The sequence below is a fragment of the Lissotriton vulgaris genome, chromosome 1_1 (assembly GCF_964263255.1).
Source record: "Lissotriton vulgaris chromosome 1_1, aLisVul1.2, whole genome shotgun sequence".
Taxonomy (NCBI): Eukaryota; Metazoa; Chordata; class Amphibia; order Caudata; family Salamandridae; genus Lissotriton; species Lissotriton vulgaris.
Window position 1 is genome coordinate 417,882,776 of NC_141685.1, and position 144,179 is coordinate 418,026,954.

Consider the following 144,179-nt stretch of genomic DNA (forward strand, 5'->3'; position numbering starts at 1 on the left):
CAATCGAACTTTACTCTGGAACTGCAAGCAAGAGAGACACAACTCGACCAGGGGGGCATTTGAAAAAGGAAAAACCCCCGAAGCGCGTCATGCCCATGGTCTGATGGGAAAATTAAAGGTGGATGCTCCACAAGCCTCGTGTGCTGCCTGTTTCTTTCTGCTGGAGGAGACGTCTTGGGTAACATTTAGCGTGTTGCAAGCGTTTGGCATTCGTGCTGAACCACACGCAAGGCGTGCACCCCCCGCAAGTGTCTAATGGGGGTCGCAAAAAGGTGGACCCTCGGACTACCCCGCATCAAGCCTGCACTGGATGATGCTGTGAATACAGTCCATACCTGCATGGAGCCACGCCCCTACTTCATTGGCGTATCCTTGTCCAGGACAGTCTGAAGTGCGAGGAAGGGGGAGAGGAGTGTGGAAGTCATCACCTGAACCCACAATAGCAACAGCTCCTGCCAGACGACATGGCACACCGGCTGCTGACCCAACAAAGAAATTGAGCCGGTAATTGGTATCGCCGCCGGCATGCATAGAATGCTGCATGCTGGGAAATGCAGTTTACTACCCAAGGCAGAGGCAACTCCATGCCATGTTTGTCAGGCAACCCACACTACTTTAGAAGGTGGGACAGACAATCGAACTTTACTCTGGAACTGCAAGCAAGAGAGACACAACTCGACCAGGGGGGCATTTGAAAAAGGAAAAAACCCCGAAACGCGTCATGCCCATGGTCTGATGAGAAAATTAAAGGTGGATGCTCCACAAGCCTCGTGTGCTGCCTGTTTCTTTCTGCTGGAGGAGAAATCTTGGGTAACATTTAGCGTGTTGCAAGCTTTTGGCATTCGTGCTGAACCACACGCAAGGCGTGCACCCCCCGCAAGTGTCTAATGGGGGTCGCAAAAAGGTAGACCCTCGGACTACCCCGCATCAAGCCTGCACTGGATAATGCTGTGAATACAGTCCATGCCTGCATGGAGCCACGCCCCTACTTCATTGGCGTTTCCTTGTCCAGGACAGTCTGAAGTGCGAGGAAGGAGGAGAGGAGTGTGGAAGTCATCACCTGAACCCACAATAGCCACAGCTCCTGCCAGACGACATGGCACACTGGCTGCTGACCCAACAAAGAAATTGGGCCGGTAATTGGTATCGCCGCCGGCATGCATAGAATGCTGCATGCTGGGAAATGCAGTTTACTACCCAAGGCAGAGGCGACTCCATGCCGTGTTTGTCAGGCAACCCACACTACTTTAGAAGGTGGGACGGACAATCGAACTTTACTCTGGAACTGCAAGCAAGAGAGACACAACTCGACCAGGGGGGCATTTGAAAAAGGAAAAACCCCCGAAACGCATCATGCCCATGGTCTGATGAGAAAATTAAAGGTGGATGCTCCACAAGCCTCGTTTGCTGCCTGTTTCTTTCTGCTGGAGGAGACGTCTTGGGTAACATTTAGCGTGTTGCAAGTGTTTGGCATTCGTGCTGAACCACACGCAAGGCGTGCACCCCCCGCAAGTGCCTAATGGGGGTCGCAAAAAGGTGGACCCTCGGTCTACCCCGCATCAAGCCTGCACTGGATAATGCTGTGAATACAGTCCATACCTGCATGGAGCCACGCCCCTACTTCTTTGGCGTTTCCTTGTCCAGGACAGTCTGAAGTGCGAGGAAGGGGGAGAGGAGTGTGGAAGTCATCACCTGAACCCACAATAGCCACAGCTCCTGCCAGACGACATGGCACACCGGCTGCTGACCCAACAAAGAAATTGAGCTGGTAATTGGTATCGCCGCCGGCATGCATGGAATGCTGCATGCTGGGAAATGCAGTTTACTACCCAAGGCAGAGGCAACTCCATGCCGTATTTGTCAGGCAACCCACACTACTTTAGAAGGTGGGACAGACAATCGAACTTTACTCTGGAACTGCAAGCAAGAGAGACACAACTCGACCAGGGGGGCATTTGAAAAAGGAAAAACCCCCGAAACGCGTCATGCCCATGGTCTGATGAGAAAATTAAAGGTGGATGCTCCACAAGCCTCGTGTGCTGCCTGTTTCTTTCTGCTGGAGGAGACGTCTTGGGTAACATTTAGCGTGTTGCAAGCGTTTGGCATTCGTGCTGAACCACACGCAAGGTGTGCACCCCCCGCAAGTGTCTAATGGGGGTCGCAAAAAGGTAGACCCTCGGACTACCCCGCATCAAGCCTGCACTGGATAATGCTGTGAATACAGTCCATACCTGCATGGAGCCACGCCCCTACTTCATTGGCGTTTCCTTGTCCAGGACAGTCTGAAGTGCGAGGAAGGGGGAGAGGAGTGTGGAAGTCATCACCTGAACCCACAATAGCCACAGCTCCTGCCAGACGACATGGCACACCGGCTGCTGACCCAACAAAGAAATTGAGCCGGTAATTGGTATCACCGCCGGCATGCATAGAATGCTGCATGATGGGAAATGCAGTTTACTACCCAAGGCAGAGGCGACTCCATGCCGTGTTTGTCAGGCAACCCACACTACTTTAGAAGGTGGGACGGACAATCGAACTTTACTCTGGAACTGCAAGCAAGAGAGACACAACTCGACCAGGGGGGCATTTGAAAAAGGAAAAACCCCCGAAACGCGTCATGCCCATGGTCTGATGAGAAAATTAAAGGTGGATGCTCCACAAGCCTCGTGTGCTGCCTGTTTCTTTCTGCTGGAGGAGACGTCTTGGGTAACATTTAGCGTGTTGCAAGCGTTTGGCATTCGTGCTGAACCACACGCAAGGTGTGCACCCCCCGCAAGTGTCTAATGGGGGTCGCAAAAAGGTAGACCCTCGGACTACCCCGCATCAAGCCTGCACTGGATAATGCTGTGAATACAGTCCATACCTGCATGGAGCCACGCCCCTACTTCATTGGCGTTTCCTTGTCCAGGGCAGTCTGAAGTGCGAGGAAGGGGGAGAGGAGTGTGGAAGTCATCACCTGAACCCACAATAGCCACAGCTCCTGCCAGACAACATGGCACACCGGCTGCTGACCCAACAAAGAAATTGAGCCGGTAATTGGTATCGCCGCCGGCATGCATAGAATGCTGCATGATGGGAAATGCAGTTTACTACCCAAGGCAGAGGCGACTCCATGCTGTGTTTGTCAGGCAACCCACATTACTTTAGAAGGTGGGACGGACAATCGAACTTTACTCTGGAACTGCAAGCAAGAGAGACACAACTCGACCAGGGGGGCATTTGAAAAAGGAAAAACCCCCGAAACGCGTCAGGCCCATGGTCTGATGAGAAAATTAAAGGTGGATGCTCCACAAGCCTCGTGTGCTGCCTGTTTCTTTCTGCTGGAGGAGACGTCTTGGGTAACATTTAGCGTGTTGCAAGCGTTTGGCATTCGTGCTGAACCACACGCAAGGCGTGCACACCCCGCAAGTGTCTAATGGGGGTCGCAAAAAGGTAGACCCTCGGACTACCCCGCATCAAGCCTGCACTGGATAATGCTGTGAATACAGTCCATACCTGCATGGAGCCACGCCCCTACTTCATTGGCGTTTCCTTGTCCAGGACCGTCTGAAGTGCGAGGAAGGGGGAGAGGAGTGTGGAAGTCATCACCTGAACCCACAATAGCCACAGCTCCTGCCAGACGACATGGCACACCGGCTGCTGACCCAACAAAGAAATTGGGCCGGTAATTGGTATCGCCGCCGGCATGCATAGAATGCTGCATGCTGGGAAATGCAGTTTACTACCCAAGGCAGAGGCGACTCCATGCCGTGTTTGTCAGGCAACCCACACTAGTTTAGAAGGTGGGACGGACAATCGAACTTTACTCTGGAACTGCAAGCAAGAGAGACACAACTCGACCAGGGGGGCATTTGAAAAAGGAAAAACCCCCGAAGCGCGTCATGCCCATGGTCTGATGAGAAAATTAAAGGTGGATGCTCCACAAGCCTTGTTTGCTGCCTGTTTCTTTCTGCTGGAGGAGACGTCTTGGGTAACATTTAGCGTGTTGCAAGTGTTTGGCATTCGTGCTGAACCACACGCAAGGTGTGCACCCCCCGCAAGTGTCTAATGGGGGTCGCAAAAAGGTGGACCCTAGGACTACCCCGCATCAAGCCTGCACTGGATAATGCTGTGAATACAGTCTATACCTGCATGGAGCCACGCCCCTACTTCATTGGCGTTTCCTTGTCCAGGACAGTCTGAAGTGCGAGGAAGGGGGAGAGGAGTGTTGAAGTCATCACCTGAACCCACAATAGCCACAGCTCCTGCCAGACGACATGGCACACCGGCTGCTGACCCAACAAAGAAATTGAGCCGGTAATTGGTATCGCCGCCGGCATGCATAGAATGCTGCATGCTGGGAAATGCAGTTTACTACCCAAGGCAGAGGCGACTCCATGCCGTGTTTGTCAGGCAACCCACACTACTTTAGAAGGTGGGACGGACAATCGAACTTTACTCTGGAACTGCAAGCAAGAGAGACACAACTCGACCAGGGGGTCATTTGAAAAAGGAAAAACCCCCGAAACGCGTCATGCCCAAGGTCTGATGAGAAAATTAAAGGTGGATGCTCCACAAGCCTCGTGTGCTGCCTGTTTCTTTCTGCTGGAGGAGACGTCTTGGGTAACATTTCGCGTGTTGCAAGCGTTTGGCATTCGTGCTGAACCACACGCAAGGCGTGCACCCCCCGCAAGTGTCTAATGGGGGTCGCAACAAGGTAGACCCTCGGACTACCCCGCATCAAGCCTGCACTGGATAATGCTGTGAATACAGTCCATACCTGCATGGAGCCACGCCCCTACTTCATTGGCGTTTCCTTGTCCAGGACAGTCTGAAGTGCGAGGAAGGGGGAGAGGAGTGTGGAAGTCATCACCTGAACCCACAATAGCCACAGCTCCTGCCAGATGACATGGCACACCGGCTGCTGACCCAACAGAGAAATTGAGCCGGTAATTGGTATCGCCGCCGGCATGCATAGAATGCTGCATGCTGGGAAATGCAGTTTACTACCCAAGGCAGAGGCGACTCCATGCCGTGTTTGTCAGGCAACCCACACTACTTTAGAAGGTGGGACGGACAATCGAACTTTACTCTGGAACTGCAAGCAAGAGAGACACAACTCGAACAGGGGGGCATTTGAAAAAGGAAAAACCCCTGAAGCGCGTCATGCCCATGGTCTGATGAGAAAATTAAAGGTGGATGCTCCACAAGCCTCGTGTGCTGCCTGTTTCTTTCTGCTGGAGGAGACGTCTTGGGTAACATTTAGCGTGTTGCAAGCGTTTGGCATTCGTGCTGAACCACACGCAAGGCGTGCACCCCCCGCAAGTGTCTAATGGGGGTTGCAAAAAGGTGGACCCTCGGACTACCCCGCATCAAGCCTGCACTGGATAATGCTGTGAATACAGTCCATACCTGCATGGAGCCACGCCCCTACTTCATTGGCGTTTCCTTGTCCAGGACAGTCTGAAGTGCGAGGAAGGGGGAGAGGAGTGTGGAAGTCATCACCTGAACCCACAATAGCAACAGCTCCTGCCAGACGACATGGCACACCGGCTGCTGACCCAACAAAGAAATTGAGCCGGTAATTGGTATCGCCGCCGGCATGCATAGAATGCTGCATGCTGGGAAATGCAGTTTACTACCCAAGGCAGAGGCAACTCCATGCCGTGTTTGTCAGGCAACCCACACTACTTTAGAAGGTGGGACAGACAATCGAACTTTACTCTGGAACTGCAAGCAAGAGAGACACAACTCGACCAGGGGGGCATTTGAAAAAGGAAAAAACCCCGAAACGCGTCATGCCCATGGTCTGATGAGAAAATTAAAGGTGGATGCTCCACAAGCCTCGTTTGCTGCCTGTTTCTTTCTGCTGGAGGAGACGTCTTGGGTAACATTTAGCGTGTTGCAAGTGTTTGGCATTCGTGCTGAACCACACGCAAGGCGTGCACCCCCCGCAAGTGCCTAATGGGGGTCGCAAAAAGGTGGACCCTCGGACTACCCCGCATCAAGCCTGCACTGGATAATGCTGTGAATACAGTCCATACCTGCATGGAGCCACGCCCCTACTTCTTTGGCGTTTCCTTGTCCAGGACAGTCTGAAGTGCGAGGAAGGGGGAGAGGAGTGTGGAAGTCATCACCTGAACCCACAATAGCCACAGCTCCTGCCAGACGACATGGCACACCGGCTGCTGACCCAACAAAGAAATTGAGCTGGTAATTGGTATCGCCGCCGGCATGCATGGAATGCTGCATGCTGGGAAATGCAGTTTACTACCCAAGGCAGAGGCAACTCCATGCCGTATTTGTCAGGCAACCCACACTACTTTAGAAGGTGGGACAGACAATCGAACTTTACTCTGGAACTGCAAGCAAGAGAGACACAACTCGACCAGGGGGGCGTTTGAAAAAGGAAAAACCCCCGAAACGCGTCATGCCCATGGTCTGATGAGAAAATTAAAGGTGGATGCTCCACAAGCCTCGTGTGCTGCCTGTTTCTTTCTGCTGGAGGAGACGTCTTGGGTAACATTTAGCGTGTTGCAAGCGTTTGGCATTCGTGCTGAACCACACGCAAGGTGTGCACCCCCCGCAAGTGTCTAATGGGGGTCGCAAAAAGGTAGACCCTCGGACTACCCCGCATCAAGCCTGCACTGGATAATGCTGTGAATACAGTCCATACCTGCATGGAGCCACGCCCCTACTTCATTGGCGTTTCCTTGTCCAGGACAGTCTGAAGTGCGAGGAAGGGGGAGAGGAGTGTGGAAGTCATCACCTGAACCCACAATAGCCACAGCTCCTGCCAGACGACATGGCACACCGGCTGCTGACCCAACAAAGAAATTGAGCCGGTAATTGGTATCGCCGCCGGCATGCATAGAATGCTGCATGATGGGAAATGCAGTTTACTACCCAAGGCAGAGGCGACTCCATGCTGTGTTTGTCAGGCAACCCACATTACTTTAGAAGGTGGGACGGACAATCGAACTTTACTCTGGAACTGCAAGCAAGAGAGACACAACTCGACCAGGGGGGCATTTGAAAAAGGAAAAACCCCCGAAACGCGTCAGGCCCATGGTCTGATGAGAAAATTAAAGGTGGATGCTCCACAAGCCTCGTGTGCTGCCTGTTTCTTTCTGCTGGAGGAGACGTCTTGGGTAACATTTAGCGTGTTGCAAGCGTTTGGCATTCGTGCTGAACCACACGCAAGGCGTGCACCCCCCGCAAGTGTCTAATGGGGGTCGCAAAAAGGTAGACCCTCGGACTACCCCGCATCAAGCCTGCACTGGATAATGCTGTGAATACAGTCCATACCTGCATGGAGCCACGCCCCTACTTCATTGGCGTTTCCTTGTCCAGGACCGTCTGAAGTGCGAGGAAGGGGGAGAGGAGTGTGGAAGTCATCACCTGAACCCACAATAGCCACAGCTCCTGCCAGACGACATGGCACACCGGCTGCTGACCCAACAAAGAAATTGGGCCGGTAATTGGTATCGCCGCCGGCATGCATAGAATGCTGCATGCTGGGAAATGCAGTTTACTACCCAAGGCAGAGGTGAGGTTCCGTGACAATTGTAAGTGGTGCTTTCGACTCGTACGAATATGGTCGAGTCTGGTATCTATGGACCGCAAATGACGAGTTTAGTAAGTGTGCGCAGTTTCGCTGTGCTAACTTAAACCGTTCGTTTGTTATGTGGGTTTTCCATCTGTACCCACGGGTTCCATCTTAGATACGGCATCCATTTTGTCTCTTGCCCTCAAAGTAGCCAGCGGACGGACGATGTCCGTTTCACGACCCTGGGGCTCCCAAGATATTTGCGGAAGACACATGTTCTTTGTAAGTGTCTTTATGACGAGGGGGATGTTACTGTAAGGCAGATGGCGCCGCTCAAGGCTCATCTTGCTGCACGGACTTATTGTGTCAGCCGTGCATCTCATTAGGCACGTCCCTTTGATGCCTGTATCTCGTGTTTCCCGATACCTCCCTTTTACACCCTTTCCGATCTCCCCACTGTCTCCGTCTTCCTCTACACCTGTCTTTGTTCCTATTCCGATCTGTTTATTACCGATTGGAATGCACTAATGTTGGGAAGATGGGTTTTTACAGTTGGGAACCGCCAAATGTTTCCGCACTTATGTTCCGGACCTCATGTGTTTCAAAGTGACCAAAGCGACCCCTCCGGGGGATGATGGTGGGAACCGGGTTGTAAACTTTTGTGTGCCATGTTGTCTTATGGGTAAAAACTGTATAAAAGGAGCGATCCACAGAACCAATTTGAAGCAGTCTCCCCGAACTACACTCGATGTACTTCCTGTGATATCTGTGTTCCCTGCAGCAAATAAACCTTGAATCTTTGACGTCGAAGGAAGTGTCCCGTGTCTCTGTCATTCGTACGCCGGAGCAGGTTACCCACGAAGGTTTCAGGTGTTGTGCCCTGGCACCGCTGGGTCCTACAGAACCCAGTCCTTCAGTTGGCGCCCAACGTGGGGCTGCATCAGTGGTACCGGTCCAAGCCCGACGATCGTGAGGAACTTCGTGTGAAATCTCCGAGGGAAGGTGCACCCCGCTTCATCGATCCTGTTGTCGAAATAAGTGGCCCGAAGACTTTTCCCGCGAAGATTCCCGCCTCCTAACGGCTGCGACGGACTGCTGCCCTGACTGTAGACCTGTTTTGGCGCCTGGCGTAGACCTTGGTATAGCGAGACGATTGACGGGCCTTCCTGGTGACGCCATTGATCTTTGAGTTAAGTATTTGTGGGTCGCTCCCAGAGTTCTTGGTTGTTGACACTTTAGCGAGTGTTTTTGTTGTTAACGCTGTGTGAGTGTTTTTGTCGGTGACACTTTGCTAGCGTATTTTGTTGTGTTGTTTGACGACTGCAGCCGCCAAAAACCGAGGGTTTTTGTTCTTTGCTGGGACTTGGTAAATCCCGTAACCCTTGAAGTTTGTGAAACTCGGCTAGTGTGCAAGATGCCTGGTCGCAGTACTTTGTTTAGTTGTCTCAGACCTTGTGGTACGGATTCCCGACTGGAGGATTCGTGTCCGATACCTCCGGTTGGAACTCCCACTTATGAACTATATAGTAAGCATGGGCTAGGCCCGATTACCTTTAATGATTATTGGATTAAATACACGAAGAAGGATGGTGACCTTCGTTGGCCACCTCATGGTAGCTTCGAGGCCCCGATCTTAGATAATTTAGAGATTAAACTGTTCGAAAGAAAATCAAGGCCGGCCATGTTTGATGCCTTTCGGTTGTGGCGCAAAGAAGCCCGACAGAAAGAGATCATACAGAATAAACGTAGTCAGCGAGATAATGTTGCTACTATAGTGAAGAAAGCTGAGCAGTTTCAGCGTGATAAGGAGGTTAAGGATAAGGAAGTGTTTGACAGACTACAGCGTATGACCATAGATAAATGTTATCCCGCTTTGCCTACGGAGTCGGAAAAGAAGGAAGAGCCAGTTGAGGATCCTTTAATGTCTTATCTCATGAAGTCGCCACCTCCGTACGTACAGGGTGCCGCAGCTGCAGCTCCTGTGGTTCCTGCCGTACCTATTCTTCCGCCTATTCTTCCCCCGCCTGTTCCTCAGCCTGCACTCGCTTTTCCGACTGTTCCTGCTCCTTTGCCTGTTTCTATCCCTACTGCTCCTCCGCTTCCACATACTCCTGCTCCCGCTGCTGCTCCTGTTTTGTTAACCCCTGCTGTTGCTACTGTTTCTACTCCTTCACTTGTTAGTCCTGTGTCCTATACTTCTCCCTCGACTCGTCCTCGTACTACTCCTCTAGCGGCTAGCTTCTTTCATTCGCTCGGGCCTGTTCATGGGTCCGCTAGCTCCGATGGTCCTCAGAGACGTAGTCAGCTTCCTGGAAACAGAGAACGCGTTGCGCTATATAATATGGCGATGGGTTGGATGGTAAACCGCCTTAGAAATCCGCCCCGTGTTGTACTCGAAACGTTTTGTCAATTCAATATACCAACCCAAAGATACGTGTTTGATGAAATGTGTAAGTTTCTTCGTGATCAGATATCGGCCGATGCACCTGACGAGGTGCTGACCGCTTTGTCTGATCTTCAGCTTCAGTTCTCAAATGGACTGATAGTGGATACTAATGTTCGACGTGCTATTGAGCGGTTGCTATCTTTTCGCCCCGCTCCGATACCTCATGCATTGTTTGTCGAGGATGTTGAACCACCGCCAGACGAGTCTGGCCAATATCCCATGCGCGAAGTTCCACCGGTTTGGATACCAGCCAATCCTAATGCTCAACCTCCGACATTGGCGCATTTCCAGAGAGTGTGGATACATCTCCCATGGAAACGCTCGGAAGTGCTACAGGTGAAGCAATCTTTGCCTGATCCTCGCAAGAATCCCACAGGATATTATAAGGAATTATCGCAGCTCGTGGATGCTACGGTAATGAATCTCGCCGATATCGACATGTTGTTCGGCAATGTTGTACCGCAACCGGTATGGGCTAAGATTCGTCATGAAAACCATCCGAATGAATTAGGTGGTGCTTGGGCTGCCATTGTAGCGGCAGATGCCGGACAAACGGCTGCTGCTAAACCCGACCAGCTGATTGTTGATCTTCCGCAACGAATAATAACATTAATGAAAACTCTTATGCCAGCTATGAGGGTAAATTGGGATAAATTGTCAGCTTGTAAACAAAAGAAGGACGAGAGTGTTTCCGACTTCTTTACGAGGTTCGAGGAAGCATTCATTGACCATAGTGGACAGGATATGGGTACCGAGGGTGGTCAGCGATTGTTTGTGGATAAATTTGTTTCAAACTTATTGCCCGATTTGAGCAATAAATTGAAGAATTCCGAAAGTGCGTGGGCCGTTTCTACCTCAGCTCAGATACTGGCTACAGCACAATATTATGAGAACAGAGAGAAAGAAGAGAGCGACCGTGCTGATAAAAAGACGAAAGAGCTGAAAACTAAAGTGTTGCTTCAGCAAGCTTATCCTCCGCGTTCAAACCAGAGTAATTCGCAACAGAATAGATCGCAGTCGCAATCGAATAGATCTCAAAATCGTAATGACTCCTCTTCCCAAAGATCTTCGTTGGGGTACAATCAATGTGCTTATTGCAGACAAGAGGGTCATATTAAATTCAATTGTCCTGTCCTAAATGAGCGTAACAGTGGTAACTCATCGAGAGGTGGTCGTGGTGGTTCGCAGCAGGCATCACGTGGTAGGGGTTGTGGTGCTCAGAATGATCGTTCCGATAACTCCTCTAATAATAATAATTGTTTCGATCAACGTGGATCATCGCAAGGACGAGCTGCGCAGTACAATGTAGACGATTATTACGTCGATCAGGGAGCTGACGACAGTAATTACTAGGACAGCCAAAGACATGGAGAGGGAGTGGTATCAGTTCCGGTTGATCAGAGAGGGCCTTACGTCGCAGTTGCTACATCGGGCGTCATTGAGCCTTTTCTGTTGGACACTGGTGCAGCGAAAAGTTCCATTCAGCATTCGAAACTCCCTGGCGCACCTTTGTCTGGCTTAACAAATGTTTCCGTTGGATTCTCTGGCGCCCCCGTTAGCAATCCAGTTTCGCGCCCTTTGCCCCTTACAATTGGGCCACGTGAGCTTCAGGCTCCGTTAATTTTGACTACTGGTTGTGGTGAAAATCTTTTGGGCCTGGATTTGCTTAAACGTTTGTATGCGACTTTGTATTGTTCTCCTGCGGGAGTACAGCTTACGTTTGGAGAGAGGGTTGTCTCTCCCATGTACTTGTCTCTCGACAAGCTCCCACCGGAATTGAGTTCTCTTCCTGCGTCTTTGTGGGCAACGGGTCCGAATGATGTGGGCCTACTTGATATTTCCCCTTATGTTGTTCAGTTGAAATCTAATGTGTGTTTGCCACGTATTCCCCAGTATCGTATCTCCCTTGATGGTGAACGAGCACTGTTAGCAATCATTTATGATTTGATCGAGAAAGATGTTATTGAAGAGACTCGGGGAAACGTGTGCAACAGCCCTGTACTGCCCATTCTTAAACGTACTGATCCTTCAAAACCGCCTGTTTATCGCTTTGTTATCGATTTACGGGAGGTAAATAAAATTGTGGTTCCTCAATTCCCTGTTGTGCCTGACATCACGGCGCTACTGACTCTGATTCCAGCTTCTGCATCGTGGTTTTCGGTGATTGACTTGAAAAATGCGTTTTTCAGCATCCCGATTGCCGAAGAGAGCAGGGACTTTTTCGGTTTCTCTCTCGGTGGACGCAGCTTCCGGTTCAAGCGCGCTCCTCAGGGCTACTGTGAAAGTCCATCGATTTACAGTCAAGCCTTGAAGAGTCAACTGGATGCGTTTAGGTTGCCGGTCGGTGCGGCCTTAATACAATATGTCGATGACTTATTGGTGGCTGCCGATACTCAGGACATTTGCAAAATTGCTACAGTGTCGTTGCTGCAACATCTCTGTGAGTTGAATCACAAGGTGTCACCTACTAAACTCCAATATTGTTGTCAAGAAGTAACCTATCTAGGTCACTTATTGTCAAAGGAGGGAAGGAGGTTGACCCCAGAAAGAATTGCAGCGATTGCGCGAATGGCTGTGCCAACAACCCAAAGAGATGTGCGTGCCTTTCTAGGTATCACGTCGTACTGCAGGCAATGGATTCCTAATTTTTCATTACTAGCGAAACCATTGGTGGCTCTTACGTGCAAGGATGTTTCAACTCCTTTACCATGGACGGAAGAATGTCAGAAGAGTTTTTCTGAATTGCGTGATTCATTGTGTTCGGCTCCTGTGTTGGGTACTCCCGACTACAGTAAGCCGTTTACATTATATGTTCACGAGAAGGAAGGTTGTGCTTTGAGTGTCTTAACGCAACCTTTTGGTGGTAAACAGCGTCCATGTGCATATTTTTCCTCGACCTTGGACCCAGTAGCTAGAGCATTGCCGAGTTGTTTGAGAGCAACTGCGGCAGCTGCGGTCTCCATCCGACAATCAGCAGGATTGGTCATGGATAATATGCTTACGGTGATGGTTCCGCATGCAGTCGATACTCTTTTGAATCGTACGAAAACTCAGCACTTGACGAGTGCGAGGTTGTCTGGGTACGAGTTGACGTTGTTGGCAAGCCACATTCAGATAAAACGTTGTAATGTTCTGAACCCGGCAACTCTGTTACCAATTAGCGCAGAGTCAGATGAAGTAGCAGAACATGATTGCTACTTGAGGACCGAAGAAGAAACAAAAGGTCGAGTGGACCTTAAAAACACCCCATTGGAAGACCCGGATGGTACATTATATGTGGATGGGTCATGTTTTAAGTTGCCGAATGGTGATGTAACTACCGCTTATGCTGTTGTAACGTTGAATACTGTTGTTGAGACTGCAAGATTAAATCAGAATTCTGCCCAAGCTGCAGAGCTGATTGCTCTTACTAGAGCGTGTGTGTTAGCGAAAGGGAAACGTGTGAATGTGTTTACCGACAGCCAATACGCATTTGGCGTCGCACATAGTTTTGGACGATTGTGGAGAGAGAGAGGTTTCTTGACGTCGCACGGTACGAAGATTCAGCATGGCCAACTTGTGAATGATCTTTTGGATGCATTGACGTTGCCTAAGCAAGTAGCGATTGTTAAATGTAGTGCGCATCGTAAGGTGACGGATGATGTTGGTCGTGGTAATGCGCTTGCAGACGAGATTGCTAAGGAGACTGCCCGGAACCTTAACACTCGGATTTATGTGACGAGTTCGGTTAGGTGGCCTACAGAATCGAGCATGTGTGAAGACACTATTGAAAGTGTGAAAGAAATTCAGAATGAGGCCACCGAGACTGAAAAGGCGAAATGGAAAGAAAGCACGGGAAAGTTGGATACGAATGGTTGTTGGATTGATTTGTCTGACCAGAAAAGATGGTTGTTGCCCGACGCGTATGTGCTGGCCGTTGTGACAATGGCACATGGGTTAGCACATATTAGCGCGAAAGGTATTTGTAAGTTGTTGTCTCCTGTGTGGAAGAATGATGGTATCACGAAATGTGCTGAACGTCTGGTGAAGAATTGTATGGTGTGCATGATGTATAATCCTGGCAAAGGAACCCCAACTCCTCCTGGCAGTTTTGCTCCCCCTTCATATCCCTTTGAGGTGATCCAATTGGACTTCATCCATATGGAGCGATGCAATAACCTGAAATACGTTTTAGTTGTGGTTTGCGCATTCTCCCGATGGATCGAGGCCTATCCTCTCAAAGACAATACTGCTTTGTCTACTGCGAAAATCCTACTGAAGGAATATTTTCCTCGGTATGGAATGCCTAGAGTCGTGTGGTCAGATAACGGAAGTGAGTTTGTGGGTAGTGTGATGAAGAGTGTGTGCAAAGGCCTTGGAATTAATCAGAAATTCCACAGCGCCAATCATCCCCAGTCAGCTGGCTTGGTTGAAGGGTACAACGGCACCCTTAAACTAAAGCTAGCGAAGATTCAGGCTACGACTGGTCTTTCATGGCCTGACGCTTTACCTTTAGCATTACTGTCAACTAGGGCGACTGTACACTCCCGAGTAGGGCTTAGCCCCTATGAAATAGTGTTCGGCCGTCCTGCGAATGTGTGGGGGGTTCCTAGGCCAGGAATGTTCTCTGATCTTGAGTACCCAATGTTGATCGATTACCTACATGACTTGACTGCTAAACTGAGGTTAATTCACCAACAGGTTTACGACGCATTGCCGACGCAGACGGAGGGTCCAGGCCACCAGCTCCAGCCCGGAGATTGGGTGGTGACGAGAAATTTTTCACGCAAGAATAACCTGGACCCGAGGTTTACTGGACCCTACCAGGTGCTCCTGGCCACGAGGACTGCCGTTCGTCTCGAGGGACGTAAGAATTGGGTGCATGCCACCCATACCAAGCGAGTCCCTATCCCTTTGCCGGCAGACCCGTGGGTAAGGAAAGGCACTGCATCAACTGAAACCGAAGCATTGCCAGCGTTTGTACCTTTCAGCGACGCGCAGCCTGTTGGAGAATCCTCAGCGAAGCAGAAAGACTCTGTTGAACAATTGTCATCAAAGGACTCAAGACCAGAACATCCAACTGATCAGCAGGACGCTGTCTCTTCAACGGATCCTTTGTTTGACGAGCAGACACGTCCTGGGAAAACCCGATACTTTCTGCGATCTCGTACTAAGAACTAATAAAAGATTCTGCTTTGTTGTATTGACAACTGCATTATCCCGTTTTCCGTGATCAGTTTTGAACATTTGTATCATTGTAATTATTCTTGTATACATATATATTAAGCTTCATTCCATATACTTTTTGCTTTCACAGCTGAGAGACTTTGTTTTTGCATATATACGTATTGTGCATTGAAGGCCGTAGGGCCGCGCGCGTACTTCCTTCTGGATAGTAGGTCTTGACACTAGGTTAAAGGCCGTCGGTTCCTGGGAACTCCTAGGGATTGACTATTGCTACACAGAACGAAGTGCGTCAAGAAACGTTGCGGACGGTCGTAGGGAATGGCATTCTCGAAGCTGAACGATTTGGAAGGAGCACAAGCTCATAGATTCAAGCTGCAACAACTCAGTCGTACCAAATGTTTTATATTCCAACTGTTTGTATTGTTTCTGACTGCTTCTGCACTTTTGGCGGGTGGGGTGTATTGCACGATGTCTTACTTCTTACCTTCTGCTACACCTACTCCTACTTCTGACCCTAACCTTACCTCTACCGTTTCTCCTCATTCCTTTCACATGTGACCGGAACACGAACAGGCTAGACGTGTAGAATTCCGCAATAATTCCTTTATTCAGCTCCTTCATCAGCATCAGTTAGTGGTTAACACTACTAATTGTTGGGTGTGTGGGTTGATGCCACATACTACGGATAAGGGAATCCCATATCTGGTGTTACCGTATAGTTCCCAAGGGTCCGCTCGAGCATTTCAGATAATGTTTCGAAGCGCACTGGGTTTCCACCCCATTCGAGAACCACGTTCCCCCTACTCTGGTCCTACCTCGTATCAAAAACCTTTGTCAATAGCAATAGAGGATTTAGATAGCGATATCTATGATCCTTCGCTTATTCCCGAAGAAGAGGTACAAGCCTATAGGGTCCTAAGTAGAGGTGAATATAGTGCGTTCACTAGCGAAAAGCAGCTTAAAAGCTAACCTCCAATATGGGTCGTACCCCACACCGGTAATTTTTGTCTTATGGGTCGTGGCCGAAGATCACAAGCCCGACTTGGAGCAAGTGCTTGCACTGAAAATTACATTCTGCCAATGTTCTCGTCCCCTGTGTTTCTGGCTGCCAAGGGTACATACTTTATCTGCTATGATCGTGCATATGCATGGTTGCCCGCTGACTTCATGGGCTCATGCTTCATTGCAAATCTGTTGCCTCCGACGTTTACTGTAGATGCCGATTATCACAAGACTAGAGTTGTGAGAGGCGTAATTAGCGAAGAGGATACTGCCGGTCAAGAGGCAGGAGACTTTTTCAAGGGTTTCCTCCCGTTTTGGGGACCTATGGTTAATAGTAGGAACCTGAGACAGTTGACTCGAGTGGTAGAATCGACAGCTAATATTACTGCCAGTGCCCTTGGTAATATCACCACTGAACTTCAGGCGGAGAGACTTATGACGTTACAAAACCGTATGGTTTTAGATGTCATCTTAGCAGACCGAGGTGGGGTATGTAAGGTGATCCATTCGAGCTGCTGCATTTTCATTCCAGATAATGCTCCAACTGTTTATCAAGCCATCTCGAGGTTACATAAGATCTCCGAATCCATACACGTGGATGTAGGGGATTGGACGTTACTTGGATGGTTTTGGGGTCTGATGTCGACTTGGGGTTGGAAGATTCTGATGATCATCGGAGTCGTTGTAGTGTTCCTGTTCACGTGTTGCCTTTGTGTACAGTGTGGTCCTGCCTTATGTGGCCTCTATGCTACAACGTGTATGAGACAGCCACCTGTTACCAAGGGGACTCAGTTGGACAGAGCTATGCTACAGCAACATCTCGATGGTCTGATGAATATCGAATATGATTCCGACTAGTGCTTGCCTACATGAGGGCAAAAGGAGCGTCTGAGGTTCTGTGACAATTGTAAGTGGTGCTTTCGACTCGTACGAACATGGTCGAGTCTGGTATCTATGGACCGCAAATGACGAGTTTAGTAAGTGTGCGCAGTTTCGCTGTGCTAACTTAAACCGTTCGTTTGTTATGTGGGTTTTTCATCTGTACCCACGGGTTCCATCTTAGATACGGCATCCATTTTGTCTCTTGCCCTCAAAGTAGCCAGCGGACGGACGATGTCCGTTTCACGACCCTGGGGCTCCCAAGATATTTGCGGAAGACACATGTTCTTTGTAAGTGTCTTTATGATGAGGGGGATGTTACTGTAAGGCAGATGGCGCCGCTCAAGGCTCATCTTGCTGCACGGACTTATTGTGTCAGCCGTGCATCTCATTAGGCACGTCCCTTTGATGCCTGTATCTCGTGTTTCCCGATACCTCCCTTTTACACCCTTTCCGATCTCCCCACTGTCTCCGTCTTCCTCTACACCTGTCTTTGTTCCTATTCCGATCTGTTTATTACCGATTGGAATGCACTAATGTTGGGAAGATGGGTTTTTACAGTTGGGAACCGCCAAATGTTTCCGCACTTATGTTCCGGACCTCATGTGTTTCAAAGTGACCAAAGCGACCCCTCCGGGGGATGATGGTGGGAACCGGGTTGTAAACTTTTGTGTGCCATGTTGTCTTATGGGTAAAAACTGTATAAAAGGAGCGATCCACAGAACCAATTTGAAGCAGTCTCCCCGAACTACACTCGATGTACTTCCTGTGATATCTGTGTTCCCTGCAGCAAATAAACCTTGAATCTTTGACGTCGAAGGAAGTGTCCCGTGTCTCTGTCATTCGTACGCCGGAGCAGGTTACCCACGAAGGTTTCAGGTGTTGTGCCCTGGCACCGCTGGGTCCTACAGAACCCAGTCCTTCAGAGGCGACTCCATGCCGTGTTTGTCAGGCAACCCACACTACTTTAGAAGGTGGGACGGACAATCGAACTTTACTCTGGAACTGCAAGCAAGAGAGACACAACTCGACCAGGGGGGCATTTGAAAAAGGAAAAACCCCCGAAACGCGTCATGCCCATGGCCTGATGAGAAAATTAAAGGTGGATGTTCCACAAGCCTCGTTTGCTGCCTGTTTCTTTCTGCTGGAGGAGACGTCTTGGGTAACATTTAGCGTGTTGCAAGTGTTTGGCATTCGTGCTGAACCACACGCAAGGCGTGCACCCCCTGCAAGTGTCTAATGGGGGTCGCAAAAAGGTAGACCCTCGGACTACCCCGCATCAAGCCTGCACTGGATAATGCTGTGAATACAGTCCATACCTGCATGGAGCCACGCCCCTACTTCATTGGCGTTTCCTTGTCCAGGACAGTCTGAAGTGCGAGGAAGGGGGAGAGGAGTGTGGAAGTCATCACCTGAACCCACAATAGCCACAGCTCCTGCCAGACGACATGGCACACCGGCTGCTGACCCAACAAAGAAATTGAGCCGGTAAATGGTATCGCCGCCGGCATGCATAGAATGCTGCATGATGGGAAATGCAGTTTACTACCCAAGGCAGAGGCGACTCCATGCCGTGTTTGTCAGGCAACCCACACTACTTTAGAAGGTCGGACAGACAATCGAACTTTACTCTGGAACTGCAAGCAAGAGAGACACAACTCGACCAGGGGGGCATTTGAAAAAGGAAAAACCCCCGAAACGCGTCATGCCCATGGTCTGATGAGAAAATTAAAGGTGGATGTTCCACAAGCCTCGTTTGCTGCCTGTTTCTTTCTGCTGGAGGAGACGTCTTGGGTAACATTTAGCGTGTTGCAAGTGTTTGGCATTCGTGCTGAACCACACACAAGGCGTGCACCCCCCGCAAGTGTCTAATGGGGGTCGCAAAAAGGTAGACCCTCGGACTACCCCGCATCAAGCCTGCACTGGATAATGCTGTGAGTACAGTCCATACCTGCATGGAGCCACGCCCCTACTTTATTGGCGTTTCCTTTTCCAGGACAGTCTGAAGTGCGAGGAAGGGGGAGAGGAGTGTGGAAGTCATCACCTGAACCCTCAATAGCCACAGCTCCTGCCAGACGACTTGGCACACCGGCTGCTGGCCCAACAAAGAAATTGGGCCGGTAATTGGTATCGCCGCCGGCATGCATAGAATGCTGCATGCTGGGAAATGCAATTTACTACCCAAGGCAGAGGCGACTCCATGCCGTGTTTGTCAGGCAACCCACACTACTTTAGAAGGTGGGACGGACAATCGAACTTTACTCTGGAACTGCAAGCAAGAGAGACACAACTCGACCAGGGGGGCATTTGAAAAAGGAAAAACCCCTGAAACGCGTCATGCCCATGGTCTGATGAGAAAATTAAAGGTGGATGCTCCACAAGCCTCGTGTGCTGCCTGTTTCTTTCTGCTGGAGGAGACGTCTTGGGTAATATATATATATATATATATTTATATTTATTTTTTTTTTCCTGGAGTGCAGCATATTTTTTCTGGAATACAAGTTTTTTGTGAGGCTTTGTCTGCCCTCCATTTCTGTACCAGCTGTGAGACTGCACCGTTTAATTAGCCTGTTTTGCACAAGTATATATTCCTTACCTCAGGGGTTCATAAGAATCATCTTCTTTTATTGTGACACAATATTGGAAACATATGCAGCTAGCTAGCATGACCTACAAGTTTCGGCTATCCGCCTTCAACTGGACCGTGAAACCCTCTTCCATTCAGCCATACAAATAGCAATAAATGGCTTTTTTCACTTTTTGGTAATATAAACATCTAGACCACATATTCTATCCCACAAGTGGAAAATACCAATCTTGCAAACAATCTTTCAAATTTGATTTTAAATAAATTCATTAAGATGACAAACCATGTGTATCTTCCAAGGTTCTCATAAAAGAAGAAAAAAATGAAAAAGGTAATGATTTTTTGCAGCAAAAAAAATGTAAACAGTTTATTCCAGTAGTAATCTTTATAATATATGCACACCTTGCCCATGTTAAAAAAGACACTCCAAGTTGACAAATTTAACGACATGAGATTTCAGGGTAATATAAGCCTTGTCGATTTTGTCTTTCTCAATTTATATATTACCATAGCGATCCTAAATTGTCATGTGCATACAATAGAGTGTTGACATTATATTCTCCTAAAATCCCCAATAATCCAATTTTCCTACATATATATTTTGGTCCATATGCAAATATAATTTTTAATATTGAATTATTTTTTAAAGTATGATTACTTTTACTGCATTAAGGACACCCTGTCAATTACCAATGTGTTACACCATTCTGGATTTTTGATTTTATCCACTATACAATTTACTGGGTAACTCTTGTCAAGTATCAGTGCATCACGATTGATCATAAGTGCATGTTGGGCCATGGAGATGATATTACCTCCTACAAGCATTGCTGAGAAAATATCCATATCGATATCTATTTATCTGTCTGTCTGTCTGTCTGTCTGTCTATCTATCTATCTATCTATCTATCTATCTATCTATCTATCTATCTATCTATCTATCTATATATATATATATATATATATATATATATATATATATATATATATATATATATATATATATATATATATATATTTATATATATATTTATATATATATATACATTCACTAATAAAAACAAAGGTTACAGGGACATTCTAGTTAGGAAATAGAATTTAAAAAACCTTAGAAATTCACCTGGAAAAACCAAAGGATACAAGATGTTATAGTTAGGCTCAGATTTCACCAGTACAAAACCATTGCAATTCAGCCGGTATAGTTACCTGAGCTAACTATAACGTATGCCCCTGCAATGTACTGCTTATGACCTCATGTATTACATCATTTATGATCTGGTCAGTGACATCACTAAAGGCATCTCAAATGACATCACTTATGACAACACTTATAACATCATCCACAGAACCACTCACTCACCCACTCACACCCCTATACAACCTCTCATACATACAAATCAACAAAACCACTTTCATACCCATTCACAGGCCCATATAAGTACTCACATAACCACTCATTCATCCATCGAGCCACTCACACACCCATACCGCTACTCATACAACCAGTCACTCACCCATGCAGCATTTTCTAACTGTAACATCCTTGTACATTTTGTTTGTGCCTGTGAATTTTGACAGTTTTTTAATGGTTTTTCCTAACTATAACACCCCAGTAACTTTTGGGTTTTGTTTTGTGAATTTCAAGGTTTTAAACTTTTTTTTATTTCCGAACTGTAACCTGCAACCTTTGAGAGTGAGTGTGTGCGTGAGTGAGTACATGAGTCTCTCAGTGGGTATGTCAGTGACGGCTTGAGAGTCTCACTGGGAGCATCTGGGTGGGTCTGTGAGTGGCTGCATAAGTGTCTCACTGGGTGTGTGAGTTGGTGCTTGAGTGTCTGAGTGGGTCTGTGAGTGGGCGTGTGAGTGTCTGAGAGGGTATCTGAGTGGATGAATCAGTGCCTGAGTAGGTATCGGAGTGGGTCTATGAGTGGGTGTCAGAGTGTCTGAGTGGGGTTTTGAGTGCCTTCATGAGTGTGTGAGTCAGTCTGAATGGACCTGTGAGTGGTTGTGTGAGTCTCTGAGTGGATCTGTGAGTCTTTGAGTAGGTCTGAGAATCGGTGTGAGAGAGTATGAGTTGTTCTGTAGGTGGGTGCATGAGTGTCTGAGTCAGTGTTTGTTGGTGTACATGTCTGAGTGGGTTTGTGAGTGGGTGCATGAGTGTCTGAAGGGGTCTGTGCATGATTGTGAGAGTGTGAGTAAATCTGTGAGTCGTGCATGAGTGCCTGAGTCAGTTTGTTAGGGGGTGTGAGAGTGTCTGTGTACATCTGTGAGTGGCTGAATGAGTAGCTGAGTGTGTTTAGGAGTATGCATGAGAGTGGAATGTATGACATCACAACGCATGCTTTTACGTCGCATGCTTTTACATCGCAAGTTTTACAACGCATACCTTTACAACGCATAGTGTTGAGGGGTGTTGGATAGTGAATAGTTTAATTTACTATTCCAACTCCAGTCCCCGTGGATAGTAGGGAAGGTGTTGGATAGTAAATTAAATCTATTCCCTATCCTAGAGCGCCCCTCAGCGCAATGAGTTGTAATGGTATGCATTGTAAAAAGTTGCGATGTAAAAGCACTGCGTTGTAAAAGTTGCGTTGTAAAGGATGTTTCCCATGAAAGTTTCTGAGTACGTCTGTGAGTAGGACTCTGAGTGGGTGTGTGATTGTCCCAGTGGGTATATCAGTGTCTGAGTGAGTCTGTTAGTAGCTGAGTGTATGAATGGGTGCTTATGTGTCTGTGTGGTTGTATCAGTAGCTGTGTCAGTGAATGGGCCACAATGGAACTGCACCTGCCTCTTTATCCAACAAAACATCTACCCAGGTGTTTTTTTTTCAGAGTTTTATATAGCGCAAACTTTACCCCAAGGTACCAGGGTGCTTTAAATGAGCACCAGTTGCATTACACAAGGACACATTCATATTTGTTTTAGGTACGGGCTGATTAAGTGATTTGCCCAGAATCACAGGATGTTGAGCGTCACTGCCAAGACTCGTACCAGGTCCTCCAGATTTAAGATCCACTGCCCTAACCATTGGCTACATCCTCTCCCCATGGTTAATTACTAAATGCTACCTCCTTGGGTAAATATCCAGTACGTATTGGACACTACAACTGCTTAGAGGAACATGAGAAAATGTGATCATTGATGTTGTGTGTCTTTATCCAGAAATTTGTAAGAGCATGAATCTTATGAAAAAGATGACGAGAATACAAAGAGGTAAATTTCAAGTTAAGTCAATAATATGTATTTGATCTTACACAAGTAGATCATAAAAGATAAGCATATTGCAAGAGCATGCAATAAAAACATAATACTATATACAATGTTAAAAACCTTTAAAAAAATTAAAAAACATACAAAAATCATCTGTGATGTACTACATTTAGAAAACTGCATTTTAAAAGACTCAATGATGCATTGATCAATTTACAACAAATTCTACAATATATAATTCGAAGAACAGAACCATAAAGAGAGGTTGTGCTCAATATGAGATCAATTAAAACAACATTCTCCTCCTCTGAGCAAAATACACTTCAAGAGGCAAGCAACAGAATGGCAAATGTCATAATAATCATTAAGTTGCTGGAGAAAGAGTAAGGCAACTTTACATTTAGAAAACTTTTACCTATGTAGGAATGGCAATAGCAAGAAAAATGCAATACAAATCTCCTTGTAAATGGTAGATAATAATTACAGAAGAAACTGCATTGATTGCTCATCGCTTGGGCAAATGCCTATATTTGTAGTACAGTATTGTCCTTGTGGAAAGCAGAGCATGGCAACCAGCAAATCAGGCCCAGTCTAAATCGAGTCAGCTCTTAATTATCCTATTGTTGATATTAATCCATTAAGATTAACACATATGTGTGAAAGTAGACTAATTAGTCTAGCGGGTCAATTATCTACCCTGAAGTAGAGGGAACTTTATGTGATTTAGTCTCCTGGAACGTTGCCGGGTTACTGTCCAAATTGACAAACCCTCTATTTGGGGATTTTGTATCGAGTCACAATATCATGTGTTTTCAAGAAACATGGGCAAAGGAGGTAATACATATTAATGGTTTCAAAACATTCCACACCTCAGCCATAGAAGGCAGGAGCGGAAGAGCGAAAGGGGGACTTGGAACTTACATATTCAACACTCTAGCAGTGAAGAAGATAGAGTTGCTGAGCGATGAACCTTACTACCAATTTGTCCTTATCCATGTTAAGGCACACCACATGATTCTATCGATACATTTTTATAATAATATCCCCCCAGATAAAGTACACAGTACCCTAACACTATTACTTAACAACCTGCATGCCATGTTGGGTAATACACACAGGGACATGATGGTGATAATGGTAGGGGATTTCAATTGTGGCCTATGTCAAAGCAAGGATGGAAAGACTTGTGGTGTTTTACCTGAAGAGGGCACTAGCAACACTCATTTCCGCCACTCTGCACTCGGGGACTTGTTCAATAACTTGATTTTTAGCATGACATTGGGCTTTGCTAACAAATTAACTAATACAATTGTACCTATTCCCTGTACTTACAATAGAAGGGGCTGTCATTCGACGATTGATTATATTATGGTATCAAACAGCCATACCCATAGATAAAAAAATGTATGTGGATGAAACTGCATTAAGTGATCACTTCCCACTCTGCCTCTCAGTACAAATTCTTAGTAGTGGGCCGCATAGGCAAGATGCAATTGAACGGGACCTATCTGACATTGTTATTGATAAGACAAATGGATATAGTCTCCGCTGGTCAATGGTGTACCCTGTAGAGATCACCAAAAAACTGAGAAACAAGTGTAGGCCAGCATTTGAGACCTGTCTGAATGAGGCGGTTACTCCCATTAGTATGATTTCCTCCTTCCAGGCTATTTCAACGGCCGCTAGAGAGTTGCTGTCTGTCAGTGAGCACAGGACCCATGTCTGGGCATACCCTTCCCACATAGGGCGAACAGCAAAACACACAAGGTAATGGACGGAATGCTGCACATGTCTGAACTGGGGTGGTGTGGTGAGCAAAATAACGATGGATTAAACCCAGATCTGTGACTGGGGATGAATCTTTTGCCAATGTCCAGCATTCCGTCCATCACATTGTGTGTTTTGCTGTTCGCCCTATGTGGGAAGGGTATACCCAGACGTGGGTCCCATGCTCACAGCGCCTCTGGAGTCAAGCTATCCGGGCTGATGATGGCTGATAGCCAGAAACCGGCCCTAGGATGCTTGATTCCCTTCCAGGGAATACATGGCTTGGCAGTTCGGGCTGGACTGTTCCCATGAGGCACAGGGTCAAGACTGAATTGCATATGGCCATGTCTGAACTGGGGTGGCGTGGTGAGCAAAATAACGATGGATTAAACCCAGATCTGTGACTGGGGGTGAATGTTTTGCCAATGTGCAGCATTCCATCCATCTCCTTGTATGTTTTGCTGTTCGCCCTATGTGTGAAGGGTATGCTTAGACGTGGGTCCCATGCTCACTATGCCTCTGGAGTCAAGCTATCCTGGGTGATGACGGCTGGTAGCCAGAAACCGGTCCTAGGATCACCCGATTCTGGTCCAGGGAAGAATGGCTTGGCAGTTCGGGCTGGACTGTTCCCATGAGGCACAGGGTCAAGACTGATTTGCATATGGCCATGTCTGAACTGGGGTGGCTTGGTGAGCAAAATAACAAGGGATTAAACCCAGATCCGTGACTGGGGGTGAATGTTTTGCCAATGTGCAGCATTCCATCCATCACCTTTTGTGTTTTGCAAATAGATAAACAAGGCACTCACCTCAACAAATGCATTTCAGGTTGTCTTTTAATGTGCATTTGCCAAGAAAACAGACTGGCTGGTCTTTTGAGTGAATTTGTAATTTTTTTTAATAACATTTTCTAACTCATTTTTTAAATTATATTTCCTAACCAAAAATTCCATTAACATTTAGTTTTTTTAGTGAATTCCTAATGTTTTCTTTTATTGTAAAACATACCTGTAACCTTTAGTGTTTTCACAGAATTTGTAAGGTTTTGAAAAAAACAACCTAACTTTCATCTGTTTTAAATAAATCTATTTCCTAACTATAAGGTCCGTGAAACTTTTTATGTGTTTGGGTGAATTTGCAAAGTTTATTAGGGTGGTTGTGAGGTGTGTACAGTACTATGTTGCTTATTTTAATAATATTAAAATAATTTTTACTTTGGGTGTTACTGACTTGTTGTGACTCGTCATGGTGGAGTTGCATCGCTGACATTGTTTTGGCAGGACTAAAACAGATATATAAACACATTAATGGTTTTGTTTAAGGAAAGTGGTTTACTAATGAAGTAATAAAAGTTTAATAATTATAGAGAGCAAACATTTTAATATTTTTTGGGGAGTCACAATGCCTTCGCGAACAGTGCTGTCATGTATTTTCAGAACCGGGGGAGGGTTGTGATTCCGTCGTAGTTTTGGCAGTAGTAAAACACATATATAGACACTTTAAAAGTTATGTTTAAGGTAAGAGGTTTACTAATAGAGTGATGCAAGTAGTATAATTATAGAGAAATACATTTTAAAGGTTGTTTTAATACATTTTGCGGAGTTGTGATGCTGCTGCGTCATAAGCGTGACTGCATGGCGAATCTCATGTAACACAGAAAAAAATGGGTTTGAAGATTAACCACCTTTCTATCATTAATACAAGAAGGTCCCACCCCTTTTCTCCATCTTTTTTAAGTGTATATGCCTTTTCACTCCTCTGTATTCTCTTTCACAATTCAGTTTCTTTTTTTGGGGGTGTTTCAGTCCTCATTTTTGCCTTAGCCATTTGGCATCTGCTGCAGCTCTAAATCCAGACAAAAAAGGCAGCACCTACCAGGAAGTGACCCAGAGAGACCTAGAAAAGAGAGTATCATCTGGGAATTTTTCTCTATCCCACCTGGAGAAAATAAGGTTAATGTTTGCAAGGTAACTTACGCCATATGCAGTAAGATTCAGTCCAAAAGCTGGGAAAAAAATACTTGTGCGGGACGAGCAGCATGATGAAACACCTGCAAACCATACATTCCATACAACTCTCCAGAGCAGAAAAAGAGAGAGAAAGAGACCAGGGAAAATGCAGCAACTGCAAGAGAAAGTACTCAACTAGGCACCTCATCTGATCCTGGTCTTTCAACTGTTATTCAGACAGTGTTCCAGAGTTTTTTGGAGCTGGAGAATTTTGTTTAAAATGCAAGGCAATTTTGAGTATGGGAGAGGAGTTCATCCTGGCTGCAGCCATTAACACTCACAAGTGTAAGTGTTTTTTTTTGATAAACAACCTTTACAATGCAACTTTTACAACGCAGTGCCTTTACGACGCAACTTTTACAATGCACACCATTACAAGGCATTGCGCTGGGGCGTGCTCTAGGATAGGGAATAGGTTTAATTTACTATCCAACACCTTCCCTACTATCCACGGGGACTGGAGTTGGAATAGTAAATTAAACTATTCACTATCCAGAGCCCCAAAGCACTGTGCGTTGTAAAGGCATGCGATGTAAAAACCGCGTTGTAAAGGCATACAAGGTAAAAGTATGCGTTGTAACGTCATACATCTGTTTTTTTTCATATTGTTTGTCCACATTTTGTGCTTTTACTTAAAAAGAACTGTTTTGCATTTGTTGTGAAGAAAGTAAAAAAAATTGTTTAGAAAATAATCTTTTGCAGACTTTCTTTTTACTAGTTAGAACTAACAATTCTAGTTTAAGAAAGAATAATTATGTGTTATATCTATGTTTGTATAAGTGTGAATATGTCTTGTTCTGTGTGTTGGTGTGTGAGTTGGTATATCAATGATTGAGTTGGTATGTGAGTAACTGTATAGGTGAATGAGTGTGTGTGTGAGTGGCTGAATATGTGAGTGGGTCGGTGCTTGAGACATGCATGGGTGAGTGAGTAGGTGTGTGAGTGTCTGCATGTGTGTGTGAGTGGCTGTATGGCTCTGTGACAGCTGGTGTGAATGTCAGTATTGGTGAGTGCATACATGTGTGAGTGGGTGTATGAGTGGATGTGTAAGTGCCTGTATGGCTGTTTGACTGGGTGTGCAAGTGACTTCATGGGTGAGTAGGAGTATTAGTGCCTTTATGTGTTTGTGAGTAGGTGTGTGAGTACCTGTATGAGTGAGTGAATGGATTGTTTAGTAGACTGTAGGTGTGTGGGTGTATCAGTGGCTATGCAGGTGAGTGAGTGGATGGGTGAGTGAGTGCATAGGTGGTGTATAGGTAAGTGAGTAGCTGGGTGAGAACATGTGAGTGTGTGAGAGGCTACATAAGTATAGTATGAGTGTGTGAATGCATATGCCAGTGTCTGTATGGCTGAGTGAGTATGTGTGCGACTACTTGTATAGGTCAGTGAGCGGTTGTGTAAGTTTCTGTATGGGTGAGTGAGTGGGTGTGTGAGTGAGTGGTTGTATGGATATGTGAGTGCATGTGTTAGTGCCTGCATGGATGTGTGAATGATTGTATTAGTGGATAACTGGATGTATCAAACAGTGGGTGAATGAGTAGGTATATGAATGATTGTATGATGGGTAAGTGGGCATGTGAGTCCTGTATGGGTGAAGGAAAACGTATGTGAGTATATGTATGGAAAATGAGTGGATGTGTGAGTGCTTGTATAGATGTGTGTGTGTGTGGAAGTGCAGGTGGGTACATGGTTGTATGAGTGTGTATGAATGGGTAAGTGATTGTCTGTATTTGTGGCTGTATGGATGGGTAAGTGTGTATGTGAGTCTCTGTATGGATGGATAAATGGATGTATTATTCTAGGTATGTATGAGTGTGTGAGTGTGTCACTGCCTGTATGGGTGGGTGAGTGTGTGTGTGTGTGTGTGTGTGTGTGTGTATGTAGCTGTATGGGTGCATGATTGGGTGCATGGTGCATGGTGAGTGTGTTGGTATGTCAGTGATGTATGGGTCAGCGACTGGGTGTGTCAGTGTCTTATGGTAAGTATGTGTGTGACTGCTTTTTTTTTCTTTTTTTTTATCCTCATTTGCCAACTCGCCACCCAGTTACTAACTGTTCCTCCTGCTGGGTTTTTTGTATCTCATATGCTAGTATATCGAGGAAGAGACATCGGGCTCACCTCCACAGAGTCCGGCCAGCGTATTATCCAAGCCCTTAATGCCATTTGACCCGTCCGGTGAGCCCATCTATTCCTCATTCCTGGAGCCTGAGTGTCAACCCAAATACTAGCGAGATAGGCGTGGGGCTTAATCATAGGATTGATGTTGCTTTGTTCAATAAACAATTCAAAATTTACCACATGCCAATCACCCAAAATGTAGAAGAAACGGTACCCAAAATGCTAGTTTTTTGCTAGTGTGGTTCAACATATCTAATTTAGCTGTATATCTCATTGACTTTATCCAGTCCAAAACATTTGGAGAGAGGGGAGAGACCCACAACTTACAAAGTTCTCTACGTGCCAGTAGTATAGCATAAAAAATCAATTTCACATTGTCATTAATTCTATCTTCCTCTAGGTCATTCCTCCCAGTAATTATAAGTTCGGGGCTTACCTCTATTTGAAGGTTCAGAGCTTGTGATAGACAGTTACTCACATCTTGCCAAAAGCCTCTTATTTCCAAGCAAAAGGCAAACATATGGAGGTCATCGGCGTTGGGGGTCTTACATTTTGCGCACTCCACCACTCCACTTGATTTAAGTTTCGTCAATATGCGCGGAGTCCAGTAGGCCCTGTGGATTGTGAACAGAAGGTTTCTTCTTAAATTCGCAGGTTTAACCACTCTGTAAATATAGCCATAGATACTTGCCATTGGTTTTCTGTTGCAATCTTTGGCAAGCTTTGCTTCCACAGGACCTCCGGAAGTAGAAAAGGGCCATCTTCCATCTCCAACATTGACCAATACCACAAGGTCACCTCCTTCTTAAAAGACCCCTCCATCCCCAGTTTTGCTTCAAAATCATTTTGTATCCCAATTCGAATTTCGGCGCCCTTCGCCCAGCTCTGAATCTGTAAGTATTTATACCTTGAGAGGACTTGCCCCCACCTTTGTTGGCATTCACTCCATGCCAGCAAATTGCCCTCCTGAAACAGGTCATTCCATCTCCAAACTGAACCCTCTCTCTTCAATGAAATTGCCAATAAGTCCTTTGTCCAAGGCGGAGAACCTGGTGAGTCCCATATTGGAACCATACAACTCAAATATGGTATCTTTAAGAATTTCCTAATCTTGTACCACATCTCCGCCAAATCATATAGAACTTTCAGCCTGATCTTTTTAAAAAACTTAGGATCTGAGAACTTACACAAAAAAACAAAATCTGTATAACCACCATTCTTTAACATCACACCAAATAGATCCCCTATTGGTGACTGAAAGCGGGTACCCAATAGCATCCTACAATTTTTCAACCCAAAAGCCCATGCATAAATTTGCAAGTCCGGGGCAGCCAATCCTCCTTTACAAAGCCTCCTTCTTATTTTTTTCCACGAAAGTCATGACCCCTTTGATGCCCAAATAAAAGAAGCTATCTCGCTCTGTAGCTTGGCTAGCCACTCCTTTCGAAATCCTAGCGGGATAACCTCAAACAAAAAAGTTACCTTTGGCAGGATCATCATCTTCACTAAATTGGTTCTGCCATATAACGACAAAGGTAAATTCATCCATCCTTTAAGCATCGCTGAAACTTCTTGTTTAACTCTAAAAAAATGTGTTTTCGCCAAATCGCAATATTATGAGTAACCCTTACCCCCAGGTATCTCATATCCGCCTTAGTGACTAACCCATCTGTGGGTAAGTTCCAAGCCATAATCTCAGTTTTTTCTTGGTTGATCTTATAACCAGAGACAGCTCCAAAGTCCTTAGTAATATCTGTCAGGGCATCCAAAGAGCCATGCAAATTTGCAGAGAAAATAACAATGTCATCTGCATAGAGGCCTATTTTTTTTCCCAATTTGCCACCCCAAAAGGCAGAATCCTATTTGAGCTCCTTATTCTGCAAGCCAGTGGTTCTATATATAAGTTAAACAATAGTGGTGACAAAGGACACCCTTGTCTGGTACCGCGCATAATTTGCACGGGTGGAGTTAATAATCCATTAACCAGAACCCTGGATGTCGGAGAATCATAGAGAGAAAAAATAGAGTCAGTAAATCTCTTTCCCAAATTAAGATGTTGTAAAAGAGTTTTAAGAAAACAAAATTAACTCGATCAAAAGCCTTGGTGGCATCTAAAGCGATTACCGCCAAGGGAAGATCGTTTGTGACTGCCATATCTATAGTACCAATAAGAGCAAAAGTTAGTTCTTTTAAGTAACAACCCCTAATGAAGCCTTTTTGATCTTGGTCTATCAACTTAGGAATCACTAGGCTTAACCTATCAGCGAGAATCTTTGTGAAGAGCTTATAATCACAGTTAAGGAGTGATATAGGTCTATACGAGTCTAACGATCTAGGGGATTTGCCAGGTTTAAGCAGCAAAGTAATAATGGCCTCATTCCATGTACACGGTATAGCTGCTTCACCCATAAAGATTTGATTAAATAAGTTACATAATACCGGAGCCAATTCTTCTACTAGGGTCTTATAGACTTCAGAAGGGAGGCCATCTGGTCCTGATGCCTTCCCCCTTTTACTCTCCTTAATGACCTTGACCACCTCTTCTACCGTTATGTCGTTATTTAGCACCACTTTCAGATCCTCAGCGAGGGGCTCCACCTCCAGCAGCCATCCCTCTATCTCCTCTAGCCTTGGGTGTAAATCCTCCCTATATGTATCTTCAAAAAAGTGTGGAAGGCTTCTACTATCCCTTTACTCTCAGTTATTAGAGACCCCCTAACTGAAGTTTTAACCCCCTTAATTTGATTCCGAAGCAAGTCCTTTTTGGCTTTCCAAGCTAGCAGTTTGCTGCACCCTTCACCATAAAAAACATGCGCTAGCTGACTCGCCTCCCATTTTTCCTTAACTCTTTGTGACAATATAGTTGTTAGTTCCAGCATTAACTCAAACAACTTGTTCTTTACCTCCTCCTCACCCAGTGTCCCCCCCCTGAACCTACACCTGCCTCCTCCCACGTGCGAATTTCCATCTCCAAATCCAAAACTTTCCTCCGATATAATCTTCTCTTCTTGGCGCCCTGTGCTCCCAACCTCCCTCTCAGAAAAGCCTTACAGGTGTCCCAAACGACTTCCGCTTTAGCCGAACCTTCATTAACCTCAAGAAATGCTTGTATCTCATTCCTCAAATTACCTACATATTCCATATCTAAGAGGACTGTTCGATCCATCCTCCAAGTTGAAGTCGAACCCTCCACTCCTAGTATTAACTTCAAGGCCACAGCCGAATGGTCAGAGAGGTGCGCCCCCAGATGCTCCACTTCCGCAACCTCATCCCTCAATCTTACATCAACCAAAAAATAGTCTATACGGGACTTATGGTTATATTTCTTGTTGTGGTAAGTGTAACCTACCTTCTGCCCTGCTTTTGTTCTCCAAATATCACACAGACCCTGTTGAGCAGTAAGGAGTTTTATCCTAGCTGCCATCTTGCTATTTACTACTGCCCTGCTATTATTTGACCTGTCTAATTTATGATCTAACACAACATTGAAATCTCCCGCCATGATTACTTTACCAGAGAAATCCAGCAGTTCTGCAGCTAACTCATCCAGGGGGGTTTCATCATCTACATTTGGCCCATGGTAACCGACCACTACTAGCTGTTCCCTGGCCACCCTCAATTTCACAATTGCCCATCTTCCACTCTTATCCGCCACCTTATCTTCCATAGAAATATTAACCCCCTTTCTAACCAATATTGCAACACCTTTTGTCACTATCTCTTGAGGGGTATAGAAAGTATTGGCAATCCAGCGCTGAGAAGAAAAGATATCATTACTCTCACTTTCAGATAGGTGCGTCTCCTGTAAAATGATCACATGTGCTGGGGAATCTTCAAGATATTTCAAAATCAGCTGCCTCCTAGACTTCACTCAAGTAGTGTGGCTCACTGGTTAGAGGCGGCAGACCCGAGAGCAGAGGACGGCCCGGGACCAGGGTTCGATTTCTGGCGCGGCAGGTTTCTGGACCAGGGTCAGCGGACTCGATAATTCTCTCGCCTCGGTGCCCACTCTGATCAGCGTTCACACTCGGCAACTCTGGGCATTAGCTTGCCTCATCTTCACTAACGGCCCCACCAGACCGCCGGGGATGCCTGGTCTCACCCTGGAGATACCCATTAAGGGACCATCTCTCAGGGAAGCCAGGAAGGGTTTCGCAGCGGTCGAAGCGCCTTGGGACCCTCCGGGTAAGTAGTGCGCTATATAAATGCCTATACATTTACATTTACATTACATTTGCACACCATTACCGTTCCATGTAAGGAACCTTAGCTCCACCGGCTTAACCCCACTCATCCCTGCTATCCCATCTTTTCCTTAGGCTGGTGGCCAGAGTGCTCCTGAGGATGTTTTTTCGTTTTTCTCCCACCCCACCCCACCCTCCCCCCCCTCCCAACACCAACCCCCAACCCCCAGCTCCCCCTCCCTCCCTCAGCCAAAGCCTAACCCCTCCTCTGGAAAAACCCAACCAAGACATCTGTGGCCAATAGGCCCATTGGATGCCTTCGAGTGGCGGTGCATCATCACCAACTATATTTTTAGTATGACATTAGTGCTGAGCTCACTATTCTCCTTGGCACTGCTCCAAAAAATCATCCACCTCCTCAGTACTCCGAAATGTAAACATTTTATTCTGCCACATAACTTTCAAAAAAGCTGGAAACTTCAATTGAACTGTGGCCCCCATACGCTTTCCCAGCTCCCATTGTCTATTTGCTGTAGCAGGAGAAAGGTCTGATCTGATATCTACAGAGATTCGATTTATTATTATACTTTTCTTTTTTAGAGCCAATGCTAAGATCTTTTCCTTCAAATTGTAGGTCAAGAAATTAACCAAAATCTTCCTAGGTTTGGAGCGGTTCGGGTTCAACCGGAAGCGATCTCGGTGAATCCTCTGTATATCTTTTAAGTAGAATTTCTTCTGACTCCACCAACTCTAACTCTGTTTTTAACAGGTGTACTATATATGTCTTGATATCCGTCCCCTCCTTTCCTTCGGGTAATTTTAAGATTTTCAAATTATTTCTCCTCTGCATATTTTCTAGCCTTTCGACCCTTTCTTCTAACTCACATTCTCTAGACTTAATTGCAACAATCTCCTTGTGATTATCAAAGACCCTCTCCCGCATCACTTTTACTTCTGACTCCAGGACTTCTGTGCGGGCACTCAGAATATCAAACTTAGTCTCAAGCTGGCTGCAAGAGGCTCTAATACTCTCCTGATTTTTCTTTGAGTCTTCAAAGCTTCTATTCGACGCCTCAAACCCCTCGTGAATATCCTTCTCCAGCTTCCTAAGAAGCGCCACTACCGAGAGATCCGAGGTATCAAGTTCAGGGTCCACATGCCTCTTCTCTGAATCTGTGTGGATTAAGTCAACACCCCCTCCAGCTACCTCACCCCGTGTGCTTACTCCGACAGTTAATCCCACACTTAACTGCGGTGAGATATCAATTCTATCCACTGCTGAAACAACGCTTGACTGTATTAACTTATCCTGATTGTCCGTGCCGTCTACTTGCACCAGCCCTCCTTCATCCGCCATAGTGAAGACCTGAAATCTATTGGGAGTTGTATGTCGTGACCAGTCTTGAGCTGCAAAATTCTCTAAATTATTTACTAAACTAAAATCCTCTTCTGAATCTAGTTGGGACTTTAGTTGATTATTTTGAGTGTCTTGCGGTTTTAGAACCAACATTTTTGGAATAGGTTTAAAGAAAGTAGTGAGGGAAGGTGTCGTTACTAACTGATGATTAAGCCTCTTTTTCCAGCTCCTTTTTTTTGACTGGCTCCACCCAATTCACCTCTCCCCTGTCAACCACCTTCTGCGAGTTCTTCAGCTTATCTGAGGAAACCCCCAACTCTACTTTCTTAATGCTTCTTAACGGGTACCGGGAGGGCTCTACCCTGTTTGTTACCTTATTCTTCCCTCTTCCTACTTTCTGTTCCACCTCAAGCCCCTTCTCAGCCGCTGCCGTATTGCCTGCCAACTCCCTAGTGTCAGCTATCTTAAGTGACAGTCCTTCCAATGATTCTAAGGATTCCACACCTTTCCCTCTCCCACCAACTCCTCTCGGAGAAGACCTGGCCACAGCTCGGCGACCTCTATTCAGCTCTTTGATGTTACAGGGCGCTGCATGCTTTCATCTTCATCCAGCCCCTCCCAAAGATGTGCAGATCCCTCAGCCTCCGCCATGCGACACTGGGCGGAGAGTCTGAACCACTGAAGTACTGGTTCACAATGGCAATAGCACAAAAAAACTATACGACATACACCAGGCTAACATTGAGCTCCCTATGACCATACCTCCTCCCAGTGCCTCCTGCACTTCTAATACCTCCAAGCAAGTCCAAGCAAGTCCTCCGCCTCTGCTAAAAATAACCAAGCCACTGCAAATAGCTTCTCCTATCTTTTCAAGCCCCCGTTTATAGGGACAACGTTACTGAGGTTGTTTTTTACCAACTCACGGCCGCCATCCGCCAGTTACACAGCCTGCAGAGCGACGGACCACGCCAAGCAGGTCATGGCAGTTCACGGCTCCTCCTCTCCTCGAGACCTCCGCAGCGGTGCTCAGCAACCAACAAACGAGCACGGTAGCCGAGCCAGAACTCAGCCCCAGAGAAAACCACTGCTGCTCAACGCTCGACCGGCTGTCCGCGATCACGACCGCGGTCAGCCTAATGTCCAAAAGCAGCTCACCGTTCTGCTCCTCTTCCCCGCTGCGGGAGCAGTATATGGAAGACCAGACAAAACTAACAAAATGCCGGAGCCGCAGCCGCAGCCGCCGCCGAGCCTCAGCGGAGCTGCGAAGCCTCCGAAAGGACAGAGAAGCCGCTCAGTAGCACCCAGGTAAGAGCTTCAAACGCCCAGCACTATCAGCAGCACCGCCACTCTCCTGACACCCGCGACCCGCTACCTAGCCGGCCGCCATGTTTTTCCCCCACACACTGCTACTCTTTTGCCCAAACTCCATGTGTGTGACTGCTTGTATGGGTCAGCGACTTGGTGTTTCAGTGTCTTATGGGTAAGTATGTGTGTGACTGCTCGTATGGCTGAGTGAATGAGTCTGTGAGTGGCTGTATAGATAGGTGAGTAGGTCTGTGAATGCCTGTATGAGTGTGTATATTGTTGTATGAGTAGTAGTATGTGTGAGTGAGTGTGTGTGTGTGTCAGTTGCTGAATGAGTGAATAATTACCTGTCTGAGTGTATGTATGGATGAGTGTCTCATTGTGTGAGTAGTTGCATGGGTGTGTGAATGGCTATGTTAGTAGCTGTATGGGTGAGTGAGTGCATTAATTAGTAGAATATGGGTGAGTGAGTGGCTGTGTCAGTGGCTATATGTTTGAGTGAGCAGATGTGTCACTGGGGTATGGGTGAGTAAGTTGGTGTGTCAGTGTTTATATGGTTTAGTAAATGCATATGTCAGTGGTTGTATGGATGAGTAAGTGTGTGACTGCTTGTATGGCTGAGTGAATACATCTTTGATTGGCTGTATGTGTAAATGAGTGGATGTATGAGTAGCTGTATGTGTGTGTGACTGAGTGTATGAGTAGTTCTATGAGTCTGTGAGTGCTGGTGTGACTGTCTGTATAAATGAAAGAGTACCTGTTCAGTGCCTGTATGGTTAGTGAGAGAGTGTTTGAGTAATACTATGGGTGAGTGGGTGTGTGAGTAGCTGTATTGGTGAGTAAGTAAATGCATGAGTGGTGTATGGATGCATGTGTGGGTACATAAGTGGTATATAGGAGAGTGAGTGGTTGCATGTGTGTGAGTGATTGTGAGGCTGTGTCAGGGATTGTATGTGTGAGTATGGGATGTGTCAGTAGCTGCTTGGGTTAGTAATTCCATGTGTAAGTAGTTGTATGGGTGAGTAAGTATGTGTCTGACTGATTGCATGGGTGAGTGAATACATTTTTGAGTGGTTGTATGAATAAGTAAGTGGATGTATGAGTGGTTGCATGGATGTATGAGTGGGTGTATGAGTGGTTCAATGGGACTGTGAGTGCCTGTGTGAGTGTCTTTATGAGTGAGTACCTGTGTAAGTGCCAGTATTGGTAGTCAGAGGGTATGTGAGTGATTATATGGGTGACAGAGTAGATATGTCAGTGGCTGTATGGGTGAGTGAGTACCTGTGCGAGTATATGTATGGGTGAGTGACTGGGTGTGTGAGTAGTTGTATAGGTGTTTGAGTGTATGTTAGTACCTGTATGGATGTGTGAGTGCATGTGTGATTGCTTATATAGGTTTGTGAATGCGCGTGTGAGTGGCTATATCAGTGTATGAGTAGGTATGTTAGTGTCTCTATGGCTGTTTCACTGGGTTTGTGTGGCTCCATGAGTGACTGAGTGGGTATATTAATGACTAAAGGGTGATTGAGTGAGTATGTGAGTAGTTGTACGGGTCTGTGAATATGTATGGGTCTGTGAATTGGTATGAGACTGCTTGTATAGATAAATGAGTTGGTGTATGAGAGGCTGCATGGGGGTGTAAGTGGGTGTGTGAGGAACTGTTTGGGCGTGTGAGTGGGTATGATAGTTTGTGTGTGGGTGAGTGAGTGGATGCATATATATATAGAATATGGGTGAGTGAGTGAGTGTATAAGTGGTATATAGGTCAGTGAGTGGCTGTTTGAGTATCTATACGAGTGAGATAAAGGGTGTGTCAGTGGCTGTATGGGTGAGTGAGTGTGTGTGACTGTATGGATACATGAGTGGATGTGTGAGTGCCTTTATGGGTGAGAGAGTAGGTGTGTGAGTTGCTGTATAGATGAGTGAGTGGATATGTCAGTGCCTGTATGGGTAGGTCAATGAGTGGTTATATGAGTGGCTATATAGATAGATAAGTAGATTATATGGGTGAATGAATATGTATGATTGTATGTATGTATAGGAGGCTGGTTTAGTGGATGGTGCCTTCGTATGTAAGTGTAGCACCCTGAGCTAATCCAGACAACTCTTAGGGTGATTTTAGTGGTCTTAGATAACCTTAGAAAGGTCTCTAAGTGGTAGCTGTAGAGAGCAGCCTTCAGGCTTAGTCCAGGAGTGTAAAGCAGATTATTTTACCAGTACTTACTCTCATGGTATGAGTTAAGTGAAAAAAAACACACGCATGGGCAGTTCTGAGGAGGAAGTCACGATAGAGGAAGACGGAATGCGGGGACACCGCAGCTAAGATAAGGCGTGTTATTACTTTTTAAATTGTTTTTTTTAAATGTACATAATTGGTAACAGGGTGGGTGGGAGGTGGGTGGTGCATAGCGAAGCTACACAGAGTGTGCAGAGTTTGTTTTGAACTCTGTGGCACTCCGCTTAGCGGCACTACGCCGACTACGCCCAATGTTACTTCCAGGCCTATGTTCACTAAAAAGTCCATCCCTGTAGAAAATGGACCACCTTAAAAGTTTGGGATTTTCACCCTTCATTTGTTTAAATCATAATAGGGTTTTTGGTCTATCTGAACAAGGAAGTGGGTACCAAACAGGTATCACCTCAATTTCTTCAAGGCCTGGACCACAGCAAATGCCACCCTTTCTATAGCTGACCAATATTTCTCCCTGTGGGTCAACCTTCTGCTTATAAAAGCAACTGGCTGGCCAAGGTCCTCTGAATTTAGTTGTGACAAAACAGCTCCTACCCTATCTCAGATGCATCTGTCTGGACAATGAAGGTTTAGGAATAGTCAGGACTTTGCACAATGGGAGCAGTGCACAAGGCCTGCTTCAGGTCATCAAATCAATTTTGACAGTTCACTGTCCACTGAACTTTCGTTCTCTTGGAAGTGAGATCATTATGGGAAGTCACAATGGACCCATATCTCTTAACCAACCTACTGTAGTACCCAGTCAGGCCCAAGAAAGCTGAGACCTGAGTCTGGGTAGTGGGAGAAACCCAGTTCATGATGGTCTGTACTTCACTCCCCATTGGCTGAACTTGGCCTCCACCTACCAAGTGACCCAGGTATACAACCTTGTTCTGCCCTATCTAGCACTTGGTGGCCTTGATAGTAAGGCCTGCCGTTTGCAGGACCTCTAGAATATTCCTGAGGTGGACCAGGGAATCCTCCCAGGTGGAGCTAAAGACAGCAATGTCATCTAGATATGCTGCATTATCATCTTCCAGACCTGTGAGAACTTTATTCACCAACCTCTGAAATGTGGCAGGTGTATTTTTTAGACCAAAGGGCATCACAATAAATTTATAATGCCCACTGGTCGTTGGAAATGCTGATTTTGGTTTGGCATCCTCAGCTAGTCTGATTTGTACTCAGAGATTTTTCTGATGCCAAAAATATGAGCTAATCTGCCCTAGTAATAGGATGGGCATCAGTTCTAGTGACTGCATTGAGACTGCTGTACTTCTCACAAAACATGATCTCTCTTTTTCCACTCTAGGTGTGAGGTTTTGGCACAAGGACTACTGGACAATCCCAAGGGCTATCTGAAGGCTCAAGACCCCCAATTACAACATATTTTGAAGAAAAGCACCAAAATTCAAATCACTGAAAATCATTTCATACAACATTTGCTACAACAGGGACCTGGTATGCCAATGTTGGCTTTGAGGACAGATGTAGGTATAGTCAAAATTGAGGACTATATTGTATTGTCTCCCTAAGATATTAGGTTCGCATATGGTCTTAACCTGAATTGGTATTATGTAGACTCACATTGCAAGATATTATGAAGTAGCAAGATTCTTACAAGCTACAACAGTTTGCTCATTTGTCAGACATTCTGACCACTATTGGATTAAATAAATATTGGCTTCATCCTGAAATGATCACAAAGGGTAGCATTGATGTGGTAAGGTATACACCTGTTACAACGCAACTTTTACAACTACCTACCATTACAACGCAACTTTTACAACGCATACCATTACAACGCATTGCGCTGGGGGGCGCTCTAGGATAGGGAATAAGTTTAATTTACTATCCAACACCTTCCCTAGTGTCCACGGGGACTGGAGTTGGAATAGTAAATTATACTTACCACTATCCAGCACCTCTAAGCGCTATGCGTTGTAATGGTATGCGTTGTAATGGTCGCGTTGTAATGGTAGGTAGTTGTAATGGTATGCGTTATAACGTCATACATCCTTTTTCTTTTAGTCAAGAATTGGGTTTAATTGATTGTCTGGACGGCATTTATCCAGCAGGAAAAAGAGACCTTTATCTTAAACTTAGATCAGGTACTCTACGAGTGGCTTTTGTGGCTCAAATATCTGAAAGACTGCTTCTCAGAACTAGGGCGGCCGGAGCTTTTTCTAAGACCAGATTCTATCAGCGGATCTGATGTCACATATGTGAGGAAAACCTTTTCCCTTTCCCGGTACTTGTATCAAGAGGAGGTGGAACTGAACGAAAGCAGTGTCCGGAAATATGTTGTAATAAAATCTACACCCAGCATGGAACCGTATTTGTCTTGGCCAATGTCAGGCTTTGATCGATTTTTGCTAACTAGGTTCCGCTTGGACCTTTACCATTTACTGCTTACTGTTCCCAAGGGGAGCCACCGAGGTCAAGTGTTACCATCCTGCGGCTGCGACAATGTGTCTCTGCAGGACCTGGTACACTTTCCATTTATTTGCCCCTACTATGACATACCTCGGAGGCTTTATTTAAAGCCCCTTCTTAAAAAAATGAACGTAAGACTTACAGCTGCTAACCCATGATTGCACTTTATTTGTAACAGGTTTTTTAAAACTAGCACTAAAATTTAGAAACAGCATGGAGGGATAACTGTTTTAAATTGGTTTTAACATTGTTCTGTATATGGTGAAGTGTGATTTTTAATTCTGGAAGTGGTTTTATTCGAATCAATCTTTTTTAAAATCTTGTTTAATGAATTGTGCTTTTATGGTTGTTTGTCTGAATAACCGAATAAAGATTTTGAAACTGAAACTGACTCAAAGATGGTTGAAATTATGATGGGATAGAATGGAGCAGTGCCCTTGCCCCCCTGGAGGCTGCGAAATGTTAACACATTTTCTTTTGCTGTATCACTTCATTTCACCACATCCGTAGATATTATTTGTGGCAAGCTTTCTAACATCTAATATTAGAACTTGCAAAGAAGCCGTCTGTATGAGAACTGATGACAGAGCTATCATAGTGGCCATTTCAACTTATAACTTTGCAGCAGGAAAACAAAGATCAGTCGCACATTTAAATTTGAACGTTGATAGGCAAGTTGGGCAATCTTTCAAAGGGAGTTTCATTGACTAAGTTGGCACACAAGCATTTATACTTACTAATTATATATTAAGGATTTATTAGTTTGGTTGCCAGAGTCAGCAATTATGCCACGGGTCAAATAGGTGGCTTGTCTTTTAAACTCATTTTATATTGTATCAAAGGAAAGATTGGTAGATATTCCCATTTTTGTGAGAAATAGGAGCTAAATGTTTAGTATATGAACTCAGATGATCTTAAATGAACTGCACAGCTTTTAAAGGATTATTTATTAATTGAACCGTAGTATTTTATCAAAAGATTAATTGTTTATGAATTGCTGATGATAAATTGAGTTGTATATTAAATTGTAATTGTTTTGGTTTGTTTGGCTGAAACAATAAACTTGCTTGCTTTCCTGCTTGTATCTTTTGGACCTCTGTCCTGATGCAGTCTCTGACATGGTCAGGCTGTCTGTAGATTCTGCGCTTTACTGGCAGACTGTCACCTGTGTCCAGTTCAAGGGTACACTAGTTGGTTTGACTGGGTATCAGAAAAAATGTATTTGTACTGATTAAGGACTTTGCTACAATCAGCTTGCTATTGGTCAGTGAGGCTGCCTGCCAAGGCTACTCCTGCAACTGACCCATCAACAGGGTTCTGAGAGAGACGATCAGGAAGAGGATCACTCTTTTACTCCTGTCTCTCATAAGTGGACATGAACAAGCTTGTGTCAGCCCTGTCTACAAAAGGCTTCAGATGGTTCACATGAAAAACCCTGTGGGGACTTCTTGGAGTGCCTAGGCCCACCAGGAAGGTGACCTCACCTTTCTTTTTCAAGGATTGTGTGGGGCCCACTCCATTTATCTGAGAGAGCCTCTGGAGCCACAGACTCCAACACCCACACCTTCTGGCCTGGCTGGTGAACAGTCAGGATAGCGTTTTGGCCTTGCCAAGCTTTCTGAAGCTCCTGACTGGCCTCAAGGTTTTTACTTGCCTTCTTCATATGGTCAGCAATACATGAACACAGGCCAAGAACATAGTCCTCAATATCGTGTTTAGGGGGTTTGAGAAGCTGCTCCGAGCCCTCCTTAACTAGATACAATAGACCCCCTAATTGGATGTCCAAACAGAAGTTCAAATGGGCTGTAGCCAACCCCCTTCTGAGGAACCTCTTTGTATGCAAAGAGATGGCAGGGTAGCAAGACATCCCATTTTCGCATGAGCTGTTCTGAGTCTTATTGAACCTTTCAACAAGCCCAGTGCACTGTGGATGGTAGGTTGTGGTAAACTTATAGTTTACTCCACACTCTTTCCACATTGCAGTTATATAACTAGACATGAAGTTGGTACCTCTGCCTGTTAAGAACTCCTTAGGGGAAGCCCACTCTGGATAAGGTTCCCAGGAGGGCCCTTGACACTACATGAGCTGTAGGGGTTCTAATGGGAATTGCCTCTGGATACCTAGTGGCATGGTCCACAACCACTAGGATGTAACTGTGTCCAGATGCAGTTGGAGGGTTCAAGGGACCAACAATGTCAATCCCTACCCTTTCAAAGGGAACCCAACCAGTGGGAGTGGAATTAAGGGGGCCTTTGTAGTGCTACCTGACTTGCCACTGGCTTGGCAGGAGTGACAAAACTCCATGGTGTCTTTTGACATATGGGGCCAGAGAAAGTGAAGGACAATCCTGTTCCAAGTCTTACTTTGCCCCACGTTTCCTGCAAGTGGAATGTCATGTGCTGGGGAGAGAAGAAACCCTCTGAACTTCTGGGGTATTGCAAACCTCCTGGTAGTACCATGCTTGGGGTCTCTACCTTCAGAATACAGATGCCCATCTTCCCAATAGATCCTGTGGGATCCACGGACATTCACTGCTTCCTCAGCAACAGCTTGCTGTCTGAGCTGTTCAAGAGAGGGGCAGGATTGCTGTTCCAAACTCAAGTCTGCCCTAGAAGGGTCCCCTGCCCCCAAGAACTCTGCCTGGTCAAGCCCAGGTTTTCTCAGGACAGTTCCTTCACAGGGACTGAGTTCATCTACCTGAAGGATACTGATCATCTCTGGGAGTTTGGGAAGAGGATAATTCCTTACCCTTTCTGCTCGATTTCTTAGGAGCAACCTGGTCCATTTTTCCAGGATCCAGTCCTCCCTCAGTGCTGAGCTGTTTGGCCTGAGCCCTGGTGAAAGCAAAGACACTGGCAGAGATGCCCATCATCTCTGCATGAGTCCTGAACTCTACTTCAGACCAGGCTGACGTTTATAAATCATTACCCAGCAGACAATCTACAGGTAGGTCTTGAGATACCACAACTCTCTTAGGTCCAGTTACCCCTCCCCAACTGAGATGCACAACTGCCAAGGAATGATCATTCCTGACATCGCTAGCGTTGGTTACTTGCTACATCTGTCCAAGTATGATTTGTTCAGGGAACACAAGTTTCTCTGCCACCATGGTGACACTGGCCCATGTGTACCTGAAAACTATTGCTTCCATTCCATTTATTAAAGGATGTTGCCTGCATTTGCCTAAGTTAGTGGGACTTACTAGTAAGGTGGCAAAATCAATGCCACCATCACAGACTAAAACAGTCTGAGTTGGAGTTCTGACTAGGCCAGAACCCACCTCAGACCAAAATGTATCCCAACTAATCCCTTTATTGCTGTACTGCCACTTGTACTGTTGCTAGGGGGTGCAGTTGCATTATGGACAGTGGTAGTAGGTTCCTTGGCCTTTGGACAATCAGCATCTCTTGTCCAATGGGTCTTTACTTTACATAAATAACACCTAGATTTATTTTTGCCTTTCTTAGAGTTTTGAGACTTACCCCCAGGTGCAGGTTTTGGGGACCTTGAGAAGACACCTTTTGGTCTTTACCCTTCTCCTGGGTTTTAGAATAATGTTGCTTCTTCTGGTCACCTCTACCACCATGATTTTTCTGCTTAATCCTTGTGCAGACCTATTTGTCTGCCTTATTTCCCAATTCTTGGGGAGAGGTCAGATCAGAGTCCACCAGGTATTGGTGCAAACGTTGGTCCTGACAGTTATTAAGGATGTGCTCCCTCATCAACAAATTATAAAATCCTTCATAGTCCTGTACCTTGCTTCCATTAAGTCAGCCTTTCAGAACCTTAATATCACTATCAATGAAATCTACCCAGTCCTGGGTGTGTGCCTTCTGGGTGTCTCTGAATGTAATCCTGTATTGCTCAGTGGTTAAGCTAAACCCATCTATGGGGCACTCTTCAGGACTGAATAATTGTCAGCATCCTCTTCTCTAACAGTGAGTAGCTCAACCCCAGGATAGCTGCCCACTGCCCTTGAGGGACCAACTGAACTTTACAGGCCCTCGCCAAAGCAGTGATCCATTTATGGATATCATCCCCCTCCTGGTAAGAAGGTACTATCCTGCTCAAGTTCCTAGTGTCCAAAGATGTTACCCTGTTTCTAGGGACACTATTGCTGCTACCATGGGACTCAAAGTTTCTTCCTAGCTTTCTGCACTTCAAAGGACTCCTTATCATAGGCCAACCGATCTTGCCTGAGCTTGAGTTTAACTATCTCAAGTTTGATCATATGGTACTCCCTCTCCAAGGAGTCCTCCATCTTGCTAGATGTGGACGTCCCATTTGTAGTGTAGGAAGCATTGGACTCAACAGAAGGTCGACCGAAGCACACACTAAGCTGCAACGCGTAATCTGGAAGCATAATATTCCAACGAGTACCGGATAGTTTTCATTTTATTTAGAGCAGGGGCCAGAATAAAGTCATTCCTGGTACTCCGAGCTTTATTTTAACCCACACCATCATGTCTACGTACCTCAGACCCCCACACCCGCACTTCATCTAACCGTCCATTGAATAGAAGATGTCCGCCAAAGAGCCCCTCTTTGAGGTGTTGCCCGTTGGGTATTGCACCGCTGACCCAATGAGGAGCAAGCCCAGATGATGAAGCATGACACCTGAAAGGGTGTGAGGTCATTACATCCAGCATAATGGATGCCCAACTGTAGGATCCCTAGGAACCCTACAACATCCTACACTCCATAGGGACACGTACATTCCGCTAACTATAGGAACAGCCCAGCATACTTTTGGTAAATACTCCTCATTTAGGGCACTACTGAGGCTGGACCTATCGCTCACTAGGAGTGGTGAATGCCCTTCTTCAAACAGAAATTTCTCCCTTGTTTTGTAAAACTATTCTTCTGTATTATCAATACAAACTAATGACAATATTGCCAAAAAATGGGAGAATCTCGGGATTACTACTGTGGGGGATTTCCTTGGTCACGAATCAGATACAGGGTTCTTGAATCTTCAAACAAAATTTGCCGTTCCTAGTATTGACTTTTTAAAATTTATACAAGTTAATACTATCCTTAGTTTAAAAACTCAGAGAATTACACTTGAGAGCATTCCTTTCTTCGAACGTATAGGGAAACATTCAACAAGGATAGGCACTATCTATGATATATTAATAGAAAAGCAAAGGGATGATCTGGAACATACTAGGCATCATGGGTGTGCAAACTTAATAACCCCAATGTAGACATTGATATGTCTCTGCTCTTAATATCCAAATTATTTATATCATCTAATTTAAAGGCACAACTATATAAAACTATTTATAACTTATATTATACGCCAGCCAAGTTATACACCTGGGGTAAAAGAATAAATGATGAATGCCCAAGATGCGGAATAGGCCCGGCAAACCTATTACACATGTTTTATGAGTCTGCTAAATTAGATTCTTTTAACAAAATGCTATCTGGGACTCACCCTTTGAAGGGGAGTCAAGGCCCATCTGGAGCAACCAGGAAAACCCAAGAAACAGAAGAGTTACCTTCACGGGGACCCACCAGTGGACGGCAAGGGATCACAAAGGAGCCTCAAGCTGAAATGCTAGAAGCGGGCTCACGGAACACTTGTGGAATGTAATCCCACAATCTACAGTGCAAATGGTGCTCGGAGCTTGGACTACAAATTGCCCAGCGCACAACTTTGGGAAATCTCGGGAAGTCAATGCACTAGCAAATGTGCACTGTGTCCAGGGGTTCCGATTCCACGTCTCTCCTGATGGCTGCTTGTCTCAGCTTTGCCGTGATCACGTGTTGGCCTCGGAGATGTCTGGAAGTCTAGGTCCTGTATCCCAAATCCTTCGGGATCTGGCGGGAGCCTCGGAAATGCAGACCGGCAAGATACCTCTTTGGTGCCTGTTTGAACAGGGGAGTCACTCCTTGACCCCAAGGGAGATTCTTCAGTCTTCTAGTCGAAATAGAATGTTGAAGTTCCAGGATATATGTTGCAGAGTTTCATCCAGGGTAATCTAAACTCCTAAGGACTGGGTTCCTATACTTATACTAAGTTTAGGGGTTGGACTTACTCTAGCATCCCACATATGTGAGGACCCAGGGTGGGGGTAGTTACATCACTTTCCCTTTGTCCAGTTTCGTGCCAGAGCAGGGGCTGAGTGCCCATGCAACCGGTTTGAACTGGGGTATGCACAGGGACTCCAAGTGTGCCCCCAACACTGTCTGAAAAAACATTCTATGAATTCTCCCACCCAGCCCCAATATACTAAAGCCTGTCTGGGAGGTGGTCACACCTCCCTGTGATATGAAACCTATTTTCCAGGCCTCCCCTGCTGGAGTTTCGTCCAGCAGCAGGAGGTCTGGACCGTGTCTGTGGCATCCATTTTGTGATGCCAGGGCTCTTTAAAACTATGACTGTTTAAGTAAGTGTGTACATGTCTTCTCCCTCTAGAAGGGTGGAATTCTACCCCCGCCACCAGAACTGGCGGGGGGTAGGATTCCAAAGTGTTTGACACCAAACACAACATGTTTCCATGCAGCCATTCTAAAGTTAGCATTAACTGCGAGCTTATAATGCGCTTAGGAGTATATGGCTGCATCACAGAACAGCTACGGAGAAGTGATTCCGAAAACTGCAGAGGGGCTCAGCTCATGCTTGGGCATCCTCTCACACAAAACCAAGCACTCTGCCTTCAGGATTGTTAAAGCCTGCCATAGGAGTGCCTTATAGGTTTATATGTGTCAGTGATATAAGGTAGATATAGATAGCCTATATCTTAGTAAGGGGTGCATGCACCACCTTACCTAGGCTGCAGTAGCAGACCTGTGGTGCCATTTGGGAAGGCTTCCCAGGGGTGGCATAATACATGCTTCAGCCCCTGGTAGGCCTCTGGGGCACCTATGCCCTTAGTACCTAAGGTACCATTTACTAGGGACTCACAAGGGTAACCTGTGAGAAGTTGGCCTGGTATATGATGTCCAATATTCTAGTGGGCACCTTGCACCAGTCCAATAGACCCTTATTGATGGTAGGTTATAAAGTCAACCTTATAGGAAGCTATCCTAGTGGTAGGTGTGGAGAGCAGCCTTCAGGCTAAGACTTGGAGACGAGTTAAGCAAGTTGTTTTACCATTTATAATCTCTTGAGTACCAAATAAAAGAACACCACACAAGGTATATATCAAATATATATGTATTTATTCTAAACACAACCCCTCTGCACTCTTTATGAGGTCAGAGGTAAAAGTACAATACTAGGAACTCAATTAGCATACGATAAGTTGCACAGTATACGTTTTGCCCTAGGGGCATCACAAACCATTTACTAAAATAGTGCTATAAGAACCACATGAGGAATAGAAAGCAGGCCTAGGGCCTGGGGAATCGCTGGGGCTTTTAGGAACAACCAAGGGTTAGGATGTAGGAGGCGCAAGGGAGACGCGTGCAGTGTCTATACACACCTGCGGGTTACCATTGACTTTTTTTGGAGAACAAACAAGTTACAATTTTAAAGATTAAGGGTACAAGGAGGTGAACTGCGATGGAACCCTTTTAGACTAGGATACTTGGAGAGTCAACACCAACGGGAGCACCGGAGTACTCGGCCCGATTCACAGAATGAACTTAAGACTCAATCCTAAACTTACTACTGTTTTGGTATTCACAGATTGCATTTACTACTATTGGTATTTACAGAATGAACTTACTACTTTTGGCATTCACAGAATTCACTTACTACTTTTGGTATTCACAGAATGAACTTACTCATTTCAGTATTCACAGAAGTTAGGACTCCTAACTTTAGGACTCCTAAATGTCTTCTGTGAATACTGAAAGTCTTAAAATTAGGATTTTTCTCAATTTAGTAGTAGTAAAGTTAGGACTCCTAACTTTACTACTACTAAATTGAGAAAAATCCTAATTTTAAGACTTTTGGTATTCACAGAAGGCATTTAGGAGTCCTAAAGTTAGTAGTCCTAACTTTACTACTACTAAATTGAGAAAAATCGTAATTTTAGGACTTTCGGTATTCACAGAAGGCATTTAGGAGTCCTAAAGTTAGGAGTCCTAACGTCTGTGAATACCGAAATGAGTAAGTTTATTCTGTGAATACCAAAAGTAGTAAGTGAATTCTGTGAATGCCAAAAGTAGTAAGTTCATACTGTGAATACCAAAAGTAGTAAATGCAATCCGTGAATACCAAAACAGTAGTAAATTTAGGATTGAGTTTTAAGTTCATTCTGTGAATCGGACCCCTCGTGTTACCTCACCCAGGGAAGCCGGGTGCATAGGCGTCTTTTCGTGCTGCAGACGACCAGAGGAAAAGTGTCCAGGTGGATCCAAGGGTGGATCAGAGATGTGAAGAACCTGAAAGCAGAGTAGACAGAGTCTGGGCCACTAGCCAGTGACCAGGGCGGAGATAGGAAGATGCCACCAGATGTCGGGTGTTTTCAGGTTAAAATGTGAAGTTTGTCTCTTCAGCCACAAGTACCAGGAGCTGCATTGGAGCTGTCCCACAAAGGATCTAGTTGGCTGCGGTGTTGGTATCCTGATTGGACCCAACAAGCCTTGGGAAATGCAATCCACCCAAGATGTTGAGATTGGATTTGCAGACCAGCAAGGTCTGGGGAATTTTTCTTTTGCAGTGAAGTTGGAGAAGGCCTGGAGCAACCAGGAAAGCAAAGTATTTCAAGGATTGGTCTTCCTGGGGGATCACTAGCCAACAGACTGGGAGCCGTGAAGATGCATCAAGCTGAAATGCACAAAGCAGGCTCACGGGACACTCATGGAGTGTGGGCCTCTGAGCTTCGGTGCAAAAAGTGCTTGGGGCTGGGGCCTCAAGCACCCCAATGCACAACTTCGGGATACCTCGGGAAAAAGGTTTAGGTTGCAAAATGCAGGATGTCCAAGAGTTCAGGTCCCACATCTCTTGTGTCCGCCACAGGTTTCAGCTTTGCTGGGAGCGCAGGTCAGCATCCGAGATGTCAGCAAGTCCATGTCCTGTGTCGCAGAGTCTTTGGGATCCGGCGGGAGCCTTTGCAATGCAGACTGGCAAAGATGCAGTTGGTGCCTGTTTGAACAGGGTGGTCAATCCTTGACCACAAGGGAGAATTCTTCCATCTTCCAGTCGAAATGGAATCTTGAAGGTCCAGGATATATATTGCAGAGTTTCGTCCAGGGTAATCTAAAGTCCTAGGAACTGGGGTTCTATACTTATAGTAAGTTTAGGGGTTGGACTAACTCTACGCTCTCTCCTATGGGTGGACCTGGGGAGGGGGTGGTTACACCCCTTACCCTTTGTCCATCTTCACGCAAGAGCTGGGGCTGAGCGCCCCAGCAACCGGTTTGGACTGGGAAATGCATGGAGCACCTTGTGTGCCCCAGGCAGTGTCTGAAAAGCATTCACTGAATGCAACCCACCCTGCCCCAATACACTAAAGCCTGTCTGGGGAGGTTCCAGCACCTCCCTGGACAGGAAATCTATTGTCCAAGCCTCCCCTGCCGGAGTTTCATCCAGCAGCAGGAGGGCAGGCTAGTGTCTGTGGCAGCAGCATCCATTTTGTGATGTTGAGGCTCTGTTTAATTTTAACCGGGTAAACATGTCTTCTCCCTCTAGAAGAGTGGAATGCTACCCCGCCGCCAGGACTGGCGGGGGGTAGTATTCCAAAGTGTTTGACACTTTACAAGACATGTTTTGATAAAGCCAAACCAAAGATAGCATTAACCGTGAGGATTATAATGCACTTAAGAGTATATGGTATTGCTATATCGTAGAACAGCTATAAGGAGATGGTTCTGAAAGCTGCAGAGGGGCTCAGCTCATGCTAGGGGACCCTATCACACAAAACCAAGCACACTCCCTCCAGGATTGTCAAGGCCTGCCATAGGAGTGACTTATAGGGCAATATGTGTATATATATATATATATATATATATATATATATATATATATATATATATATATATATATATATATATATATATATATATATATATATATATATATATATATATATATATATATGTAAATATATATATATATATATATATATATATATACATGTATATATATATATACATATATATATATATATATATATATATATATATATATATATATATATATATATATATATATATATAGATAGATAGATATGGATAGATATAGATAGATATAGGCATACTATATCTAAGTAAGGTGTGACTATACCACCTTACCCAGGCTTTAAGTACAGACCTGTGGTGTCAGTTTGGAAGGCTAACTCAGGGGGGCACAATACATGCTGCAGCACCTAGTAGGCCTAGGGTGCACCTATGCCCTGGGTACCTATGGTATACTATACAGGGGCTCACAAGGGTGACCCAGTAACCAATCTGGTATGTACCTAAAAGTACATGGTATCAATTTAGAGAGAGAACAGCTAGGCTGTGGGCCTGATTAGCAGGGCCACAGCCATACTAAAGTCGAAAAACCAGAGAATCACAGCAAAAAGTGGGGGCAACCATAGGAAGCAGACCCTACTCTCCTAAACATCCCCTCCCCCCAACGCAGGGACATTCAACTAACCTTGACCAGTTGAGTCTTCATGTTCTAAGGGGAAATATCTGTAGCGTCCATCTGCATTGCCATGTTCAGTCCCAGGTCTATGTTTCACTGTTTAGTCCATCCCCTGTAGGGAAATGGACCACCTGAGCAGTTTGGGATTTTCACCCTTCATCTGTTTTAGCCAGAAAAGGGGCTTATGGTCTGTCTGAACTGTGAAGTGAGTACCAAACAAGTATGTCCTCAGCTTCTTCAGGGCCCAAACCACAGCAAATACCACCCTCTCAATAGCTGAACAACGTTTCTCTCTAAGGGTCAGCCTTCTGCTAATAAAAGTTACTGGCTGGTCCTGACCTTCATCATTCAATTGTGATAGCACAGCCCCTAACCCCAACTCAGAAGCATCTGTTTGAACAATGAATACTTTGGAGTAGTTAGGACTTTGCAGAATGGGAGCAGTGCACATGGCCTGCTTCAGGTCATCAAGTACCTTTTGACAGCTGACTGTCCACTGAAAGTTCCTGGGCATTTTCTTAGAAGTTAAGTCATTCAGGGGTGTCACAATGGAACCATTCCCCTTGAAAAATCTCCTATAGTACCCAGTCAGGCCCAAGAAAGCTCTGACCTGAGTCTGGGTGATTGGAGAAACCCAGTCCATTACGGTCTGGATTTTCCTCTGTAAAGGTTGAACCTGGCCTCCACCTACAAGGTGACCCAGGTATACAACCTGACTCTGCCCTGTCTGGAACTTAGTAGCCTTGATAGTTAGGCCTGCGTTTTGCAGGGCCTCCAAAACATTTTGCAGGTGGATCAGGTGATCTTCCCAGGTGGAGCTAAAGACAGCAATATCATCAAGATAAGCTGCACAGTAGTCATCCAGGCCTGAGGAATTTGTTCACCAACCTTTGATATGTGGCAGGTGCATTTTTCAGACCAAAGAGCATCCCCAGAAACTGATAATGCCCACTAGGGCTGAAAATGCGGTCTTTGGCTTGGCCTCCTCAGCAACCTGATTTGCCAGTAGCCAGCTCTCAGATCAAATGTGCCCCGATGGCAGAGGCCAACTTATCTATGAGCTCATCTGCTCTGGTTATTGGATGGGCATCTGTCTTAGTGACAGCATTGAGACCTCTGTAGTCTACACAAAACCTCATCTCTCTCTTGCCATCTTGGGTGTGAGGTTTTGGCACCAGGACTACTGGACTAGCCCAAGGGCTTTCTGAAGTTTCAATAACTCCCAATTCCAACATCTTCTGGACTTCTGTCCTGATACAGTCCCTGACATGATCAGGTTGCCTGTAAATCTTACTTTTAACAGGCAGACTGTCCCCAGTGTCCACTTCATGAGTGCACCAGGTAGTCGGACTTGGAGTCAGTGAAAACATATGTCAGTATGCCTGCAGAACTTGTCTGCAGTCACTCTGCTGCTGGTCAGTGAGGCTGCCTGCCAAGGCTACACCATCAACTGAACCATCACCAGGGTTCCGAGAGAACAGGTCTGGAAGAGGGTCACTCTCTTCCTCCTGTCCTTCATCAGTAGCCATGAGCAAGCCCATGTCTGCCCTGTCAAGATATGATTTCAGTCTGTTGACATGAAGCACCCTGTGGGGGCTCCTGGGAGTTCCATGATCTACCAAATAGGTGACCCCTCCCTTCTGTTCAACAAAAGTGTGGGGTCCACTACACTTATCTTGGAGAGCTGCTGGACCACAGGCTCCAACACCCAAACTTTCTGTCCTGGCTGGGAAACAGTCACTACAGTCTTTTGGTCATGCCAGGCCTTTTGCATTTCCTCACTAGCCTCAAGGTTTTTGGATGCCTTTTTCATGTACTCAGCCATCCGGGAGTGGAGACCAAGTACATAGTCCACAATATCATGTTTATGGTTTAAATATCTTTATTGAAATTACAGAGAAAATAAAACAAGACCACCATATTACTTCAGGGTCCGCGATACAACTCTAGTTCAGGACAGACAGTCTCGCTTGGTGTTTGCTAGGAGTTGGTCAGCAAAACATGTCCTGTAAAATACCACAACACAAATCAACAGAGCCCTCCCCCCACTCCCTCCCCTCCTCCTGTCCACAAATCAAAAGGATGATCCCCCAAGGAGGAAAGAAGAAGATAAAAAAAATCAGCAGGGCTTGCCCCCCCCCGTTTGCATGCGGGGTCACTCAATTCTGGGATTGGTGTGTCCGCCAACCTCAGGAGGCGTAGGTATCGTGGGCAACTCAGTTCACAAAACTCCCCAGTAAGTAGTGTCAGGAATGGCCACCATAGGTCTGGGAATTCCTCCCCTCTACCAGCCAGCACAAGTGACACTTTCTCCATGCTTAGCACCATCCACAACCTCTGCAGCCAGCCTGTGTGTGGGGGGGCTTGCGAGGTTCTCCAGTGGGCTAGAATGTTTTGTGTGGATGCCCCTAGCGCTATAGTGATAAGACGGCCCCTCCGTGATTTCAAGGGATACATCAAGGCGTTGGGCAGCCCCAGTAGGACATAGGATAAGAACCGGGGGATTTGGGTGTCCAAATGTAAATCTATGTCATCCATAATTGTGCTCCAGTACCCTTGCAGTCTGTCGCATCTCCACAGCAAGTGTTCTAATGTACCCAGTTCCCTGCACCCACTCCAGAAGCGGTCGCTAATGCGGGGGTCGAATTGGTGAAGTCGTTCGGGTGTATGGTACCAGTACGTGACCACTTTAGTTAGGGTTTCAGTGAGGCTTTCATGATATGCGGAGTGTCTAGCTCTGTGGTAAATGCCGCACCATTCTTTCAGAGTGAGGGCCCTCCCTATTTCCCGCTCCCACCGACCTCTGCTAGCGTTGTATGTATAAAAGTTAGTGACAAGGAGGCGTTGATATAGATCGGAGATCAGTTTTTTGTCGGATGTGCGTGTGACTTGCCACTTCTCATATGGGGTGAGAAGACGCTGCACCCCTGGCCTGACCTAGGGATGGAGCACCCAGTGACGCACCTGCAGGTAGGGGAGCCTATCCCCCTCAGAATGCCATAGTCCTCCCTCAGCTGGTGGAATGAAAGAATGCTGTCCAAATTAAGGAGGTGCCCTAGGGACCTGCACAGGGAGCGTTGCCAGGCCACAAATGCCTTGGGGTCAAGACCCGGGGTGAAGTCGGGATTAGAGAATTGGGGGGTCATGGTGAGGGGAAAGATGTTAACTCATATTTGGTAGCGACCCGATCCCACACCTCCATAACCGTGCCAGTAATATGGGACGCATATAAGTTAGGCGGCCGATGGTGCTTTGGAAGGAAGGGGATCCCCTGTAATGGCATGCCCGCTACCACCTGGTCTTGGAAGAGACAGTTTTTGCCAGATTCCAGTTGGTGCCATTCCATCGGAGCTGCGTCGCATAGAAATAGGGTTGAAGATCGAGTACCCCCACTCCACCGTGCTCGGGTGGGAGAACCGCGATGGCCCGCTTAAAGCGAGGGCGACGGTCTTGCCATAAGAAACGTGCCAGTTCAGTCTGGGTCTGCTGGATCCAGCCTGGTGGAGGGCGCAAGGGAAGTGTCTGGTATAGGCATAGTATCTGCGGCAGGAGTGTCATTTTGGTGGCCACTATTCTCCCCAGCCAGGAAAAGGAATGGCGCTTCCATCTCTGGAGCTCTCCGCGAAGCAGCGCAGAGAGTCTCGAGTAGTTCGCTGCAACGGTATCTGGGATGGTGGGGCCCAAAAGGACACCCAGGTATGGGACCGTGGAGTTGGACCACCGTATAGAGTGTTCCTCCTGGACCTCAGTCAGCGTCTCTGCTGACAGAGAGATATTGAGGGCGATGGATTTATCTGTGTAATTTTGAACCCGGACGCCAGTGCAAAGTCGTGCGTTTCGATAAAAAGGGCGCGAAGCGATTGGATGGAGTCGGTGAGGGAAAGTAAAATGTCATCCGCAGATAAGCTAATCTTGTGCGTATCACCACCAATTTAATTCCCTGGATAAGATCATGTTGCTGAATCCTTTGAGCTAACGGCTCCATGTATAGGGCAAATAAGATAGGGGAAAGGGACACCCCTGTCGGGTTCCGCTGCCAATCGGAAAGCTCAAAGACGTGTGCCCGTTGACTCGTACCATCGCTTTAGGCAGCCTGTAGCAATTCAGAATATGGGTAAAGAGCACGTCCCTGAGCCCAAAACGTTCCAAGACATGTTCAAGATAGGGCCAGTGGACCCTATCAAAGGCCTTTTCGGCATCTATTGCCAATATCATGCAGCCAGCCGCATGCCCGACCCGGCTTCAATGAGGTGGAGGACCCGTCTGGTGTTGTCACTTGTTTGACATTGCGGTATAAAACCGGCCTGGTCCCATTCCACTAGTTGCGACCTACAGGGTGCTAGCCGAGTTGCAAGGATACATGTGTACAGCTTGAAATCGATATTCAAAAGCAATATCGGCCGGTACGAGCTACAGCGGGTTGCGTCCCATCCCGGTTTCGGTATGATCATAATCACGGCTTCTAAAAGTTCTGCAGGTTTCGCGCCAGGTTGGGCAAAGGAATTAAAAAGATCTTGCAACAGGGGGGCCAATTGATGGAAAAACGTTTTGTAAAAAATTACCGGGTACCCGTCCGGGCCAGGGGATTTCCCGAGTTTCAGGCATGATATGGCTGACACCACCTCTTCCAAGCCGATGTCCCTGTCCAGGAATGCTGCCTGGGCTGCGTTCAGGGAGGGAACGTGTGTACCATCTAGGTACGTCCGGCCCGCCTGCGCATCAAGGCAGTCACCTGCATAGAGGGTTTCATAAAACGCTCCAATGGCCTCCGCTATCTCCCCGTCCTCTGACACCAAGTCACTGCGGGCGGTACGGACAGTCTGCACCCCGTTTTTATGGCGCTGCTCGCGCAGTTTGTTCGCCAGCAGGCGTCCTCATCTGTCCCACGTGGTGTAATAGGCATGGCGGAGGGCCACATATTCCGCCTTGTCTTGGTCTATGACATGTTCCTTTCAGTGCACAACTGGCGCCAAGCCCGCGCAGCTCCTGTGTGCTGGTGCATTTGCTCCAGCTCGGCCACCCTCTGTGCAATCTCTGCCCTCTTCTGCGCTCTCTCTTTGTTATTGGCTGTGGCGACAGAAATAAATTCGCCCCGTAATACAGCTTTAAGGGCGGCTCACTGCGTTGCCCGCAAAGTCTCGGTGTTGTCATTGTGTGTTAAGAAGTGTGTGATAGCAGATTTGATCCTGGAGTATGCAGGAGGGTTTCCCGAAGACGCCAGTGTCGCTGCGGTGGCAGTGTGGCTGGCAGTGAGAAAGTGGCCACTACCGGGTAATGATCTGACAGTGACGCCGGCAAGATGTCTATTATGTGCGCCCACAACGCCAGTGGGGAGGAGCACAGGAAGTAGTCGAGCCTGGCATAGGTCTTGTGGCCCCTAAATAGTAAGTGTATGCTGTACTGCGTGGGTGTTAGTGTCTCCACAGGTCAATGAGGCCTAGATCCCGGAGGTGCGCGTGTCCGTCTTTGGAAAGGGCCCCCACCTGACCTGACCTCTGGCAGGAACGATCTGTTATGTTATGGAAGACTAGGTTGAGATCACCCCTACACAGTAAATTTTGCTCAGTAGTGGCTGTGGCAGCCGCTAAAGCTTTCTGAAGGAAGACATCCTGCCCCTCATTGGAGGTGTAGATGGAACCCACCATTAGCATCTGGACCGCAAGAAGGAACCGATACACCAGCAGCCACCCTTTAATCTCCACCTCACTGTGGAGGGCTTTGCCTGGGAATGATCTGGACAACAGTATCGCCATCCCCCCTGTTTTCTTGGAAGAGGACGAGAACAGTTGCGTAGGAAAGGCACAGACTTGAGGCAGTGCTGTTCTTTTGGAAGCAGGTGGGTTTCCTGGAGGAGGCATAGGTCTGCTGCGGAGTGCTCTAAGAAGGATAGGACGGCTCGCCTTTTAATATGGTTGTTTAGCCCTCGCACATTAAGGGAAGGAATCTTGAGCCGCGTGTGTGTCATTATCTCTTAGTCACGGACTCCAGTGCTCTGTGTAGCGTGTGGGAAGGAACACAGAAAAAAAGGTGGACTGAAGGGTACCCCCCAAAACAAACCCCCTCCTGAAACAAACCCCCCTCAACCTCCGCCCCCGCCCCTTCACCTCCCCCTGCCCCCCTCCTGCCCTCCCTACCCCCAAAGCCTCACACAAAACTCCCACTTCCCCCCACTCACCTCTCTCGAACCCCAGCTCCCCCACCCCAACTTTGGAGGACCCCTCAACCTCCACCACCCCCTCCTACCTCCCTCACCCAAACAAGAAAAATTCCATGGCAAGTCATAGTCCCAGACATGTCCAGATACAGTTCAGGTTTGTGGTAGTCTTACATTGAGGTGCGCATGGCTGTGGCGACCCTAACGGCCCCCCACCCGAACCCCCATCAGATCCGCTTGTTACCAGTGCAATGTCGTAACCCCCTTTCTCGCTGCATTAGTTCAGCGATGCTGTGTCCTTGGACACTTCCTGGACCGCCTGGGCCTGTTCTTGTGCCATTGTTGCTGGGTCTGGTTTAAGGTGTGTCTTGGGCGAATGTCTGCGACCTACTCATTGCCAACCGTCGCGTGAGGGTCGCGGTCTTCTCTCCTGTGAAGATCGAGGAGATGCCTCCTGCATCAGCGGGTCCTCCTCGCAATCAATGCCCAACAGGGCACACGTCTCCTGCAGCGACCTGAGTTGATGTAGGGCCCGATTCCATTTAAAAATCAGCCGAAAGGGGTGTCCCCAAGAATAAGGGATCCCCTTGTCGCTCAGGAACGATGTGGCTCTCCTGAAGGACTTCCTTTTGTGTAGGGTGATAGCTGAGAGGTCCTGGAATAGCGCCACCTGATAACCATGATGGTGGAGAGGTTGTTTCTGGCGAGCCACCCTCCGAGTTAGCTCCTTAAGAGGAAAGTCCGGTAGGTAGGCCAGGATGTTGGGTGGGGGGGCAGGCGCGTGGCACATCAGACCTACCCTGTGCGCCCTGTCGATATGTATCTCAAAGTCATCCGTTTCCCCCCGAATCTCCCGGAACATGCCCTGGAGGTAGCTGGTGATGTTGTCTCCTACCGTTTTGGATGGCACTCCCTGGACCCTTATGTTGTTCCTCCGAGAGCGATTTTCGAGGTCCTCCGCATGCGCCTGAAGGTCCACCTGTTGTTCACGAAGGCGGAGGACCTCTTGCTGCAAATGTGCCATCTCCTCGCTTCGGTTTTGTTCTGTATCCTCCATTGCCGCCACAAGTTCTCCCAAGCCAGCCACGTCAGGGCGCAGTTCACGGTGCTCCCCTGCCATATCTTGTTTAAGTGTCAGGAAGTCACATGGAGTTAAACAGGGTCTCTAGAAAGGATTAAGTGATTGGACCCCTCTTTCGTCCTGCCCGTGGCTTCTTTCACCACTGCTGGGGAGGGGGACCCTTCTCTCCCCTGGGGGCACACTTGGCCAGCATGTCTGTAATGGTGCATCCTCCTCTGTGCCCTGTGTTGGCCATGTTGTGTTGCCTGGGCCGACCCAAGGAGGCCCGGAACGTTTGACGTCTCAGGGGCGGGGGGAGACGCGCCCCGGTGTTTGCGAGCCCCACAGAGACACAGGGACTGCACGTCAATGCCTGGACTGCCCAGCTGTTCACCCCTCCCTATCAGCGCTGGGTGATCCCTGGCGTCAAACTCACTGTGTTGGGGGTGTGCTGTGCGGGGCCCCTTCCAAGCTCCACTCACCGGCTCAGCAGTATCGACCATGGTCTCTTCCCCACTGTTCATTCAGGACTGATCTGGCGCAGGGCTCCGTGCAACCCCGGTACCCCGTCTCCTCACCAGGGAAGTGTTGTTGGTGCCAGCCCAGCACCTCTGCCCTCTCTGCACCGCTCCTTTCCCCCTAGCCTCTGGTCCCTTTGCACTGGGCTGATGTGGTCAGACGGTTGGCCTGTCCCACAAGCGTGTCGCAATGGGGCCCCCTTGATGCGCCAGGTCAGTCTCCCTTTTCTCCAACCAGTGGATGGCTCGTGGGCTAGCCGGTCGATGTGGGCCCCAGAGCCTGGGGCTCAATTTTCAGCCTGCCCCACCAGAGTAGATCGCTCCCCCGAGGTTCCGAGGTTCTGCAGTTGACAGCTGTCCCTGAGGTCCGGAGTGCGCAAGGATCTCTGTGTGTTGAACTCCCAGTGCTGCAGCGAGCTAGCTCCTTCCCTGCTGGTAAAAGGTCTGGAGGGGCCGGGCGCGCCCGCCCGATATAGGCCTCACAGCCTGGGCATCGATTTTTGTGTCTACCCAGGCGGGTGCACACGCTGGCAGGCCCTGCTCAATCTGCTTCTTTTCTGCTCGGCGGCCGCAGTCGCCACTCGCCTTCTAGCCGACCCTCCAATCGTGGTGTCGCAGGGTGCCGGTCCCTTCCCGCCCTCAGGAAGTATTGTGGGGCACAAGCGTACCCGTGTGGTGCAGGCCCCAGAGCGGGGGCCTCGATATTCAGGCCTCTCCAGGCGAGCGCGCACGCCGACGCAGGCTGTTCCGTCCGCCTCAGCAGCCGCAGGCGCCACTCTCTTTTTCGCCAGCCCTCTAATCACAGCCCCCAACCAAGCCTTTCCAGGTGTCAGGCGTGCGGGAGCTGTGCGCAGCAGGGAGCTGTCGCCAATTATCTCGCCGTTCCAGCTTCCATCTTCTGCCGCAATCGGCAGCGTTCCGCTCCGCGGGCGAGGAGGGTGGCACAGCGGGTCGGCACCACAACCAGCGTCTCTCCAAACATGCGGGCACTAGCAGTGCTGTCGCTGACAGATTCGGTGCCCACTTTAACTGGGGTTATCGCTATTTAGGGGCCTCACGGGGGTCCGGGCCGGGGAACTTCACCACTACACGTCTGCTCCCACTGCCATCTTGGCCACGCCCCCCACAATGTCATGTTTAGGGGTTTGAGAGTTAACTCCATCCCTCCTTCACTAGACACAATGGACCTCTGACAGGGTGTCCAAACAAAAGTTCAAATGGGCTGTAGCCAACCCCCTTCTGAGGAACCTCCCTGTATGCAAATAAAAGGCAAGGTAGCAGGATATCCCATCTCCACCTGAGCTTTTCTGGGAAACCCTTAATCATACCTTTTAAGGTCTTATTGAACCTTTCAACTAGACCATTGCACTGTGGGTGATAGGGTGTGGTGAACTTATAGTTCACTGCACATCCCTTCCACATTGCAGTCAAATAACTAGACATAAAGTTTGCACCTCTGTCTGATACAACCTCCTTAGGGAAACCCACTCTTGAGAAAACTCCCAAGAGGGCTCTTGCCACAACAGGTGCTGTAGTGGTCCTAAGTGGTATAGCTTCTGGGTATCTGGTGGTATGATCCACTACCACCAGAATCAGCCTGTGCCCAGAGGCTGTTTGGGGATCCATTGGTCCAACAATGTCAATCCCAACTCTTTCAAAGGGAACCCCCACCACAGGTAGTGGTATAAGGGGTCTTTTGTAGTACCACCTGCTTTGCCACTGGCTTGGCAGGTTACACAGGAGTGACAACACTCCTTTGTGTCTTCTGACATGTGGGGGCAGTGAAAGTGAGGGACAAGCCTGTCCCAAGTCTTGTTCTATCCAAGATGTCCTGCTAAGGGAATATCATGGGCTAGTGTCAAAAGGAAGCCCCTGAATGCCAAAGGTATGACCAACCTCCTGGAAGTACCAGGCTTGGGGTCTCTAGCCTCTGAATACAGGAGCCTTCATCCCAATAGACATTATGGGTTCCACTAGCATTCCCTGCAGCCTCAGCAGCAGCTTGCTGTCTGAGGGGTTCAAGAGAAGGGCAGTCCAACTGCGCCTGCCTCAGATCTGCCGTGGAAGGGCCCCCTGTCCCAAGAAACTCAGCCTGATCAGGTTCAAGCTCTTCTAGGATAGTTCCTTCTTCAGGCCCACAATCAGCTTCCTCAGAATGCTGATGTTCATCCTGAGGCAGGGGGGAAGGCACAGCCTTAACCCTACTGCTCCTTTTCCTGGTAGGCAACTGGTCCATTCATCCAGGATCCAGTGCCTCTTCAGTGTTGCAATTTATGACCTGTGACCTAGTCACTACAAGAACATATGCTGAGAAACCTAACATTTCTGCAAATATCCTAAACTCCACTTCAGACCAGGCTGAAGTCTCGAGGTCATTGCCAAGCAAACATTCTACAGGGAGTTCTGAACTAACAATAACCTTCTTAAGGCCAGTTACCCCTCCCCAGGAGAAATTAACAACTTCCATACTATGTGTGGTTGTGGTACATTGCTAGCATTGGTCACTTGGTAGGTTTCACCAAGTATGATCTGTCCAGGGTCCACAAAGTCAGGTATCACCATGGTGACACTAGCCCCTGTGTCCCTGTACGCCTGAGCCTTTTTTCATTGACTAAAGGAGTTTGTCTGTACTTGCCCAGAGATGGGACTCACCGAGGAGGACATATCCATGCCTCCATCACAGATCAAAACAGCTTGAGTTGGCATTCTGAGTAGGCCAGAGTCCATATCAGTTCCCAGGGTTAACCCTACTACACCCTTATGTTGAGAACCACCACTTGGAGTAGAACTAGGGGGAACAGTTGCCTTAGGGGCAATGGTGGGTGGAGCTGTCTCCTTCTTGGTGCAATCACTGGTCCAGTAAGAATTAACTTTACAAAACTTGCACCAGGGTTTATTTGGACGTTCTTTATTTTTGGATTGTTGGGGACCACCACCATTTGTCTGCCCTCTTACCAAATTCTTGTGGAGAGGTCAAATCAGAGTCAACCAGGTGCTGATGCAATAACTGGTTCTGACAATTATTAAGAATCTGTTCTCTCATTATAAGGTTATACAATCCTGTATACTCACTTACTTTACTGCTCAGTAACCAGCCTCCTAGAGCCTTAGTAGCACAATCTACAAAGTCTGTCCAGTCGTGAGTCTGTGTCTTCTGGGTATCTCTGAACAGCAACCTATACTGTTAGTGGTTAGGTCAAACCCATCTATTAGAACACTCTTCAGGACATTGTAACTGTCAGCATCCTCTTCTCTGACAGTGAGGAGCTTATCTCTACCTTTGTCTGCAAAGGAGAGCCACAATATTGCTGCCCACTGACTCTGGGATACCTGCTGTACTTTGCAGGCCCTCTGCAAAGCAGTTATCAATTTGTGGATGTCATCCCCACTCTGGTAGGGAGGGACAATCTTGCTTAGGTTTTCATGGCCATACGACCTATACCTACCACTAGGGATTCTGCTGCAACCAGAGGGCTGTAGCCCTGCTAATGTCCTCTCTCATGCAAGAACTTGGGTCTCTTTTTCAAGGGCAACGTCTTGCCTCTTGATCCTAAGCTTGACTTCTCTATTTCTACCTTCATGATCTCTTCTCTCTGGGGATGTTCTCCTCCTGTGAGATGAGGCAGTGGACCCTATTGATGAACCAGAATGGTGAGATTCTCCTGAGAGAGATCGCTGCCTTGTAGGTACACCAGTAGGCCTACTTGGGGGGATGAAGAAAGGTCCACTGTGGCCATCTCCATCTCCAGGTAGTCCTGTGTCTTCCAGGTGGGTTTCAGGAACCACATTCTGGTCTTCATCCTCCTCTTCAGAGTCCTGGTGGGGAGTCCCATTAGGATCCTCTTCTGATGATAGATGGCCCCCTCCCTACTACCATGACTATCTGGGTCTGATGCTTTTGCTAAGTCATCTGCCACTAAAAGAGTTATCAGGTGTTGGGTGGTTGGACTCTGTCCTTGCTTTAATTTCCTTATGTCACACAAACCTCTCAACTCTTGGTGAGAGAATGTGTCATATTTAGATGTCTGCTCGTGGCTGACATCTGGCAGAGATGGACTAGCTCCTGCCCTTAAAGCCATGACTAGTTAGGTGTGGTGTGTGCACCTAGCCACACTTCTTGTTTCCTACTAGAACCTCTCTAGAAGTTGTAGTAAGGGTGTGCTAAGCCCTTACCACCTACAACTGCTAGGTTCAGTAGAACTTATGTATTATAAGTCTTGATTTATATATACTTACAGGTACCTTAATGTGGTTTTTCAAATGATATTCTCAAGATTATTTGGTAAAACAAGTGCAAGCTCGTATCCCATCCGCTGCACTCCAATGTGAGAAGTTGGCCTGGTATATGATGTCCACTATTCTAGTGGGCACCTTGTACCAGTCCAATTGACCCTTATTGATGGTGGGTTATAAAGTCAACCTTATAGGAAGCTATCCTAGTGGTATCTGTGGAGAGCAGCCTTCAGGCTAAGACTTGGAGACGAATTAAACAAGTTGTTTTACCATTTATAATCTCTTGAGTACCAAATGAAAGCACACCACACAAGGTATATATCAAATACGAGAAGTTGCACAGTATATGTTTTGCCCTAGGGGCCTCACAAGCCATATACTAAAATAGTGGTATAAGAACCACGTGAGGAATAGAAGGCAGGCCTAGGGCCTGGGGACTCACTGGGGCTTCTAGGAACGCCCAAGGGTTAGGATGTAGGAGGCCCACGGGAAACGCATGCTGTGTCTAAACGCAGCCGCTAGGTACCATTGACTTTCTATGGAGAACGAACAAGTTACAATTTTAAAGATTAAGGGCACAAGGAGGTTAACTGCGATGGAACCCTTTTAGACTAGGACACTTAGGGAGTAAATATCCACGAGAGTACCAAAGTACTCGTGTTACCTCACTCAGGGAAACCGGGTGCATAGGTGTCTTTGCGTGTCGGGTTTCGTCGTCGATTCCAATGGAGAGCTCCGAAGAAGTGCGACCAGAGGAAAAGTGTTTGGGTGGATCCAAGGGTGGATCGGAGATGTGAAGAACGTGAAAGCAGAGGAGACAGTGTCTGGGCCACTAGCCAGAGACCAGGGTGGCAACAGGAATATGCCACCAGATGTCGGGTGATTTCAGGTGAAAAGGTGAAGTTTGTCTCTTCAGCCACGAGTACCAGGAGGTGTCGACAATGACCAGGAGCTGGATTTTAGCTGTCCCACAAAGGATCTAGTTCAGTGCGGTGTTGGTATCCGGGTTGGACCCAACAAGCCTTGGCAAGCGCAATCCACGCAAGATGTCGATATTGGCTTTGTTGCAGACCAGCAAGGTCTGGGGAACTTCTCCTTTGCAGGGAAGTTAGAGCAAGCCTGGAGCAACCAGGAAAAAAAGTATGTCAAGCATTGGTCTACCTGGGGGCTCACTAGCCAACGGACTAGGAACTGCAAAGAGGTGTTGAGCCAAAATGCACAAAGCGGGCCCACTGGACACTCGTGGAGTGTGGCCCTCTGAGTTTCGGTGCAAAAGGTGCTCGGGGCTTTAAGCACCCCAATGCTCAACTTCAGGATACCTCGGGAAGTAGGTGCAGGTTGCAAAATGCAGGATGTCCAGGAGTTCCGGTCCCACGTCTCTCTCGTGTCCGCCACAGGTCTCAGCTTTGCTGGGAGCGCAGGTCAGCATCAGAGATGTCGGCAAGTCCATGTCCTGTGTCACAGAGCCTTCGGGATCCGGCGAGAGCCTCGACAATGCAGACCGGTAAAGATGCAGTTGGTGCCTGTTTGAACAGGGTGGTCACTCCTTGACCACAAGGGAGATTTCTTCTCTCTTACAGTCAAAATGGAATGTCAAAGGTCCAGGATATATGTTGCAGAGTTTCGTCCAGGGTAATCTAAAGTCCTAGGGACTGGGGTTCTATACTTATAGTAAGTTTAGGGGTTGGACTAACTCTAAGGTCCCTCTTATGGGTGGACCTGGGGAGGGGGTGCTTACACCCCCCCTTTGTCCAGTTTCACGCCAGAGCTGGGGCTGAGGCCGGTTTGAACTAGGCAGTGTCTGAAAAGCATTCACTGAATGCAACCCACTCTACCCCAATACCCTAAAGCCTGTCGGGGGAGGTGCCAGCACCTCCCTAGACAGGAAACCTATTGTCCAAGCCTCCCCTGCTGGAGTTTCATCCAGCAGCAGGAGGGCAGACTCGTGTCTGTGGCAGCAGCATCCATTTTGTGATGTTGGGACTCTGTTTAATTTTAACCGGGTAACTACATGTCTTCTCCCTCTAGAAGAATGGAATGCTACCCCCGCCGCCAGGACTGGCGGGGGGTAGTATTCCAAAGTGTTTGACACTTTACAAGACATGTTTTGATAAAGCCAAACAAAAGTTAGCATTAACCGTGAGGATTATAATGCACTTAAGAGTATATGGTATGGCTATATCATAGAACAGCTATAAGGAGATGGTTCCGAAAGCTGCAGAGTGGCTCAGCTCATGCTAGGGCACCCTATCACACAAAATCAAGCACTCTCCCTCCAGGATTGTCAAGGCCTGCCATAGGAGTGACTTATAGGTTAATATGTGTATATATATATATATATATATTTATATATATATATATATATATTCAAAGACAAGTTTCTTCCTCCAAGAAGAACGACACAGGCTGCTTCTGGATGCTTCAATGTTCTTTTATTAAAGGCACAAAATCAGGTAGCTGCCTACCGACGCGTTTCGCCACTAAGGCTTGACCAAGCCTTAGTGGCGAAACGCGTCGGTAGGCAGCTACCTGATTGTGTGCCTTTAATAAAAGAACACTGAAGCATCCAGAAGCAGCCTGTGTCGTTCTTCTTGGAGGAAGAAAATTGTCTTTGAATATTGAAGGGTGTCCGGCACCCACGCAGGCTAGCCGTAACTTTTGAGATCAGGAGCAGCCGGGAGTGGTGGTTTGTTTATATACATATATATATATATATATATATATATATATATATATATATATATATATATATATAGATATAGATATAGATAGATATAGATAGATATAGGCATACTATATCCTCGTAAGGGGTGATTATACCACCTTACCCAGGCTGTAAGTACAGACCTGTGGTGTCAGTTCGGAAGGCTAACTGGGGGTGGCACAATACATGATGCAGCACCTGGTAGGCCTAGGGTGCACCTATGCCCTGGGTACCTATGGTACACTATACAGGGGCTCACAAGGGTAACCCAGTAACCAATCTGGTATGTACCTAAAAGTACATGGTATCAATTTAGAGAGAGAACAGCTAGGCTGTAGGCCTGATTAGCAGGGCCACAGCCATACTAAAGTCGAAAAAACCAGAGAATCACAGCAAAAAGTGGGGGCAACCATAGGAAGCAGAGCCTACTCTCCTAAACAACCCCTCCCCCCAACGCAGGGACATTCAACTAACCTTGACCAGTTGAGTCTTCATGTTCTAAGGGGAAATATCTGTAGCGTCCATCTGCATTGGCATGGTCAGTCCCAGGTCTATGTTCCACTGTATAGTCCATCCCCAGTAGGGAAATGGACCACCTGAGCAGTTCTGTTTTAGCCAGAAAAGGGGCTTATGGTCTGTCTGAACTGTGAAATGAGTACCAAACAAGTATGTCCTCAGCTTCTTCAGGGCCCAAACCACAGCAAATGCCTCCCTCTCAATAGCCGACCAACGTTTCTCTCTAAGGGTCAGCCTTCAGCTAATAAAAGTTACTGGCTGGTCCTGACCTTCATCATTCAATTGTAATAGCACAGCCCCTAACCCCAACTCAGAAGCATCTGTTTGAACAATGAATACTTTGGAGTAGTTAGGACTTTGCAGAATGGGAGCAGTGCACATGACCTGCTTCAGGTCATCAAGTACCTTTTGACAGCTGACTGTCCACTGAACTTTCCTGGGCATTTTCTTAGAAGCTAAGTCATTCAGGGGTGTCGCAATGGAACCATTCCCCTTGACAAATCTCCTATAGTACCCAGTCAGGCCCAAGAAAGCTCTGACCTGAGTCCGGGTGATTGGAGAAACCCAGTCCATTACGGTCTGGATTTTGCTCTGTAATGGTTGAACCTGGCCTCCATCTACAAGGTGACCCAGGTACACAACCTGACTCTGCCCTATCTGGCACTTAGTAGCCTTGATAGTTAGGCCTGCCTTTTGCAGGGCCTCCAAAACATTTTGCAGGTGGATCAGGTGATCTTCCCAGGTGGAGCTAAAGACAGCAATATCATCAAGATAAGCTGCACAGTAGTCATCCAGGCCTGAGGAATTTGTTCACCAACCTTTGATATGTGGTAGGTGCATTTTTCAGACCAAAGAGCATCACCAGAAACTGATAATGCCCACTACGGGTTGAAAATGCTGTCTTTGGCTTGGCCTCCTCAGCGAACCAGATTTGCCAGTAGCCAGCTGTCAGATCAAATGTGCTCAGATGGCAGAGGCCAACTTATCTATGAGCTCATCTGCTCTGGTTATTGGATGGGCATCTGTCTTAGTGACAGTATTGAGACCTCTGTAGTCTACACAAAACCTCATCTCTCTCTTGCCATCTTGGGTGTGAGGTTTTGGCACCAGGACTAGTGGACTAGCCTAAGGGCTTTCTGAAGGTTCAATAACTCCCAATTCCAATTTCTTCTGGACTTCTGTCGTGATACAGTCCATGACATGATCAGGTTGCCTGTAAATCTTACTTTTAACAGACAGACTGTCCCCAGTGTCCACTTCATGAGTGCACCAGGTAGTCAGACTTGGAATCAGTGAAAACATATGTCTGTATGCCTGCAGAACTTGTCTGCAGTCACTCTGCTGCTGGTCAGTGAGGCTGCCGGCCAAGGCTACACCATCAACTGAACCATCACCAGGGTTCTGAGAGAGCAGGTCTGGGAGAGGGTCACTCTCTTCCCCCTGTCCTTTATCAGTAGCCATGAGCAAGCCCATGTCTGACCTGCCAAGATATGATTTCAGTCTGTTGACATGAAGCACCCTGTGGGGGCTCCTAGGAGTTCCAAAATCTACCAAATAGGTGACCTCACCCTTCTGTTCAACAATAGTGTGGGGTCCACTCCACTTAGCTTGGGGAGCTGCTGGGCCACAGGCTCCAACACCCACACTTTCTATCCTGGCTGGGAAACAGTTAGTACAGTCTTTTGGTCATGCCAGGCCTTTTGCATTTCCTCACTAGCCTCAAGGTTTTTGGATGCCTTTTTCATGTACTCAGCCATCCGGGAGTGGAGACCAAGTACATAGTCCACAATGTCATGTTTATGGTTTAAATATCTTTATTGAAATTACAGAGAAAAGAAAACAAGACCACCATATTACTTTAGGCTCCGCGATACAACTCCAGTTCAGGACAGACAGTCTCGCTTGGTGTTTGCTAGGAGTTGGTCAGCAAAACATGTCCTGTAAAATACTCCAACACAAATCAACAGAGCCCTCCCGCCCACCCTCTCCCCTCCCCCTGTCCACAAATCAAAAGGATGATCCCCCAAGGAGGAAAGAAGAAGACAAAAAAATCAGCAGGGCTTGGCCCCCCGTTTGCATGCGGGGTCACTCAATTCTGGGATTGGTGTGTCCGCCAACCGCAGGAGGCGTAGGTATCGTGGGCAACTCAGCTCACAAAACTCCCCAGTAAGTAGTGTCAGGAATGGCCACCATAGGTCTGGGAATTCCTCCCCTCTACCAGCCAGCACAAGCGACAGCTTCTCCATGCTAAGCACCATCCACAACCTATACAGCCAGCCTGTGTGTGGGGGGGCTTGCGAGGTTCTCCAGTGGGCTAGGATGTTTTGTGTGGCTGCCCCTAGTGCTATAGCGATAAGACGGCCCCTCCGTGATTTCAAGGGATACATCAAGGCGTTGGGCAGCCCCAGTAGGACATCGGATGGGAACAGGGGGATTTGAGTGTCCAAATGTAAATCTATGTCATCCAGAATTGCGCTCCAGTACCTCTGCAGTCTGTCGCATCTCCACAGCAAGTGTTCTAATGTACCCAGTTCCCTGCACCCACTCCAGAAGCGGTCGCTAATGCGGGGGTCGAATTGTTGAAGTCGTTCGGGTGTATGGTACCAGTACGTGACCACTTTAGTTAGCGTTTCAGTGAGGCTTTCATGATATGCGGAGTGTCTAGCTCTGTGGTAAATGCCGCACCATTCTTTCAGAGTGAGGGCCCTCCCTATTTCCCGCTCCCACCGACATCTGCCAGCGTTGTATGTATAAAAGTTAGTGACAAGGAGGTGTTGATATAGATCGGAGATCAGTTTTTTGTCGGATGTGCGCGTGACTTGCCACTTCTCATATGGGGTGAGAAGACGCTGCACCCCTGGCCTGACCTGTGGATGGAGCGCCCAGTGACGCACCTGCATGTAGGGGAGCCTATCCCCCTCCGGATTGCCATAGTCCTCCCTCAGCTGGTGGAATGAAAGAATGCCGTCCAAATTAAAGAGGTGCCCTAGGGACCTGCACGGGGAGCATTGCCAGGCCGCAAATGCCTTGGGGTCAAGACCCAGGGTGAAGTCGGGATTAGAGAATAGGGGGGTCATGGTGAGGGGAAAGAGGTTAACTCGTGTTTGGTAGTGATCCGATCCCACACCTCCATAACCGTGCCAGTAATGTGGGACGCATATAAGTTAGGCAGCCTATGGTGCTTTGGAAGGAAGGGGATCCCCTGTAATGGCATGCCCACTACCACCTGGTCTTGGAAGAGCCAGTTTTTGCCAGATTCCAGTTGGTGCCATTCCATCGGAGCTGCGTCGCATAGAAATAGAGTTGCAGATCGGGTACCCCCACTCCACCGTGCTCGGGTGGGAGAATCGCGATGGCCTGCTTAAAGCGTGGGCGACGGTCTTGCCATATGAAACGTGCCAGTTCAGACTGTGTCTGCTGGATCCAGCCTGGCGGAGGGCGCAAGGGAAGTGTCTGATATAGGTATAGTATCTGCGGCAGGAGTGTCATTTTTTTGGCCACTATTCTTCCCAGCCAGGAAAGGGAATGGCGCTTCCATCTCTAGAGCTCTCCGCGGAGCTGCGCACGGAGTCTAGAATAGTTCGCTGCAACGGTATCTGGGATGGTGGGGCCCAAAAGGACACCCAGGTATGGGACTGTGGAGTTGGACCACTGTATAGAGTGTTCCTCCTGGACCTCAGTCAGCGTCTCTGCTGACTGAGAGATATTGAGGGCGATGGATTTATCTGTGTAATTTTTAACCCGGACGCCAGTGCAAAGTCGTGCGTTTCGATAAAAAGAGCTTGAAGCGATTGGACGGGGTCGGTGAGGGAAAGTAAAATGTCATCCGCATATAAGCTAATCGTGTGCGTATCACCACCAAATTTAATTCCCTGGATAAGATCATGTTGCCGAATCCTTTGAGCTAACGGCTCCATGTATAGGGCAAATTAGATAGAGGAAAGGGGCACCCCTGTCGGGTTCCTCTAACAATCGGAAAGCGCGAAGACGTGTGCCCATTGACTCGTACCATCGCTTTAGGCAGCCTGTAGCAATTCAGAATATGGGTAAAGAGCACGTCCCCGAGCCCAAAACGTTGCAAGACCTGTTCAAGATAGGGCCAGTGGACCCTATCAAAGGCCTTTTCGGCATCTATTGCCAATATCATGCAGCCAGGCCGCATGCCCGACCCGGCTTCAATGAAGTGGAGGACCCGTCTGGTGTTGTCACTTGTTTGACGTTGAGGTATAAAACCGGCCTGGTCCGGTTCCACTAGTTGCGACCTATAGGGTGCTAGCCGAGTTGCAAGGATACCTGTGTACAGCTTGAAATCGATATTCAAAAGCGATATTGGCCGGTACGAGCTACAGTGGGTTGCATCCCGTCCTGGTTTCGGTATGACCGTAATCACAGCTTCTAAAAGTTCTGCAGGTATCGCGCCAGGGTGGGCAAAAGAATTAAAAAGATCTCGCAACAGGGGGGCCAATTGATGGCAAAACAGTTTGTAAAAAAGCGCCGGGTACCCGTCCGGGCCAGGGGATTTCCCGAGTTTCAGGCGTGAGATGGCTCACACCACCTCTTCCTAGCCGATGTCCCTGTCGAGGAATGCTGCCTGGGCTGCGTTCAGGGAGGCAAGGTGTGCACCCTGTAGGTACGTCCGGCCCGCCTGTGCATCAAGGGAGTCACCTGCACAGAGGGTTTCATAAAACGCTCCAATGGCCTCCGCTATCTCCCCGTCCTCTGAGATCAAGTCGCCGCGGGCGGTACGGACAGTCTGCACCCCGTTTCTATAATGCTGCTCGTGAAGTTTGTTCGCCAGCAGGCGTCCTCATCTGTCCCACGCGGTGTAATAGGCATGGCGGAGGGCCGCATATCCCGCCTTGTCTTGGTCTATGACATTTTCCTCTCAGCGCACAACTGGCGCCAAGCCCGCGCAGCTCCTGTGCGCTGGTGCATCTCCTCCAGCTCGGCCACCCTCTGTGCAATCTCTGCCCTCTTCTGCGCTCTCTCTTTGTTATTGGCTGTGGCGACAGAAATAAATTTGCCCCGTAATACAGCTTCAAGGGCGACCCACTGCGTTGCCCGCGAAGTCTCGGTGTTGTCATTGTGTGTTAAGAAGTGTGTGATGGCAGGTTTGATCCGGGAGTATGCAGGAGGGATTCCCGAACACGCCCGTGTCGCTGCGGTGGCAGTGCGGCTGGCAGTGAGAAAGTGGCCACTACCGGGGAATCATCTGACAGTGACGCCGGCAAGATGTCTATCACGTGCACCCACGACGCCAGTGGGGAGGAACACAGGAAGTAGTCGAGCCTGGCATAGGTCTTGTGGGCCCCCAAATAGTAGGTGCATGCTGTACTGCGTGGCTGTAAGTGTCTCCACAGGTCAATGAGGCCTAGATCCCGGAGGTGCGCGTGTCCGTCTTTGGAAAGGGCCCCCACCTGACCAGACCTCTGGCAGGAACGATCTGTTATGTTATGACAGACTAGGTTGAGATCACCCCCAACAGTAAATTTCGCTCAGTAGTGGCTGTGGCGGCCGCTAAAGCTTTCTAAAGGAAGCCTTCCTGCCTCTCATTGGAGGTGTAGATGGAACCCACCATTAGCATCTGGCCCTCAAGAAGGAACCGATACACCAGCAGCCGCCCTTTAATCTCCGCCTCACGGTGGAGGGCTTTGCCTGGGAATGATCTGGACACCAGTATCGCCACCCCCCCTGTTTTCTTGGAAGAGGACGAGAACAGTTGCATAGGAAAGGCACAGGACTTGAGGCGGTGCAGTTCTTTTGGAAGCAGGTGGGTTTCCTGGAGGAGGCATAGGTCTGCTGCGGAGTGCTCTAAGAGGGATAGGATGGCTCGCCTTTTAATAGGGTTGTTTAGCCCTCGCACATTAAGGGAAAGAATCTTGAGCTGCGTGTGTGTCATCATCTCTTAGTCACGGACTCCAGTGCTCTGTGTAGCGTGTGGGAAGGAAAACAGAAAAAAAAGGCGGACAGAAGGGTACCCCCCAAAACAAACCCCCTCCCAAAACAAATCCCCCTCAACCTCCGCCCCCGCCCCTTCACCTCCCATTGCCCCCCTACCTACCCCCAAAGCCTCATAAAAAACTCCCACCTCCCCCACTCACCTCTCCCGAACCCAGGCTTCCCCACCCCAACTTTGGAGGACCCCCCAACCCCCACCACCCCCTCCTTCCTCCCTCACCCCAACAAGAAAAATTCCATGGCAAGTCATAGTCCCAGACCTGTCCAGATACAGTTCAGGTCTCTGGTAGTCTTACGTTGAGGTGCGCATGGCTGTGGCGACCCTAACGGCCCCCCACCCGAACCCCAATCAGATCCGCTTGTTACAAGTGCAATACCGTAACCCCCTTTCTCGCTGCATCAGTTTAGCGACACTGTGTCCTTGGATACTTCCTGGAACGCCTGGGCCTATTCTTGCACCATTGTTGCTGGGTCTGGTTTAAGGTGTGTCTTGGGCAAATGTCTCCAACCTACTCATTGCCAACCGTCGCGTGAGGGTCGCTGTGTTCTCTCCTTTGAAGATTGAGGAGATGCCTCCTGCATCAGCGGGTCCTCCTGGCAATCAATGCCCAACAGGGCACACGTCTCCTGCAGCGACCTGAGTTGATGTAGGGCCCCATTCCATTTAAAAATCAGCCGAAAGGGGTGTCCCCAAGAATAAGGGATCCCCTTGTAGAGCAGGAACGATGTGGCTCTCCTGAAAGACTTCCTTTTGTGTAGGGTGATAGCTGAGAGGTCCTGGAATAGCGCCGCCTGATAACCATGATGGTGGAGAGGCTGTTTCTGGCGAGCCGCCCTCAGAATTCGCTCCTTAAGAGGAAAGTCCGGTAGATAGGCCAGGATGTTGGGTGGGGGGGCAGGCGTGTAGCGCATCAGACCTACCCTGTGCGCCCTGTCGATACGTATCTCAAAGTCATCCGTTTCCCCCAGAATCTCCCGGAACATGCCCTGGAGGTAGCTGGTGATGTTGTCTCCTACCGCTTTGGATGGCACTCCCTGGACCCTTATGTTGTTCCTCCGAGAGCGATTTTCCAGGTCCTCCGCATGCACCTGAAGGTCCACCTATTGTTCACGAAGGCGGAGGACCTCTTGCTGCAAGTGTTCCATCTCCTCGCTTCGGTTTTGTTCTGTATCCTCCATTGCCGCCACGCGTTCCCCCAAGCCAGCCACGTCACGGTGCAGTTCACGGTGCTCCCCTGCCATATCTTGTTTAATTGTCAGGAATTCACATGGAGTTAAACAGGGTCTCTTGAAAGGATTTAGTGATGGGACCCCTCCGTCGTCCTGGCCCGTGGCTTCTTTTGCCACTGCTGGGGAGGGGAACCCTTCTCTCCCCTAGGGGCACCCTTGGCCAGCATGTCTGTAATGGTGCGTCTTCCTCTGTGCCCTGTGTTGGCCATGTTGTGTTGCCTGGGCCTACCCGGGGAGGCCCGGAACGTTTGACATCTCAGGGGCAGGGGGATACGTGCCCAGTGTTTGCGGGCCCCACAGAGACACAGGGACTGCACGTCAATGCCTGGACTGCCCAGCTGTCCACCCCTCCCTACCAGCGCAGGGTGATCCCGGGCATCAAATTCACTGTGTTGGGGGTGTGCTGTGCGGGGCCCCTTCCAAGCTCCACTCACCGGCTCAGCAGTATCGACCATGGTCTCTTCCCCACTGTTCATTTAGGACTGGTCTGGCGCAGGGCTCCGTGCAACCCCGGTACCCGGTCTCCTCACCAGGGAAGTGTTGTTGGTGCCAGCCTAGCACCTCTGCCCTCCCTGCACCGCTCCTTTCCCCCTAGCCTCTGGCCCCTTCGCACTGGGCCGATGCAGTCAGACGGTTGTCCTGTCCCACAAACGTGTCGCAATGGGGCCCCCTTTCTGCGCCAGGTCAGTATCCCTTTTCTCCAACCAGTGGATGGCTCGTGGGCTAGCCGGTCGATGTGTGCCCCAGAGCCTGGGGCTCGATTTTTGGCCTGCCCCACCGCAGTAGATCGCTCCCCCGAGGTTCCGGGTTTCCGCAGTTGACAGCTGTCCCTGAGCTCCGGAGTGCGCAAGGGTCTCTGTGTGTTGAACTCCCAGTGCTGCAGCGAGCCGGCTCCTTCCCTGCTGGTAAAAGGTCTGGAGGGGCCAGGCATGCCGACCCGATATAGGCCTCACAGCCTGGGCCTCGATTTTCGTGTCTACCCAGGCGGGTGCACACGCTGGCAGGCCCTGCTCCCTCTGCTTCTCTTCTGCTCGGCATCCGCAGTCGCCACTCGCCGACCCTCCAATCGTGGTGTCGCAGGGTTCCGGTCCCTTCCCCACCCTCAGGAAGTCTTGTGGGGCACAAGCGTACCCGCGTGGTGCAGGCCCCAGAGCCGTGGCCTCGATTTTCGGGCCTCCCCGGGCGAGCGAGCACGCCGCCGCAGGCTGTTCCATTCACCTCAGCAGCCGCAGGTGCCACTCTCTCTGTCGCCAGCCCTCTAATCACAGCCTCCTACCAAGCCTTTCCAGGTGTCAGGCGTGCGGGAGCTGTGCGCAGCAGGGAGCTGTCGCCAATTATCTCGCCGTTCCAGCTGCCATCTTCCGCGGGCGTGAAGGGTGGCACAGTGGGCTGGCACCACAACCAGCGTCTCTCCGAACACGCGGGCACTAGCCAGATTCGGTGCCCACTTTCACTGGGGTTATCGCTATTTAGGGGCCTCACAGGGGTCCGGGCCGGGGAGCTTCACCACTACACGTCTGCTCCCACCGCCATCTTGGCCACGCCCCCCACAATGTCATGTTTAGGGGTTTGAGAGTTAACTCCCATCCCTCCTTCACTAGACACAATGGACCTCTGACAGGGTGTCCAAACAGAAGTTCAAATGGGCTGTAGCCAAACCCCTTCTGAGGAACCTCCCTGTATGCAAATAAAAGGCAGGGTAGCAGGATATCCCATCTCCACCTGAGCTTTTCTGGGAAACCCTTAATCGTACCCTTTAAAGTCTTATTGAACCTTTCAAGTAGACCATTGCACTGTGGCTGACAGGGTGTGGTGAACTTATAGCTCACTCCACACTCCTTCCACATTGCAGTCAAATAACTAGACATAAAGTTTGCACCTCTGTCTGATACAACCTCCTTAGGGGAACTCACTCTTGAGAAAACTCCCAAGAGGGCTCTTGCCACAGCAGGTGCTGTAGTGGTCCTAAGTGGTATAGCTTCTGGGTATCTGGTGGCATGATCCACTACCACCAGAATCAGCCTGTGCCCAGAGGCTGTTTGGGGATCCATTGGTCCAACAATGTCAATCCCAACTCTTTCAGAGAGAACCCCCACCACAGGTAGTGGTATAAGGGTTTTTTTGTAGTACCACCTGCTTTGCCACTGGCTTGGCAGGTTACACAGGAGTGACAACACTCCTTTGTGTCTTCTGACATGTGGGGCCAGTGAAAGAGAGGGACAAGCCTGTCCCAAGTCTTGTTCTATCCAAGATGTCCTGCTAAGGGAATATCATGGGCTAGTGTCAAAAGGAAGCCCCTGAATGCCAAAGGTATGACCAACCCCCTGGAAGCACCAGGCTTGGGGTCTCTAGCCTCTGAATACAGGAGTCCTTCATCCCAATAGACATTATGGGTTCCACTAGCATTCCCTGCAGCCTCAGCAGCAGCTTGCTGTCTGAGGGGTTCAAGAGAAGGGCAGTCCAACTGCGCCTGCCTCAGATCTGCCCTGGAAGGTCCCCCTGTCCCAAGAAACTCAAGCAGATCAGGTTCAAGCTCTTCTAGGCTAGTTCCTTCTTCAGGCCCACAATCGGCTGCCTCAGAAGGCTGGTCTTCATCCTGAGGCAGGGGGGAAGGCACAGCTTTAACCCTACTGCTCCTTTTCCTGGTAGGCAACTGGTCCATTCTTCCAGGATCCAGTGCCCCTTCAGTGTTTCAATTTATGACCTGTGACCTAGTCACTGCAAGAACATATGCTGAGAAACCTAACATTTCTGCAGATGTCCTAAACTCCACTTCAGACCAGGCTGAAGTCTCTAGGTCATTGCCAAGCAAACATTCTACAGGGAGGTCTGAACTAACAATAACCTTCTTAAGGCCAGTTACCCCTCCCCAGGGGAAATTAACAACTGCCATACTATATGTGGTTGTGGTACATTGCTAGCATTGGTCACTTGGTAGGTTTCACCAAGTATGATCTGTCCAGGGTCCACAATGTCAGGTATCACCATGGTGACACTAGCTCCTGTGTCCCTGTAGGCCTGAGCCTTTTTTTTCATTGACTAAAGGAGTTTGTCTGTACTTGCCCAGAGATGGGACTCACAGAGATCAAAACAGCTTGAGTTGGCACTCTGACTAGGCCAGAGTCCATATCAGTGCCCAGGGTTAACCCTACTACACCCTTATGTTGAGAACCACCACTTGGAGTAGAACTAAGGGGAACAGTTGCCTTAGGGGCAATGGTGGTTGGAGCTGTCTCCTTCTTGGTGCAATCACTGGTCCAGTAAGAATTAACTTTACAAATCTTGCATCAGGGTTTCTTTGGACGTTCTTTATTTTTGGATTGTTGGGGACCCCCACCATTATTAGCTTTTTGGGGACCTTGAGAAGACTTCTGTTTTTTTGCTTTCTCCCCACCCTTTTGGTCTTGCTTCTTCTGGTCACCACCTTGGTTCTGTACCTTCTGCTTCACCTTGGTTCTGACCCATTTGTCTGCCCACTTACCCAATTCTTGTGGAGAGGTCAAATCAGACTCAACCAGGTGCTGATGCAATAACTGGTTCTGACAATTATTAAGAATCTGTTCTCTCATTATAAGGTTATACAATCCTGTATAGTCACTTACTTTACTGCTCAGTAACCAGCCTCCCAGAGCCTTAGTAGCACAATCTACAAAGTCTGTCCAGTTGTGAGTCTGTGTCTTCTGGGTATCTCTGAACAGCAACCTATACTGTTCAGTGGTTAGGTCAAACCCATCTATTAGAGCACTCTTCAGGACATTGTAATTGTCAGCATCCTCTTCTCTGACAGTGAGAAGCTTATCTCTACCTTTGTCTGCAAAGGAGAGCCACAAGATTGCTGCCCACTGACTCTGGGATACCTGCTGTACTTTGCAGGCCCTCTGCAAAGCATTTATACATTTGTGGATGTCATCCCCACTCTGGTAGGGAGGGACAATCTTGCTTAGGTTTTTATGGTCATAAGACTTATCCCTACCACTAGGGACTCTGCTGCCACCAGAGGGCTCTAGCCCTGCTAATGTCCTCTCTCTTGCAAGAGCTTGGGTCTCTTTTTCAAGGGCAACGTCTTGCCTCTTGATCCTAAGCTTGACTTCTCTCATTGTACCTTCATGCTCTCTTCTCTCTGGGGATGTTCTCCTCCTGTGAGATGAGGCAGTGGACCCTATTGATGAACCAGAATGGTGAGATTCTCCTGAGAGAGATTGCTGTCTTTTAGGTACACCAGTAGGCCTACTTGGGGGGATGAAGAAAGGTTCACTGTGGCCATCTCCATCTCCAGGTAGTCCTGTGTCTTCCAGGTGGGTTTCAGGAACCACATTCTGGTCTTCATCCTCCTCTTCAGAGTCCTGGTGGGGAGTCCCACTAGGATCCTCTTCTGATGATAGATGGTCCCCTCCCTACTACCTTGACTATCTGGGTCTGATGCTTTTGCTAAGTCATCTGCCACTAAATGATTTATCAGGTGTTGGGTGGTTGGACTCTGTCCTTGCTTTAATTTCCTTATGGCACACAAACCTCTCAACTCTTGGTGAGAGAATGTGTCATATTTAGATGTCTGCTCTTGGCTGACATCTGGCAGAGATGGACTAGCTCCTGCCCTTAAAGCCATGACTAGTTAGGTGTGGTGTGTGCACCTACCCACACTACTTGTTTCCTACTAGAACCTCTCTAGAAGTTGTAGTAAGGGTGTGCTAAGCCCTTACCACCTACAACTGCTAGGTTCAGTATAACTTATGTATTATAAGTCTTGATTTATATATACTTACAGGTACCTTAATGTGGTTTTTCAAATGATGTTCTCAAGATTATTTGGTAAAACAAGTGCAAGCTCGTATCCCATCCGCTGCACTCCAATGTGAGAAGTTGGCCTGGTATATGATGTCCACTATTCTAGTGGGCACCTTGTACCATTCCAAACGGCCCTTATTGATGGTAGGTTATAAAGTCAACCTTATAGGAAGCTATCCTAGTGGTAGCTGTGGAGAGCAGCCTTCAGGCGAAGACTTGGAGACGAGTTAAGCAAGTTGTTTTACCATTTATAATCTCTTGAGTACCAAATGAAGGCACACCACACAAGGTATATATCAAATATATATGTATTTATTCTAAACACACTTTATGAGGTCAGAGGTAAAAGTACAATACAAGGAACTTAATTAGCATACGATAAGTTGCACAGTATACGTTTTGCCCTAGGGGCCTCACAAGCCATATACTAAAATAGTGGTATAAGAACCACGTGAGGAATAGAAGGCAGGCCTAGGGCCTGGGGAATCGCTGGGGCTTCTAGGAACGCCCAAGGGTTAGGATGTCAGTGGCCCACGGGAGACGCATGCTGTGTCTAAACACAGCCGCTGGGTACCATTGACTTTCTATAAAGAACGAACAAGTTACAATTTTAAAGATTAAGGGTACAAAGAGGTTAACTGCGTTGGAACCCTTTTAGACTAGGACTCTTGGGGAGTGAATACCCACGGGAGTACCAAAGTACTCGTGTTACCTCACTCAGGGAAGCCGGGTGCATAGGTGTCTTTTCGTGTCAGGTTTCGTCGTCGATTCCAATGGAGAGCTGCGAAGAAGTGCTGCAGGCGACCAGAGGAAAAGTGTCCGGGTGGATCCAAGGGTGGATCGGAGATGTGAAGAACGTGAAAGCAGAGGAGACAGTGTCTGGGCCACTAGCCAGAGACCAGGGTGGCAACAGGAAGATGCCACCAGATGTCGGTGATTTCAGGTGAAAAGGTGAAGTTTGTCTCTTCAGCCACGAGTACCAGGAGGCGTCGACGATGACCAGGAGATGGATTTGAGCTGTCCCATAAAGGATCTAGTTCAGTGCGGTGTCGGTATCTGAGTTGGACCCAACAAGCCTTGGCAAACGCAATCCACGCAAGATGTCGAGATTGGCTTTGTTGCAGACCAGCAAGGTCTGGGGAACTTTTCCTTTGCAGGGAAGTTAAAGCAGGCCTGCAGCAACCAGGACAAAAAAGTATTTCAAGCATTGGTCTACCTGGGGGCTCACTAGCCAACGGACTAGGAACTGCAAAGACGTGTTGAGCTAAAATGCACAAAGCGGGCCCACTGGACACTCGTGGAGTGTGGGCCTCTGAGCTTCGGTGCAAAAGGTGCTCGGGGCTTCAAGCACCCCAATGCACAACCTCAGGATACCTCGGGAAGTAGGTGCAGGTTGCAAAATGCAGGATGTCCAGGAGTTCCGGTCCCACTCCCACGTCTCTCGTGTCCGCCACAGGTCTCAGCTTTGCTGGGAGCTCAGGTCAGCATCAGAGATGTCGGCAAGTCCATGTCCTGTGTCGCAGAGTCTTCGGGATCCGGCGAGAGCCTCGACAATGCAGACCGGCAAAGATGCAGTTGGTGCCTGTTTGAACCGGGTGGTCACTCCTTGACCACAAGGGAGATTCCTTCCGTCTTACAGTCAAAATGGAATGTCAAAGGTCCAGGATATATGTTGCAGAGTTTCGTCCAGGGTAATCTAAAGTCCTAGGGACTGGGGTTCTATACTTATAGTAAGTTTAGGGGTTGGACTAACTCTAAGGTCCCTCCTATGGGTGGACCTGGGGAGGGGGTGGTTACTCCCCCCCCCCTTTGTCCAGTTTCACGCCAGAGCTGGGGCTGAGTGCCCCAGCAACCGGTTTGAACTGGGAAATGCATGGAGCACCCTGTGTGCCCCAGGCAGTGCCTGAAAAGCATTCACTGAATGCAACCCACCCTGCCCCAATACACTAAAGCCTGTCTGGGGAGGTGCCAGCACCTCCCTGGACAGGAAACCTATTGTCCAAGCCTCCCCTGCCGGAGTTTCATCCAGCAGCAACCATTTTGTGATGTTGGGCCTCTGTTTAATTTCAATGTAATGTAATGCATGTGTCTTGTAAAGCGCACAGCTGCCCTGAGGCATTGTGGCGCTGTAGACCGCTGGGGAACCCGTCCTGGCTATCCCTGTGAGATGGTCCCTACTGGGTATCTCCAAGGTGAAACCAGGCATCCCGGGCGAATGTGGGGGGCCGTTGTAGAGATGAGGCAAGCTAATGCCCAGAGTTGCCGAGTGTGATCTCTGGTTAGAGTAGGCACCGAGGCGAGAATTATCGAGTCCGCTGACCCTGGTCCACGACCCTGCCGCGTCGGGAATTGAACCCTGGTCCCGGTCCGATCTCTGCTTCCGGGTCTGCCGCCTCTAACCAGTGAGCCACACCACTCCACTAACCGGGTAAACCAGTTACTACATGTCTTCTCCCTTTAGAATATTGGAATGCTACCCCCGTCGCCAGGACTGGCGGGGGGGTACTATTCCAAAGTGTTTGACACTTTACAAGACATGTTTTGATAAAGCCAAACCAAAGTTAGCATTAACCATGAGGATTATAATGCACTTAAGAGTATATGGTATGGCTATATCATAGAACAGCTATAAGGAGATGGTTCCGAAAGCTGCAGAGGGGCTCAGCTCATGCTAAGGCACCCTCTCACACAAAACCAAGCACTCAGCCTCGAGGATTGTCAAGGCCTGCCATAGAAGTGACTTATAGGTTAATATGTGTATATATATATATTTCAGCCCACTGTAACATAAGATTCATTACATAGTTCAGTGGTCAGGAAAGAAAAATTAGGGCTATCCTGACCAAGAGTTGGCCAATTCTGAAAACAGACGGAGTTCTGTCTTCCCAACTCCCCAGCAATCCTATTATCACATTCTGCAGGGGTCCCTCTATGCGGACTTTACTGTATAACACTTTCCCTGAACTCGCCAAAAGTACATCTTGGTTTAAACCCCGGCCGGGGTTTTATAAATGTTCGAGTTGCAGAGCATGCAAATTTGGCATAAACACTACCCACTATAGCACCCCTTTCAGTGCCGTTCCTTTGCCGATTAGGGAGAATTACAACTGCAAGACAGAGTATGCTGTATATATTCTGGGGTGCACCTGTGGCCTGAGATATGTTGGTAGCACCAGGCTACAGGTGCACACCAGAATATTGCAGCATCTTCGGGCAATTGTCAATAATGACAGTTCCTACCCTGTCGCGGGACACTTTAAAAGTATACATGACACCAATCTTAAGTGTCTCATCTACTTTGTACTCACCTCTGTACCGAAACCTCGTAGAGGGGGAGACAGGGACAAAATGCTCCGCCAACTTGAATCCAAAATGATATTGGAACTAGACAGCAAGGTCCCTAATGGACTGAACACGACAGAGGATCTTTACCATTTTTTATAGGGCTCTATGAAGAATGAGGGGAAGCTCAATACACTTTATTTTGGGTATACATGATATAGATTACAATTTCTTGACTTAAAACCTCCTGTACCCGATTAAGTACTATGATATAACAATACTAAATGAAATGATCCATAACATCTTTCTTATTCTTACGGATATGGTTTATTAAATCCAGCTGTATGGGCACATCTCACTTTTCTTTAGGTCCTTTTTATTTGGGTTTGGATTATACTATTCTCGGTTCCACCACATGGAGTCATCCTTCTCAGCCTAGGTTCTTTTTCCCTCCCTTTTATTTAAGGGCCCAATAGAACTATGGGGCTGCCATCTATTTTTAGATGTCCCCGTAAACCATTACGCAGATGAATGTATTTAGATCAAATAACAGACATTGTATTCATTGATTAGTTTACATTGCAACATTTTGCACATTCCAACTTTGGAAAGAATGGTTTTTAGAGCATTTTTTGATAATTCAATGTGGTTTTTAAGTATTTATAATATTACTTTTAACACATGCCATTCTATTTTGCACTTTGCCTGTTTGTTTACAAAATGCAATATTTTGCACATATGCTCATGCTGCTTTGCTATAATGCATTTATAATACAATGTACTGTATTTACCTGCTTTAAAACATCTGACGTTGGTTTTTGCATTCATGCAGATATACAATTGTTAATGAATTCATTCAGTAACATGTTAACATACAAAGATCAAAGTGGAACCGTCTCAGTGAAAACCCATACCACATATGACTTTTTCAATGATCATTGTTGGAACGATATTCACTTTAGAGTGTGTTGTCTATTTCTATTAATCACATGGTGTATTCCACAGCATTTAAGAATACGGCTTTTCAATATTGCATTTCACTGTGATCAAGGGCATCCGCCCGAAACGCGTCAGTCCGCTGCGTACTTTTTGAAACTGGTGCAATAAAACATCTTGCCTTACTTTGGAATTCGCTGGTCTTTGTTCACCACTGATTGGAGGTTCAAGATCGTGTTACTTGGATTTATATATATATTTATATATATATATAGATATAGATAGATATAGATAAATATAGGCATACTATATCTAAGTACTCCTAAAAAAAACCTGGAGCGGAGCCCACTACCCTTTCATATTATAGACATATTTCTCTACTTCCGTACCTGGCCAAGGTACTGGAAGCACATGTAACATCACATCTCTCCAATTTCATTGAACAATCTGACTTCCTAGACTCTTCCCAAGCCGGATTTCGTCCGGCCCATTCGACTGAGTCAGTTATCATGGCAGTCCTTGATTCTCTGCGTCCTAACGCAGATATGAGAATCCCACAGGCTCTGGTCCTACTTGATTTGTCAGCTGCGTTTGACACGGTCGACCACAACATTCTTCTCGGCCGTGTCAGACTAGCTGGCATCTGTGGTCCGGCCCATGACTGGATCAGGTCCTTTCTTAGTGTCCGCACTCAGGCGGTCGGCTTACCCCCTTTTTTAACTCACAAACTCCATACTACCTGCGGGGTCCCTCAGGGCTCTTCACTGTCACCCATTCTGTTTAATATTTACATGCTCCCTCTGCTTCAGTCCCTAAAATCCTTCAAAGTTACCACCTTTAATTATGCAGATGATCTGCAACTCACTTTTACAATTGACAATTCGGACAAGACAGAATTGGTTCTCTTTGGCAAAAGTCAACTGTTCTGGGACCCCCATTATTGGCCATCCAAATTGGGTTCCCCCCCAACTCGGTTAAAAGTTTGGGGGTGCTCATTGATAATGAGCTCTCATTAAAACCACAAGTTAATTCAGTTGTGTCACTTGTTTTTTCCAACTACGGAAAATAAAAAAGATCAGTCAGATTCCTTTGATGGTCTCCTAACTGTAGATTCAGAGTCCTGTCGGTTAGCGCCACGAAACCCTCGGGTGTGCGAGCGCTATATAAAACCTTGTTAAGATAAGATAAGATAAGATAAGTAAGGGGTGATTACACCACCTTACCCAGGCTGTAAGTACAGACCTGTGGTGTCAGTTTGGAAGTCTAACCAAGGGTTGCACAATACATGCTGCAGCACCTAGTAGGCCTAGGGTGCACGTATGCCCTGGGTACCTATGGTACACTATACAGGGGCTCACGAGGGTGACCCAGTAACCAATCTGGTATGTACCTAAAGTACATGGTATCAATTTAGAGAGAGAACAGCTTGGCTGTGGACCTGATTAGCAGGGCCACAGTCATACTAAAGTTGAAAAACCAGAGAATCACAGCAAAAAGTGGGGGTAACCATAGGAAGCAGACCCTTCTCTCCTACACAACCCAGTAACCAATCTGGAGTGTACCCAATGTACATGCAATCATTTAGAGAGGAAGCAGCTAGGCTGGATTCCTGGGTAGCTGGTCCCCAGCCATACTAAAGTAAAAAAACAGTGAAACACCAGCAAAAAGTGGGGGTAACCATATTAAGCAGATCCTCCTCTCCTACAGCTCCTTGCCCTAAAGCCTAACTACAGTCTATCCTAGGGGCGACTTACATGTAGTAGAAGAAGAGTTTAAGTCTTAGCAACATGTTTTAAATGTTAAGTCGGCCTAGCAGAAAAACAACATACACAGGCTCTACAGTAGTAGGCCAAATTCATGTGTAAAGACCTACTTGTGTGGATGGGTGACTTGTTAGTATCAGTTCTTCACTACATATCTAAATGAGTGTCTCATTTCCTATGTGGGTCTGTCATTGGATATGTAAGTAAGTATGTAGGTATTTGTTTGGCTGTCTTAGTTACTCTACATGTCTCTAAATATATATGTAAGGTGCTACATGGGTGTCTTACTGGCTGTGCTAGTGAGTTCTGGGGAATATTACTGTGTGTGCAGCTCCCTCCATTACTACTAGATATATAAGAGCCACATGTGTGTGTGAGTAAATGTTTAAGTGCCTCCATCACTGTCTCACTCTGTGTATTAGTGGCTCTATCCTTTTATGTATAGGTACGCGACCTCCAGTATGGGTGAGAGACTAGATGCATAACTTGACATATTGGACTACCCATGCAACTCAATGAAACTTCAAAGAACATGTCTAATCTCATAGGTACTTTCCCTATGGCCTACCTACGGCCTATATTAGGTGTGACTTATCTGTAGGAGAAGAGGAATTAAGGCTTAGAACTATGTTTTGAATGTGATTTCAGCTTAACAGGAAAAGTATATACATAGCCTACACAGTAGCAGCCCAAGAAACATTTAAAAAGCTACTTGTCTGGATGGGTGACTTGTTATTGTCAGTTCTTCACTAAATATCTACTTGAATGTCTCATTTCCTATGTGGGTGGGTCATTGGATGTGTACATAAGTATGCTGGTATATGTCTAGCTACCCTAGTTACTCTATATGGGGAAACAACCTTTACATTGCGGTCATTAGACCGCGCTGCCTTTCCAACGTGATAGTTACGACGACCGCGTTGTTAAAACGGGATGCCCTTACTACGCAAGGCATTACATTGACTTGCAGTAGATGGCGCACTAACATAAGGTATAGTATAATTTACTATTCCAACTCATTCCCTACTGTTGGTTAGGCTGGAGTTCGAATAGTACATTATACATTCCTAATGTTACAGCACCATCTACTGCAAGTCGATGTAATGACTTGCGTAGTAATGGCATCATGTTGAAACAATGCAGTCATTGCATCGACCGTGTTTTTCCAGACGCGATGTTATTGCATGAGTTGTAACATGCTATATTCTTCTTTGGGTCTCTAAATGTGTAGGTAAGGGGCTGCATGGGTCGCTAACTGGCCTTGTTATTGAGTGTTGGGGTATTTAACTGTGTGTGAAATTTCCTCCATTAGTATTGGATACCTAACAGCTGTATGTGTGAGTGAATGTTTAAGTGATTCTAACACTGTCTGACTGTGTATATTAGTGGGTCTATCCTTTTACACATAGGTGTACAAGCTCTAGGATGGGTGGGAGACTGAATGTATAACTAGACATATGAGTCTGTAATGTTAAACCTAGGCTGCAGCGTCAACATTATCGGCGCCATCTTGCCCCCTTTTCGAGCCCATTCGTGCGCGTAAGCGGCAGCCATTTGATACCATGGCCTCTCTGCCCATCGCCGATAGCCAGCGCGTCTCTCTCTCTCTCTCCTGACCTCGCAAGCATCCCCCGCACGCTGACAGCCCCCCCCCCGCTCTCACATGCCTTGGGTCATAAACCCCTCTTCAGCACAGCTCTGCCTCGGAACCCCATCCTGTTCCCAGCTCAACACCTCCCTCCATTCCTTTCATGATCCCGGGTCCTTTGATAAAACCCCCTTTCCTCTGTGCCCGTTTGTCTTCCTCGTTCCCAGGCTGCCACCTGGCCTTGCGGATACTGTCATTGCCCCCCCCGTACAGTAGGAAGCTTCCCCCATCAAAGGATCCATGAGTTGATCAAAGCCCCCACCCCATGAGATCCGATCGACCTCACACATTCCGTGAATCGGCGGAATGTCCAGCTGCGCGATAATCATCACCTGTTGTGACCGGGGTGGGGACTTCAACTGTAAATGTGTGTGGGAACGGGCCTGAAGCGGGGATTTCGAGGATGTCTTTCCTTACATCAAAGTAATGACAGAGATGTGTTCAACGCAATAAAGCAATAAACTTGTGTATAAGAGGCCAGGCCTCAGAGATGCGGTAAGAGCACCTCGAGAAGATACCCTGTTGTCTGATTTGATGTGTTCTGCTCCGTCGGAATAAAACCTCTGTTTCCTGCCTTCAGTCTCCATCGCCTGCCTCTTTGTTTGGTAACTTGAGTGGGTATAGAGGCGGTTAACGCCGGGCAACTTCGAAAGAGGGTCATCAGCCCTAACCCTTTTTCTACAATTGGCGTCCCAAACGTGGGGCCCATCAGCGACTCGTGGATCCAGTGGGAGAGGTCCCGACGACAGAGTGAACGACTGCAAAGATCGGGAGAGCTCCTGTCCGATAGACCCTCATCTGACAGCCGATCATCCGAACTTCACTGGTTCCGAACAGACCTCTCTCGAGTGATCTACGGTCCTGACTGGGGACCATCAGGAGTGCCGCGAGAACTACGAAGAATAAGAGGACGATCGGGCGCTGGATTCGGAAGACAAGAAACTGTCCATGCGGTCCGGGTAAGGTCGTGTAAACACGACGAATTGCGAAATGATTGTTTGATATGTTTTGAAAATACTAGTATTACTCTTTTGATTGATTTGTTTGGAGATTCACTGTCTGCAAACGGAGAAACAACAGGCTCTCCCTTTTCAAGTAGTGAAGGATAGGTAACGCAGACTTTTGTCCCTATTGTAATCCGTCGTGCCTATCTTTTCTCCCCCACTGATTGATTGTTTGAACCCGAACTACTGTTCGCGGATTGTTTTCTGGAGATTCTCTGTCTGCAAACAGGAAAGAACAGGTTCTCTCTTTGCAGGTAGTGAAAGGGTAGGTAACGCAGACCTTTGTCCCCGTTGTAACCCGTCGTGCCTACTTATTCTCCCCATTGATTGTTTGATTGACCGAACATTGACTGTTCGATATTGGTTCTTGAGGTATTCACTGCCTGCAAACAACGAAGAATAGAAATATTCTGTCTAGTCTTTGCACGCAGTGATAAGATAGGTAGTGCAGACTTTTTGTCCCTATTGTAATCCGTCATGCCTGTCTTCTCCCCACTGATTGGTAGCCTGTTTAGCCCGGACCGCTTATTAGAGATGAACCATCCGGCTCCACCGGAAGGCACCCCTAATAAGGACATGTTCATAAAGCATGGATTGACCGCTATAGCATATAGCAAGCTGTGGCATAAATATATGAAAAAGGATCGAGAAAGTCAGTGGCCACTGATAGGGTCCTTCGATGATGGTAAAATAAACGCGCTAGAAACAGCCCTTGGGAAACACAAGACAACGCCCACTATGCTTGATAGTTTCGGCATGTGGCGCAAAGAAACCGAACAGCGTAACAAGAGAAATGAGAGTAGGTTGGGAAAAAAGCTGCGAAAGGCAGCCCACCTAGCTGCTAAGAAACTAGAAGAAGAGATTAAGGAAAGAGAGGAAGCCAACCAGAAACCAGAGATAGAAACATCAAACCAGTGTCCGGTTAGAACGCCCCCTACGCTCTATCCTGAATTGCCCTTGAAACAACGAGCCAACGATGATCTTTTGTTAGGACCTCCGATCATCTATATGCCCCCTCCATACGCCCCTTCCCAACCCTTAGCACAGCACCCACTACCCCCAGACACAAACGAGAGTAGCGCCACAGCTTCAGCCCCCATGGCCTCTGTGCCGGCCGAACTCCATGTATTAGATACTACACAAACGACAACGTTAGGCGACCCTGAGACCCGAAGGGCTGGTTCCGTAAGAACAAACAGATTAAGCAAAGATGAGCGGGCAGGGATTGACAAGATAGCAAGGACATTGGTAGAAAGAAAGGAAGATGAAGAGTACATCACGGATATGTTCAACTCGTATACAGGGAGTCACAGGCGACATTTTACCGTACGACTGTGTTATCATGTCTTGAACGCATACGAGGACCGATATCGAGACAAAGGTCCCGAGAGCCTAACGACTCTGTACCGGAAGGTCGATAGGGTGAGTGTGATGTGACGGACCTCCTTATGCGTACGCTTGAGGTTTTCCGCCACCTCACTGAACAAGAATCGGGAGCTAAACCCACGGCCTCCGTAGCGACCGAACCACAAACTGAGCGATCTAACGCCATGATGCCGATACGAGAGGCTGCCCCTTACTGGGTTCCTCCACGAGGTGAAGGAACTAACGATGATGTAAACCACAAAGATGCAAAAGGGAGGGTAGTGTACAACTGGGTCTACCAGCCATCGGACCGGCAAGAGATTCTGACATTCCGGAAATCTCTGCCTGATCTACGTAAGAACCCCACTGCCTTCTACACTGAATTAGGTACAGCCCTAGGTTCAACGATTATGAGCCTGGCTGACATCGACTTGCTTTTCGGGTTATGTCTACCAGCTGATGTGTGGAAGCAAATCCGGAAAGTCGACCACCTTGAGCTGTTCGGACATATCTGGTCACAACTCGATGACATTGATAAACAACGACAACCTGGACAGAAGCCTTTGAAATCCATTTTAGACCTCCCAGATAAAATCGTACAGAAATTAAAAACCCTGATTCCAGAAAAGAAAGTGGACTGGTCGATAGTAACGGCCTGTCGCCAGAAACCCCAGGAGGATGTATCGGACTACTTCTCCCGGTTTGAAACGGTGTTCTCCGATTACAGCGACCAGGACATGACCACTGCAACCGGACACCATCTGTTTGTCCAGAATTATGTTAAGGGTTTGTCACCAGAGGTCTCCCAGAAACTGCAGGCCAGCGAAAGTAGCTGGGCAGCCTCCAAACCTGCGGCTATCCTCCAGATGGCCCAATATTATGAACATCAGAAAAATGAAAACGATAGAGCAACAGAGAAAAAGAAGAAAGACTTGAAAGAGAGGGTGATGATTGCACAACTACAAGGGGTGACTATAGGACGTGACCAATACAAGGGAAACTATCAGACAAACGTCCCTAGGACTGCACCTCCCAAGGACCGCACTTCGACTCCCCACATTGGACGTACAGACATTAGAGAGGACCAGTGTGCTTTCTGTAAAGGAACCGGCCATTGGAAATCCCAGTGCCCGGTTCTTTTGGAAATAATCAGAAATAAAGACCCCAAGGACATAGCAAGTGGACCGAGAAATAGGGGACAGCAGCGAGGGCCCACAAATGACACGACTAACGATAGATTAAGCAGACCAAATACATTTGATCGACCCAGACAGAACCAGTGCCAGCAATCTGACTACGATGACGCCCACGACTTTGCATAGGACTGCCAAGGGCAAGGGAGGGATCCAGTCGAGCTCTATGTTGACCAGCAAGGCCCTTATGTCACTGCTAAGGTCTTGGGTACAAAGTCTCCATTTCTGGTAGACACTGGCGCAACACGTAGTGCGTTATCTAAACGACTGATTCCAAGGGCACCCTTGTCTGGCTCACTCATAACATCGACAGGTTTTGATGGAACGCCCTCCACTAACCCTTTGTCCGCCCCGATCCTCTTCGACTTAGAAAACAACACCACTGACACCACGTTTCTGCTTTCTTCCAATAGCCCTGACGCCATTATGGGACTTGACTTATTGAAACACTTCCGAGCGACAATTAGATGTTCTCAAGACGGAGTTCGAGTTTTCCTTTACGACAACCCCGTTTTGCTTAGAGATTGCCCTCCCCGACACATGCTTTCCATCACTGACGCTGACACATCCCTGCTTGACACTTTGCCTCCGTATCTGTGGGCCAAGACAGATTCGGACGTAGGGCGCATGATGATTGACCCAGTACACATTACTGTCCGACCGGACGCGATACTCCCAAAACTTCCACAATATCGGATATCGCCCGAGGGCGAGAAGGCATTGGTAAAGATTATTCAGTCACTGATAGACGCAGGAGTGGTAGAGGAAGTGGTTAGCAACGTTTGCAACAGTCCTATCTTGCCCATCATCAAGAAACAAGGAGAGGGAGATGAGAAAGCATACCGCTTTATCATTGACCTTCGAGAGATCAACAAAGTGGTTGTACCCCAGTACCCCGTGGTCTCAGACATCACCACCATTCTGACTCTGATCCCTTCTACTGCCACCACCTTCACTGTCATTGACCTCAAGAATGCATTTTTCTCTATCCCCATCCACCCAAACAGCCGATATCTCTTCGGCTTCACCCTAAAAGCCCGCTCATATAGGTTCTGCCGAGCACCCCAAGGCTACACAGAAAGCCCTAGCATCTACAGCCAGGCCCTCAAGAGACAGCTGGATCAAGTCCAGTTACCCGATGGAGTGGTGTTGGTGCAATATGTCGATGACATCCTTTTGGCAGCCGACTCCACTCCATTAGCAGTCACAGCCACCATTCAACTCCTGCACTTCCTTGCGGAAAATGGCCACAAGGTCTCCAAGAAGAAGCTGCAATTCTGCCAACCCCAGGTCACTTACTTAGGCCACCTTTTGTCCAAAGACGGAAGGAAACTCACTCCCGACCGGATCCAAACCATTCTCGAAACTCCTGTCCCTACGACTCAGAAACAAGTTCGCTCCCTACTAGGCCTCACCTCCTTCTGTCGACAGTGGTTGCCAAACTTCAGTCTCATTGTAAATCCACTGCTTTCTCTGCTAGCCAAAGATGTCCCTTCCCCCCTCCCTTGGACTGCTGAATGCCAATCCTCCTTCACGTAATTACGAGATGCCCTTTGTTCGGCCCCTGTCCTAGGTACCCCTGATTACACCAAGCCCTTCTCCCTTTACACTCACGAAAGGGAGGGGTGCGCTTTATCTGTCCTGACCCAGTCCATTGGCCCAAAGCAACGACTGTGCGCTTACTTCTCTGCCACTCTTGACCCTGTAGCCAGAGCCTTACCTGCCTGCCTTCGAGCTGTAGCTGCCGCTGCTATCTCTATCCGACAGAGTGAGGGGATCGTACTCTCAAATTCCCTCACGGTACTAGTACCCCATGCAGTTGACACCCTTCTGAACCAGACCAAGACCCAACACCTGACAAGTGCACGACTGACTGGATACGAGTTGACTCTGCTTGCTCCCCATATCACCCTGAAACGATGCACCACCCTGAACCCAGCAACCCTGCTACCACTACCAGAGAACGATCCCGATGCGCCCCCTGTGCATGACTGTGTGACCCTTACGGACGAACAGACTAGAAGTAGAATTGACCTCAGAGACACAGCTTTTCCTGACCCCGACGGAGAACTGTGGGTGGACGGCTCTTGCGTCAAACTCCCCGATGGCACCACTTCAGCTGCCTATGCAGTCACCACAGCTCAAACTGTAGTCAAGACAGCCCGCATCACGCAACGATCTGCCCAGGCAGCGGAACTGATTGCCCTGACACGAGCCTGCATTCTAGCAGCAGGAACCACAGCGAACATTTACACCGACAGCCAGTACGCCTTCGGGGTGGTACACCATTTTGGGCTCCTTTGGAGGGAAAGGGGATTCTTGACCTCACACGGCACCCCCATCTTACATGGAGATCTAGTCTCCGCCTTGATCGAAGCTGTCCTTCCCCCCAAAAGGCTTGCGGTCATCAAATGCCAGGCACACAAGAAAGTGACAGACATTATTGGACAGGAAAATGCACTAGCCGACATCACTGCTCGAACGACAGCTGAAAATAGGAGGACAACACGTATGTATGTGACCAGGTCACAAGCAGAAAAATGGACCGACGCTAGGGACACTATTAGAGACATTCAAATGGCTAGCACACAACACAAAGTGACTGAATGGGCACGGGTGGGATTAAAAGACGACGAAGGCTGCTGGCGGACAAAAGACACAAACAAATGGTTGCTACCTGACTCATACCTGATTCCCATCCTGACTATGGCACACTCCCCTGCCCACATAGGATCAGCCCCCATGATTGAACTTGTCTCCAGAGTTTGGCACAATGATAAAATCACAGACTCCGCCAAACGTCTGGTCCAACAATGCTTGATATGCCTGCAATACAACCCCGGGAAAGGAACTGTAGTGCCCCGAGGAGGGTTTGGGGTCCCCAATCACCCGTTTGAAGTCCTGCAGATGGACTACATCCAGCTAGACAGATGCCAAGGCTTGAAATATGTACTTGTTGTGGTATGCGCATTTAGCAAATGGGTGGAAGCATACCCAACCCGTGACAACACTGCTATGGCCACTGCAAAAGTACTGTTAAAGGAATTTTTCCCTCGCTACGGCCTTTGTCGAATTTTATGGAGCGACAATGGCCCCCACTTCATAGCCGAAGTCATCCAGCTCATCTTAAAGGGGCTGGGCATCAAGCAGAAGTTCCACGCAGTCTTCCACCCCCAATCTGCTGGACTTGTTGAGCGACACAATGCCACACTAAAACTTAAACTGGCCAAGATAGTGGCTACCACGGGTCTGAAATGGCCAGACGCCCTCCCACTGGCATTGCTATCGATGCGTTCCACCCCCACCAAACATCACTTGACACCTTACGAGGTTGTTTTCGGTCGACCCATGAGTGTCTGGTCTGCACCGAAACCAACTTCCATTCATGACGTCCCGGACGTCCTAATGTCTGATTATCTGTATAAATTGACTGAAACTCTGTCTGTCATTCATCCACAGGTGCAGCAGGCCATCCCCGATGCTTCCAGGGGTCCGGGTCACAACATCCAACCTGGGGATTACGTGCTGATCCGAAATTTTCAGCGGGCGAAGAGTCTGGAACCCCGGTGGACTGGCCCCTGGCAAGTATTGATCACCACCCGGACGGCTCTTCGAGTGGAGGGGAAACGGCACTGGCTGCACGCACACCACTGCAAAAAGGTCTCCTCGACCTTGGTCACAACAGAAAGCATCGACAACCAAGAAGAGCTCCTGAACAAGGACCGACCGTCACTAACCTGCTATCCTGATACCGAGGCACTTGAACTTACAAAATTCTCTGATCCCACTGTGCCATCCAGAGAAGGGTATTTCCTGCGTCGAAAGGAGGGAGCTTCGGCTAAGTAGACCACGGACTAAGTTAAATCTCAGAACGGTGACCTAAAACACCACCAAGGGTCACCCGGAGAGAAGCTAAACGAAGTCTGTGGTTCTGCCCGCTACCGAGCACCTTGAAGATGATGGAAGCGCCAAATAAGAAGATGATGGAAGCGCCAAATAAGAAGATGATGGAAGCAACAGGAAATACCCACTACAGAAACCCAAAAAAAGACAGACTCCACAGCTCAAAGACAATTGCACTCTTCATCACAATCCTTTTCTGCTTTCTCCTCATGACCACCCTCTGGATTGTGGAAGAAAATGCACCTGCTCATGAAACATTCCTGACCACTGCTCAGCCTACCACCATGAAGGAACATTACCTGATTTCGCTCTCCTCTCAACTCAGAGAGAGGCGAAAGGAGTTTTGGAATAACTCCTTTGTACAGCTGCTGCACCAGCACAATCTTGCCACCAATGCCACCAACTGTTGGATCTGTGGGTTGCTACCCCACGCCACTGGACATTCAATACCTTTCATCCCTTCGCCCTTCTCAATTCACGGCTCCTGCCTTGCTTGGCTGATCCTCCTGCAAGAAAGCTATAAGGACAATGCCACCTCCAGCAAAACCATAACGCATTTCTTCCACGAGGTCTGGCGAAACAAAACCAAGACTCACTTCTGTCCGCATACCTCCAACAACTCTATCCACATGGACATCCCTGCTAAAGAACGAATTGAAATGCAGGTGTTCAACAATCCAACTAGACCCACCTTCTCCTACCTACGGAAACGAACGGCTGCCACCCTGACTGTGGCTCTATCTGTCATCAACGTCACAGGTCACATGTGCATAGAAGGGCTTGGGACACAGTTGGTAGGCCGCAGTGCTTGCCGTTTTACCAGAACTTTGGACTCCACTGATCCACCTTCCTTTGTATCGTCCCCAAACATGTACTTCATCTGCGGCACAAAGGCTTACACCTGGCTCCCCAAAGGCTGGGGGGGCACTTGTTTCATCTCCTTCATCCTTCCTCCGACTTATGTGGCTCCAGCGAATCACCATAGACAAAAACGAGCCAAGGACATTGAACAAGCCGACTCAACAGGAGCACAGTTCCTCGACGCTATGAAGGGACTTGTTCCGCTCTGGGGCCCGATGGCAAACAGCCGTGCCATCTGACATCTGACTCAGGCAGTTGAGACAACAATGAACATCACAGCTGGTATCCTTGCTAACAACACCGCTGAGCTTCAAGCAGTCCGCTTGGTGGCGCTCCAGAACCGCCTTGTCCTAGATGTGGTTCTTGCGGACCGTGGTGGAGCATGCCGCATTATTGGGTCCAGCTGCTGTACATACATACTGGACAATTCACCCTCAGTGTACAGAGCCATCGAACATCTCCACAGACTCTCTTCAGAAGTCCACCAGGAGCAGGAAGAATGGTCACTTGGTGGATGGTTCTGGAGTACTGTTAAGAACTGGGGCTGGAGACTGTTTACCATTATCCTGATTCCTGTAGTTGTAATATGCGATCTATGCTTGGGAATTCAATGCTTGCCACCTCTGTGTTCATTATGTACAAATTGTATTTGCCCTAAGACTATGGACTTTGGAAATGAACGCATGGGAGCATTGTATGATGCCGAGGTCAGGAATTTAATGAAGATCGATATCGAGTAGGCAAGCTGGCTAGATATGTTGAAAAGGGAGGACTGTTAAACCTAGGCTGCAGCATCAACATTATCGGCGCCATCTTGCCCCCTTTTCGAGCCCATTCGTGCGCGTAAGCGGCAGCCATTTAGATACCATGGCCTCTCTGCCCATCGCCCATAGCCAGGGCGTCTCTCTCTCTCTCTCTCCTGACCTCGCAAGCATCCCCCACACGCTGACAGCCCCCCCGCTCTCACATGCCTTGGGTCATAAACCCCTCTTCAGCACAGCTCTGCCTCGGAACCCCATCCTGTTCCCAGCTCAACACCTCCCTCCATTCCTTTCATGATCCCGGGTCCTTTGATAAAACCCCCTTTCCTCTGTGCCCGTTTGTCTTCCTCGTTCCCAGGCCGCCACCTGGCCTTGCGGATACTGTCATTGCCCCCACCCCGTACAGTAGGAAGCTTCCCCCATCAAATGATCCATGAGTTGATCAAAGCCCCCACCCCATGAGATCCGATCGACCTCACACATTCCGTGAATCGGCGGAATGTCCAGCTGCGCGATAATCATCACCTGTTGTGACCGGGGTGGGGACTTCAACTGTAAATGTGTGTGGGAACGGGCCTGAAGCGGGGATTCCGAGGATGTCTTTCCTTACATCAAAGTAATGACAGAGATGTGTTCAACGCAATAAAGCAATAAACTTGTGTATAAGAGGCCAGGCCTCAGAGATGCGGTTAGAGCACCTCGAGAAGATACCCTGTTGTCTGATTTGATGTGTTCTGCTCCGTCGGAATAAAACCTCTGTTTCCTGCCTTCAGTCTCCAGCGCCTGCCTCTTTGTTTGGTAACTTGAGTGGGTATAGAGGCGGTTAACGCCGGGCAACTTCGAAAGAGGGTCATCAGCCCTAACCCTTTTTCTACAGTAACTACACATGTAACTCAAAGAACATGACTTATCTTTTAAGCTTACAGTTCCCTAACCTATGGCCTACCTACAGCCTATATTAGGAGTGACCTATATGTAGTTGAAGATGAGTTTAAGGTTTACCAATGTGTTTGGAATGTCAAGTTGCCCTAGCAGGAAAACTGCATACACAGGTTCTACAGTAGCATGATAAAGACATGTGTAAAGGTCTGCTTGTATGTATAGTTGACTTGTTAGTGCCAGTGCTTCAGTCCATATCTGAATGAGTGTCTCAATCTCTATGTGGGTGTGTCTTTGGATATTTAAGTACAAATCTGGCTCTCTTAGTTACTCTATGGGTCTCTAAATGTGTATGTAAGGGGCGGCAAATATTGCATATTGGCTGTGTTAGCGCATTTTGGGGCATTTAACTATGTGTGCTACTTCCTCCATTACTACTGGATACATAAGAGCTGTATTTGTATGTGAATTAAAGTTTAAGTGCCTATGCCACTGTCTGACTGGGTGTATTAGTGGCTCAATCCCTTTGTACATAGGTATGTGAGTTCCAGTTTGGGTGGGAGACTGGATGTATAACTAGGCATATGGGTCTGTAAGTGCTAATGTAACTCAATTAAACTTCAAAGAACATGTTATATCTTTTAAGCACATACCTCCCTGCCGAATGGCATACCTACAGCCTATCTCAGGGGTGACTTATATGTAGCAGAAGAGGAGTCTAAGGCTTGGCAATGTCTTTTAATTGTCAAGCCGGCCTAGCAGGAAAACTGAATACAAAGGCTCATCAGTAGCAGACGCAAGATCGTTTATAGGCCCATTGTCTGGATGGGTGACTTGTTAGTGGCAGTTCCTCAATACATATCTGAAGGAGTATCTCAGTCCCTCTGAGGGTATGTCATTGGATATTTAAGTAAGTATGTTGGTATTTTTCTGGCTCTCTTATTTACTCTGTCATCTTCTAAATAGGTATCTCAGTGAGTGCACTTATAGATGACTGGATGTATGGCTGAATATATGGGTCTATAAGTATGTTTCTAATTCACTAAAAATTCATACTACATGTTTTACCTTTGAAACACAAACTTCCTACCCTATTAGCTACCTACAGCTTACCTTAGGGATGATTTATATATATTTAATTAAAGGAAAGCTTACAACTTTGCAAGGCGTTGTAAATGTCAATTCAACATAGAAGTGTTAACTGCAGACACTGTTTCTGGAGGAGGAAGCCTTACACATATTTGAATTCCATCTTCTCTGTGTTGCACAATCAGACATACAAAACAATTACGAGTTTATAATTGATGGATTCTAGCATGACTACAACAGTGAAATACAGCCTTACAAATAAATTAAATATATCAATTGTGGATATTGAAACTATATGTAGGACAGAAAAATATTCACTTGACCACTAATAAAGTTTTCAGTCGGGGGCGGAGCTAGCCGGCGTCTATGGCGGACGCGTAAGAGCGGAGCTCCGAGCTAGCGCCGCCAAATATCCGGCAAAGATCCTTTTTTCAGCGGCGAACACCGAGCGATTCCGGCGGGGGCTGACTCCCCTACCCCTGACAGACCTCCGACCGAAATTTGGGAGAGGTGCGAGCACAGGAGACCTCCATTGCACGACCGATCGGAGAGGTCCGGACCAGGCCTAGATCCCCGGCCTTTCCTGAACCGCACAGTCAAGTTGCGTCACCAGACGTGCGGCCGCCCGGTGCGGACATCCCGGAGCTGAACGGGTCCTGACATCGGCGGCCCCCGCAGCTCTCCCACACGCTGCCATCACTTCTGTGGGCACCTAGGGAAGACTTTGGGCGCGCCGGGACAGGCAGAGGGGACGAGAAAGAGGCAACAGCTCAACACGGTAACCAGTGGAGCCCACGTGGCGCCGGCAGAACCCCGCGAAGGTACAAGCGCCTCTGCCCTCTACCTCATACCACTCCCTGGTAACTCGGGGGCGCGAAGCAAGATTTGGGGAGAGAAAGGCTGCTTCAGGAAGGAGGACCCCCACCACAAGAGCGGCACTCCGAGGAGGTCCGGGGGTATTCTAGAGCCGGCGCAACTGGAGAAGAACATATCGGCGGACGGCCACCTGGGCCTGTAGGCCTGGCCGAGCCCGCCTGGACATACGAACGGAGCAGCCTGGTTGACGGACCCCCGCATCGCCCTGCGGACGGAGAGGGGACGCACGCAGACCAATTGGGGCACCCTTTTTTTTGGTTTTTTTTTTGTGTAAGACCTTTATTAACATAAAGTAGAATACACAGCATGAGCCTACAACCCTGAGGCCGGCTCGCCACTTTACTATGTTTGTTTAGTACAATCGTAGATAGACATGAAAATCCATATGTAAACGTTAGATAGAACCGTCTTGTATGCTCCAATCAGACACGTGTTGTACAATCGATATGAGTCTTACATTTTGTAATTTTATCAACCGAACTTCAACTTCCCCAACTTAAGACCTCTCATTGCTCTCATTTACATCCTATACAGTGAGCTAAACAGTGTTCCAGAATTTCCTCAAAGCAGCCTTCAGGGGCCATAACCCTCACATCAGTCATTCACATTCCAGTGTCACCCGCACATCAACTAGTCCTCCCAATTTCCCTGTAATGAATTCAGATAGTCCGTCAAAAAGCACCATATATCCTTAGGCCTCGATTTAACAGGCAAGTCCTCCTCATACGTTTGTAGTTTATCCCTACAAGTAGACATGTTATGCATCCACACCTTTGCAGTCGGCACTTTACGGCTGTGCCAGCATTGCGCCACCTGTCTTTTGGCTAATAGTAGTGCGATAGCACAGAATTTGCGTTTTAGCGCTCTGAATTGGGGTACAATACCGAGCAGACAGATCTGTGGCGTGCAGTGCACCTCATCTTCCAACATGACCGAGAGCGCGGCAGTGACCTCCTCCTAGTAATTCGCTACTCTCTCACACTTCCATGCCAAATGCACAAAGTCCGCCCCATCCCTGTTACAGCGCTTACATTTGTCGTCCTCTTGAAGCCCATATCTGCGCATTTTCACCGGTGTGTAATAGCTTTGGTGGATGAACTTGAAATGGATAATTCTCAGATTCCCGTTTGGTGTTAGTATCTGTGTCAGTGCGCATGAACTGTACCATTCTACCTCTGACAGTGGAGTATCTAGTAGTGCATCCCATCTCTCCTTAGCTTTAAGTGTGTGGCCTGCTATGTCCGATTGTGCAGCAGTGTAAAGTCTGGATACCAAGTGAGACAGATCACTCGTGGTGATCAGCATTTGCAATGGTGCTAGAGTTTCCGGCTCCTCAGGGAATGAAGGGTAATGTCCTTTTAATGCCCTTGTCAATCTGTAATATGTGAAGCGGAACATAAGAGTCTGATTTTGAATATAGTCCAAGTTATCAAGTTCTATAAATGTGCCTCCCTGAAATACGTCGCACATTTTGTCGATCCCAGCTCTGGACAGTAGCGACATCCCCACCTTCTCGCTAGTGACTGATAAAGCCTGATGGTGCTGTAGTGGCATGTTCGGTGCATACAATGGGGTCTTGTGAGCCAGTTGCCCTAGTTTATTCCATGCCTTGATCGTGGTGTCTACCGTGTTGATGTCCTTTGAATGGAGCGGGGGTCTAGTGTGTGACAGTATCGCAGACAGGGGGACTGGATGGGCGTCTCCCTCCTCAATGGCCACGTGTGTGATGTAGGGGACCTCATGGTACCAGTATGCTGCGTAATTGGGGCACCCTTAATACTCTTTAACTCGTAGCCCCTAGCCTCCTCAGCTAACGGAACGGTGGGCAAAGGGGGACAGGACACAGACGAAACTCACGTTTGACCAGCGGAGACAGAAGGGGCCAGATCAGCCAGTCGCCCAGTCTCCGGGAGCTACTGGTGACCCGAGTGCCTCACTGTGTGCGGAAATAAAAGGAATGCTTACTACAATGGAGAAAGGCCTGCAGGAGGGCATGTCGGCCATTGGCACCAAGATTGACGCCCTGGCGTATCGGATGGACCGAATGACGGAAAGAGTGGACAAGCATGCGGAGAGGCTGGATATGGCGGAGCGCAGGTTGACAGAGGCGGAGGAGGCGCAAACTGAATGGGACGCCGACCGCAAACAATTTGGGAGGCTGCTGCAGGTAATACGGGAGAAGTCGGAGGACTTGGAGGCGCGCTCCAGGCGTTCCAACATCCGCGTCACGGGAGTGGCGGAGTCGACCCAAACGGGTAAAATGGAACTCTTCGTTGAGAAGCTCCTTAAGACTCTATTGGGAGACGACACCTTTTCCCCCATGTTTATAGTGGAACGCGCCCACCGCACTCTGGGTCCAAGGCCTCCCCCAGGTGCGAATCCTAGGCCGATTATAGCGAAACTGCTCAACTACAGGGACAGGGACGCTGCCCTCCGTGCTGCTCGAGAGAAGGGGAAACTACAGTACGAGGGAATGGACATATCTTTATACTCTGATTTCACCTCCAAAGTCCAGGAGGAGAGGCGGCGATTCGTCCCGTACAAACAACAACTTAGAGACTTGGGTTTGGACTACGCCATGTTGTACCCGGCGCGGCTGCGCATCAACAGGCAAGGACATTCGCATTTTTTCACCGATCCCAAGGAACTGCAAAAATCGTTGAAGCAGTGGATCAAAGAGAACCGAGGTAGCCCGACGGCGCGTGTAGAGGAGCGTACTGGCGAAGAGGACCTGGAGGATCAGGACTGATGAGAGGGGGAGTGCAGAGACACGCTCCGGAGGCTCATTTACTCTGGTAACGAGACACCCCCCACTTTGCTGGCCAGGAGGCGCCCACTCGGGGCAAAACACTGAGGCTGCCGGACTACTCTAGGCGAGATTGTGGGTGAGATCTGCACAGATTGAAATGGTTCCCATGGGGGGCTGTGCTGTTTATACTACAGTTATCCTAAGCTTGGGTGGTCTCGAGGGAGCACCGACACAAGGAAGGAACAGGGAGGTTGGGGGGTGGAGGGGTGGGCCCATAAAAGCTGGTAGAATACGGTACTTACAACTCACTGCCGCACTAGCATATGGGGGCGCGGGCGAAGGGGCAGCTTATGAACATTGCACGGGAGTCCAGAAAGGACGGTGGACGACAAAAAGACTGAGTAGGCTACCTCTGCCCTAGTGCTTACAGCGCTTACGGCTCGTATTGAGCCTGTTTTGAGAAGTGTTGAATGGGTTTGAAGATGGGTGGGGGGGAGGGATGCAGGGAACTCGGTCACACCAGGTTGGGGTTGGTTGACTGTGGGAGGTGGGGAGAGTTGGGAGTTCTGAGTTCAGGGATGTTCGGGGGGGGGTCCAAAATGTGCTCTGAAATGTTATGTTCCGCAGGGTGGGTGGGCAGCTGCTACTTACGGAGGGGGGTGGTACTCGTCACTGCAATGCAACTGAAGTACTCCTTCACTGTCAATGGCTGACACAACACACGAAGATTTACTGAGTGATACAGAGACCCTTAAGGCTATTACTTGGAATGTGAGGGGGTTAAATGACTATCGGAAACTCCGCAAGGTGCTGCACTATCTACAAAGATACCACATAGACCTGGCACTACTGCAGGAAACTCACTTGCCCAACACCAGCAAGATGCTCACGCACAGGGGGCTTCAGGGACACTCCACTTACGCAGGCTTCACCACACACGCAAGGGGGGTTCTCACATGGGTCAACCCGAAATCCAAGTTATCCCTTACACTGATGAAGGCGGACCCGGAGGGGAGGTTTGTGTTGAGCAGGTGCACAGGCACTGGTCATGAACGTCTATGGCCCGAACTATGACTCCCCTGACTTCTACGCGGCAGTGGCGGGACATTGTGCCGAGTGGTCCGCAGATAGAATGCTTTGGGGGGGAGACTTCAACTTCACTTTTAGCCCAGAGCTAGATAGATCGACGGGCCCCCCCCCGGCGACCGGCGGCGGCTGCGCAACAAATGCAGGCAGAAATGTTGAGACTGGGTCTGGTAGATGTTTGGAGGGAAAGACACAGCGCTAAAGGGGGATACACGCACTACTCTGCGTATCACAACATCCACACCAGGATAGATTACTGGCTGGCCACACATACCCTACTCTCCACGATCAGGGGCTGCAGGGTGCTTCCCCGGACCCTGTCGGACCACTCCCCGGTATTGTTGGTACTGAACACTCCCAAGCAGAGAATCCCCCCGTTCACGTGGCGTTTCCCGCCTTACTCCCTGCTGGATGAGGCATTTAGAGCTGACCTGGGGGAGGACATAGATAACTTCTTCGCCACTAATTTAGGCTCAGTGGACAGCTTCGGAATGGTTTGGGAGGCATTTAAAGTGTACGTCAGGGGGGTGGTCATGGCGAAACACTCCAGTGTCCTGAAAGCAATTAGAAACAGACTGAAGTATCTGGAGGGGCAGATAGCAGACTTCGAACGCCGCCTGCTACTTGGCCCGGCCCCGCCAGGGGATGGGACCTTGCAAGATCTACTGCAAGAGTTCCACGAGGAGGCAGACAGGGAGGTCAGACATCTAGGAAAATATGCGACAGCACGTACGTATGGAGAGGGTGACCGCCCAGGTGCACTACTAGCCAGGATAATGAAGGGCACCAGGCGTAGGCAGGCAGTCACAGAAATGCGAACCCCAGGGGGGGCGATGCTAACAACGGAGGAAGACATACTAGCGGAGTTTAGGAGATTCTACGAGGAACTGTACACCAATAAAATCTCGGGGGTGGAGGACCAAATTGACACCTACCTCAGCTATATCAAGATGCCATTCCTCGAGAACTGGCAGAGGGAATTCCTGATGACCCCTATACTCCGTGAGGAGATATCAGACACGCTAGACGGCATGAGATCGGAAAGTGCCCCCGGGATTGATGGATTGACTGTGGCCTTTTACAAGGCGTACAAAGACAAGCTGTTACCTTACCTCTCCACCCTCTTTGACGAAATATGTGAGTACGGCGTTATGCCGCCCTCTATGAGAGAGGCACTCATCGTCACTATATTGAAGCCAGGCAAGCCCCATGACCTTCTAGGTTCATACCGCCCATTGTCCCTTCTTAATGTGGACGCTAAGCTTTATGCGAAGGTCCTGGCGACCAGGCTGGCACTCGTGGCGCCTGAGTTGGTAGCCCCGGAGCAAGCAGGGTTTATCCCGGCTAGGAACCTCACTTACAACATCCGCACGGTCATGGGAGCCATGCAGCACACCAAGCATGACACCAAAGCCATCGCGGTCTTCCTAGACATGGAAAAGGCCTTTGACTCCGTGGAGTGGCCTTTCATGCGCAAAGTACTGAAGAAGCTAGGGCTGGGAGAGCTATTCCTCCAACTCCTGGGCGCCCTTTACCATCAGCCCACAGCTAGAGTTAGACTGGGAGATGCAGTCTCGGAGCCGATCTCCATCAGCAGAGGCACGAGGCAGGGGTGTCCGCTCTCGTGGCGGAGCCACTGGCGTGTGCGATTCGGGAATACCACTCGTATGAAGCCATCAACTACCCAACCTACAAGATTGGTATTTCCACGTATGCGGATGACACCCTGCTGTATGTCAGGGACCCGGTCAATAATCTTTCATCGGTATTGAGGGAAGTAGTGAGGTTTGGGGCACTCTCGGGACTGAAGGTTAACTGGGCAAAATCGGTCGCCTTCCCACTGACCCCAATCACCGAACCCTTCGAGATGGACTACCCGCTCCAATGGTCCACAGAACCGATAAGATATCTGGGCATCATGCTCCACACGGACCCTGAAATTATGCTGAGGGAAAACTATGGGGTTGCCTACAGCAAACTCGTAGATGACGTTGAGCTCTGGATTAAGCTCCCGCTGTCTCTGATGGGAAGAATAGCCATGATGAAAATGGTCATTCTCCCGAGGTTTCTGTTCCTCTTCAATAATCTCCCGATGGTCCTCTCGAAAGCTTTCTTCGCAACCATAAACAAACTCCTAGTGAGACTGGCATGGGCTGGAAAACAACCTAGGGTGCAATGGAAGGTACAGCAATTGCCATACGAGCAAGGGGGGCTGGCTGCACCAGACCTGGAACGCTATTACAGGATAGCCCAAGTCTCCCATCTCCACACTTGGATTCATGGCAATCAGGACATCCCGCATGTGATTCTGGAACGGCTGTTCGCAGACCCTACCCCGCTCCCTGCGACCATTTGTGGCCCCAAAGACCGCAGAGTAGGCATGCTGGACTCTCTACTGTCGACTAACCACGCCTGGCATTCCATATTGCAGAGGCAAAACAAAGAGCTGATGTACGCACCCAACATGCCAATACAGTGGGCGCTTTGGCTCCCAACATTGACGGAACCGGGTGTACACAAGGTCCTCAACGAACTGGGCGCATGCACCTTGGGGGACCTATTCGTGCAAGGGAAGGTGAAGACGTGGGTACAGCTTTCACAAGGGAGGGAGAGCACCTCATTACTTCAGCGCTTCCAGTACCATAGGGTACGTAGTGCCCTGCTAGAACTGCTAGGCCCCGACATGGAAGAACCCCCTGAAGTCCCGGAACTAGTATACGTCATAGACACTGAGTCTCCGAAGAAGCTGATTACTAGGCTTTATAGGATAGGACATGAGCACACGGCCCTGCTCTACACGAGGGCGCGCTTAGCCTGGCAGACTGACCTAGACACCCATATTGATGACAGCATGTGGGCGTACTGCTGTGCGGCCTCCAGGCGAATTTCCCTGAATGGGAGGCACCGCTTGGTCCACTTTAAATTTTTGCAAAGGGTATACCATACGCCGGAACGACTGCACAGGTACGGCCTCCGTGACACGCCACGCTGTGAGAGGTGTCACGCCCAGGTTGCGGACTTCCTGCACTTAGCTTGGAGCTGCCCGGGTGTTCAGAGGTTCTGGACCTGCGTATTTGCTGAAATTAGCACTATTGTGGAGTTGGACTTGGTATTGGACCCAGCCCTTGCTCTAATGGGATACACGAGATTGATACCCGTCTCAGTGAGAAAGCTGGTAAGCATGGGAATGCTCCTTGCAAAACGAGTGGTCGCTTTATGCTGGATGAGGGGCCCACTACCTACACTTAAGCGGTGGGCCAGCGACATGACGTACTGTAACACTCAGGCGGAAACATACAGTGAGCTCCTTCCGCCCAGAAGTCGACCCAAGAACTTCTGGGGGTTGTACCAGACCTACCTAACCTCCAGGATAGACGAGGATGAATCAGTAGAGGGTGAGGGGGAGGAACGAGGGAGTGACTCGCACTTGGAGCCTGGGTGAATCGGACAGGGCTCTCCCCCACACATCAGACCGTCCATGGGCTATAGGAGTCACCCCATCCCTAGAGGTGCGATAACATGGAAGTGACCCTCTGAACGATGGAGAGTAGCACGCTGTGCAAGCCACAACTCACCAGCGGGACGCCCGCTAACTCACACGAAGAGCACTAACCGGGGACCAGTTAAGGGGAGGGGGGATTCATGGGGCGGGGAACTGGTTGGGAGAAAAAGTTGAAAATGTACAGATTTGTCCATATACATACAGTGCACATAACAACGCAGATCGTATGAGCCTACAGAGGGAGACCTGCTTTTGCCGAACTGCTGCTATGACTTGGACTTGAACTCTATGTTTTTCATGTGTCATACCTATGTGTCCTCGTTATGGCGAAGAGACCCACTGCCGGCCCGAGAAGGGTTGTAGGCGAATGGCTATTTGTACTTTGTGATGTGCTTTCTCATGATAAATACAATAAAAAAAAAATAATAAAAAAAAAATAAAGTTTTCAGTCACATGATTCCAACTACATGATTCAGTATATAACTATATATTTTAGTGAATGTTTTATTATCTACATGGTTGTAGCCTGGCGGCTAGAGCGGTCGACCTCAGATCTGGGGAACCGGGTTCGAGTCTCAGCAACGACGCTCAACATCCTGTGATTCTGGGCAAATCACTAGGGGGCATATTATCAAGAAGGATGTTACATTTATTGCCACTTTAGCGGCAGGAAAACTACTGCTAAAGCGGCGATAATGGGCTTGATAATATGCCCTTGAGACTTTCCCTAGAAGCCCATGTTCACACCAGAACATGGACTTCTATGGAAATTCACAAGGGCATATTATCAAGCCCATTATCTCCGCTTTACCGGCAGTTTCCTGACGCTAAAGCAACGATAATTTTAAAGCTGTTTCTTGATAATATTCCCCCTAATCTCCCCTTGCCTAACAAAAATGAATGTGTTCATCTGTAACTAAACTGGTGCTCATGTAAAGCACTCTGATATCCGATGTATCGGGTCTAGCTCGCGCTATATAAAACTCTAAAAAATACAGTAACGGCAATTTCACCCTCTCTTTTTCCAGTGATACTGATGTACTTATCAAATCAAAACATTCCCTTCATTTTTTTCTGTTGTTATTCCAGTTTTCATTTGTCTGTTTTTTTTAACCCTTGCTTAGTCTCCCGATAAGAACGAAATCTGGTAGTGTCTGCAGGTGGATTCACGACACCCAGCCCGCTCTCATCGAGTAACTTCATGACGGAGTTACAAATCCATATGGGCGTTCGTTAAAGCATTTACAATAATACTGCTATCATTTTTCATCTATATTTGAGATTCTATGATAGCACTGAAGTTGAAAATGTGTACTTCACAATAAATACTATTGCTAAACTACTCTGCTTTGTAGTTACATACTACAGTGTTTTGAGAACCCTTCCACTGCACTGCTTTATCTCAGTTCCCATAGCAGCCTCTTTTCAAACAGTCTACTGTACCAGTAAGTCAAACATTCACACCACTTTCTCACAGGACCATACCAGCATCAAGTACAACTGTAGCAGGTGTGATTGACTGTTTGAAAATGTAAGCATGTCCACAATAGCATAACTTCTCTTAAATTTATCCGGAGCCAATCACAGATCTACTTACATTACCTATTAAAACACTGCCTATTTTTAGCTACCAAATAATTTCCACGACTCAATCAAGTATGTATTTTTCTTAAACCAGGACCAGTGCCTTTCATTCTACCAACTGTCACATTAAGCTCCAGTCTTCTCCTGTGTGCTACTGCCCCTTCCTTCAAAATGGTTAGAGTGTGGTTTGTGGGTCACAGCTGTGTTTTTTCGGCCACAGAGTGTGCTAAAAAGAGTGTCATTGATAGGGACTTGGAGTTGCCTAATGTGGCCATTATTTGGACTGGCCAGAGAGGGTTAAAGTAGCAACAACTGCTTCCTTTGGTTGAAAGCATTGAGGATTGCCAACATCCAGACCTCATGTTTGTGCACTCTGGTGGTAATGACTTAGGCACACTGGGGAAGGATTGGAAATCTTAATGACGGAACCTTGGTCAATTAATGACACTTTTCCCTCGCACTGTCAAAGACAGAAATGGAAATGATCAGACAAATTCCACCCACAGATGAACAAAGTAAGGAAACATGTTAATAAAACTGTTTCTGCATTTCTCAGACAGCGCAACAAGGGCTCCATCTACAAAAGCAATTAACGCTTTAATATGGAGCATATATATATAGAAGTGATGGAGTACATTTCTCAGAGAACAGCATCAGGATATTCCTTGACCTTGAAAGACTGCATCCTGTTTTATGTGTAGTTATCATCTACCTACAATAAACCAAAGGGCTCTTCTAAGAGCCACCTTATTTACCAAGTACTAATCAATTTTCATTTTAAATCCTTTTAAAAACAAATTTGAGGAGTCACGAGTAAGTTGTGGATCCATAAAGCAAAAGCATGAATTCAATGTACAACAGCACATTTATAACATTCAGTGCATGTGGCAATGGCTCTGTGAGTAGTGTTGTGAGTGTCTAAGAGTATTTCTGTAAGTGGGTGCATAAGTCTCTCAGTGAGTCTGTGGGTACAAGCCCCACTTTCTGAGTGGGTGTATGAGTGTCCAGTGGGTCTTAGAGTGGGTGCGTCAGTGTCTGAGTGGATGTATGAGTGGGTGCGTGAGTCTCTGAGAAGTACTGTGACTAGGTATATTAGTCTATGAGTGGGTATGTGAGAGGATGAATAAGTGTCTTAGTCATATCTATGAGAGGGTACATAAGTGTCTGAGTGGGTCTGTGAGTGGCACAAGCGTCTGAGTGGGTCTCGATACATAAGTGTCTGAGTGGGTCAGTGACTGGGTGCGTGAGAGTCTGAGTGGGTCTGTGAGTGGGTGCAACAGTGACTAAGTGTATGTGTGAATGGGTGAGTGACTGTCTGAGTGGGTTTGTGAGTGAATGCATAATTGTCTGAGTAGGTCTGTGAGTGGGTGCATGAGTGTTTAATATGGGTCTGTGAGTGTCTGCATGAGCCTTTCAGTGGGTGAGTTTTTTACTTGGGCATATTTTGGCATGGTCTCCTCTAACCTTTCTGGCTGCCGCCCTCATGTTTGGACCTTGTTTGCTAGCTTAGGACTTTGAGTGCATTTGACACTGCCATTCAGTGCCATAGCGCTGTGCTCATCATATACATACTGGTGATTGGTGTATACATGATTGGCTGCTTTTAGCTAGATGTATGTCCCTTATCTAGGGGTAAGGCATATACCCAGGGCATGTACCTTGAATGCTCCTCCATGGACCTGCAGCACCAGTTGTGCTATCCACTGAGGTAGCTCACTGATTGTAAAACACATTTTCCCTGGCGGGGCCTGTGTGCACATGTTACTGTTAGTCAGCTGGATATTTAAAATGCTATGTGTAAAGTTTCTGCGTTATCTCTTGCAATATCAACTTCTCCCTGGTGACAGGAGGTGGTGTTGGGGAGAGGTAGGGCATGTGCACGTCTGTGCTACATGCAAGGATTGTCAATGGTACCAGGTGGTGTGTTTGGTACGACAGGGCCTGCTTCTTGCATTGGATTAGCATGGGGAAAGGCTGCAAAATGCTATTGAGAAGTATTTCCTATGTGCATGATGTGACGTGAATAGTGAGGATCGCACCCTTTGATGGCGGACACTTACAGCAGGGAGTGAGGCTAAGGAACAGCCAATGACAATCCGGAGGGCAGTATTGGTTTTTTAAAGCAGCATAAATTTATAAATTGAAGATTTCTATACGAAGCTTTAAGCCGCGATATGCGGGGAGCGTGTACCCCGATGAAAAAGGAATTGTCTTGATCCTGATAGCTAGGATAAGACTCCAGAAACCGAGTACCCTTGTCCTGAGATAAGACCCAGATATAGAGTGCCCTTGTGCTGAGGAAGCGAAAGAAATTGTGGTCTGGAACTCAACCTTGTCAACAGATATATGAGGAGTCCAATTATTTTTTAATCTGGCTTTAGATTATAGGCACATATAAGTGAATGAGAGAGAGGTGTGATACCTCATGCGCAAAGAGGACTACCTTGGAATGTACCACTCGGATTTAGGAGTGTACATTAGTATATGAAATAATTAGGGTATTGTATATGTTGTATATATTGTGTATATGTATTGTTGTTGTGACAATGATTTTTGTTTGATTATTATGTATTTGTTTATGTCTTATACATATTATGTTTGATGTTTAATTCATCTGTAATTAATTTATGTACCAGAGTCCCGCCGAATGATATGTGTAGTTAACAAAATCCTTAATATTTATAATCACAAAGTATTGAAAATGTCAGGGTAATTGATGGTGCTTTGTAAGTAAATAAAAGAGTGATTGATCCCTCCTCACTTTTTTCCTCTTGTATATCTTGTAGATGTTTTATGCCCAGGTATAGGAGGGTCATTTGGGCATACCGCCCTGGTCGTATTTTGGACTGTTCCCATGAGGCACAGACGATTCAGAAAAAGGGGTGGTGATGAACAGAGTGTCTGAATTAGGCAGACCACTCTTACCCAGTCCAAAGATCAGGGCTTGATCCATCACCGTTATTTATCTCACTGCCCCATCCCAGCTCAGAACCTGGCTATATGCAAATTAGTCTGTCCCTGGCCCAGTGCATCATGGGAACAGGGCAGACCAAACTACCAAGCCAATTCTTCACCAGAAAGGAGACAAGCTACTGGGGACCGGTTTCTGGCATTTCAGCCTCTTCGGCCCGGCTTGCTTGAATCCTGATGGAGCAGTGAGAAAGGGACTCATGTCTGAGTATACCCTGCCACACCTATAGTGGCCAAAAACGATTCAGAAAAAGGGGTGGTGATGAACAGAGTGTCTGAATTAGGCAGACCACTCTTACCCAGCCCAAAGATCAGGGCTTGATCAATCACCGTTATTTATCTCACTGCCCCATCCCAGCTCAGAACCTGGCTATATGCAAATTAGTCTGTCCCTGGCCCAGTGCATCATGGGAACAGGGCAGACCAAACTACCAAGCCAATTCTTCACCAGAAAGGAGACAAGCTACCGGGGACCGGTTTCTGGCATTTCAGCCTCTTCGGCCCGGCTTGCTTGAATCCTGATGGAGCAGTGAGAAAGGGACTCATGTCTGAGTATACCCTGCCACACCTATAGTGGCCAAAAACGATTCAGAAAAAGGGGTGGTGATGAACAGAGTGTCTGAATTAGGCAGACCACTCTTACCCAGTCCAAAGATCAGGGCTTGATCCATCACCGTTATTTATCTCACTGCCCCATCCCACTTGCTCATTGCACCATCAGGATTCAAGCAAACCGGGCCGAAGACGGCTGTAATGCCAGAAACCGGTCCCCGGGAGCTTGTTTCCTTCCCAGTGTAAGAATTGGCTTTTGTAGTTTGGTTTGCCCTGTTCCCATCATGCACTGGGACAGGAACAGACTAATTTGCATACAGCCAGGTTCTGAAACTGGGATGGTGCAGTGAGCTAAAAAACGGTGTTGGATCTAGCCCTGATCTCTTGACTGGGTGAGAGCTTTCTGCTTAATTCAGAGACTCTGTCCCTCACCACCCCTTGTTGTAAATATTTTTGTCCACCCTAAGCGTGGAAGGGTATTCTCAGATGTGAGACCCTTGCTCATTGCACCATCAGGATTCAAGCAAACCGGGCCGAAGACGGCTGTAATGCCAGAAACCGGTCCCCGGGAGCTTGTTTCCTTCCCAGTGTAAGAATTGGCTTTTGTAGTTTGGTTTGCCCTGTTCCCATCATGCACTGGGACAGGAACAGACTAATTTGCATGCAGCCAGGTTCTGAAACTGGGATGGTGCAGTGAGCTAAAAAACGGTGTTGGATCTAGCCCTGATCTCTTGACTGGGTGAGAGCTTTCTGCTTAATTCAGAGACTCTGTCCCTCACCACCCCTTGTTGTAAATATTTTTGTCCACCCTAAGCGTGGAAGGGTATTCTCAGATGTGAGACCCTTGCTCATTGCACCATCAGGATTCAAGCAAACCGGGCCGAAGACGGCTGTAATGCCAGAAACCGGTCCCCGGGAGCTTGTTTCCTTCCCAGTGTAAGAATTGGCTTTTGTAGTTTGGTTTGCCCTGTTCCCATCATGCACTGGGACAGGAACAGACTAATTTGCATACAGCCAGGTTCTGAAACTGGGATGGTGCAGTGAGCTAAAAAACGGTGTTGGATCTAGCCCTGATCTCTTGACTGGGTGAGAGCTTTCTGCTTAATTCAGAGACTCTGTCCCTCACCACCCCTTGTTGTAAATATTTTTGTCCACCCTAAGCGTGGAAGGGTATTCTCAGATGTGAGACCCTTGCTCATTGCACCATCAGGATTCAAGCAAACCGGGCCGAAGACGGCTGTAATGCCAGAAACCGGTCCCCGGGAGCTTGTTTCCTTCCCAGTGTAAGAATTGGCTTTTGTAGTTTGGTTTGCCCTGTTCCCATCATGCACTGGGACAGGAACAGACTAATTTGCATACAGCCAGGTTCTGAAACTGGGATGGTGCAGTGAGCTAAAAAACGGTGTTGGATCTAGCCCTGATCTCTTGACTGGGTGAGAGCTTTCTGCTTAATTCAGAGACTCTGTCCCTCACCACCCCTTGTTGTAAATATTTTTGTCCACCCTAAGCGTGGAAGGGTATTCTCAGATGTGAGACCCTTGCTCATTGCACCATCAGGATTCAAGCAAACCGGGCCGAAGACGGCTGTAATGCCAGAAACCGGTCCCCGGGAGCTTGTTTCCTTCCCAGTGTAAGAATTGGCTTTTGTAGTTTGGTTTGCCCTGTTCCCATCATGCACTGGGACAGGAACAGACTAATTTGCATACAGCCAGGTTCTGAAACTGGGATGGTGCAGTGAGCTAAAAAACGGTGTTGGATCTAGCCCTGATCTCTTGACTGGGTGAGAGCTTTCTGCTTAATTCAGAGACTCTGTCCCTCACCACCCCTTGTTGTAAATATTTTTGTCCACCCTAAGCGTGGAAGGGTATTCTCAGATGTGAGACCCTTGCTCATTGCACCATCAGGATTCAAGCAAACCGGGCCGAAGACGGCTGTAATGCCAGAAACCGGTCCCCGGGAGCTTGTTTCCTTCCCAGTGTAAGAATTGGCTTTTGTAGTTTGGTTTGCCCTGTTCCCATCATGCACTGGGACAGGAACAGACTAATTTGCATACAGCCAGGTTCTGAAACTGGGATGGTGCAGTGAGCTAAAAAACGGTGTTGGATCTAGCCCTGATCTCTTGACTGGGTGAGAGCTTTCTGCTTAATTCAGAGACTCTGTCCCTCACCACCCCTTGTTGTAAATATTTTTGTCCACCCTAAGCGTGGAAGGGTATTCTCAGATGTGAGACCCTTGCTCATTGCACCATCAGGATTCAAGCAAACCGGGCCGAAGACGGCTGTAATGCCAGAAACCGGTCCCCGGGAGCTTGTTTCCTTCCCAGTGTAAGAATTGGCTTTTGTAGTTTGGTTTGCCCTGTTCCCATCATGCACTGGGACAGGAACAGACTAATTTGCATACAGCCAGGTTCTGAAACTGGGATGGTGCAGTGAGCTAAAAAACGGTGTTGGATCTAGCCCTGATCTCTTGACTGGGTGAGAGCTTTCTGCTTAATTCAGAGACTCTGTCCCTCACCACCCCTTGTTGTAAATATTTTTGTCCACCCTAAGTGTGGAAGGGTATTCTCAGATGTGAGACCCTTGCTCATTGCACCATCAGGATTCAAGCAAACCGGGCCGAAGACGGCTGTAATGCCAGAAACCGGTCCCCGGGAGCTTGTTTCCTTCCCAGTGTAAGAATTGGCTTTTGTAGTTTGGTTTGCCCTGTTCCCATCATGCACTGGGACAGGAACAGACTAATTTGCATACAGCCAGGTTCTGAAACTGGGATGGTGCAGTGAGCTAAAAAACGGTGTTGGATCTAGCCCTGATCTCTTGACTGGGTGAGAGCTTTCTGCTTAATTCAGAGACTCTGTCCCTCACCACCCCTTGTTGTAAATACCCATGAGGCACAGGGCCAAGACTGATTTGCATACAGCTGTGCCTGAACTGTGGTAGCAAAGTGAGCTAAAGAATGATGATGGGTTCAACCCAGATCTGTGATGGGGGTGAATGTCTGAAAAGTTTCAGTGCTCCGTCCATCATCACCTTCTGTTTGCTTTGTTCGCCCTAAGTTGGCAGGGTATGCCCAGACGTGGCTCCCTTGCTCACTTTGCCACTGGATTCAAACTAGCCTGGCTGAAGACGGGTGTTACCCCGAAACCGGTCCCAGGATGCTTGTTTCCAGTCCAGGGAAAACTTGGCTTGGCAGTTCGGGCTGGACTGTTCCCATGAGGCACAGGGCCAAGAGTGATTTGTATTTAGCTGTGTCTGAACTGGGGTGGCGAAGTGAGCTAAAGAATGATGATGGATTCAACCCAGATCACTGACTGGGGTGAATGTCTGAAAAGTTTCAGCGCTCCATCCATTATCTCCTTGTGTTTGCTAATTGCCAACTGTCATGGCCTGGGTCCCTATGTACTCTCCAAGGGCTGGTTGGCTGTCCTCCTGTCCATGAGATACCAGGACACAAAGGATCTCCCTGTTTCCATGAGGTCATAAGGACTGCGCAGGTTGCTGTGGAAACAATTGGAAGTGATTGTCAGTTGGGACAAGGACCATCCTGATGTACACCCTCATCACACTGTGCAGAGGAATTTGCTCGTAAAGATCAGTAGCCTATCTGAGATGCCAGGACAAGAGGAGTTTGAGTAGTGTGGGGAAAGCTTGCTTGCTGAGTCTGAGGGACCCGTGCTAGCAACTAGGGCACCTGTGCTAGTTTGTACTCCGGAACATGTGTTGTTTGAGGGGTGTTGGGGGACCTGAGCTGTGAGTTGAGCCTGTCTTCAACTCCAGATCGCGGTCTCCATCCTGTATCACAACCTTTTGTCTACGGGGGTAGCGGTGAAACTAAATAACTGTTTTATTCAATTTTATCAATATGATGCCAGCCGTGGCAATGTGTATGTTGACTGGTTTAGTTGAGTGACTGAGGGGCTGGATCACGAGGCATTGCCAACCTGTGATTGCTTGACCATTGCAACTATTGGGGGTATGCAATAGTGGGGCATGTCATTTTGAATGAACACCTCTGGTTAGTACATGTATGTTCATGCCATTCTGCTGCTAAGGGTAATGTTTTATAATTGCATATAACTGTGAAGTATATATACAATGTGTACTTTGTTTTGAATTAAATGTGTGTGTAATACAAGGACCAGTGTTTTATACATATGGTGTTGAGTCTTTTTGTTGTGTATGCTGTGTTTTGCAAGGGTGGGGGTTGGCCAGCACTTTACACTTGGGCCCTGAGGATAAGCCTGACTGCTCGGTGCCTAGCCCCGCAAGGGGGGCACAGGTTATTGGACATGTGTATCATACTCATCCAATCAGGACAGTGGATTTCAATGGGTCCCAGCCAGCTGGAAACCGCTGGGTCTAACAGTGAGTAAGTGGGTACATGAGTGTCTTAGTGGATCTGTGAGTGGATACATGAGTGTCTGAGTGGGTTTGTGAGTGGGTGTGAGAATCTCTGACTAGGTCTGTGAGTGGGTGCATGAGTGTCTGAGTGGGTCCATGAGTGGGTGCGTGAGTGTCTGAGTGGGTCTGTGAGTTGGTGTGAGTATCTGATTGGGTCTGTGACTGGGTACATGACTCTCTGGGTATAGGTGCATAAGTCTCTAAGTGGGTCTGTGAGTGGGTGCATAAGCATCTAAGTGGGTCTGTAAATGAGTGCATGCACATCTGAGTGGGTCTATCAGTGATGCTTAAAATGCCTGATTGAATCAGTCAATGGGTGTATAAGTGTCTGAATGGGTCTCTGAGTGGGTATAGAAGTGTCTCAGTGGATCTATGAGTGTCTGAGTGGGTCTTCAATTGGATGCATGACTGTCTGAGTGGGTCTGTGAGAGGGTGGATGAGTCTCTGACTGGGTCTTTGAGTGGCTGCATGAGTGTCTGACAGGGTGTGTGAGTATCTGCATGAACCTCGCAGTGGGTGAGTGAATAGATGCATGAGTGTCTGAGTGGGTCTGTGAGTCGCTGTGTGAGTCTCTGAGTAGGTCTATGAGTGGATGTGAGTGAGAATATGAGTGTGTCTGTGAGTGGGTACATGAGCATCTGTGAGGGTCTATGAGTGGCTGTGTGAGTCTCTGAGTGGGTCTGTTAGTGGGTGCATGAGTGTCTGACAGGGTGTGTGAGTATCTGCATGAGCCTCTCTGTGGGTGAGTGAATGGGTGCATGAGTAAGTCTGTAAGTAGATGTGTGAGTGTCTCAATGGGTCTGTGAGTGGATGTGTGAGTCTTGAGTGGGTCTGTGAATGGCTGCATGAGTCTGTGAGTGGGTCCATGAGTTTCTGCCTGGGTTGGTGAGTCTCTGCATGAGCCTCTCAGTGGGTGAATGAGTGAGTGTATAAGTGTTTGAGTGGTTCTGTGAATGAATGTGTGAGTGTCTGAGTGAGTCTATGAGTGGGTGTGTGAGTATCTGAATAGATCTGTGAGTGGGTGCATGAGTGCTTAAGTGGGTCTGTGAGTAGATGTGTGAGTGTTCGTGTAGGTCTCTGAGTGGGTGCATGAGTCTCTGAGTGGACCTGTGAGTGGGTGTATAAATGTCTGAAGGGGCTGTGTTTATCTTCATGAGCCTCTCAGTGGGAGAGTAGGTGGGCGCATGAGTGTCTGAGTGGGTCTGTAAGGTGGAATTTGATTCTCTGAGTAGGTTTGTGAGTGGGTGCGTAAGAATGTGAGTGGGTCTGTGAGTGGGTGCATAATTGAGTGAGTGGGTCTGTGATTGGGTGTGAGAATCTGTGTGAGTGGCTTTGAGAGTGCATGTATTAATGTGGTAGTTAGTCTGTGAATTAATAATTTTTCTTCAGCAAGGTTCGCGAATCCATCACAACGCTATACAGGGTCTGAGCTGAGCGTTGCAATGGGTATGCGATTCCAATGAAGTGAAAAAATGGTTTGCTGAATTTTAGTACTCATAAGGGGTTCCTCAGACACCCTTACAATACACTCATGGGGTCAGGTTACCCCTACCCTGTCCTTTTCTATACGATCTAACCTTTATTTCTATCCCCCCGGGACACATCCCAATTTATAAAATTGTAGCTGCAACATTCTACACATGTTGTGGCCAGCTAATCACAGCACTGCTCCTGGTGCATGGATTTGCGGAGCTCCGCACAGACGTCGTAAAGGATCCGAGTCCATATATATACAAATTTAGATTTCTTTTAATAAGTCTAAAACTACAAACGGATTTACACTTTGCACAACTAGACTCATTTTGTCACATTTTATTTGGAAAATTTTGCGGACAGTTGGCAAGTGGCCCCAAAGATAGAGGCAAATCAAAAAACACTTTTCCCATGGAAACTAGGTCCTAGCTAAAACTACCTTCTGCCAACCGCCAGTAGGGATTACCAGTGGTCTCCAGTAGGTAGTTATAGCTAGGTGCTAGTTTCCATAGGAAGTGAGTTTTTACATTTACCAATAACTTTAGTGTTGTTTGATGGATCCTCATGAAATTTTCAAAACTAATTTGCCACTCCCTTCAGCTGTTGTGTTGAAAATTTTGGGGTGATCCATCAACAGAGTCTGTGAAAAAGGAGGGTCCCAAAACGTGATTTGCCCATGTTAATTTCCATGGGAAACTTTAGACATGGCTACAGCCCAAATGGCTTAACAGGATTACACAAAATTTGGCAAAAAGTTTGCTGTTGGTCCAGAAAACATCATTTTTGTTAGATGGTGTAAATGTGTTTAGTAGTTTTTGAGTTGTTTAAATACATTTCCAACTGTACATATCGTGTGGATTCTTGAGCCCTCCCGATCTCGTGCTGATTGGCTGCCAGCACTTAAAACCAGGAAGTGTTGGCAGCCACCTTGTGACTCTGTTGAACTGGGATACAAGAAAAAACATTTAAAAAACAAGAAAAATGTGGCAGGGTAGAAACACCCTGACCCCCTAGGCCTCTTATGGGGGAAGGGGGTCCAGCAGGAACCCCATAAGGCCCAAAAATATATATTTGTTTTAAATTTCACTGGGAGTTGCACTGGATCTGCAACTCTTGCCGAATTTAAAAAAAAACAAAGCACAGACTCCTGCCCTTCGATTCAAATTTCCCCCCAGGTGACCCAGGTCCCAGGAGCATAATTAAATGGTAATGAATTAAAGGAAGGGAGCACATGAGGCCCCCTCCTAGGGTATTTATATACCCCAGGGATCACCACCTCCCAGGGGTTTATTTTACTATACAGGGCCACGTGGGCCACCGGCCCCCAGGGACTGCCAGCTCACCGAGCCAATGTGAATGAAATAGGGGGACACATGGACCCCCTGGGCCCTGGGGACTACCACCTCCTGCTTACATTTGTATTTTGGGGTGCCTAACAGACCTTCAATCCCCAGGAATGGTCTGGGGATGACCATCTCTTCGGGTGGTCCTTTTAAACAAAATGAGGGGGTCAATCGGCTATGCTTCTTGAGCCAATAATGGCCCCGGGGACCGCCAACTCCAAGGGCCAGCTCCTCCAATTTCCCGGGGTGGCCACACCCAGGACTCTGCTGTTTGCTATGGCTTGGCTAGAGCGTTACTGCTCCCGCCAAGCCATAGCAAACTCTGCTCTGCTTTGTGTAAGTGAGAGCATGTAAAATGTAAAATGCTCTTCGTTACTTGAAGCAGAGCAGAATTGCTTTTGGACAGAGAAAGCTGTATGTTCAGCAGCTCCCTCTATCCAAAAGTGATACCAGCTACAGCACAATGCAGGGAGCCGCCAGGGACCGTGGGGGCATTCAGGTTCGCCCTGTGGTCCCCAATAAAGTGTCTAGGTGCCCAGACTAGAGGCTGGGCCCCAGGGGGTGGGGTCCCAGGGACCGAAATCGACCCAGGACGGGAGCCGTGCAACCCCCTCCCTTTTTTGTTTATAGCACTCTGCAAATGCACCTCCTGGTCCACTGCTGGTTGGGGGATGAGGTCCCCTTGCCTCCAGAGGGCCCTTGTGAGTGAACAACCCCTCCTGTGTACCTCCAGTAAGTCCCACACAACATGATGGTTAAGAGGTTGTCGGAGGCCATGCCCGCTTTCCCCAACACTCTACATACAAGCCTCCTGTCATGTCATGAGTGATGCCTTGTAATGAGTGAAGTAATATGTGAGATCATAATCAATGCATTGCAGCAGCGTAAGTTAAAGTTTTTGTTTATAAATATAATTGCTGAATTTCACTGGGGTGTTGGACTGGCTAGGCAGCGTGATGTGACAACAGACAAGACATCCAAAATAAACTGTCTTTTTCGGCTAGCTCATGGCAAATTATTATCAGAGCCTCGTTTGCCTTTATCATGTCTATGTTAGCCAAGACCTTTCAGGTTTACTAAAATATATATTATATACATATATATGGGGCTTTCCGTCAACAGTCCTCATCTACAGGTTTCTGGCTGTGTTATCCATATTTTTCTTCATTCCAATACAACATGGGAAAGTGGGTCAGCCCACTTCAGCCTTTAGCCATTGGGTAACTTCACTCTGAGTGACATCATTCTGCTGTTTGACATCCACACACAAAAAAATCCCTTCAATCCAGCGAACAACAATGGCAATATGTGCTTTTTGAAACCAAAAAGATTTTTGCTTTTATACATTTTTTTATGTATTGGCGTGGTCCAGGCATCTTCTCCAACATTACAGTTTTATACAAAACCATGACAAAATAAAACTAGCATTGAGAAAGCCAAAAGGCTTCCAGCCAACACCGAATCTATTGGCTTTGCCAGTGCTTGCCACCTAATTGAATTCGTGCACTGCTGCAAGCTTTAGCAGCCGAGCAGTTGAATGAAGTCCAACTAAATGCCATCCTCAACCTTCAGATGTTATGAGCCTCGGCTTTGGAAACCGCGGGTGAAAACCCCAAACTGAAATGAATCCGACCTTCTCAAGGACATTATAGTTCACATACAAACTAGAAATGTAAGGCAAACGTGAAGACAATTTCAAGGAGTCAAATTAATTATCTGCTGCCGTTTGTCTCACGCGTTGGTGCAATCAAGCAACCTGAGACCAGTTTATGACATAAAATAATACCGATGGGCAGAGAGGCCGCATGTACTGAATTACACAAAATTTGACATGGAATTGATTATCTACTGCCACTTTTTAAACAAACTGTAAAAGTACTGAAATGGAAGAACTATATGTTTTAATGATAAATTGAGAGATAACAAATAAAAAATGCTTTTAGTCAATGTGTTGACAAGTCTAATTTGGTTAGTCATAGAAAGAACACTAAGTAAAAGCACGTTCTGTTACCAAATAGAATTAAAACTTAATTTGACATAGAGTTTCATTTATCTTCAACTCAATAACATTCAGCAAGGAAGAGGGTAAAAATGTGCGCATTTCAGAAGGGCAAAACAGCAAAGGAAGCTCTAAGTCTAATGGGACGTACTTCAATGCCAGAGCAAAAATGCACTCTATCCTTCCTGATCTAACGTGCCTAAGAAACAGAACAAATTAAATTAACTTTTTTTTTAAATGTCGTCTTATTTTATAAATATTCGCATCAAGTGTGGCTCATTTTCCCTACATACTCCGGATTGCACCACAATAAAATATCTTACATCAGTAAAGAGGTTCTGAAGTTTGGTTTAACTAAGCAGTAAGGCCACATGCATCAACCTATTTAGGAAGTGCAAACGGTGCGAATCGGTAAATTCGGCCGTTTGCGATTCCTAAAAAGGTTTTTGGGATGCATGAAACTCTTTAGGAAAAATCGCTATTTTTAGCGAATTCCACAAATGCGATTGCTTTTAAGGAATCGCAAATTTGCGATTCCTTAAAAGCAATGCATGATTACTTTTAAAATTGCGAATTCGCAATTAGGGGGTGCAAATTACCACGAGGGTGAACCTTGTGGTAATTTGCGAAAATGTATTAAAATGCTCAAAATTGCATTTTAAAACAATGTCATGTTACAGACACACATGTCCTTTGGACATGTGTGTGTGAAACATGCACTTCAAAATACATTTCAGGGGTGCAGGGGGGTCTTTTGGACCTAGCCATGATATCCACCTTCCATAGGATATCATGGCTAAGTCAGGAAAATACCAAGGGGCACATTATCGAGGGATTTATCTCTGCCTTTTTGGCTTTAAAAGCCAAGAAAGCGGAGATAAAGTAATCTCCCTATCAGCAACAGGGTGCTAACACGCAAATTCGCATGTTAGCACTCTTTTTCACTACGCTTCCTTTTGCATCTCTAATGAGATACAAAGTCGGTGTTCCAGAGCAAAATAATAGGAGAAATGTCGCTAAGCGACATTTCTCCTATTATCAAGCTTCACGCTAACCCTGTTAGAGACAAAAAAGCAGCGCTAACCACGGTTAGCGCTGCTTTTTTTACACCTGGTATTTTCCTGACTTAGCCATGATATCCTATGGAAGGTTGATATCATGGCTAAGTTTGTGAGCCCCTATCATCAAGCTAACGCCAAACTTCAAGAGATTATCGTTGGTTTTCCAGCGATAATCTCTCATTTGGCAATTAGCGTGAGGATTTTTATCACTTCTGAGATAAACGTTGCTAATAGCAAGTTATCTCAGCAATAATTTCCGGCGATGCTTAGCGATCAAAAAATCGTTGCAAAGCCTAGTTAGCGATAAATATCGTTACTCGTTGGTAATATGCCCCCAGGTGTAAAAAAAGCAGCACTAACCGTGGTTAGCGCTGCTTTTTTTGTCTCTAACAGGGTTAGCTTGAAGCTTGATCATAGGAGAAATGTCGCTTAGCAGCATTTCTCCTATTATTTTGCTCTGGAACGCCCACTTTGCATCTCATTAGAGATGCAGAGGGAAGCGTAGTGAAAAAGGGTGCTAACATGCAAATATCCGTGTTAGCACCCTGTTGCTGATAGGGAGATAATTTTATCTCCGCTTTCTTGGCTTTTAAAGCCAAAAAAGTAGAGATAAATCCCTTGATAATATGCCCCTTAGTTCAATATCTATTCCAACCCTTGGTTAAAAAGCATTAACCACCCTGACATTTGTACCTCATCTTGCGTTCTCAAGAATCTCATGTTTTCATCTAAACTTACCATGGCTCCGGTGGTACTTTTTAAAAATAATCTCAGCTGCTGATTTGGGCACCTGAACTTCCAGAGCTCACTCGTCATCTTTGGTCATCAAGGCCCATTCCCAGGACTAGCTCATAGAAATTATTCAGCTTTTGTCATCCTTTGTAGTGCTGGTGTTTCCATCTACTCAAATAGATCCAACCTCAAAGTCGAGATGAAGTGCAGCAACAGCTACTCACCTCTAGACAGGCTCTACTGCCTTTAGGAGGTCATATATCTGCCGCCTTTTCATTGGATACTCTGCTCTATTTATTAAAGAAAACCTCAGTTTTCCTCCTTCTAGAATTTACTGCATGGGAGCAAGCCTCGGTTGTCCCAGTCACTCCTCTCTTCTCTCAGCAGGCTTCACAAAAATTTCACTTTTGAGCTCATTTGAAATACACTGATGTATGGGCCACCACAGTCACCCCCAAGTAGGGCATAGAGCCACACACCAGAGCTCTGTAGTTTACCAGCCCTTAATGGCTTGAAGGACAAGGCTCCAGCTTATTTATTGTTTATTTATTTATTTATTGTACAGTTTTCTATAGCGCAAACAAGACCCTTGGGTATCAGAGCGCTTCACAGTTACAAGCACGAGATTACATTAGACTGTTTTAGTCAATAATTCTATCATAAAGGTTTGACATCGATTGCAAGGTCATAAAGAATGAAGCAGTGTTCTGAGGTAGGTGAGATAATAGCTATAATTGGAATGTTCAAAGTTCCTCTAATGTTTGTTTCACGTGTCTTTTATCCTTTGTCTTCCATGTTCTCCAATCAGTGGAACATCTTACATCGATATACAGGTTAAACAATGATGGAGATAATGTAGATCCTTGTGGAACTCCAATTGCGTTAGGGCTTGAAGGTGACAAAGTTTGGTTGATCAGAAATCTTTGGGTCCTATTCTGTAGGAAGGATTGAAACCAGCTCAGCACCTTACCAGATATTCCCATCCTTTCACAGAGTCTGTTCAGTAGTTTTTCATGATTAACCGTGTCAAACGCTGAAGATAGGTCAAGTAGGATAAGCAGACAAGGTCGATTGTGATCTAATGCTAGGAGTGCATCATCGACTATGTGTAGAATCGCCGTTTCCGTACTGTGTCCAGCTCTAAATCCTGATTGGCATTCATCCAATAATGAGAAATTGTCGATGTGTTGGCTCAGTTGATTTTGTACACATTTCTCTATTAGCTTGGCAAGAAGAGGAATATTAGTTACTGGGCGGTAACTATTTGGATCTGCTGGATTCGTCGTAGGTTTTTTGATGATATGCACTACTTGCCCTGTTTTTAGACATTCTGGGAGGATTCCTTGGGATAGGGAGGCATTTACAATTTCTGTCCATATTGGAATCAATGTATGGCGGATTTCCTTCAGACATTTTGAGGGTAGTGGGTCATTGTAGTGATTATTGGGTTTGATGTCTGATAGTGTTTTGGCGATGCTATTCTGATCCAATAAATTGAAAGTGTCCCATTGTGCCTTGTTTTTTATCAAATTATCAACCGTTTTCGCTGTGTTAATGTCCAATGATGGTGTATATATTTCCATGTTGTCTGCTGCATTCTTGAGTTCTCTTTCCATGGTGTTAGCTTTGTCGGTGAAAAAGTTTGAGAATTCTTCACAGCTTAGTTGCGTATTTGTGATTTCTTGGGCAGTTTTAGCCAGCTTATTTGATTGCTGTTTTAAGATCTCAAATAATTTCCGTGGTCTGTTTTTGGCGTTGTCTAATTCGGATCTAATGAATTCCCTCTTGGAGTTAAGAATCTTTTTATTGTATTCATTTCTGATTTTTCTGAGGAATTTCAGTTCCGGGGATGATGGGTGTTGTCTCCATTTCCTTTCTGCCAATCTCAATATTCGCCTGTCTTCATTCAATGTTCCATTGAACCACAGGTGTTTAACCTTCTCTGTTACTCTTTTCTGTTTTAGTGGCATGATGTCGTCGTCTATTTTTGTTACTGTAGTAGTGTAGTGATTAGTTAGAGAATTCACATTCTGCAGGTTATGAGGTAGGTTTAAGTCTTTCTCACATCTTTCAATTAGTAGTTCTGTGTTTGCATCTCTAGAGTCTCGTATCCATCTTGTGCTTCTCATAGGTTGTGTTGTTTTTATCTTCCTCCACATGGGTATCATGAAGGTTATGGCATGATGATCTGACCAGTCACATGGCTCTATTGAGAGGATTGAAGTATTATCTATTTTTGAAATTACCCAGTCCAAAGTAGCTCCTTTCGAGTGAGTTGGTTGTCTGCATGCTTGTGAGAGATTTAGTTCCGATAGAAAGTCTTTAAAAGCGTTGACCTGTTTGTCGTTGTTGTCATTCCAATGAAGATTGAAGTCTCCTAGATATATGTTATTTATTTCAGTGTTAGAGTTAGCTGTGATGATCTCCATTAACTGGTCTATGAAGGTCAAATTTTTATTACCCGGTGGGTGATAGAAGGTATGCAGGTTGCATCTTTGATTTTTGTTCGATCTTATACTGAGACCTAGGTATTCACAAGTATCTAGAGGGTCGGATTGTATTTGGCTAACTTCCAGGTCTGATCGGTGGATTCAGGCGATACCACCTCCTGTCTTTTTTAGCCTATCATGTCTCACAATATTGTATTGAGGAGACACCAGAAGATCCATAACCGTGGACGATGATTCTGATAGCCATGTTTCTGTTAGGATTGTTATGTCTATTTCCTGGTTAATGATGAGATCGGCTATGTAAGAGGCATGTTTAACTGCTGACCGACAGTTTAGCAGTAGGCATTTTAGTGTTATCCCTGCTGTGATTGTGTTCTGATTTAGAACATTTACACGCATGGACGGAGCGCGCGAAAGGGTGGCACAGAGTACATGCTGCCTTGAGCATTCAAAAACATAGAAACGCACTATATTTTGGTGTGCATTCTATTACTTATGTTGTGATATATACCCTTTTTCCATCCACGTAGTAGTTTGCACCCTCACTATATTCTGCATGTTAAGAAAAACATTTTGGATATAGGCCACTGTAGGCTCGCTTTCAAAGTATAGTTTAATGCATTGAGAAGATGAGTAGGTTGACGGATTTGATTCTATTTTGAAGCAAAGAAATTATTACCAGCGTTATTTTCTATGCATCATTTCATATGTTATATTGTTTTAGTGTCTTTTGTATAAATGTACACACATTGAATGATTGAATTAATTAGATGGATGTTATTGATTTTTATTCGATTATGCACGTATGATTTGAAAAGTTTGAGCTCCATCACTGGTTTAGGTAAGTAGTATTATTCAATTACTGGAGCACGTAGGTTTTAGTCTTTGGCTTTTACATGGTTTGATATCCATCATGTATGGTTTTGTTTGCTCACTTCATGTTTTTTTTGGGAAATTGTTTTGGGTGAGAGCATGTGCATCCAACACAGAGTACATTTATTCCTCACTGTATTTAAATATTTGGCTGCAACACTTGGGGCCCGATTAAGATGGCGGACGGACCTCAGTCTGTCAACTATGGTTTTGTTTTTGGGACCGTCCGCCTGCAAGGAGGCGGTCCCAGAGGGCAAATTAGGATGCAACCACCACCGTGGCGGTGGCATAGCCCATGTTTTGTATGGAGTGGTCACTGGAAATAGTATGAAAAGGATTTTTAAACAAGTCCACGCGCATTGCACATGCGCAGTGCATCACGATGATCCATTGAGAAGTATAGCATTAATGTCTACCTAAAATACGTTTTTACTGCAAAATATCAAATACTGATAGCAATAAAAGTTAAAAACGTCCCATTTTTGCAGATCATATAGCAAATTATAATATTATCAATTGTTCTTATAGGAATGTGTTGTCAGTCTACAGATTGACACCCAATCGGCAGCCATCTTTAAAGAATAAACAATCATTATGATTATCTGGACTAGAGTATACTTCAAAATTTGCGAACCTACGTGACAAGAATTTTCAATCCTAGTAAGGACACGGAGGCGAGGATTATGCTTCTCATTTTCTTTACTGAAAGTTTCTCAACAGCCAATCAGATAAAGTAAAAACAAATAAGTACTTCAATACCCATAAACACTCCTGGGTATCACGTGACAACCATAGAGTAGACCCCTAAATAAGGAGTAGTAGAGAATACCACATCCTCTTTCTTTGTGAAAATAAACAGTTAAGTCTCAGAAACCAAGTCCGACATCAGATAATGTACTTGAGAAAAGTATTCCAAACTGAGGCACAACTTCAGCAGACCAACGTCAGCAAACAAAGACAGGAAGGCAGCTTCCACGGAGCAATTCCATCAGGCAGAGACCATGAAAACCATTTGAGATCTGAACCTGAAAAGTAAAGATAGACAGCCACGGCCGGTAGTGGGAGTACCGGCCGGGCGGTGACGTGGGAGGGGGAGGGGCAGGGTGGGCAGGGTGGGGGTAGTATTGTATGGATTACGGACTTTAAAAGGTAAGTAAACATAAAAATAAATAAAAAATAAATAAAACGAATTTCGTTGCACACACTACATCACCAACTGGGATGCAGTGTGTGCAACGAAATTAGTTTTATTTATTTTTATGTTTACTTACCTTTTAAAGTGTTATGTATGAGCTCTTTTGTTGAGTGTAAACTTTCACAAATTCTTGCAACATTTGCATATATTTTTGTCACAGCCCAAAAAATGTTTTCCCATATATATACATATTCACTGAAAAAAACCATAGGTTATAGACCATATATAGTTAGGAATTAGCATTTACAAAACCTTATGGCAATTTTTTTCTTACCCTCGAGGGCAAAAAAAGGTCAATGCCCGGCTGGTGACATGCCTCATTTGCGATGCAGTTCTGTCCCGAGGCACAGTCAAAAAGTATAGTTTTGGAAACTATACTATGCACCGCCACATGCAGAGGTGGCATCCAATCAATTATAGCGTTGCTGAGGTGCGTCACCTCCAGGATAACCCACCAATATTATTTTACTGTTTCCCTTGGTTTTCCCCTTGTTACGCTTTCCAGAACTCTACCCGGTGCGCGGACCGGCCGCTAACCGTGCAAAAATTTGAAAAAAAACGTTTTTGTTTTTTTCATATATGGGTCTCCTCAGCCACCCTCAGAAAACCTAGGGGGTCAGGATATGTCTCCCGTGCCCCCTTATACCCATTCCCAACATTGTTTATCCTCCATCTTGAGACCAAATTTGTCCGAAACACAAGATGGCGGACTCCCGTTACGCTACCGGTGAGCTACCCGGTTCGCGTACCGGGTAGCGCTTCCACCGCGAAAAATCGAAAACATTTTTTTTAATTTTTTTGCCCCTCGGGGCCCTTCAATAGCCCCCACATCAATCCTAGGGGGTCAGGAGGGGTCTACCTTGCCCCCTTTCATTCATTTCCCCCTTCGTTTATTTCCACCTCTTGTCTCTCGATCCTACCGGGAGACAAGATGGCGGCCGCTCTGGACTGTTTAGAATGTTGACAGTCACCGGAGAGCCAATCCCCTTCTCCTCGCGAAGTTCCGTCTCGCGTCTGGTACGCGAACCGGGGCGCTAACCGGGACTTTGTCACAGATATATATATTTTTTTGAACGTTCATTTCTCAAAATCCACTGGAGCACATATCTTGAGACCTAGCAAAGGCACATCGGGCAAACAGTCTCTACAATTTTCCCAAGTTTCATAGAAATCCATTCAGCCGTTCGAGCTAAAAGTGAGTCCAACTGCCCTATGGAAAACTCAATGTTAAAAACACGTTTTGGGACCCCCCTTTTTTCTCAGCCCCCGCTTGACGAAACCCCCCCAAACTTTCAGGGGACGCTCAGAAACAAAATGTGCCATTTTCCTGAAAATTTCAGCCAAATCTGTCCATCAACGCCAAAGTTATTCAACATAGAATTTTCAGAAATCCCTATGCAAAAAAATATATATATATCTTGCCTACTGGCAGTCGCCAGTAGGTAGTTATAGTTAGGACCTAGTTTCCATAGGAAATCCACAACATTCTATTTGGAATAACTTTGGCGCCGGTCGACGAATCTTCGGAAAATTCTCCAAGAAAATGGCCTGCTCCGCTCCGCTCTTTCCCTGAAAGTTTGGGGGTGATTCGTGAAGCCGGGGCCAAGAAAAAAGGGGGTCCCAAATGTGTTTTCCCAATGCAATTTTCCATAGGGACCTTTAGACAAGGCTACAGCCCGAACTGCTGAACGGAATTACACCAAATTTGGCAAAAAGGTAGAGTTCGGTTCGCATGTTACACTTTTTGTTAAATGGTATAAGTCTGTTGGGATGGGGTGCCTGGGGCCTTAAGGGGGCATAGAAGGGGGGCTCCACAAAAAATAATAGAGAAGTTGGCCATGCCCTGGGGGATGGGGTCCCTGGGGCCGGAATTGGCCACGGGAGGAGGGCCATGCGGCCCCCTTCCCGTAAAAAAAGAAGAATTGGGGGCAGGCCCTGGGGGATTGGGTCCCCAAGGCCGAAGAAAAAGAAAAAGAAGGGCGCTACACACATATATTCCCTGTCTGATCTTTAAGAAACTCACATGTAAAACGGAGTATGCAGTTTATGTGCTGGAGTGTCTGTGTGCCCTGCAATATGTGGGTAGCTCCAAGTTGCAGGTGCACAAGAGGATACTCCAGCACATTAGGGCCATCAACACCGAGGACCAATCTTATCCAGTGGCGCATCATTTTAAGGAACATCATGGCAAACAAAGTCACCTTTTAAAATACTTTGCCATTGACGCAATCCGACCCTTATGCAGAGGTGGCAATAGGGAGGCAAAATTGCGGGCCCTAGAAACAAAATATATCCTAGACCTGGATACTAGAGCTCCGATGGGTCTTAATACTAGTGTTGATTTTCATACACATCTTTAAATCACATTTTTGACCCTTAGATACCCCCCAGGAGATTGTCTTAGTCACCAGTGGCCATTATACATTCTTTTTGCTTCCTGCTATAATACCGTGGGTGTTCCATGATCGGACTGAGATCATATAGGCTCCCAGTGAAAACAGTGGCTCAATGTAGCAGCTTTAATTAATTAATGGAAAATTCTAGCTGATATTCTGTTGCATTTGACCCGTGTTTGTTATGAATTCATACAAATCTTTTTAACCATGAAATTATACCCCAGTTTGACCATCATGGGGGTTTTTATGTCAACACTTTGTAAGTTTGTGTTTGCACTTTTTACACTCACGCCCTCGTCTCTCGTCACAATTTATGTTACACACGAATTGGTGGCACCATGGGGATTTAAACCCCTTGATTTTGATGAAAACTTGAATAATACGTAGTCAGGTATTGAGTATAAAATAGACATGAGCATGTGATTTCACCCATTTGGGTTTTATCCGGATGATGTTTACATGGTTGTTATCATGACATTTATTACAAAGCGGACATATGATGAAATTCTATTTTAGAGTCTGTAACATTATACAATGATGTGTGTTTTTGCTTACAATAACTTACCAATGTTTCCGCAAAAATTCTAAGGGTTTTATACAATGATTTTAACCAATATGAAATCGAATATTCCCTTACAAATAATGTTGGTGTTTTTTAACTACGGTAAATACTGCTCTTGTTTCAAACCCAAATCTATTTACTATGTCTATTACCTGTACTTTTGAAGTCACCAATCATGTTGCACTATTATTTGCACTTGCACTTTAAATAGCTTGTGTCCCTCCCTTGACGTCATGTGATCAAGGCCTCTGAGAAGACCGAAACGTTATGCAGGTGGCGATTTTTTGAAACTTGAATAAATATTTATTCACCTTAGCCTGGGTCGACTTTCGTTTCTGGACCGGTGGTACCTGGTGGCTACGGGGGTACGCTGGTCCGTGTGGGACGAGTGCGAGTGGCATCAGTGATGTCATTTGAGATGTAATCAGTGATGTCACTGACCATGTCATGAATGATGTAATATGTGACATCATCAGCAGTGGATTGCGGGTGCGCGAAATATAGTTAGTACAACTAACTATATATGAACAATTTCAATGGTTTTGTATGAGTGAAATGTCCAGCTAACTATAACACCCCTAAAACTTATAGTTTTTTGAGTGAATTTCAAAGGTTTTTAAATGCTAATTCGTAACTATATAAGGCCTGAAACCTATGGTTTTTTCAGTTAATTTCAAAGGTTTTTTAAATGCTAATTCCTAACTATATAAGGCCTGAAACCTATGGTTTTTTTCAGTGAATTTGCAAGGTTTTTTAAATGCTAATTCCTAAATATATAGGGCCTGAAACCTATGGTTTTTTCAGTGAATTTCAATGGTTTTTTAAATGCTAATTCCTAACTATATCAGGCCTGAAATCTATGGTTTTTTCATTGAATTTCGAAGGTTTTTTAAATGACAATTTTTAAATGTATAATTTTCTTTTTTTTTATACTGATTTACTACATTTTTGCAGGCAGGTGTTCAGAGGGCATGCCCCCTTTTTACAACACTCTGCAGCGCAGCTCCATGGTGCTTACTGGAGATACCTGTTGGACTAGTTCCCTCTAGGGGACCTCTGTATTGAACAGGAATTAATTCCCCAAGTTAAACTGTGCAAACACGCCCTGTAGAGTGTTCTCAATTGGGGGATTAGTTTCCCTTGCATACTGGGGGTCCCTAGGGGCCAACTAGCCCACTATGAGCCTCCATTATGCACCAGGGGGCAGCATTGCTTTTCCCCGGGGGTTGGCGGTCCCCGGGGCAGTGTAGGGAGGGATTGCCCCCCCCCACACTTCTTTATCACTATGCCCCAGTGATTTTGTCCCCCCGGGGGTAATTTGAAAAAAAAAACAGGTTTTAAAAAAAGTATTGGGCCTTGGGGGTCCTTGTGGGAGCACCTGGGCAGGCCTAGGGGGTCAGGATGTTTCTACCCTGCCCCCTTTTTGTGTTCTACACATTTGTTTTTCTGCTTTCTTGTGACTCGGTCTACTGAGCACAAGATGGCTGCCAACACTTCCTGGTTTGAAGTGTTGAAAGCCAATGAGCATGCAACTCCTGCTCGGAAAGTTTTAGGACTCAAAAAGGGGGCAGGGTAGAAGTACCCTGACCCCTTAGGCCTGCTCAGGGGGTCCCAGAAGGACCCCTAAGGCCCCCCAAAAATTTAGGGGGGGGGAATCACCGGGTGCTCGCACGGTGCGCGCACCCCGGAATTTTTTTAAAGAAAATAATTATTTTGTCTTGGGGGTCCCTGTGGGACCCCCTGAGCAGGCCTAGGGGGTCAGGGAGCTTCTACCCTGCCCCCTTTTTGAGTTCTAAACATTTGTTTTTCTGCTTTCTTGTGCCTCAGTCTACAGAGGCACAAGATGGCTGCCATCAATTTCTGTTTTGGAGTGTTGACAGACAGTGGCAGCCAATCAGCATGCAGCTCGTACACGGAAAGGTGCTCACACGGTGCGCGCACGGTGAGCGCACGGTGCGCGCTTATAGATATATACATTTATTCAAATTCGATTTTCTCAAAAACTGCTGGAGGGATTTACACCATTTAAACAAAAGGGTGATCTGCGTATCAGACTCTACCATTTTGCCAAATTTCTTGTAATTCCATTCAGCCGTTCGGGCTGTAGCCGTGTCTAATCGTCCTATGGAAAATAACATGGGGAAAACACGTTTTGGGACCGCCTTTTGTCTCGGCCCCCGCTTGACGAATCTACCCAAGACTTTCAGGGAAGAAACGGAGCAGAACGGGCCATCTTCTTTGAGAAATTCACGAACATTCGTCCACCGGCACCAAAGTTATTCCCAATAGAATGTTACGGATTTCCTATGGAAACTAGGACCTAACTATATATACCTACTGGCGATCGCCAGTAGGTTATATATATATATATATATATAGAGAGAGATAGAGAAAGAGAGAGAGAGAGAGAGAGAGAGAGAGAGAGAGAGAGAGAGAGAGTGAGAGAAAGTAATGCAATTTAGAACTGCTATTGAGCCCCTAATGTACAGATCTCAAATAGCATATTCATCTTGCCTCTGCCTGACGTAGGCGCAATTCTCTATTTCCACCTCTTTCATGTTTGCTAATTTGCTCAATTGCATGGAACCAGATAGAACTCTTATCTGGATGTTCCTGATTAATGTGCATAACAATAGGATATCTTTCATCACAGTGCTTGATAGGTCATGAATGTTCTTGTATTCTTCAATCAATCAATCAATTGATTTGAGGCATCAAATACTGCTCCCTAAATATACGTTGTTGTAGGCACACCCAACCACATATATTGTGTGCGCTGTATTATAGATAATGAATCTGGTGAGTCACGTCTGTAATGTACTTAAATTCAGTGAATGTATTTCTGCCAAATGGAAGATCAAGCAATTTGCACAAGTGTAGAAGCCATTAGGTTTAGTTAGCTGCCATGTTGCTACTTGAGACTCTAAATCCTCGGCTTTAACGTAACTCGGGAATAATTTATGTTACATGGTGTTGCCCCTACGACATACCACCTTCGGGTTTTTTGAGATTATCTCAGAGGAGACGGCATCTGAGCTCAAGATGTGCCAATTTTTCCGCAGTGTATTAAAAATATGACTGCTGTACAGATTATATTGAGTGATAAACGGCACATCTTCTCTCGTTTTGATTTTTCTGTTTCCCCTTTTAGATTATCCATGTCTGCCATTCAGGGTCAATTTTCTATCCAGAGACCTTTTGCCCTCATTTCGGCTTTTTCCTAAGCACAGGCTTCTGTACCCACATTCTTTAAAGCCCCTTTTAATGTCATTCCGATTGTGGATGAAGCGCTCATCATCGCTGCAATTTATCTGCGCCCGTACCCTCTCACCAAATGGAATTGCATTGATGGTAGATTGTGGATGGGCACTGGATGTGTGCAAAACACTATAGCACGATGTAGGTTTTTTTGAAAATGTCACAATGAGTTCTCCCTTGTTTTACAGACAGCCTGAGATCAAGGAACTCAATTTCTTTCCTGCCATATTTCATTGTTAGCTTAACATCAAACCTATTGGTATTAAGGTAACCCTAGTAACTATGAGACAAATGCAATACGTATATTATCCTTTTGACAGAGTAGTTGGTGTGTTACACTCGTTCAACATGTCACAAAAGTGGGGTCATGTAGATTGTTATCATTAATAGTATTCAAATTAGCTTAAATTCAAGTTGATATATGTCAATGCATAATTGTAGTATAAAGATGGGCAACCCGGGAGCGGTTTTACATCTTTTACACTAGGCACGTGAACTTTATGGTCTTTGTCTGGCATTAACCCTAGAGACCAAATGGAGAAGGGTGGACGGTAACCTTATTAGTTTTAATTACAAGCTCCTGATACAAGAATCTCTGTACCGCATAAGGGTTGTATGGTGAAAACCAATTGAGATATTTTGTAGGTTGAACCTAATGTCAGGTGTTTGTTTGTTAAGCGCGACTGATAAAACATCACTGAGTCATGTCATTTGCCACACAAGAATAGACCGCACAAGGGTTGTCTGGTGAAAACCAATTAAGATATTCTGTAGGTTGAAGCCAATGTAACAAAACATCACTAAGTCATGCTATTAGTCAAACAATAATAGAAAACCACAATAAAGCACTTTTTATAGGAGATAATAACACCAGCTAGTATCTCGGGTGATGTGGGGCATATTCCAATATGGCGGTGTTCTTTAAGGATGCTGCACTAAGACCATTACCATGATAATCCAGCAAGTATGTACTTGCAAGACGAAGTATAAAGACTGCAATACTTTCCTAATGTTCTAGGAAGTTATAATTTTGATGCTACAAATCACATGTTTTGTGGGCAAGGGAGGTCAATCCTAAGCCGCAATGCATAGAAGTAGAGAGGCTTTGACTATTTTCATATATATTTTTAATAGCTACTAAATAAAATGTGAAGTATTGTATGTATATAGTACTGTAAATTATAACATGTAGATGTATAAATGTGTTTTCTGAAGTTATGTATTATATTGTGAATTTAAATGTATATACGTTATCTATGTTTTGTAGCCCTGAAGAAGTCCAGAGAAGGGACGAAAATCGTTGGCTACACTGAGAAGAATAAAAAAGAATAAAGGATTACACAATACATTTTGGAATATATCTCCATTAAATTTCTTGTACTTTCCTTCATGATAATAATAATCTCAGTAAATGTATTCATGTTTGGAAATAAGTGTGTGCTGATCCTCCCTATGCATTAGTTTGTGATGTAGTTCATTATAGCGCTATACTTTTGAGTACGGACACTGAGGCATTATTTTAAATATTGGAGAAATTGATGTTGATTATATATTTCATCATTTGTTTGTATGCATTTTTCATGTTTGTTTCTAGACAATATGTGCTGCTCATTTGATTCTCTTTTTACTATAGTCACCCTGAAGAAGGGCACACTTGCCCAAAATGCATAGTGGAGAAGTGTGGCTCAGGGGTTAGAGGCGGCAGACCCGGAATCTGAGATCGGTCCTGGACCAGGGTTCAATTCCCCGGCGGGTCTTGGGCTAAAAATTCCATGGACTCGATAATTCTCGTCCCGGTGCCTCCTTGACTCACGGGTTCACACTCTGCGACTCTGGGCAATAGCTTGCTTAATCTCCACAACGGCCCCTCGCGGCGGGATGCCTGACTTTCACCCTGTGGACACCCTGTCGGGGCTTCTCACAGGGGAATACCAGGACGGGTTCCCTAGGCAAGCGCCAGGATGCCCTTTGTGGTGACAGGTTGCGCTATATAAGTATACCTACATTTACATTTTACATAGGGATTACCACCTTGACATCGAATTATATGGGATTGTGAACCTTCTGTGTCTTGGAGCACAGCCAGGTGGCACTCGTTGAACTATTGGAAAGACCGAGGGATCATTAAATCTAGTAAAAACTTTAATTACTTTGGAATAAACTGGTTTAAATATAGGAATTTACTGCTTGAACGTCTTTGGATTGTCTATAATTGTTAAACTGTTCATCCTGTGCTGTGGGACCTGACGAGGGCCCAGCTTCTCTTTTGAAGGACAAGGCTGCCGTCTGTTGGTGGGAGGTCTCTTCCCTGCTTGTCCAGTCTCCCTGGTGTTCCCCTGTGCTCCCTATTTACCACAGCAGTTTGGGTAACCACAGCAGTGTTTGTGGTCAGCATCCCTACTTGTGCCGAGGCTACACAAGATTATGGAGCTCCATTTGACACCCTAGCCTCTCACCCAGAGAAAAAACTGTTATGCAGGTCCCACCACTACCTTCTCAGTTCTTCATGCGCAGCATGCCACATGATGCCAGCAGCCTGGATAATGTCAACAGAGCAGTCCCCTGGAGCTCCACCCTCTTCACTGCTCTGCTCGCCACACTAGGATCCTCGAATGTACCATGGAACACCCGCAAGGAAGTACAAATCTGGGCCCAGGCCGGAACTCCAAGTGCGAGCCCATCTTAGGGCCCAGCTAGACCCGCCCCCTCGCCCTCAGCTGACTGACCCGCTCTCAGAGAGCCCTGTCAGTCTGTCCTGGAAGTCCTTTATGACGTAGCAAAAGTGGGTAACCAGTTTTGTGATCAACTGTTGCTACGTCATAGCAGTGAGTTATGACATTTGGTAACTGAAATAAAGATAGAGGCTTTATGATGCTTCTATGAGAGTCATACATAACAAGAATATTCAGACCCATTTCAAAGTTGTTTGTTTTCCTTGCACAAGAGCAGTCCTTGAATGATGAAGTGTTCCGTGTCAAATATAAGATGATGATGTTTTTCCTGGGACTGTTTTTTGGAGTAGACTGATTTATATGACGTGCTTTGAAATAAAATCATCTATTTGGATAATGTGGGGTTTTCTATGAGGTGAACTCCCAGGCATTGAAGTAAGTATTCCCAATGTACGTTATGTGTCGTATTCGGAGAGGTTTTAAAACAACATTGCAAATAATTCTGGGAAAGTGTTGTTAATTTATCACTGAATTACTTTCGTCTGTTTTTATGCAAGAGCTGATACTTGTCCAGCATATTTTCTGGTTTGAGCCCTTTGTGCTGTTCAGCCTAAGACCTTTCTCCAGAAGTCTGGTTTGAGAAATGTGTTGCAATTTTTTTTACTATTACGTATTTCGTTTGGCTTCACTTTCAAAAATAAATAGTTTTGGACTTTTGCCTTACAAAAAGGCTCCATGGGGTCTGGACCACTATAAACATTATCACAAAACATTGCATCATATTACAAGACAACCCCAAAATCTCATGAGTAATAAAAAAAAGTGCAAATAGTAAATGATAAAGATGGCATTATTTTTTGCGATGTTAAAACATAGAAAAAGCACCTAATCTTGTTATATTCAGTTATTATTACAAACATCAATAAGGCCCCTATTACAATGTCTGTCGGAGCTGCCTCTGACCAACACCATTTCAGTGTTGGAATCATAGGTTGGCGATTTGAGCACCGGATTATGATGCGACTGTACATGGTGCGGTCGCAAGCTCACATTTCTCTATGGGAGCTTATACGGCGGGCTGAAACCCGCCCGCATCACAGGCTCCCCTAAAGAAATGGGATATTAAGGGTGGAACCATAGGTTCCCCCCTATGCATAAGCGTAGGCGGCAGAGGGATGGAGGCTCTGCTAGGGGCCCCCAAATTCATTTCTAACAGTCTTCCCATGTCGGAAAGCCTGACATGAGAAAGTTGTCAGAAACCAACATCATATTCTCGATGATGGAAACGCTGTCCGTAAGGGATTATGATAGGTATGCGACTGGCTGATGCGTTTCTTGAACCCGTCAGAACCGAGTCGGATTGACCGGCTGGTTGACACTCCAACCGCCGACATTGAAATTCAGTGGTCTGACTGCAAACCTACCATGTCGGTCTATAATCCTCCGACGAGCAGTGGGAGGCTTACAGACCAACATCGCAATGAGGCCATATGTTATTTAAATTTTAAAAGACACATGGGGGATTCAAACTAACATGAGCCTCTTGGATTTCATTAAAGAAAATTAGAAGTTTGTGACACACGAACAAATAACACAGCAAAGTTACGAATAAAACATATAAATGACTGCGCATGTCTTGCTCGCGTCTGTGATATTACAACATAAGTCTCTTTACTTCTCAGCTGCTTAAAGAACACTCTTGGATCAGACATTTTAGCAACAAAAGGTATTTTGCAGGTACAAAGAAACTGTTATAACATGCTGTGGACGGGTTCGTGTTATTGTTGACCTGCTCAGAGCCTGTATGAAGGTGGAACAAGGCAGGTTGCACCTTCATGAGATGGTGTGAAGAGTGAAGGTGTAATGGAGGTGTTGACTGGCAACTGATTGTAAAAAATAAGACGTCATCAGCAATGTTACACCACCGTAGTTACAGAGCAGGAAGACAAGAGGTGGAGGATGCTGCTCAAGGAAAAGCAATCCTGAGTCCATCCACTTGCATTTAATTTGAATAGTTGAGTGCATTCACATTCATTTATGGAATTGTGAGGGGGGAGCAAGAGTGCCTGACACCAAGAAGGTAGCCTTGATGAGCAAATGAGAAAAAAGGAAACGTGTAAAGAAAGTAAAAACACCCACATTAATTTCCTACAGCATCAAAAGATTATTACACTTCTTGGTAATTTGGAGCTAAACCATGACAGTCCTCCATTACTGCAAACTCAGAATGTACTTCACCTCAATCCGAATATTCCCTACCTGGACTGCCTTTCTCGCATAATTTTTACCAATAATTATTCACTAATCAGTGAACTTTTGAATACAAGACTTGCAATTGATGGAGCAGAAGTTTCGCGAAATAATACCTGCTCGGATAGAACCCCCATTGTGTGAGAATACTAATCGAGTGATGTGCAAGATAAATGCATAAGACTAATGGGAGAAGATGAAAACTGCGCAAGTGATTGTTAAAGTGCTGTAGTACGCGGCAAATGCATGTGGTAAATGGATAAAATAACATTCTAAATGTTGCTAGTTTTATTTTACGCTAAACTAAATCAAAAGTGTAATCTATGAAATTGCGCATAGATAAATGTCTTTCCAAGAAGTGTGATTTTTCTGCTCTGCAGAAAAAGCCAGAGTGCCTCTTTTGAAATTAATATGGCGTAGTAGAAATGTAGAAGGGAAGAAATTGTGAACTGTCCTTCGTGAGTCCTTGTGTGCCTGCCAATGTTACATGGAGGAAAGAAATTGAATAAAGAGAATGGAACTCTTCCTCAGTGAGCAGCGCATTAAAACAATCATGACATGGAGGAAGCATACAAACTATGGAAGTTTGAAATTGTATTTCCTTGACTGGAATTTGATAAAATGAATAAACGGACAATGGATCTTTTTGCAAAATTTGTCATGTCAAGAGTGGTGTGATAGAACACCCCCTGATTTGACCAATAGAATGAAATGGATATGCGTGTTCTGATACAATGTCGGTTGGACTTTCATGAATTTAGGGTATAACTGGTTGTAGGAAGGAGGTTGGTTTTTTAAGGCATGTTTTCCTACTTTGCAAGAGGGGAGGGTGTTACAATTAAAAAAAAGATAGGTAGTCCATTGATGTATATTAAGATCACAACTTTATTCTTCAGATAGGATCCAAGTTATGCCTCATACTATGCTTCATACAATGCCCCACCAGGAGCAGCCTCCTTGCTGCTCAGCCCTTCCACACCAACTGATTCCTTCTTCCACTCAAACACTCTCAACATTCTGATGACATACTGTGGAATTTTAGTTTACGAGCTGAACATCATCTGCGCCAGCTTGTCACCCATGTACAACGTGCACGACAACCATTTTAGGTATCATGGTCTCCCTGTCCACGATCGATCGCCAGCGCGCCCCTCTGACCCAGCAGGCATCCTCCGCGCACCCTCGCTCCCCCTCCCTCCCTCTCATGAGCATAACCCTTCTGCATGACCCTGTCCTTGGGAGTCACGCCTGCGCCTGACCAGCATCTCCTCTCCTCCCATGAATGCCCCTCTGTTGATAAACCTTCCCTCCGCGCTCGATTGTCCACGCGGCATGAATACCACTCCTTTGATGACCCCTTCCCCCGTGTCCAGCTGTCCACACAGGTCCGAGGCCATCGCCTAAGCCGGGAGATATCTTTTACTGCCCCTTATTGTATGAAGTCACTCTTCTTCAAAGGACCCTCTATTGATCAAGACCTCCCCACCCCCCGGGATATGATCAGGCGCACACATCCTAAGAATCGGCAGAACACTCAGCTGCGCGATGACCCCTTCCTCTTATCAGCAGGTTGAGGATCTCTATTGTAGAGGCATGTGGGGTGGGATTGACACGAGGATTACGGGGATGTCTTTTTCCTTACTTCACAATGTTCTGATTGTAATAAAGAAAGGTCACATGCCATAAACCAGTGTATAAGAGGCCAGGCCTCCGAGAGGCTGTTAGAGCACCTCGAGACGATACCTTGTTGTCTGATCTGATGTGTTCTGCTCCGTCGGAATAAAACTTCTGTTTCCTGCCTTCTGGTCTCCGGCGCCTGCCTCATTGCTTGGTAATTTGAATGGTACAAAGGCGGTTAGCGCCGGGCAAATCTTGAAAAAGGTCATAGCCCTACCCTTTTTCCACAATTGGCGTCCCAAAGCATGGGGCCCATCAGCGACACGTGGATCCAGTGGGAGAGGTCCCGACGACAGAGTGAACGACTGCAACGATCGGGAGAGCTCGTGTCCGATAGACCCTCGTCTGACAGCCGATCATCCGACCTTCACTAGTTCCGAATAGACCTCTCTCGAGTGATCTACGGTCCTGACTGGGAACCATCAGGAGTGCCACGAACATCACGAAGAAGAGAGGACGATCGGGCGCTGGATTCGGAAGACAGGAAACCGTCCATGCGGTCCGGGTAAGGTCGTGTAAACACGACAAATCGAGAAATGATTGTTTGGTTTGGATAATACTAGTATTACGCTTTGTTGAACCCTCTGGAGATTCACCGTCTGCAAACGGAGAAACAACAGGCTCTCTCTTTGCAAACAGTGAAGGATAGGTAACGCAGACTTTTGTCCCCATTGTAATCCGTCGTGCCTATCTTCCTCCCCCACTGTTTTCCCGAACTATCGTTCGTGGATTATTGTCTGGAGATTCTTTGTCTGCAAACAGGGAAGAACAAGGTCTCTCTTTGCAGGTAGAGAAAGAGTGGGTAACGCAAACTTTTCGTACCCACTTATTCTCCCCACTGATTGTTTGATTGACCGAACACTGATTGTTCGGTATTGGTTCTTTTGAGGTATTCACCACCGGCAAACAACGGAGAATAGAAATATTCTGTCTAGTCTTTGCCCGCCGTGATAAGATAGGTAGTGCAGACCTTTGTCCCCGTTGTAACCCGTCATGCCTATCTTCTCCCCACTGATTGGTAGCCTGTACAGCCCGGACCGCTTATTAGAGATGAACCATCCGGCTCCACTGGAAGGCACCCCTAATAAGGACATGTTCACTAAGCATGGACTAGTCGCTATAGCTTATACTAAGCTATGGCATAAATATACAAAGAAGAACCCTGAAAGTCAGTGGCCACTGATAGGTTCCTTTGATGAAAATAAAATAAAAACATTGGAAATAGCGCTCCAGAAAAATAAGACCACGCCCACTATGCTCGATAGTATTGGCATGTGGCGCAAAGAAACGGAACAACGACAGAAAAGAGAAGAAGCAAAAATAGGGAAAGAATTACGAAAGGCAGCCCACCTAGCCACCAAGCAACTAGAAGAAGAAATAAAAGAAAGAAAAGAAGCTGCACAAAACCTAGAATCAGGGTCGACAGGTCAATGTCCTGTTAGGACCCCCTCTGCGCTCTACCCTGAATTGCCCTCCAAACAGCGGGCAAACGATGAGTTACTGCTAGGTCCCCCAATCATCTACATGCCCCCTCCATATGCTCCATGCCAACAACACCTGCAGGCCCTGAGCACGAGCGAGAACGGCCTTAGCGCTAGTGCACCAGCCCTCACGGCCTCCGCACCAGCCACATTAGCAGCACCAACAGATGCCCCCGAGGCTAACGAGCACCCACCAGCCAGATCAAATAGGTTGAGCAAAGATGAACGGGATGGGATTGACAAAATAGCAAAGACACTAGTGGAACGAAGGGAGAGCGAAGAGTACACAATGAGCATGTATAACTCGCATGCCGATAGCCACAGACGGCATTTCATTTTGCGATTCAGCTACCACACCCTGAACGCATATGAAGATAGGTATCAAAGTAAGGGCCCCGCTAAACTGACCACACTGTATAGGAAGATTGATGTCGGAGATGGGACTGAATGTGAGGCGACGGAGCTCTTCATGCAGACGCTTGAGGTCTTCCGCCACCTCACGGAGCAAAAACCAGAAACCAAGGTTACAATCCCTGAAACGACCTCAGTAGAAGTAGCCAACACTATGATGCCCATCAGAGAAGCGGCTCCTTACTGGATCCCGCCACGTGGCCTGGGAACAAGCGACGATATTAATCACGCAGATGCAAAAGGGAGAGTTGTGTATAATTGGGTTTACCAACCATGGGATCGACAAGATATCCTAACCTTTAAACAAACTCTGCCCGATTTAAGAAAGAACCCGACAGCATTCTATACCGAATTAGGCACAGCCTTGGGTTCGACGATAATGACTTTAGCGGACATTGACTTGTTCTTCGGGTTATGCCTGCCAGCTGACGTGTGGAAGCAAATCCGGAAGGCTGACCACACGGATCTGTTTGGACATACCTGGGACCAACTCGGTAAACTAGATAGACAGCGAGAGCCAGGAAGGAAACCAGTAAAGGACATACTGGAACTCCCAGACAAACTAGTTCAGAAGTTAAAGACACTGATCCCAGAAAGAAAGGAAGACTGGTCGATAGTCACGGCCTGTCGACAGAAACCCCAGGAAGATGTGTCCGAATATTTCTCCCGATTCGAGACAGTGTTCTCCGACTACAGTGGCCAAGACATGACCACCACAACCGGACAGCACCTGTTTGTACAAAATTATGTAAAGGGCCTATCACAAGAGGTCTCCCAAAAACTGCAGACGAGTGAGAGTAGTTGGGGGGCCTCCAAACCCGCAGCTATCCTTCAGATGGCTCAGTATTACGAGCACCAAAAGAATGAGAATGATAGGGCGTCCGAGAAAAAGAAGAAAGATTTAAAGGAAAGGGTAATGATAGCCCACATACAAGGTATAGCGGTAGGACGGGAACACCAAAGGGGGAACTACCAATCGACCACCCCCAGAAATCTACCTCCTAAAGATCACTCCCCAACACCACACACTGGACGTAGAGACATTAGCAATGACCAATGCGCCTTCTGCAAAGGATTCGGCCACTGGAAATCCGAGTGTCTGGTTCTGCTAGAGATGAATAGAAATAGGGACCCCAGGGATGTGGCAGGTGGTCAGAGAAACAGAGGACAGGGACGAGGGCACACAAACGACACCAACAATGACAGATCAGGGAGATTGAACACATTTGACCGCCCCCGACAGAACCAATATCAACTATCCGATGGTGAGAATGCCCCCGATTTTGCATAGGACTGCCAGGGGCAAGGGAGGGATCCAGTCGAGCTCTGTGTTGACCAGCAAGGTCCTTATGTCACCGCTAAGGTCCTGGGTACAGAGTCTCCATTTTTGGTAGACACTGGGGCGACACGTAGTGTGTTATCGAAACGACTGATTCCAAGGGCACCCTTGTCTGGCTCACACATTACATCGATAGGTTTCGATGGGACGCCCTCCACTAACCCCCTGTCCGTACCTATCACCTTTGACCTAGAAAGCAACACCACTGACACGACATTTCTGCTCTCCTCCAACTCCCCTGACGCCATTATGGGCATTGACTTACTGAAACATTTTCGAGCTACCATTAGGTGTTCCCCAGATGGAATCCGAGTCATCCTGTACGACAACCCAGGCATGCCCAAATCCTGCCCTTCACGACACATGTGCTCCATAACTGACGCTGACCTGTCCTTGCTTGACACCCTGCCTCCGTACCTGTGGGCCAAAAATGACTCTGATGTGGGACGAATGATGATTGACCCTATTCATATAACTGTAAGACAGGACGCTATGCTCCCGAAACTCCCACAATATCGGATATCCCCCGAGGGCGAGAAGGCACTGGTAGCGATCATTCAGTCTCTGGTAGATGCAGGAGTGGTTGAAGAGGTGGTTAGCAACGTCTGCAACAGCCCAATCCTACCTATTGTTAAGAAGCAAGGCGAAGGAGATGAGAAAGCATACCGCTTCATCATCGACTTGCGAGAAATTAACAAAGTGGTTGTACCCCAATACCCTGTAGTCTCCGATATCACCACCATTCTGACCCTCATCCCGTCCACTGCCACCACCTTCACTGTTATCGACCTTAAGAATGCGTTCTTCTCTATCCCCATCCATCCAGACAGCCGTTATCTCTTCGGCTTCACTTTAAAATCCCGCTCGTACCGATTTTGTAGAGCTCCCCAGGGGTACACTGAAAGCCCCAGCATTTACAGCCAGGCCCTCAAAAGACAGCTGGATGCTTTCCAGCTACCAGATGGAGTGGTGTTGATCCAATATGTCGATGATATCCTTTTGGCAGCCGACACCACCCCACTTGCAATCACAGCCACTGTTCAACTCCTACACTTTCTTGCAGAGAATGGCCAAAAAGTTTCCAAAAAGAAATTACAGTTCTGCCAGCCACAAGTGACATACCTAGGCCATCTCCTGTCCAAAGAAGGGAGGAAACTCACGCCCGACCGAATCCAAACCATCCTAGACACCCCCGTCCCAAAAACACAAAAGCAAGTCCGCTCTTTGGTTGGCCTAACCTCTTTTTGCAGACAATGGTTACCTAATTTCAGCCTCATTGTAAAGCCCCTACTTGCCCTGTTGGCCAAAGATGTCCCCTCCCCGCTCCCTTGGACCCCTGAGTGTCAAACATCCTTTTGTGAATTACGAAATGCACTCTGTTCAGCACCCGTCCTAGGAACCCCGGATTACTCCAAACCCTTCTCCCTCTTCACCCACGAAAGGGAGGGGTGTGCATTGTCTGTCCTGACTCAATCAATTGGTCCTAAGCAGCGCCCTTGTGCCTACTTCTCCGCCACTCTTGATCCTGTAGCCAGAGCTTTGCCCGCCTGCCTTCGAGCAGTAGCTGCCGCTGCTGTCTCTATCCGTCAGAGCGAGGGAATCGTACTTTCCAACTCCCTCACTGTGCTAGTACCCCATGCTGTCGACACCCTTCTGAACCAAACCAAGACTCAACATCTGACTAGCGCACGACTGACAGGGTACGAACTGACGCTACTTGCACCCCACATCACGCTAAAGAGATGCACGACTTTGAATCCTGCCACATTGTTGCCCTTGCCTGAAAATGACCCCGACGTTCCTCCCATACACGACTGTGTGACCCTCACGGACGAACAAACTAGGAGTAGAGTTGACCTCCGAGATACTGCTTTCACTGACCCCGATGGAGAGCTATGGGTAGACGGCTCATGCATCAAACTCCCAGATGGCACCACTTCAGCTGCCTATGCAGTTACGACAGCCCGAACAGTAGTTGAGACAGCCTGCATCACACAACAATCTGCCCAGGCAGCAGAGCTGATAGCCCTCACACGAGCGTGCATCATAGTCACAGGGACCACTGCGAACGTATATACAGACAGCCAGTATGCCTTCGGGGTGGTTCACCATTTTGGGCTCCTGTAGAGGGAGAGGGGATTCCTGACGTCCCACGGCACCCCTATCCTCCACGGAGATCTAGTCTCCGCCCTGATTGATGCAGTTCTCCTCCCCAAACGACTAGCAGTGATCAAATGTCAGGCACACAAGAGGGTGACAGACATAGTCGGACAAGGGAATGCACTGGCCGACATCACTGCACGAACCACAGCTGAGAATAGGACGGTGACACGCATGTATGTGACCAGGTCACAAGCAGAGAAATGGACTGACACAAGGGAAATGATCAGAGACATCCAGTCGGCCAGCACCCCTCACGAACTGATTAAATGGGCGGGGTGGGTTTGAAGGATGATGAGGGCTGCTGGCGAACAAAGGATGCCAACAGATGGTTGCTACCTGACTCATATCTGATCCCCATACTGACGATGGCACATTCCCCTGCACACATAGGATCCGCACCCATGATCGAACTCATTTCCAAAGTCTGGCACAACGACAAAATCCCCAACTCAGCCAGACGCCTAGTCCAACAGTGCCTTATCTGTCTGCAATACAACCCCGGGAAAGGAACTGTGGTACCCCGGGGAGG